This window comes from Gymnodraco acuticeps, unplaced genomic scaffold, assembly GCF_902827175.1.
Source record: "Gymnodraco acuticeps unplaced genomic scaffold, fGymAcu1.1, whole genome shotgun sequence".
NCBI classification, from domain to species: domain Eukaryota; kingdom Metazoa; phylum Chordata; class Actinopteri; order Perciformes; family Bathydraconidae; genus Gymnodraco; species Gymnodraco acuticeps.
In genome coordinates this window covers 340,629-484,807 of record NW_022990029.1, presented here as the reverse complement: position 1 = coordinate 484,807, position 144,179 = coordinate 340,629, and the positions used below count along the sequence as shown (strand labels likewise).

The 144,179-nt window shown below is 42.8% G+C and overlaps 3 protein-coding genes and 1 pseudogene across 5 annotated transcripts; 3 read left to right on the top strand and 1 right to left on the bottom strand.

Annotated features, from left to right (window-relative positions):
• Nucleotides 1-39,499: 39,499 nt before the first annotated feature.
• Nucleotides 39,500-43,261, top strand: LOC117545300 (annotated as a pseudogene).
• An 8,043-nt stretch (nt 43,262-51,304) lies between these two features.
• Nucleotides 51,305-57,840, top strand: kcnk18 (potassium channel, subfamily K, member 18). The gene is made up of 3 exons (XM_034215021.1): nt 51,305-51,533; nt 51,846-51,968; nt 57,002-57,840. The coding sequence occupies exons 1-3, from the start codon at nt 51,305-51,307 to the stop codon at nt 57,838-57,840; spliced, it is 1,191 nt and encodes a 396-aa protein (XP_034070912.1).
• Nucleotides 57,841-66,554: 8,714 nt separating this feature from the next.
• Nucleotides 66,555-142,219, top strand: slc18a2 (solute carrier family 18 member 2). Of its 3 annotated transcripts, none has more exons than XM_034215024.1 (15): nt 66,555-66,823; nt 101,368-101,692; nt 104,162-104,220; nt 104,317-104,400; nt 105,492-105,584; nt 106,264-106,353; nt 106,498-106,541; nt 107,553-107,613; nt 111,997-112,092; nt 113,379-113,457; nt 114,145-114,196; nt 132,715-132,778; nt 132,866-132,985; nt 133,229-133,362; nt 137,962-142,219. In XM_034215024.1, exons 1-15 carry the CDS (start codon nt 66,691-66,693, stop codon nt 138,067-138,069), a joined length of 1,542 nt encoding a protein of 513 aa, XP_034070915.1. In that variant the 5' UTR covers nt 66,555-66,690; the 3' UTR covers nt 138,070-142,219. The 3 variants fall into 3 exon arrangements, with proteins under 3 accessions (XP_034070915.1, XP_034070916.1, XP_034070914.1); XM_034215025.1 differs by lacking the exon at nt 137,962-142,219 and adding an exon at nt 134,144-134,499; XM_034215023.1 differs by having other exon boundaries at nt 132,715-132,985.
• LOC117545304 lies at nt 86,960-88,156 on the bottom strand. Its single transcript, XM_034215026.1, has 2 exons — nt 87,899-88,156; nt 86,960-87,730 (listed from the first exon to the last, which is right to left on the bottom strand). The coding sequence occupies exons 1-2, from the start codon at nt 88,100-88,102 to the stop codon at nt 87,047-87,049; spliced, it is 888 nt and encodes a 295-aa protein (XP_034070917.1). The 5' UTR covers nt 88,103-88,156; the 3' UTR covers nt 86,960-87,046.
• Nucleotides 142,220-144,179: the final 1,960 nt, after the last annotated feature.

Here is a 144,179-nt window from a genome sequence, read left to right as displayed (position 1 = left end):
TCCGTTGCTCGCTTCAAAAGTTGAGAAAAGTTCAACTTTTCAAGCTTCGACGGAAGCGTCAGCCAATCAAATTATATGCCAGTACAAGCTCTAGCCAATCAAACCGCGTGCTTGTGTGTCCGGGGCGGGAGATCAATGTGATTGAATTTAGCTTCAACGCACGCTGCCGTGTTGACGCTGCGTTAGTCTACTCTAATCTCAAGTGATAATATATCTAGCTAGGTACCCAAATGTTAAGTAAGGTAATTTAAAATATTAAAGTTAAATGAGAAAAAGTATGTATTGTACAAGTAAATTAAAAATACAAGACTGCACTTCATTAATATTGTTGCATGTAATGTCAATCCTCACATCTGTATGTTTATTGAGAGCTACTGGTGGCAATAATTTGCTCTGTCATTCCAGGCATGTCACTATTGTGAGACATACACTGACATTCAGTCGTCAGTGTATCATTGCACTATTACTAATATCATTGTTTATGTTCTTGTTTTTTCTAGTTCCTTTTGGGTTGCATGACATGACCGTGAAAACGCCAGCCAAGTTACAAATTCTTCTGAATCCCGATGACACCAGGAAGCTAGTTCTGCCTGATGGAATTCCAGAGACAATGGCGCAGCTTACTGATGAAGTCAGGAAAGTGTGTGAAATAGAGAGCCACAGTGACGCATCCTAAAAACCCGGAAGTAAACTCCTGCCGGTTCCTTCGACAAAAAAGCAATGCAATTTCTCCATAGAATTTTGGAAAATAGCTGGAAATAAGGTCTGTGGTTGAGACACATTTAAGAGACGGATCACGTTTTGTTCAGCCGGATCATAAATCTAATTGATGGATTTATGATCAATAGATTTATGATTCGAAAATTATAAAAGTAGGGTAGACATGTGGATTTTATCCGGCTGAACAAAACGTGATCCGTCACACAGACCTTATTTCGAGCTATTTTCCAAAATCCTATGGAGAAATTGCATTGCTTTTTTGTCGAAGGAACCGGGAGTGGTAAAATGCTGACACACTTCCGGGTTTTAGGACGTGTCACTGTGGCACTCTATAGGTGGACGTTTTAGAATGCAATATCAAGACAGAGACATTGGAGATGCACTAGTCAACCTGACATCCACTGCTGACCTTGAAGATTTGACAACTATCAAGGTCATCCCAATACCTGATGATGGTGTCCAAGAATACATCTTTACCGTCTGCTCAATCAGACGATACTGACATCTTGTCCACACCCTCCAGCTCAGTCTCTACAAGAACTCGTATCTGATTGAAATGATTTAACTGACACAAAAGGCCAACCTTGTTCAAAGATTGCAATGCTAGGGATTGAACTGCATTTTCCGTTGCTTAATTGCTTTGGCCTCTGTATGTTTCATTTGAAGTTGAAACAGAATGTGACTTCACAGATTCTGGTAATGCTACTTAAACCCTTCTTAATGGCTAATACATGTTTATCTGAAGTTGTATTTAAGAGCTGCAGAAAATATTGTTGAAGTGTTTAAAAATGTAAAGAAAAACAAGATGTCATGCATACATTCTAGTCTTTAATTAAAAGGCAGCCAGGTTTAAACGCATTACATATTTACATTTTATAGGAGATATGCAAGCTAGTTTAACATGTTCATATGCATATTTGTGATGTATTTGGTTAAGGCTACAGGAGAGTTTTTTTTAAACAAGTCAAAGTGATCTTGATTTACTTTTATTTATTTTTTACATAAGTGCTAATTGGTTGCATAATTTACTCAATTAATTGTATTAATTTATTGATGTTTTTATTTTGAATTAAACAAATATAATATTTTATACTCCCAATAAATGTTAAGGTCTTTTGAAGAGAATATTCCTTATGTGAACTGAGCTAAACAAAGTGTTATAAGTCAAATGTAATTTGTTTACAGTAAACAAAACACAGTATTGTATTGATGTACATTAAAGTGTTTGCTTTGTAATAAAATAACATATTTTAAGCTATAATAAAAAATATTGCCTGCAACAAAATGAAGTTTTTTTTTTTTCTTTTCACAAACTTAAAAACTCTACTTAGATCTAATATAAATATGAGGTTAGTCCAAAAGGAAAAATTAAGTTATAACAAAGTAATACATGTTGTGTTGTCTTCAGAATGAATCATCTTATTACTTTGTGTGAATGTAAATATATATCTTAGACAGAAGCAATATTTTTCACTTAACTCAACTTAATTTTTTTAGGTTGAAAAATCAAGTTGGAATAAACTAAAAAAATGAGCTGTAACAAAATAGCGAATTTTTTTTAAGTTAGTCCGAAGTATCAATTTTTTCAGTGCATGTACTTGGCAAATTAATAATAATAATAATAATATATGCATAATTGCATATAAACATTGTGAACACTTATTTTCAAGTGACTTTGTTTACATTCATATGTTCACGCTTCTCTGAAGAACCAGCACCTTACCGTGGTAGAGAGGTTTGTGTGCCCTGATGAACCTGGGGGCTGTGTTGTCGGGAACCTTGTGTTCCTGGTAGGGTCTCCCATGGCAAATTGGTCTCAGGCAAGGGGCCAGACTAAGATTGGTTAAAAAGACCTCATGAAAGACGACACAAGAAGTGAGGATACCCGGCCCGGAGGAAGCCCGGGGTCCCCTTCTGGAGCCAGGCCCAGAAGGAGGACTCGTCGGCGAGCGTCTGGTGGCCGGGCTTGCCACGGAGCCCGGCCGGGCCCAGCCCGAAAAGGCAACGTGGGCAACACCTCCGCTTCTCCGTCCCGCGGGCCCACCACCTACGGGAAACATCGATGGGGTCGGGTGCGCTGCCAGAAGGGTGGCAGTGAAAGCGGAGGGTCTCGACGGACCAGACCCGGGCGACAGAAGCTGGCTTTGGGGACGTGGAACGTCACCTCTCTGGGGGGGAAGGAGCCGGAGCTTGTGCGGGAGGTGGAGCGTTACCAGTTGGATCTGGTTGGGCTCACCTCTACGCACAGCGTCGGCTCTGGAACCTTACTTCTGGATAGGGGTTGGACTCTATTCTTCTCCGGAGTTGCTCAAGGTGTGAGGCGCCGGGCGGGTGTGGGGATACTCACAAGTCCCCGGTTAGGTGCTTCGTTGTTGGAGTTTACCCCAGTGGACGAGAGGGTCGCCTCCCTACGCCTGCGGGTAATGGGGGGGAAAACTCTGACTGTTGTGTGTGCTTATGCACCCAACAGCAGTTCAGAGTATACGGCCTTCTTGGAGACCCTGGAAAGAGTCCTGTATGGGGCTCCTGAAGGGGACTCTTTAATCTTGCTGGGAGACTTCAACGCACATGTGGGCAATGATGGAGACACTTGGAGGGGCGTGATTGGGAGGAACGGCCCCCCTGATCTGAACCGGAGTGGTGGTTTGTTACTGGACTTCTGTGCCAGTCATGGATTGGCCATAACAAACACCATGTTCGAACATAAGGATGCTCATAAGTGTACGTGGTACCAGAGCACCCTAGGCAGAAGGTCCATGATCGATTTCGTTATCGTATCATCGGACCTGAGGCCGTATGTTTTGGACACTCAGGTAAAGAGAGGGGCGGAGTTGTCAACTGATCACCATCTGGTGGTGAGTTGGGTCGAGTGGCGGGGGAAGCCTCTGGATAGACCTGGTAAGCCCAAACGTGTAGTTCGGGTGAACTGGGAACGTCTGGAGGAGGCCCAAGTTCAGGAGGCCTTCAACTCACACCTCCGGCGGAGCTTTTCGGGCATTCCTGTGGAGGTTGGGGACATTGAACCAGAGTGGTCGGTGTTCAAAGCCTCTATTGCCGAAGCCGCGGCGGGGAGCTGTGGTCTCAAGGTCCTAGGTGCCTCAAGGGGCGGTAACCCTCGAACCTCCTGGTGGACACCGGTGGTCAGGGAAGCCGTCCGACTGAAGAAGGAGGCCTTCAGGGATTTGTTTTCCCGGGGGACTCCCGAGGCAGTTGCAAGGTACCGACAGGCCCGAAGGGCAGCAGCCTCATCCGTGGCCGAGGCAAAGCAGCGGGTGTGGGAGAAGTTCGGAGAAGACATGGAGAAGGACTTTCGGGCGGCACCAAAGTTGTTCTGGAAAACTGTCCGACACCTCAGGAGGGGGACGCAGGGAACCATCCAAGCTGTGTACAGTAAGGATGGGACGTTGTTGACCTCAACTGATGGAGTGTTAGGGCGTTGGAAGGAACACTTTGAGGAACTCCTGAACCCGACAACTCCGCCCTCTATGTTAGAGGCAGAGCTGGAGTATGACGGGAGATCAACACCAATCTCCCGGGGGGAGGTCACTGAGGTCGTCAAACAACTCCACAGTGGCAAAGCCCCGGGGGTGGATGAGATCCGCCCGGAAATGCTGAAGGCTCTGGGTGTTGAGGGACTGTCATGGTTGACACGTCTCATCAACGTTGCGTGGAAGTCGGAAACGGTACCGAAGGAGTGGCAGACCGGGGTGGTGGTTCCCCTTTTTAAAAAGGGGGATCAGAGGGTGTGTGCCAATTACAGAGGCATCACACTACTCAGCCTTCCCGGGAAAGTTTACTCTAAGGTACTCGAAAGGAGGGTCAGGCCGATTGTCGAACCTCAGATTGAGGAGGAACAATGCGGATTCCGTCCTGGTCGTGGAACGACGGATCAGCTTTTTACTCTCGCAAGGATCCTGGAGGGGGCCTGGGAGTACGCTTATCTGGTCTACATGTGTTTTGTAGACTTGGAGAAGGCGTATGACCGAGTTCCCAGGGAGTTACTGTGGGAGGTGCTGCGGGAGTATGGGGTGAGGGGGTCTCTACTCAGGGCCATCCAATCTCTGTACTCCCAAAGCGAGAGCTGTGTCCGGGTCCTCGGCAGTAAGTCGGACCCATTTCCGGTGAGGGTTGGCCTCCGCCAGGGCTGCGCTTTGTCACCAATCCTGTTTGTAATATACATGGATCGGATTTCGAGGCGTAGTCATGGGGGAGGGGGTCTGCAGTTCGGTGGACTAAGGATTGCACCACTGCTTTTTGCAGATGATGTGGTTCTAATGGCTTCATCGGTCTGCGACCTTCAGCACTCACTGGATCGGTTCGCAACCGAGTGTGAAGCGGCTGGGATGAGGATCAGCACCTCCAAATCTGAGGCCATGGTTCTCAGCAGGAAACCGATGGACTGTCCACTTCAAGTAGGGAATGAGTCCTTACCCCAAGTGAAGGAGTTCAAGTATCTCGGGGTCTTGTTCTCGAGTGAGGGAACAATGGAGCGTGAGATGGGCCGGAGAATCGGAGCAGCGGGAGCGGTACTGCAGTCGCTTTACCGCACCGTTGTGACGAAAAGGGAGCTGAGCCAGAAGGCAAAGCTCTCTGTCTACCGGGCCATTTTCATTCCTACCCTCACCTATGGTCATGAAGGATGGGTCATGACCGAAAGAACGAGATCGCGGATACAAGCGGCCAAGATGGGTTTTCTCCGCAGGGTGGCTTATCCCTTAGGGATAAGGTGAGAAGTTCGGTCATCAGGGAGGGACTCGGAGTTGAGCCGCTCCGCCTTCGCGTCGAAAGGACCCAGTTGAGGTGGTTCGGGCATCTAGTTAGGATGCCACCTGGGCGCCTCCCTAGGGAGGTGTTCCAGGCACGTCCAGCTGGGAAGAGACCAAGGGGTAGACCTAGGACCAGGTGGAGGGATTATATCTCTTCGCTGGCCTGGGAGCGCCTTGGGATCCCCCAGTCAGAGCTGGTTGATGTCGCCAGGGAAAAGAAAGTTTGGGGCTCTCTGCTGGAACTGCTACCCCCGCGACCCGACCACGGATAAGCGGGAGAAGATGGATGGATGGATGGATGGATGTTCACGCTGTGGTTTGGAACTGCTTTTGAATGTTATTAGGCATTTTCTTAAGGAAAATGTTGTGCATAATCAGTACTGTTTTAAGCTGTACTATCTCAACACATTTTAATAGATTGAGTTTTTTTAAATATGGGAGTTGTGTGTTCATATTTACCAACACCACAGACTATGTTTCCCCATATTTCGGAGCAGTAGTAAAGGTAAGGGAGAAATAGACTGTTATAAAGAGTATCTTTTCTTCAAGAATGTTCTATGATACAAAATACCTATTGTTTTGGACAGTTTAGTCTGTACATAATTTATATGGTGCTTCCAATTGAGTTTTTCGTCAACAAGCAGTCCTAAAAATGTACATGCACCAACTTTTTCTATCTCTGTACTGCAAATCTGTATAATGCAGTCATTTCTACTCTCATGAGCCGTCTTTATTTGTAGACAGCCAAGCCCCCTCCTGTGTTCGCAGTGGCGTTTTTATATATACAAAAGTGGTGGGGCACAAAAAAAGTAGATGTCTATATATAAACTTCTGCAGTGAGGTTCATGGCTGGTGAGGCACTGGCACTGACTCTTCCAACACACTCTCACTCCATAATCGTCCAGGAGCGACGTTTGGTCAGGGTCCCGTGGCGTGCAGCTGTGACGATCCTAGGCTCCTTCAGCTTCATAAAGGTACGCAAATAGCTTTCAACTGATTTCAATGTATTCCCATCTGCGGCGGGATTGGACGCTCATGGAAGCACGGCATTCGTTTGTGTCGGCTGCCCTTAAAGGCAATGTGAGCGTCCATTCCCATTGGATAACGGCGAATTGTACACCCGGAAGTAAGTATTCCCCTTACTGTCGATTGATTTTACAGTGATATCTGCACTACTCATCGACTAAAAAACACCAGATTATCCTTGTTAATTACACAACATTGATTGGTTTAAATTGTGTGCAATGCTTTTGTATTTTTCCCCTTCGATTCGGAGAAACAAATATTTTTTCGGAGTAAAGGATGGCAGAAGACACTACACTACCCAGAATCCCCAGCTATCGTTTAGGACTACACCATGTGCTCTGTTTGACAAACCCCGTGTTTAGTTCTCAAGCTCTGTGATTGGTTGACCTCCAACTGCATTCCATATGAAAAAAAAACGTTTCGTAAAAGATAAAATCATACTTTATTCAGCAGTGCTTGCTTTACTCTTTGAAAGTCACCACATGAATGCATTGTAATAAATGGTTCGGCTGCATTAAATATATTACACATCTGTCGTAGTTCTTTATTTTTATTTATCTACAGAGATCGGGCTCAGAATAGACCGGAAACTATTCTTTTACCGTTCAGTTTGAATTTCACAATAAAGTTAGTAATATTTGTTTTGATATTATTGTTTTTTATTAACTACTAGACCGCTGGGTCATGTTAAGACCATCTTTTCCGTGTTGCTGTGGGTTTTTTCCATCGCTTTTGTGTTACAAATATCAAAACAATAACTAAATATATCCGTCGTAAACTAAACCAGAAACAGCAGTATATTTTATTTTGTTAACACTGTAAACTTGACAGCTTTTTAACCCAAACCACCTACTGGTTAAAGCACGTTATTACACGTTTAGAGTAATGCAATGCAGGTAGATTGTGTTGCTTTTTAATGACTGTTTAAAATGCCTTTTTCTTAATGTCTTTTATTATTATTAACTACTTGTTACTTGTTGCTAGGGACGCTGCTATCGATATTATTTCTGTTATGTTGTGTAACTGTTTAATGGTGTTATCTTTATTGCTACCCCCTTCCCCGTCAATGTATAGTGTTGGTCCACAGCACAAACGTATTAGTTTAACCAAATCCGCATCTAAAATTGTGGCATAGATAGCCTACGTTATTTTCCCCTGTGCAATTCTCCATTTACTCAACAATAACACATAATTATCCATGTGTTTATTTATTTGTTTGATTAATAAACACAAGTTGGAGTCCGTCAGGACCGAGGGTCGGAGCAGCTCATTTGCTTTAGAGAATATTACACCGGGAAGTAAGTATTCTCTCCGCTTCGCTTGACAAACCCCATGATAGTCCTCAAGCTCTGTGATTGGAGAGTGTGCTCCGAGGGTTACGCCGAGCGTCGAACAGCACTTGAAATGGGATGGAACCACGGCAGACTGTCCAAAACTGGATTTGAACGGGTCCACCGCGTCCCCCCCTCCCCCATCCTGTCCCCAGAACTACACATGCTGGCTATTGTGTTTCGCAACATGTTCTCTATCTATGGCACGTCTCTACTGGGAGTTGTAGTTTTAAAAGACGTTTTCGTATTCCACATAATAAGAAGTTGCCAGTATTAAACTGTGTACATCCCTGGAGGTTTAGGGGATAGGAAACACTCAAATTTAAAAAATATAATTAATAAATGGGTGAAAATTGCTTGTGCCCATAATGGGCAGCATTAATATACCCACATGCCAGCTAAGGTCAGAAGAGCTTTATTTAACAGCTGGTCTTATGTTTGTGACCCCTCCTGTTGTTAATTGATAACATTACATTACATTAATTGATAAGCCTGAAACATGCACTTGTCAAGGTTCAGAGGCAAATTTTGCAAATATGGCAGTAGCCATCGATCAGCTTAAGATATACTTTATTGATCCCAAGTTGGAACATTTGCGTTACATCAGCATGTGTAACAGTTCTAAATATGCAGTGGTGTTTATTTGTAAATCATTTAGTATAATCACACAAATTCTGTGTTTTATATTTAACAATTCTGTGTTCTTTATTTATTGATTGTTCAATACCTGACAAGGCCGGCGATGAAATATCTACATACATCTTATAAGAGTATAATACATATGTATAATATCAGTTAAAATAAGTGCTTCAACATAGTTAACATTGCTGGAGGTATGCACAAATATTGATAGATGTCTTGTAATGCACTATTGAGGAACCTGCGACCCAAGTTTTTCATTCAATGCATAACTACACCGTTTGTGAATATGATATGTCAATAAACCTTAGAAAATCTTGAAATCTTGAAAGGGATGTGCAAAATAGTCATTAATACAGTCTTTAATTAACTATTAGTAGAGAATAACGAGTAATAATAATAATAATATACTTTATAGGGATCCTATTAATATCTAATAATAAAAATAATGAAATGCAATAACATGCTTTAACCACTAGGTGTCCCTTTATATAGGCTGTGCACCTTTATGGTGTAAATACAGCCTATCTACCAATTGGATCAAATATAAAAGTCAGCCGAATTAGTGTTGATACTGCAAGGAGACGTATTGTGAGAAAAGAAATGTAAGATGTTGTTTAATTACTGATATAGTTATGATCCACGTCACGTTTTCAGTTCCTCATGTTTGTATAGAAGTCTTCTCATCAGGGCTCTATAAATTGAGAACTACGGCAGATATGTAATATTTAATGCAGCCAAACCGTGTATTACAATGCCGTTATGTGATGACTTTCAAAGAGAAAAGCAAGCACACTCGGAATAAAGTATTATTTTATTTTTTTTAAATGTTTTGGGTCTGTTTCCGATATTTGTTAATGACGATGTGCCGTGAGATGTGAGACTGGAATTGCACAGGGGAAAATAACGTAGGCTATCTTTAGATGCGGATTTTGTTAAACTAATACGTTTGCGCTGTGGACCAACACTATATATTGACGGGGAAGGGGGTAGCAATAAAGATAACACCATTAAACAGTTACACAACATAACAGAAATAATATCGATAGCAGCGTCCCTAGCAACCACCTTGGTAACAATGAAAACGTTCTATGGACGCAATTTCCTGAAGTAATCTTCGTAATAACTAGCAAACTAAAGATCATGTACATCCACTGCACACATAATCTGAAATAACAACTCATATTTCTCGCATCAAATGACATAAAAACGCACATTTTAATGGCCAAACTAACTTTAAAATAGGCATTTTCCACCGAGAATAAAACGAAGTTCGGCCATGTTTTTTTTCTTCTGCAGGGAGAAATGTGAAGATCACGTGCACATAGACGCCAGCCATTGGAATGAATGGTGAAAAAAAACCGTGTTTGTCAAACAGAGCGCATGGTGTAGTCCTAAACGATACTACGAACTGAGGATTCTGGGTAGTGTAGTGTCTTCTGCCATCCTTTACTCCGAAAAAATATTTGTTTCTCCGAATCGAAGGGGAAAATTACAAAAGCATTGCACACAATTTAAACCAATCAATGTTGTGTAATTAACAAGGATAATCTGGTGTTTTTTAGTCGATGAGTAGTGCAGGTATCACTGTAAAATCAATCGACAGTAAGGGGAATACTTACTTCCGGGTGTACAATTCTCCGTTATCCAATGGGAATGGACGCTCACATTGCCTTTAAGGGCAGCTGACACAAACTAATGCCGTGCTTCCATGAGCGTCAAATCCCGCCGCAGATGGGAATACATTGCAATCAGTTGAAAGCTATTTGCGTCCCTTTATGAAGCTGAAGGAGCCTAGGAGCGTCACAACTGCACGCCGCGGGACCCTGACCAAACGTCGCTCCTGGACGATTATGGAGTGAGAGTGTGTTGACTCTTCAGGTTTACAAATATTATATTTTGACCTAAATCAAAATATAATATTATTTTCAAAAGCTTTTTTTGTCTGATGCTTCGATTAATTTTAAACAGACAGTTCAACAAAAGGATACCCAAAAAATGTAATTTTATCATTTAAATATTGAATTGTTCTCTCCCATTTTCAATACAATTACGGTCTTACCTTGACTTAAAGATGAAGTGCATTTGCCTATCCTTCTGGACAAAAATCTCTATTACTTTTTTGTAAAAGTCCTCCTTATCTTCTTGTAGTTTCAAAAGTCTATCATAAATCTAATCGATAGATTTATGATTAACAAATTATATAAGTAGGGTAGACATGTGGATATTATCCGGCTGAACAAAACGTGCATTTATCTAACAGGTACGTTTCCCACAGATCTTATTTTGAGCTATTTTCTAAAATCCTATGGAGAAATCTCATTGCTTTTTTGTGGAGGGAAGCCATGCACAGCTTACTTCCTGGTTTTAGGACGCGTCTCTCTCCTCCTCTTCACACACCACACTTTTCGCGGCACACGTACTTACAGCCAATCAGCTCTGAATTATGTGAGATGACGTATGGTGGGGATGGCAGCTCAGTGCCCCTATGGTCATTATTTTTTTGCCACACACATTAAATAGGACAATACTCTGAGCATGCGCAGTGTAGTTTTTATAGTCACCGTTCACTTAGACAGTGAGAGGGAGGGGCATGATCAGGTTTTGTCCCACATGGCTCTAAACAGCTCAATAGGCACACACTGTAGACACAAGAGCACAGACTAAAACAGCAATGTACAGACGAATCAGATGATTAACCATGATCTTAAAATATATTTTATATATTTTGTTATTTATTTTTTGCATTTTTTTGTAATCATTATTTGTAATACTTTCTGCTGACACTAGGTGGGGCTGTGCCCTAATGACCAGTCACCACTGTGTGTTCGGTGAAGCATTATATGCTTACAAATCCAATGTAGGATATAAACACGACTAAACTGCAATGATAGCAAAGCTGTGGCTTGGGTTTTTGGGGTAATAAAGTCCAAATCATCGTTGGACATAGAGGAGCCTTATTGTTTACCTTTTTAATATCATTTTTTGTAATTTTCAATTGCTTGGTTTTCCTATTAAAGTGTAATAGATGGGGGAGGATTAGGCAAATGAAGCCGCTGATATCACTTCTTCTTCTTCCGCTTTGGGTTTACTGGCAGGCCGCAAACCACTTCACGGCGTATACTGCCGTCCAAAGTCCCCGGCCGGAAGTCCCCGGAGTTGGGGACTGGCTTCAGTCGAAGCTGCTGGGACTCCCAGCAGCTTCGACTGAAGCCTTCCGAGTAAATCGCCAGAACGCCGACACCTCTTCGTCTCCACCGCTCCCAAGTTTTATTTTGTGTTGCCATAAGTTAGTCTCTCTGCGTTTCTGCGCTGGGCTAATGCTAATGCTAATAATGCTAATGCGAGGATAATAAAATGGCGGCTTCACAAAACATTTCGGGAGTTTTACGGGCCGTGGTTTGCAATCCGCCCAGCCAATCAGACATAGGAACCTTTTTCTCCCACGAATGTCCCTGCTCTCTAGCTGGGACGGAAAAGGGGGTGAAAAGGTTCTCATGAACTAATTTTAGTTCCGGCTCTTTTTGGTGTGAACGCGATATTTCGGAACTATATTGGAACTAAAGTGGGAAAAGTACTGCGGTGTGAACGCGCCTCTTGTCACCTCTCACTCTCACTCTCGCGGGGGGTGAGCGGAGAACTGAGCGGAGAACTGCGCACAGCAGCTGAGGCCCTCTGGGCGGGGCCCCCTGCGCAAGGCGGGGCCCCATGCAGCCCGCATGATTGGCCTGTAGGGAGGGGCGGCCCTGGTATTTTTCTTTACAACTTTAATTTAAACAACATAAAGGTGAAAATAAATTAATAATCAGTTAAATAAATAATACACATCAATGAAAAGATAAGTGAGAATATGCAACCCAAGTCTTTATTATTGTGGATTGGTTTTACATAAATTATAACTTTATCACAAACAATGTTTTACACCTCAATTGTTACATTTGATCTAGCAGAGATTATTTGAGGTTATGTTGTCTTCATTGCTGTTTAAACCCCAAAAATGTCCCGGTTCAATTTGATCCAAGCAGAGTGAGAGCATATCCATCAGGGATTTGGTTAATGTTAGCACTGCAGCAGTCTTAGGCCCGCCCCAAAAGCTCATTGGTTGAGACGCGTGTTGACGCCCCTCCTAACCAATACTGATCAACACCCCGCCCGTCCTGTGACCCATGGTTGTCTGTATGTGTATTCAGAGCCAGTGAGCAACGGACTTTCAAAAATAATAATATTAATCGAAGATGTTTTTAATGTGCAATAAAACGATTGTCGGAGTTAATTAATTAATGCCTTAACATGATAATAACGCGTTTACTTGCCCAGCCCTAGTACATATATGTATATTATTTTTATTTATTTATATTCTTTGGGACGGTGAGAAAAATCATATCTCCCTGTCTGTATCACACACACACAGAGGAATTGACAATGAAGTTGACTTTGAAATTCAGTTGCCACCATTACACAGTGTTTTAACCCGATTACTCAAATGTTCGTCCAGTTATTACAATTGTGCCAGCTTTTAGCAAGAAATGTCATTGTATCAGAAGTTACAAGAGTGATTAGATCTCTTGAACCATCCAAAGCCAAGGATATTTGAATGGAAGTAGTTATACACTCAAGATCTCAATGCAATTCTAACTAATCCTAAAACCAAAATTGTTGATCTCTTTTTCCAATACTATAAAAATGTCCTTCCTACAGTCATTCGTTGCTGAAAAACTGATAGCAGAGCAAATCATTTTCCATTTGAATATTGGTTATTTTCTTTGCACCCAATGCAATTTGGCTGTTTTCGCACAGAAATACTCAAAAAAAGTTAATAAACAAACATCTCAGCCGAGCCTGTAACAAAAAATCCCATTTTCTCCTTCTGAAAATGTAATCCCTTCCTTTTGATTTAGTGTCTTGAGAATTTCCACAGCCAAAGTAAGGAAGTAGAAAGAGCCTGTTATATTTCATCTTTTAATTCTTCTTCTCCAGGGCCCTGCATAAGGCTTCACGGATTCTCTCCTTGCTGTTTGATATGTTATAAGCAGTCAGCTCCACCAGAGCCTCATAATCCTCTTTTGAGTAGGTCATGTTCTTGGTTATGTAAGGAGATCCGGTGCTCCTCACATCCACCTCTCCAGCTTTGAATTCTTCCTCCGTCTCACGCTTCACACCTGTAAGTCATATGATGATCATACAGTTAGTCTAATCATGATTCATACAGCCCGATAAAATACATCATCCTAATCATTCAATAATTAAATTTAATTAATTAATTTACTGCCTTGAGTGCTCCGATCACCGCTGAACCACTGTTGCCCTCATTTACCACATCTTCTCTAGCTCCTCTTTGAGCCCTTGGTACTTCATAAGCTCCACATGTTCCTTCTTCTTGATGGTGCTGTCGCTTGGGATCGCTGCATCTATCACCACTGCCTTCTTTTGCTGTTTGTCCACCATCACGATGTCCGATTGATTAGCCATCACCATTCTATTAGTCCGGATCTGGAAGTTCCACAGGATCATGGATTCGTCCTTCTCAGCCACCTTTGGAGGTGACAGACATTTTGACCTTGGGACTTCTTGCCCAATCCCTGCACAGATGTTTGTGTTTGTGTACGCTACAAACCATTGGTCCCCATGTTGCTCCAGGGGTTGCTCAACCACATGCTCCACCACCTCCTCCAGGGGTTGCTCCTCCACATCCCCATGTTGCTCCACCACAGCACAGAGACTGCCCTCATCAAAATAACCAATGACCTCCTTATAGCCACCGATTCAGGCCTCATTAGCATCCTCATCCTCTTGGACATCTCTGCAGCATTTGATACAGTCTCCCACACCATCCTACTCAACCGCCTACCTTGGCCTCCCTGGCGGCGGATCCGAAAATACAATTTAAATATTTTGCACACTTATTCCTAGTGTGCCACTGGTTACGGTGCCGCGTGCCAGCATTGACGCCAGGGGTTGCCGACCCCTGATCTGGACTCTAGCCTCACCTTCAACTCCCACATCAGGTCTACTGTCAAAACCGCTTTCTTTTACCTACGAAACATCTCCAGACTCCGGCCCTCTCTCCCCGACCCCATTGCAGAAACATTGATACATGCCTTCATCTCCTCTGGCCTGGACTACTGCAATGGAGTTCTGTTCGGGGTCACCAGCAAAGCCCCGGACAGGCTCCAGTACGTCCAGGACTCTGCAGCCAGGCTCCTCACCCTCACTAAGCCCTGGCAACACATCACCCCCACCCTCATCCACCTTCACTGGCTCCCGGTCAAGTCACGCATCCAGTACAAACTCCTCCTGCTAACCTACAAAAATCTCCACTCCCTAGCCCCTGCATACATCTCTGACCTCCTTCAGCCCTACACCCCCTCTCGTCAGCTGCTGTCCTCCGACACAGGGCTGCTCTCCATCAAGTGCTCCAAACTGAAATCCTTTGGCGACAGAGCCTTCAGTGCCGCAGCCCCCACCCTCTGGAATTATCTCCCCTCTGCTATTAGGAATGCTGACTCTCTGGACACTTTCAAGAACAAACTCAAACACCATCTGTTCACTCAGGCCTTCGGCCTCAGCTAAAATGCAGTACCCAGCAACCTGTTTTTCAACCTGTGTGTCTGTGTGATTATTATTACTTAGTTATCTCCCATTGTAAAGCGTCCTTGGGTTTCTTGAAAGGTGCTATACAAATCTAAATTATTATTATTATTAGGGGTTACTTGTGTGGTAGCATTCCAGTGGTTCCATGTTCTCTGCCCTGGACCAGTCTTGTTCCAGTAGCCCATTTGGCATCGGGTTGCCCTGGTTCCCTAACAAGGACCTTATTGACCCGGGCGACATCCGGGATGACCCTCATGTGCATTAAGGACTAATAAGAATAAGATGTCATAAGAAGCATTGGGGTTAAAATGCCGACCATGAACCACAACAACCAGGGATCTGGTCATTCCTCTCTCACATCATTTCCTGTCAAAAAGGTGTGTCACCTTTTAAATCCATTCTGCAATGCTTTTTGTGTTATTTCATTATGAGCATTGCAGGTACCCTGTCTGCCACTATCAGCCACACATTCGACTTGAATAGCTTAAAGATAATTTTCCTTCAGTTTTTTGCAATTGATTCAAGACATAACGCATAAGTTAAAATACATAATAAAGTAAACATCAACATTGCTGTTGTGAAATGCATCAACTTAAATGAGCATACCGTTTGAAGTCTTTAAATGTGACATTGACGAGTGGGAAATGGACCACTATCGGGGCCTTGGGATTTTCCTGGTCCTCAATGATGTAGACCTCCTCCTGAGGCTCCTTGTCCAGACTGGCATAATCAGCATTTGGAAAGGGGATGTTGTGGTTTTCACAGTAAGCAGCTGTCATCTGTAGGACCTGATAGATTAAACATGATTATAAATTGATGATTTTTATATTGATGGATTTCATTCAAGAACCATTCTGTTTCTCCTCCTGCAGTACCTTGAAGATATTATCTTCGTCCAATGAGTAATTCAGACATATGATGACATCCACGTCTCTCTCTGGCCGTAGTATAGGCACACAGCCAATTTTGATGTCCAAACCAGAATCAACCAGGCGCAGGGTGGAGTCACTGGGTGTCAGTTGGTTTGGGAAGGCATCTGGATGTGTGTCTGGACAGAACACAGAGAAGGATATAATAACAAATCAATTCCAGCCAGATGTAAGACGTGGTTGTTGACTAGGAAACCAAAAGATAAAGGTCTCCTATCATGCAAAATGCACTTGATGTCTTTTATACATGAATATGTGTCCCCGGTGTGTCAAAGAACTCACAAAGTGTTAGAAAACAAATCCCTCTCTCTTTTCCTCCGTACCCAATCTCTAAAAACGGGGTGAACAACGGAGCTGATCCAGATTTACGTCCGATATGACGTAATATCGGCCCTATCAGAAACTTTGCTATCAGAAACAATGCACAATCTATTTTGGACGTAATATGGTCTTTGTTTACATTAGCAAGCATCGCTAACCGTCAGAGCTAACCTGTACTGGAGAGAGCATGTGTAAAAAAGCAGGAAATAAAAAAAGGAACTCACCTTGTGGTAAACCGCAAGAGAAAAAGCATTTGAGCTCCATACTGTTTCAGAAATAATCCTTGAAGTGGTTTAGAATATGATAGGGCATTTAATCACGGCAGAATTTAGCTGAGAATGGGCCTGACAACATTCCTGGTCGTGTGCTAAAGGACTGCGCAGCTGAGCTCACAGATGTCCTCACAGATATCTTCAACATCTTCCTGAGCCAGGTTGTTGTTCCCTCATGCTTCAAGGTAACCACCATCACACCTGTGGCGAAGAAGTCACCTTCCTGCTTCAATGACTACCACCCTGTAGCGCTGACTTCAACCATCATGAAGTGCTTTGAGCAGCTAGTCATGAAGCAAATAAAATCACGGTGTGGTTCGGAAGCTGCACAGCATTGAACTGCAAGACCCTGCAGCGCGCCGTGAACACAGCCGAGAGGATAACCGGTGCCTCACTCCCATAGTGAACACTGCTGAGAGGATCATCGGTGCCTCACTCCCATCACTCCTGGACCTCTACAACACCCGCAGAGCACTCAGCATTGCTGGTGACCCCACACATCCCTCCACCTCCCTCTTCACCCTCCTGCCTTCAGGGAGGAGGTTCCGCAGCCTGAGGTCGAGCACCACCTGACTAAAGAACAGTTTTTTCCACCAGGCTGTCAGAAGGCTGAACTCTCTCAGGCTCACTATAGTTAAAAGTGTTCTACTTTCCAAATGTGAGTAATATTTTTCGAAAAGTGTAGCCAACATATTTCAGAACCTACCTTTCCAGGCTAGAAAGTTGCTGTGTGTATTGTAGTCCCAGTGCAGGAAGAGACCACACATGAAATTGTACATTTCAGCAATGACTGGACGGAATGAGAGGAACCCACGCAGATTCCTGATCATATCTTTGATGGGATTTAGTGTGTGCACAGTTGATGGTGTAGCTCCATTGTCTGTTAAAAGAACATAACATCTCAGTAATATATACATTTCATTTGGTATGATTTAGGGTAAAAAATGAGTGTCTTTGTTGGACATAACAACAAAGAATATTTTTTTTTTAAATAGGCCAATCAACAGTTGTTATTCACTGCTATTTATAAAGATTTAAGTGTGTGTTTAGGTTTACACGAGAATCTAAGAAATACTAGCCTATTTCTTCACTGTACAATGACTTAAAGATCTCATATTGTACTATTTTTAGGCATATATTATAGGTCTCAGATATATAAAAAACATGTCTAAGTGTTTTGCTCAAAATACCGAACAGATCACCCATTCTGGTAAAGAGGAAAATAGAGAGGGTTTTATTTTCTGACACTTTGTGAGTGTCCTTACGCACACATATTTTTTTAATGTATAAAAGACATCAAAAAGTGCATTTTTGCATAATAGGTGACCTTTAATATGTAATGGTGCACTATGAAACAAAATAGCTGTAGCTATGTCACCTTCATCTGGTTCGTCCGAGGTGTTGCTAGATGTACTAGTCCCAGTAGAACCCAACAAAAGTTTGCTAAGGCTGACAGAAAATACACTGCTCCATATCCCTGGAAAGGAAAATAAAACGGAGGATTGGAATAATTCAAAACAAGTAACAAATTGGTATTGTAGTACTGCACAGAAAAAACTGAAACGCTGACTTTAATTAAATGCATTATGGCAACAAATTTCACGTAACCGTATTAGGTAAGTTGAATAATAATAATATTTTTATTTAAACGTAATATTATTGCTTTGAACTAACCTAATATGGTCAAGTGAACTTTGTTGACATAATACATTTAATTGAAGTCAACATTTCAGTTTTTACTGTGTGTGCATTGCAACAGGAACAGTGGTTTACCTATTAGATAAGGAATGCGGACTTCTGGGATTTTTTTGATGATACGACCCAGGAAGAATTGACTCCCGAAGTCCTCACTTCGGACAAACGCCCCATACTTCGGGATGCCTACCTCGTAGGGAGTGAACTCACACCACTCTGTCAACAAGATGTGGTATATTAGTAGCAGACAAAATCAATAATCTCTTCAAAATTCTCATTTTGTGTTTATACTGTTCAATGAGGGGTGTGTATGTGCCTGTCATTTGTCATCAGCCATGGTCAGGTTTTTAGCTGTTACAGTTATTCAAATACTAATGAAAAATATCTGGGAAATGTACCAGCTGCATGTTCACAACCCCTTATTCCATCCTTGATGTTGACCGCGGTGTATATGGGTAAAGGGTTCTGGCCTTCATTCACTGCTCTCTGCTGCTCTGACAGGGTACTGTCGATTTTCTGCAATTCCAATCACATGTCATTACTAGATACCACCTCACGTTGGAATCAATCTCCCAGACCGGGCCACAAGTATAAAAGTGGTCCCATACTCCCCTTAATTCCAATGCCCTTTTTCAGGTCTCCTCTTATTTCAATTTGATCTCAACTACACACCTGTAAAGTTTAATGACTGTATTTTGCATTATTGCTATTGTGGTTTTCCACATCAAGCCAGACAGATAACACCTGGCAACAAACTCAAAACTTCCCCAGTGGTAGTTCCTGCTACGGTCAGAGTCTTTAGAAGCTAGAAGAATGATTTGCCATGAACACACACACACACACACACACACACACACACACACACACACACACACACACACACACACTCACACACACACACACACACACACACACACACACACACACACACACACACACACACACACACACACACACTTGTTCTTTTCAAGGTTCTTTCTGGGAGCCAATATAATCTCAAGCACCAATATATCTGTGTACAATGTTTGATTGTTTGGGAAGGAATAGTTTGTGTGAAATCTTTCCTGTGAAAGTAAAGGAATTAACCCAGGTATAAGATAAAAAGTGATTCTGACCTTGTAGAGTTCCGAGGCTCTCACGCTCTGTTCAGAAGAAAAATACTTTTTCCCAGAACTCTGATTCACTGTATTGGGCCCGACCCAAAGTGAATCCAACCAGTAAGAACACCTAGGGGAGTGAGCAACCGACCCAAACTCCTCCCCACGGACTCTCTGATTCGCTTAGGAGTAAAATGGGACTGTAGTGGAGAGTTAGAGATAACTCAGTGTTGGCACTAGTTCTGTGTCTATCACTAGGTTCACCCAGGTGTGTCGGCCAGAACACCACTTAAGGCCAAAGGTCCAGAATAGAGGAAATGAGGAGCTACGATGAGGTTTGACTTCTTTACTTATTTAGGCAGACATACAGATATTTTTCTGTGTGTGTGTGTGTGTGTGGTTTTCGTTCATTTACGCACACAATACGAAACTTAAGACGGCCTAACTTTCCTGCAACTACTGACGCACATTACCCTCTGATGTGTGACGTCATCCAAACCACGTGGGTTAGCCCCTCCCCACTATGAAGGCACAATTTAACAGGTATCAACTCTGTATAATAAAATAATATATATATATATCGATAACTATAACTTTGAGGCCTTTTCTACAGCCGCCCCCAAATGTATATAATACATTTGCTCATCAATAAAGGCAACAAAGTTCTAAGGCTTGGATGTGATGGCAGGAGTAGAACTGTCCTCATCTTCTCCAGATGGAAGTGCAGGGAGGACCACCAGTCGGGCAACTGGTCGGGTGTAGACTCTCTCCTTGACCTTCACGTCGGCAGACCTTATATGTCCGTCGCTGCTTGGATGCGTCTTGACAACTGTCCCTATGGGCCATAGGGCTCTTGAAAGATGCGGATCAAAGATCATCACCACGGCATCCTCTTTGATGTCGGCAGGTGTAGCTTGCCACTTCTGACGAGCTTGAAGACTTGGCAAGTAGAGCCTCATGAATCGAGCCCAGAAGTGGTCAGCCAGAACTTGGGAGTGTTTCCAACGGCGGCGACTTATGAGCTCGCTCTCCGGATAGACTACCTGGGGTAGTGAACCATCTGGCCGCCCCATCAGAAGAACATTAGGAGTCACTGGATCTGGGTCGCTGGCATCTGAAGACACATAACCCAATGGCTTACTGTTGAGGATCCCCTCCACCTCAGTGAGTACAGTGCTAAGCACTTCTTCTGGGACCGGTTGAGCACCGACCGTGGCATACAGGGCACTCTTAACCGAGCGTATCTCTCTCTCCCACACACCTCCAAAATGGGGAGCTGCTGGGGGGTTAAAGTGAAAGGCAATCTTCTGTGGCGCAAGAATCTGCTGTAGGTCGGGAGCCATGTTCTTGAAGGCCTCATTTAGTTCTCTCTCACCTCCTTTGAAGTTTGTCCCCTGGTCCGAGAACAGCTCTGCAGGTGTACCTCTGCGGGCAATAAACCGACGAAGGGCCATCAGGAAGGCATCATAACTAATGGCGGTAAGGAGGTCCAAGTACACCACTCTGGTGGTGAGGCAATTGAAGATGATTCCCCATCTCTTCTCTAAGCGTCGACCCACCTTGACCTGGAAAGGCCCAAAGCAGTCCATGACCGTAGAAAAGAAAGGAGGCTTGAATAGGCGCAGACGGGCTGCTGGAAGGTCAGCCATCTTGGGTACCGCTGGTTTGGCCCTCCATCGCTGACAGTGCACAGGAGTGCTAGTAGCGCCAAACTGCCTCACGCCCTCTCAAGATCCAGAAGGAGCGTCGTAACTCAGCGAACACCCTCTCTGCGCCGGGATGGTGTAAACGGCTGTCAAAGTCTTGGATCAGAAGCTTAGTCATCCAATGACCTGGGTCTAGGATGATAGGGTGAGGAGCTGTCAGTTCCAGGTCTTCTGCCCGACGTAATCTTCCTCCAACATGGATGAGTTCTTCACTCTCATCTAACTCCGGAGACAGAGTGAGGAGTCGACTGCTTCGAAGAACTGGCTTACCAGCTTTCAGTAGGCTGCACTCTTGTGGGAAGCTATCCCTCTGAACCCTCTGGAGGATCAACCGCTCAGCTTGACGGAAGTCTTCAGGTCGTTGGGTTTGGCCGCCCCATGCAGCTCCAGCACTGTCACCTCCAGCAACTCCTTCCAGGAGTTGGGATGACTGGGGTCTGCAATAGGCTGACTTGATGCTACTGCGGTGACTCCACAGAAAGTAGACTTGCGCAGCTCTGAGGCATCTTCTGTTTGGTGAACGGCTAGATCCTCTGGCCACGAGTCTGGACTCAGAAGGAGAAAGGGGGGTCCCTGGCTCCATTTATTGGTCTCTATGAGCTCCTTCAGCTTCTTACCACGTGTCACGTCATCTGCTGAGTTCCTCGCGGAATCAACGTACCTCCAGTCCTTCCTGTCTGTCACCTCTTGTATCTCAGCTACGCGGGCGCCAACGAAGACCTTGAACCGGCAGGACTCGGACTTCAACCACGTCAACACTGTTGTGGAATCAGACCACAAGATCGTCCGGTCGATGTTGATGGTGAGTTCCCTTGCCAGAACCTGCGACAGCTGTGCACCAGTGAGTGCAGCACAGAGTTCCAGTCGGGGCATGGAGTGGAAGCGCTTAGGAGCAACTCTGGAGCGGGCCATCAGGAACGACAGGTACACAACACCATGTCGGTCAGTAGTTCGAAGGTACGCCACCGAGCCGTAAGCTTCTTCCGAAGCGTCACAGAATATGTGCACCTCTCTCTGTAGAGCGGAGATGTCCACTTCCTTTGGTAGGTATGGCCGGGGCAGGTTGACCTGAGGCAGGACTTGTAGTTCTCCCTCCCAGACTTTCCACTGCCGTAGAAGCTCTTGAGGTAGCAGCGGGTCATCCCATCCACGATGTTTATCCCATAGGTGCTTGACGAGTATTTTTACCCTGGTTGTGTAGGGTAAGATGAACCCTAGGGGGTCGTACTGACTTGCCAGCACTTTGTAGATGTTGCGCATCGTGATTTCACCATAATCCACGGGACGATGCTTGTAGCCCAGGATATCCTTTTGGAAGAGCCAGCTCAGTCCTAGAGTGGATTCTGGGACATATGTCTTGTTCTGAGCCAGCCATAGCTCAACACTGGTAGAGCGACTCTCTTCTGGAAGGTGACTGATGACCTCTGGTTGATTGCTGGCCCATTGACGCAGCTCAAAGCCTGCAGATGCTAGGATGGCTCGTAACTTGTCTACCAGGTGCCTCGCCTCAGTAATGGTGGGCACGCTCTGTAGGCAGTTGTCTACATAAAAGCACTTCTCGACTGAGCTCCTCACCTCTTCATCTGGCTGACTATGGTCGATGACGTGGCGCTGAAGGGCAAACGTAGCACAGCAGGGGCTACACGTCGTTCCAAAAGGTAACACTTGCCACTCGTACACCGCAGGAGGATCTTGACTGCTGTCTCGCCAAACAAATCTGAGCAGGTCTCGATCTTCTGGGAGGAGTCGAACCTGATGGAACATGCCCTTGATATCTCCACTGATTGCTACTGCATGCTCTCGGAAGCGTAGCAGGACTCCCAGGAGAGATGCTCCTAAGGTCGGCCCAGGCAACAGATAGTCATTGAGATTTTGCCCTTGATACTGAAATGAGCAGTTGAACACCAGTCTGTTCTTGCCATTATGGCTTACCATGTGGTGAGGAATGTAGCACGACTCACGACCTTCCTCTGCTGGTACTTCAGGGTCACACTTGATGACAGAGCCTGCCTTGATCAACTTTTCCATCTCCACTTTGTAGGCTTCAGCCTGAATAGGGTTCTTGGCCAATCTCCTTTCTATATTCCGTAGACTGTGTATGACGGCTTCTTTAGTAGCTTGAAGGAGTGGCATGTCTTTCCGGCGTAACAGCGGGGTGGCATAACGGAGTATGTCGTTAACCTGTACTCTGATGGTTTTGGTCTCCAGGGTACCGATGGCCTCTTGGTCCTCCCTCGAACGTGTGACTAGTTTCTCGCTTCTGAAAGGAAGAGTGTCGACCTGCCACAACATCTCGACATGCTTCATCAGCTCGCTCACTTGTGGTGATACTGATGTGAAAAGGCACTGCTGTGGTTGTGCGAGATGATAGACAACACTGGCTGGGCCTTGCAGCGCCCAGCCTAGCCTCGTGTGAATGGCAGCCGGACCTCCTTTTGGGCCCAACCTGACTGGTTCAATGGGGGTGACGAGATGTGGGTGGTCACTTCCAAGGAGAAGCAGAGGCTTGACATTTGTGAGGGTCCGGATGGGAAGGCCAATGAGGTGCTTATACTTCTCCCGGAGTTGCTCCATAGGGTAGGCATGATCTGCTAGTCCAATGTGAGCAGTGGTGAAAGCACCTGTAATCTTGAACCTGGTCTTCGGTTTAGCAGGAGAGGAAATGGAGAAGGAGACTGATGCACCGCGAAGGGTCTGCACATCCTGTCTGATTGTGCGTAATGGCAAGTCCTCTGGGGTCCCTTGCACACCTAACTTCTCTACAGCCTCTGGCAGCAGCATAGTTCTCTCTGAACCGTCATCCAGTATGGCATAGGTGTTGATGAATCGATCCTTATAATGGATGCGGACTTTGACGACTTTCAGAAGGACTTGACTGCCTTCAGCAGGTCTGTCCAGGTACAGTACCTCAGTCGTGGCCCTCATGCCATGGTTCTGCGAGGTTGGTGCTGAGTCTGTCTCCTTAGGTGGCCTCAAGTTCACATCATGCAGCACCTGGAGATGTTTCCCTTGGCAGAGGCCACAAGTCTTCTTTAAGTTGCACTGCGCTGCCTGGTGCGGCCGTGCACAGCGCCAACACCTCTTATTGGTTCTTATCCATGCTGTCAGCTGTTCTTTGTTCAGCTTGGTTACTGCTGTACACTGACTGAGGTAGTGGTCCTCATTATTACAGTATGGACAGTATGGCTTACTCTTGTTCCCTTTGCAGGAGTTACCTGGAACTTGAGAGTCTGGTTTCTTCCAAGTGTCCTTGGCACCATGGAGCACAGTGGTGTGGTGCTTGCCCTGCTGTCCCTCAGGTCTGGATGATGACTCCTACGATCCCTTCACAGCTAACTGTCCTTCGGAGTCCTGGCACCAGGACTCATATTTCAGCCACTCTGCGAGATCTATAAGGTTGTGAGTTCTTGAGCCCTGACGGAACATGCAGCGGCGGAAATCTGCTCTCTGTTCAGGCGGCAGCTTACTCAGCAGACGAGCAACATGTGAACCACACTGTAGCTCCACTTCTCCCTCAGACCCTATGGTTCTCAGCATTCCCACTAATGACTGGATCTGAAGAGCAAACTTCTCGAAGGCAGCAACGTCTCCCCGCTTAATGTCCGGTGAGTCCATCACAGCAGCAATACGCTTCAGCGCTATCTGATGTGGTTGTCCAAACTTATCGTTCAGGGCAGCCATAGTGTCTGAGAAGGGCGTTGGAGAGTTGAGGTAAGCATCTGCTATTAACCTGGCTTCTTCTAGTTGCAGGTGATCCACCAACACCTGATACTTGAACAGCTCTGTTGCACTGGGCGGTAGGAGGTTCTCCAAGGAGATCTTGAGCCGTGCAAACTCACTTGGGTCTCGACTTGAGAAGTTGTGGATTGTTGGGCAGGGTCCATGGTAACCTGGCTCTGATATGAGGGCAGGTCTGGAGGGCAGTGGCTGTGTCCATGACCTATGTGGATGAGGCTGCGGTGGGGGAACTGGGTTACTGCTATGCTCACTCCTGTGACCACCATAAACTTGGTACTTGGGCTCATTTGTTGCCAAACTGGGTGGTCGCGTTGACAGCTTAGCAGGCTGGTACCAGGGAGTTGAATAATCAGCGTAGTTCTCCCATGACCGCGTAGCAGGAAGGGCACCATGTGCTGAGTGCTATACATGTTGCTGACCCACAGACGGCTGAGTCATTGGAGCTGGAACTACTTCTTCCTTCGGTGGAAGCTCATCTGGTCTCCCGTTGGGGTGATGAGGCGTTATATAGTCGCCAGGCAGTAACTCTCTACTTACTGGGTCAGGCCATGGTGGTGGTGCAGGCCAATCATCCTCATCCTCACTATTGGGTTCGCCTACAAACGGTGCCGGTGGCTGCATCACCGTTAACTCTGGCTTGTTGCCATGTAGTGATGGGGTCTGAAGGTTACGGACAGTATCCACCAACTGTCTCATGTCTGCTCGCAGTGCTTTGAGCTCATCTATATTTGATGACATTCGTTGCTGTATCTTCTGAAGTAGAAACCTTTCTTGACGAATATTCTCCAGCTCTACTCTGTCATCCTCACGCGGAGGTCTGTAGTGCAGTGATGTAGGCAGGTGAGTAGAGTACTCTCGAAACCGATCCCTCGGCTCTCTCTCTGGAAACAGCTGCTGGCTGCCAGCCCCATAGCTAAAGTCCATCTCCTGGAAATTAGCATCACGCCTGTTGAGGTGCCTTGGTGGGGGAGAGTCATTGGGGGAGGTGAGGGGGGTCATCCTGGCCTTACCCTCCAGATGAGAAGTCTCTTCTTCCTGTCGGTATCTCTGACTAATGTATCCTAGATGATCCACATCATAGTCTGCATATCGCGTTGGAAGGCGGGTTTAACTTCTAGGGCGTGCACCATAGGCCTCATACCCTGGTAATGGTTCCATCTCTGACGTAAACCTTGTGAATCCGGCTCGAAGGACCATCAATGTAGTGGAGAGTTAGAGATAACTCAGTGTTGGCACTAGTTTTGTGTCTATCACTAGGTTCACCCAGGTGTGTCGGCCAGAACACCACTTAAGGCCAAAGGTCCAGAATAGAGGAAATGAGGAGCTACGATGAGGTTTGACTTCTTTACTTATTTAGGCAGACATACAGATATTTGTCTGTGTGTGTGTGTGTGTGTGTGTGTGTGTGTGTGTGGTTTTCGTTCATTTACGCACACAATACGAAACTTAAGACAGCCTAACTTTCCTGCAACTACTGACGCACATTACCCTCTGATGTGTGACGTCATCCAGACCACGTGGGTTAGCCCCTCCCCACTATGAAGGCACAATTTAACAGGTATCAACTCTGTATAATAAAATAATATATATATATATATCGATAACTATAACTTTGGGGCCTTTTCTACAGGGACGGAACAGCCGACACACATCTCCGCCCCAAATATGTCCATATATACTGTTGTTTCTTCATGCAAAATGCTCCCTGTTTCTGACTGGCTGGTCCCGATATCTTACATTACATTACATTGCATTTAGCTGACGCTTTTATCCAAAGCGACTTACAATAAGTACATTCGACCAGGAAGACACAACCTTGAAGAAAACAGAATCCTATAAGTACATCAGGTTTCATAGAGCCAAACATTTCAAATGCTACTCCACTGGCTTTAGGTAAGCCAGTCCTATATTAGTATAAAAGTGCTTCGTTAATAGTTCTAACGCTCGAAGTGAAGTCGAAAGAGATGCGTTTTCAGTTTGCGCCGGAAGATGTGCAAGCTATCTGCCGTCCTGATGTCAATGGGGAGCTCATTCCACCATCTTGGAGCCAGGACAGCAAACCCACGTGTTTTCGCCGATGGGAACTTGGGTCCCCCTCGCAGCGAGGGCGCAACGAGTCGTTTGGCTGATGCAGAGCGTAGTGCACGCGCTGGGGTGTACGGTTTAACCATGTCCTGGATGTAGGAAGGGCCATGTCCTGGATGTAGGAAGGGCCAGATCCATTCGCAGCATGGTAAGCAAGTACCAGTGTCTTGAAGTGGATTCTAGCAGTTACCGGAAGCCAGTGAAGGGAGCGGAGGAGCGGAGTGGTGTGGGAGAATTTAGGAAGGTTGAAGACCAGACGAGCCGCTGCATTCTGGATGAGCTGCAGAGGTCGGATGGCACATGCAGGTAGACCAGCCAGGAGGGAGTTGCAGTAGTCTAGGCGTGAGATGACGAGAGCCTGGACCAGAACCTGAGTCGCTTTCTGAGTCAGCTGGGGACGTATCTTCCTGATGTTGTAAAGCGTGTATCTGCAGCAACGGGTTGTGGCAGCGATGTTTGCAGTGAAAGACAGGTTGTTATCTAGGGTCACACCCAGATTCCTTGCAGTCTGAGTCGGGGAAACAACTGAGGTGCCGATGTTGATTGTTAGGTCAAGAGTGGGACAATCTTTTCCCGGGAGGAAGAGCAGCTCAGTCTTGTCAAGGTTGAGCTTGAGGTGGTGAGCAGACATCCACTGAGAGATGTCAGCTAGACAAGCAGAGATGCGTGCAACGACCTGGGTCTCTGAGCGGGGAAAGGACAGAATTAATTGGGTGTCATCAGCGTAGCAGTGGGAAGAAAAACCATGCGGGCTAATGACTGATCCGAGCGAGTTTGTGTACACGGAGAAGAGGAGGGGACCAAGAACAGAGCCCTGAGGGACCCCCGTAGTTAATTGACAAGGGTCGGACTCAGACCCTCTCCAAGTCACCCTGTAGGTATGGTCTTTCAGGTATGAGGTGAGGAGGGAAAGTGCAGAGCCTGAAACCCCAAGTTTTTGGAGAGTGCGAAGGAGGATCTGATGATTCACCGTGTCGAATGCGGCAGACAGGTCCAATAGGATGATGACAGAGGAGAGGGATGCAGTTTTGGCAGTGTGCAGTTCCTCCGTGACAGCAATGAGAGCAGTTTCTGTGGAGTGACCTGCCTTGAAACCAGACTGGTGCGGATCCAGAAGGTTGTTCTGATTGAGATAACAGGAGAGTTGTTTAAAGACAGCGCGTTCAAGTGATTTAGACAGGAACGGGAGGAGAGAGACAGGCCTGTAGTTTATAACATCAGACGGGTTGAGAGTGGGTTTCTTTTGGAGAGGGTTTACTCTTGCCTCCTTGAGACTGTTTGGAAAGTGACCAGAAGTTAGAGAAGTGTTGATGAAATGGGTGAGAAACGGTAGAATATCAGGAGCGATAGTCTGAAGGAGGTTTGAAGGGATAGGGTCTAGAGGACAGGTGGTAGGGCGGGCAGAGGTAATGAGGGTAAGAACCTCACTTGGAGAGAGAGGGGAAAAGGAGGTAAGTGTGTTGGTGGAAGGAGGGTCTGGTGACCCAGCGGTGAGTAAAGGTGAGTCAGAAAAAGAAGAGCGAATATCATCAACCTTTTTTTCAAAGTGGGTAACAAAGTCACTTGACAGAAGTGAGGAGGGGGGAGGAGCTATATATCTGATATCTGTATCGCACGGCAGTAGAGCGGGGAGCCCGGAGTGCTCTGTTTCAGGGCACTCTGTATTTCGTATTGTGTTTTTGTACTGTATTAAAATCAGATTATTGTTATAACTTTTATGCCGGTGTTTTGAACTCCTTCTTTTATTAAATCTGACCAGGCTCATCTAAAGGACGGCGCGGAGCAGAGGTGGGCTTTAAGCCACCACTATTGTGTTTGCTCCTACAGTCTTTAAATACATTTTGTCTTTTGAATTGTTTGTCTAAAGTCAAGGATCTAGAACTGGTACTTAGTTTTAATGATACAGTCTGGTTATTATGCTGTTTGGAGGAGGCCTCACAGGTAAGAGCACTAACTAGCTACCATCACATGTACCTTAGCTTGACTTAAATGTATTAAACGTATAATTAAGTGATATCAAAATATAAATAACTAATGTCATGCAAACATATTAATTAGGGCCAGGACTCGATTCAAAAAATTAATCTAATTAATTAGAGGCTTTGTAATTAATTAATCGAAATTAATCGCATTTGTAATCACATATAAATATTTGACCTAAGAACAGTGAGAAGCAATTTTTTTCACATGGATTTTAGTATACCATTAGGCGCATTCACACCGCAGTACTTTTCCCACAAAGGTTCATGAGAATTTAGTTCATGAGAACTCTTTGAACCTGGGGGGTGGATTAGGCAAATGAAGCCGCTGACGTCACTTCTTCTTCTTCTGCTTTGGGTTTACTGGCAGGCCGCAAACCACTTCACGGCGTGTTATGGAAATAATTGTCATAGACGCCAAGATGTGACATACAGGACAAACCTTGTTGTCTGTTTACCTTCTTTAAGGACAGGCTGCTTAGCCAATAATGTTATTGTTCCCATTCTGTGACCGGTCAATACTGGGTCACAGATGGTCTGTGTTGTGGGTACACTGAGACATTTCCTTCTCTGTATTTGTGGACTCCAAGGTGAAATCTTCGAGGTCATAGGTGTCCGAGGCAAGTAGCTCAGTGTTCCCACACTGTTTAGGCTATCTTCTCAAATATGTTGTTTACTCTCTGCGAAACCAGTTAGATGGGCTGGCAAGAGAGAGGCTCTCCAGAATTGACGTGGCAACTCTACCGTGAAGTCAGAACCTCTGACTCTTGGACTTGTGATGTGAATCCTCCGGCCGTTTAACTCCAAATAAACCATCATGTGTTTGACATCAAAGCTACTGCTCTTCCCGTGTCTCCTTCCTGAGTCGGTGACTCCCACTGCATAGCTACACAGAAGTTTCCTCTACAAATTGGCGTTGTCGGCAGGATGCCAACAGATCTTCAGATTATGGTAAGTGTGATTTTCAAATCTACTTTGGACATTGCCTTATCAGAATCTGTGATTGACGGTATCCTAAAATTACCTGTGAAACTGATCGGCTGCGTTTCCTTTTGGTTAATGAACATTTGGGGATGTTAAACCCAGGGAATCAGTGTCTGGGGACGCAGTCCTGGCTTATTTCCTCTGTGTGTGCTGCTCGGGACGGAAGTGCCATACAGGCATACACAGCTCATGTTTAGAGATACCTTAAAGAAAGGGCATCAGTGAAGTGGAGCTTCTGTGTGAATTGAAAGCAATGTAAAAGATTTGTATTGGACAAATCGCCGGATTTTGAGGGTCTTAGCGGCCAAACATAGCAGTTGAAAATAAGCAGCCAGAGATATTTACTGCTATCACCTCTCTGTAAAAACACGGCTCCAGCTGCAGCCTTGCGTGTGTGTGTGTAAAACCTCCCCGTGTGTGTGTGGGGCTGGAGCAGTGCAGGCTGAGAGGGAGAAAGTCACAGCTTATTGCCTATAGGTTTTAACTCACGGCACCGCCGTCCTTCAAACGGGACGGTCTAAAAGCACTCGTTGTTTAGGACCGCTTTTCTCATGGTTAGACGGGCCAGCGCGAAGTGCGTGCATCACCCGATGCGCTACGGCTCTCTGGAGCAGGTGGCGGTCAGGAGTGCATACATACAATTATAGGCTAATTGATCAGAGGTGTGTAGTGGCAAGCAAGCATAGGCAAACTGTGTTTCACCTTGAGGTGAACTCGATGGCGAGTAGATATAGGCTGGTCGTACGGACTACAGTCAACTGAGCTGTTGTTTGGAGAGAAAGGGCAGGGAAAAAGTCTGTGGGCTCCGATCGGGGGGGCACAGCGCCACTAGAAACAAATAGCCTAGTGGTTGTCGCAAGAGGATAAGCTAGTTATCGCTCTTGGACGGCTTTCAGGCACCGATAAATCACTTGTACAAGGGTGGACGCGCGAGTAGGTGCTCCATTTCTATAATTCCCCACCCCCTCTAAGATCTCTAAAATCCGGACTAAATTGAGCTGGATGAGCTTTGCTGTCGCGCTGGTGTTTATTAAGAGTTCATGTTTTGTTTGTCTGATTGTTTGTATGGGGGTCTATATTGGTTTGTCCCGCCGTCTTGTGTATGTTTTGTAACAATAATTAATCAGTCCATAGACAGGGTAAAATGAACTAAACTTTAATTATCTCACCAAAAGTAAATGACTTGAGAAAAATAAAAAGAGTGTTTTTATGTCCTGCCTCTGAGTGCAGGGGAACATGTAAACAAGAAGCACACTGTTCAGGGTGAGCGCTAGGTATAAGAAGAAAATAAGATTATATTGCTTTAAGAATCCATTCTTAGATGGTATTGCTGGTATGTTAAGATATCTTTGTGACCTTGTATAAACCCTATGCCCCGTCCTGCGCCCCGAGACCCTCAGAGACTTGCCTGAGGAGATCAGGGTTGCAAAATCTGGTTTTAGGTCAATGTTGTATTATTTGTTTCATTTATTCTTAATCTATGTATTGTATAGTAATAATGAATAAAAACGTAATGTATTGAACACATTCCGAAACAAAGCAGATAAGCAGAACAAGACTCAGACATAATACTAATTGTTGTTGAAACCTTTTGCGCTGTTGCAGCAAAATGGAAACTGTGTTAATTATTCTGTTCCAACTGGCCACTGGAATCAGGTAATTAATATAAGTTGAAGTTCAATTACAGTTTTAAAAATAGTTTAACATTCTTTATTAAACTGCTTGAAAATATTTCTAGTATCAACCAATTGGTCTCTATAGACATTACTAAAATTAAAATAGTTGTTAAACTACTGACAAGTTTTCTGAAACCGAGCTTATGAACAATAGAGTAAAGGTCGCTGGTTAAGCCAGGATCAATATGTTTGTTGAAGTTTTTATTGTGTGCATAATAAATGTGTTAAATTAATTGAGCAATTCTTTAAAAGTATAATGTTGCAATTTCTTTAAAATAAGTCATTACAGTTACAAAATAGGTGTTGTTTTCCAAGGGCCTCTCTTTCACAGGCACTTTGAATCATGACACTCCCAAGTCCTACAGAGATCAGTATCACTTTGTGTTGCCAGCCAAATCCAGGGGTTCTACTCGAGCCCAATTTTAAATACCATAAAGAAAAGTATTGAACCCAGCTCGAGCTAAATGTGAAATGTATTTAATTAATGTGCAAGTGTTTTGATTTATTTAAAATGTTCCAGTCTAGCTTCCTTCGAGTTTAGTATAAACAACAGATTGGTTCTCATAACATTCTCACTGCTGTGCTGTCCCAAATGTTTTAAACCTTGGGCAGACAAGCACACACACACACACACACTTTGGATGAGTAATCACTTCATCCAAATTGTAAATTGTTGCCTTCTTTAAAGTTATTAGTAATTCAAGATTAATTATTAAATTAAATTAGGTACATAACAATAAACAAAATAACTTTGACTTGATCATTTTGTTCACAACATTAGTCCTTGTCCTCTAATCTCTACTAGAATAAGATAAGTGTGCATGTTTGGGTGTGGAACACTCCTGTAAAGTACCTAATCTTGTTATCCTTTTCATTACAGAGCTGGGGAAATGGTGTATTGCTTAGATTCGGATCCGTGCAAAGTCCAATTATGACTGACTTTAGTTCTAATGTTAATTTGATTTCAACCCATAAGTAATTATTTAGATTAACTCAACATTTCACATGATGGATTAGTGCTCCACATTTTTCCCACTAATTTGTTGTGCAATTAGGCCAATGGTAAAGAGAGACATTGATGACCTTGTGTCCCTTTTGTTGGTACGTGGTTCCATTCTGTCTATGGCCTTGGACGGCTTCACTAAGAATCACCCAGTTCTGACAGTTCTGAGTGCAGTCACAGAGATGCTATGGCTGCTCTACATGAAATGACATTAATGGTCTGGTCTGAGAATGGACACCATTACCTGCTTCCAGAGACAATGCCGCTCCTCAGACTGAACAATACTGTCTCACGTGGGCCACTCCCCCCACCAAGCCATGAACTGAAAGCTTGACATCTGAAAGAACACCTGGAAGCCTCCCGGTCACACCAGCACCAACCCTTGGGTCAGTCAGATGGGACTAACGGCTTAACTTAGGGCATTTGGTTCAGAAATATGACTCTCGTTACCGCAGAGTGGGTTGTTTTTTTAAGGCTATTCATACTGCTATGCAGAGGATGCCTGTAGGTTGGCAAGCTGTTAAAAGCCCCTACTATTTTTTAAAATAGGCCTAAATGTCAGGGGCCTCTTAATGTCTAGTTCTACATGTATTCACATTATATGGACAATGTTTCCACCTGGTGAAACTAAAGGCTGCACGGTACTCAGGCTACAATACGACCATTCTGTTCTGCTCTAACGATTCAATTGATAGATTCTACATCAAAACAATTAGCTTTTATTGTTTCCAATGATAACGTCATTTTAAGTGGAGGAATGCAAACCAGTTTTCAAATGTAAGGTTTTGAATGTGTTTGACATTTCTCAGTAAAAACACCCTCAGACACCCACTATCATTCATGCTATGCCTTCAGTAGTGACTCAGATGTTAAGGGGGATGAAGCTTTTCCTCACAAATCAGATATGCTTTGTTTTTTTAACAAAGGTATGCATTTCCTGCATAATATATGTTTCTCACAATTGTTTGTTTTTTTGTAAGCTGCACACAGGTGATACTGAGTCTTCTCGAGTAATAGATTACACCATGCTTAAATAGACTCCGTTTGATAACATATTAGTTTATCAGAAATATTTTCCTCTTCCATAAAACAGGTTTGAGAAATAAATGTTCCAATATAAAATCAATTACTCAATATAATTGACTCTTCCCTCCCTTTTCTTACATATGTCTCATATGAAATAATAACTTAGGTAAATGGTGAATTAATATAACATTTAGAATCATTGAGAAGGGGTGATATCCACAGGGACTAGCTCACCTTTAAATTACAATAACATTTCTCTGCTTTGGACTGATGAGTTTATGATTCTTGCATGTTAAATGACTAACACAAACCTTACATTTATGCATGTGCATGTCTCAGGAAGGCTCCCAAATAATTCTGAGGGGCCTATCCTATTTTTGTATTTAAATGATAATGTGCTAATCCATTACCTTGAGTTGTCTGCACTCAGGAAAACATCCCTATCAAGTGTTAACCCAATAACTACAGTAGGACAGCTCTGAAGGCCAAGGGTCAGAGAGAGAGCTACGTGGGTCCACGCCAGCCACTGCAAGGTCCTAGTCACCAACAAAAGTAGATGACAACAAGTGACATGTCCTAGTCACCAACAAAAGTAGATGACAACAAGTGATGTGTCCTAATCACCAACAAAAGTAGATGACAACAAGTGATGTGTCCTAATCACCAACTTGCACCACACTTGCACTACATACACCAAAACACACTACACACAAGGTATCACGAGCGAGTGCCAGCTGAGCGGTTCCATATGCTCTCTGGTTCCTCGTTTGTGTCACCGGTGTGCGGAGTCTGACTGTCCGTGTCACAAAATCGACCGAAGGAATACACACACACACCCCATGGAGCATTCCCACCTCGTGATGACGGCTCGCCTGGGAAAACGACAACGCAACCGTGAGCAATACAACTGGCCTGGCCCAGTGATGTGGGGTTTAGCTCGCCACAAGATTACGTTTGGTTGTGCGGCGACAAGCTCTATCAAGTTCTGGCTCCCCTCTGGATAGGTACATGCACTCTAGTGGATTTGAATCCAGCAATCAGGCTTAACAACACTACTCTTTAATGTATTATCCATGCATAGAAAGACCTACAATGATGTTTCAAGTACTGGATTAATTTCAGTTTTGGCCCAAAACAAATATTTATAATATTTCATATAACAATTATGTAGCATATTTGATCCTCAAATTAGAGAAGTATAATTTAAAGAAATTGATATTCTCAACATTAGATAAACACAGAAGAATCCTTTCCAAGTACCATAAGTAGCTCAGGTAAGTATGGCTAATAGGAATACTTGATAGACTTAATTTGGTACAGATCAGTGGGTAGCATTTACAAATGTAATAATTCAAGGTTTAAAAATGTTTAATCCTTCCTTTCCAGGTTTTTACAAACGTCTTTGAATATTTGCCTAACTTTTCCTTTTCAGATTTTGAACAATGTACTTGACTAAAATGAATGTATTGATTTCACTAAGTGCCTTACTCTTGACTAAAGCGTATTTGAGTAAACGGTAAAAGTAATCCTAAAATTGAGGACACTGCACTTTTGCAGATTACAGATTGATCAAATCACCATTGTGAATTCTATACTCTAACTGTGAATTTGTAGCTGGATCTCTTACGATCCTGAGTTTTAAAATGCTTTTGACTAGTGATTGCCTTGAAGTAAATATTTAAAGCGGCAAGCTGGTTTTGATTTTATAGTTTGATGAATGAAATTAACTAATGGTAAATGATCAAATATATTAGTTTAAAACAAATATTTAGCTATTGTGCACCTGTGTTTTATGTGTGTTCATTATTATGCTTTTGACAAAAGATGATCAAACACTGATGAGAGATGATTTTTCCTATTATGATTGGCTGTATCAATCATTGTGATTGAATGTTTCAATCTTATTCTACTTTGTGATGTAATTAATGTAAGGTGAGACCACACTCGAATCTGGAGACGCCTATTGAGTTAATTATTGACCAAATTATTATTAGACTAATGTTTTTAGGTTATCATAAATGATAAAAAGAGAGGACTGTTATGGAAATAATTGTCATAGACGCCAAGATGTGACATACAGGACAAACCTTGTTGTCTGTTTACCTTCTTTAAGGACACAGGCTGCTTAGCCAATAATGTTATTGTTCCCATTCTGTGACCGGTCAATACTGGGTCACAGATGGTCTGTGTTGTGGGTACACTGAGACATTTCCTTCTCTGTATTTGTGGACTCCAAGGTGAAATCTTCGAGGTCATAGGTGTCCGAGGCAAGTAGCTCAGTGTTCCCACACTGTTTAGGCTATCTTCTCAAATATGTTGTTTACTCTCTGCGAAACCAGTTAGATGGGCTGGCAAGAGAGAGGCTCTCCAGAATTGACGTGGCAACTCTACCGTGAAGTCAGAACCTCTGACTCTTGGACTTGTGATGTGAATCCTCCGGCCGTTTAACTCCAAATAAACCATCATGTGTTTGACATCAAAGCTACTGCTCTTCCCGTGTCTCCTTCCTGAGTCGGTGACTCCCACTGCATAGCTACACAGAAGTTTCCTCTACACGGCGTATACTGCCGCCCAAAGTCCCCGGAGTTGAGGACTGGCTTCAGTAGAAGCTGCTGGGAGTCCCAGCAGCCTTCCGAGTAAATCGCCAGAACGCCGACACCTCCTCATCTCCACCGCTCCCATGTTTTATTTTGTGTTGCCATAAATTAGTCTCTCTGCGTTTCTGCGCTGGGCTAATGCTAATAATGCTAATGCGAGGATAATAAAATTCACAAAACTTTTTGGGAGTTTTACGGGGCGTGGTTTGCAATCCGCCCAGCCAATCAGAAATATAGCTCTTTTCTCACAAGAGAGCCGTACGAAAGTCCCTGCTCTCTAGCAGCTCTCTGCTCTCTAGCAGGGACTTTCGTGGGGGTAAAAGGTTCTCATGAACTAATTTTAGTACCGGCTCTTTTTGGTGTGAACGCGATAAAAGAGGCTAACGTCCACGCTAGCTTCCACGCTAGCTGCTATATGTTTTGCATTGAGGTGATACTTGAGGCTTGATGTGCTGCGGTGATATGCGAATTCCTTTTTGCATAATTTGCACACAACCGTGCTCTTATCGACGCTTCCATCCGTCCGTTTTTTAAAACAACATTTCCCACTGTTGTTCACTGTGGTTTGTTGTTGTCTGAAGTCATGAACGTTAGTTGGTGCTCCAGTATAATCGGTACGCCTGAAACTCATCCAGTGAGAAAAGTTCCGCGGTGCAAAAATAAGTGCGATTAAAATGCGTTAATTTTTTTAACGCGTTAATTTTTGTGTAATTAATTAATCTTAATTAACACGTTAAAGTCCCGGCCCTAATATTAATATTTGCTTGATTCCAGTGTGTAGCCCTGCAATAAAAACGTTGAACAACCACTATAACCGTTATTGATTTTGTCACCTTCATTTAAGCCCCTGTCACACTGTCTCGAAATTGACTCCCGATGGAGACACGAATATGGAATTGTGAATTTCGCACGAAGATGGCCCCGAACTTGATCATTGGCCAAGCAACAGCCGAAGCAACAGCCGAAGCAAGTACGATGCCTACAGAAGGCCACACGATGGCACCCGAACCATACACGAAGGCGACACGTGACCTCCCGATGGTATAAAAGCTTCGGCCGCGTGGGAAATCAAAGTCTTGATCGGAGATTATTGGGAGCAGAACACAAGGTAAATTCTACTTTATTTCTATGTTAACATGCCACCCAAGGCAGGGAGAGGCAGACGGAAGAAGCTGGCTGTTAAATACACTCAGAAGAGGAAACCAGAGGACCACAGCACTGAGTATCCAACCAGAGAGAGAAAGGGGAGGAAATGCAAGAAAGTCGGGCCAACTAAAACTCCAGAGCGGCCCCCAGAGGGTTCCAGGTCTCCTCAGAAGTCCGAAGACTCTCGGCAGCATTCACCTTCTCCCCCTCCTCGTCGTGACAGACATCCCGAATCCTCGGAGGATGAAGGTAAATATTTCTAACTTATTTTTGGTATGGATGGGGGCAGGCTTCGAGTTATAAACTGCGCTCTATGGGGGGTCTTGAAAACGAACACGTTCGCACGCGTGCACCCACACACACTCAAACATACGGTGGCCCACAGCATTTCACAAAACACAACAGCATTTCAGAAAACACAACAGCATTTCAGAAAACGCAACAGCATTTCACAAAACGCCACAGCATTTCACAAAACGCCGCAGCATTTCACAAAACGCCACAGCATTTCACATTGGACGGAAAGGGTATTCCTTTAGGGAGAACACTTCTTGTTTGTGATTGGACAGAGCCAGCCAGAGAAGCACTGCTGTGATTGGTTGTTTTTTGCTGCCAGTCAAGAAATGACGCTTCGTGATTTGCCCAACACATCAGCCGTTAACTATTAGCACACACTCAGAGCTCACAGCTCCTCATATCTGTTCAGAAACTGGACAAAAGTTAAACATACAAAACACAGACTGTCTATGTCATGGCGAATACAGTCGCTGCTTTATTTATGTCTGTATGACGTTGTTGTGAGTGTGGACGGAGCAGCTACAGGTTAGTTTAGCCTGATCGATCCGATTCCGATTCCGAGATACGCCCCGCACCCTCTCCAGCGTCTTGTTTGAATGTGTTGTAAGGTCATATCATTGCATGTTAGTTCACCAGCCTCCTGTGAGTTACTACATAATGGCGACGAGGATAAAAGTACAGCAGATGCCTGGTGGAAATGCACGCAAATGAGCGAGACTGTTGAGTGGCTACGTTAGCGGCACCAAACACCAGAAAGTGGTGTGAGCTAGAAGATGGCGGCGGCAATGGTAGGAAATACCGCTCCTTTTGATAGTCACTCCCAGACTTGGGAGGAATATTGTGAGGTTCTCCAATATTTCTTTGAAGCTAATGAGATCGAAGATGCAGGTCGGCAGAAAGCTATTTTGCTCAGTTCAGTTGGCAGTCAGACTTACAGCCTTATGAGGAACCTTATCAGCCCGGCGAGGCCAGGAGATAAGACGTTGATGAGCTTGTTCAGCTGCTGAAAGACCATTTCAACCCCAAACCCAGTGAAATTGTACAGCGCTACAAATGTAACTCAAGAAGTAGAAAGCTGGGAGAAACAGTCATGGAGTACGTTGCTGTGCTAAGGAAATTAGCACAAGATTGTAACTATGGAGACAAGTTAACAGAAATGCTGTGTGACAGGCTGGTCTGTGGGATTGGGGAGGATCGCATACAACGGCGATTGTTGTCAGAGCCGGATTTGACCTTCGACAGGGCACTGAAGCTGGCTCAGGCTATTGAGACAGCCAGCAAGGATGTGAGAGACTTACAGTCATTGGAGTCAGCACCCTCGCACATGAGAGCACCTGAGGCAGTGCACAAGATGACGGCAAGGCAGAGCCCCAGTGAGCAGCAGCACCAGCATAAGGCTTGCTACAGGTGTGGCAGTGAGCAGCATATATCTGGGGACTGTAGGTTTATTAAAGAAACCTGTCACAAGTGTGGGAAGATAGGCCATATTCAGAAAGTGTGTAGGTCAAAAGGCTCAGTTAGTGCTTCACAAGCAAAAGGGGGTGGAGTATATCAGAGATATAAGCATGTGAAAACTCAAGGAGCAAACTATGTCAGCCAGGGGGAGGGGGAAAAAGATGACATAGACACAGATGAGGTCATGTTCACTTTTTACAAAGTGGAGGAAATAGACATACCGGCAGAGGAGCCATTTCTAGAAACACTGACTATTAACGAAACTGAAACACAGTTTGAAGTAGACTCAGGATGTGGGGTAACAGTGGTGAACCACTCAGTGTACAAAACCTTATGGGGGGAGAGGTACCAGCCCTACAACCCTGCAGAGTGAGACTCAGAACATACACAGGACATAGGGTAAATGTTTTGGGAGCAGCTATGGTAAAAGTGCAGCACAAACAGTCAGTAAAAAACCTACCGGTGGTAGTTGTGCCAGGGACGGACCCTCGTCTAGTTGGCAGGAACTGGATTAAGAAGCTAGGTTTGCAGTGGAGACCTGAAAGCCAGATTCACCATGTCAGGGAAGAGACATTGGAGGAGGTACTTGGGTAATATGAGGAGGTTTTCAAAGAGGAACTAGGGAAATGTAAAGGGCCCCCAGCTAAACTATATGTGGACAAGGAAGCAACCCCCAGGTTTTTTAAAGCTAGACCGGTCCCGTATGCAATGAGAGGAAGGGTTGAGGCCGAACTGTACCGTCTCCTAGCCCAGGAGATAATTGAACCGGTAAAATATGCAAAGTGGGCAGCGCCTGTGGTACCGGTGTTAAAACCAGATGACTCAGTAAGGTTGTGCGGTGATTACAAACTGACTGTAAATCGAGTATTAAAACTGGAGCAGTATCCAATTCCCAGAATTGAGGATTTGTTTGCCAACCTGTCAGGTGGACAGAAGTTCACAAAGCTAGATCTCAGTCATGCAATTCACCAAATCCCTTTGGATGAAGAAGCAAAAACATATGTGACCATAAATACACACAAGGGCTTGTTCACGTACAAAGTGTTACCTTTCGGAGTATCATCTAGCCCAGCTATTTTTCAACGGACCATGGAGGGACTGCTACAGGGCATCCCTAGAGTGACAATATTCTTGGATGACATCCTGCTGACAGGGAAAGACGACAAAGAGCATCTGCAGACTCTTGTCCTTGGGTTGAAAAGGCTACAGGAGGCCGGTCTCAGGCTCAAAAGAACCAAGTGTTTGTTCATGAGTGAGGAAGTGATGTTTCTAGGTCATAAGGTGGATGCCACAGGACTGCACCCCGTGCATGAGAAGGTGGAAGCAATCATTACATTACATTACATTACATTACATTACATTGCATTTAGCTGACGCTTTTATCCAAAGCGACTTACAATAAGTACATTCGACCAGGAAGACACAACCTTGAAGAAAACAGAATCATATAAGTACATCAGGTTTCTTAGAGCCAAACATTTCAAGTGCTACTCAACTGGCTAAGCCAGTCCTTTATTAGTATATAAGTGCTCTGTTAGCAGTTCTTTGTTAGTAATTCTATCGCTCGAGGTGGAGTCGAAAGAGATGAGTTTTCAGTCTGCGCCGGAAGATGTGCAGGCTTTCTGCTGTCCTGATGTCAATGGGGAGCTCATTCCACCATTTTGGAGCCAGGACAGCAAACCCACGTGTCTAGCAGTTACCGGAAGCCAGTGAAGGGAGCGGAGGAGCGGAGTGGTGTGGGAGAATTTAGGAAGGTTGAAGACCAGACGAGCCGCTGCATTCTGGATGAGCTGCAGAGGTCGGATGGCACATGCAGGTAGACCAGCCAGGAGGGAGTTGCAGTAGTCTAGGCGTGAGATGACGAGAGCCTGGACCAGAACCTGAGTCGCTTTCTGAGTCAGCTGGGGACGTATCTTCCTGATGTTGTAAAGCGTGTATCTGCAGCAACGGGTTGTAGCAGCGATGTTTGCAGTGAAGGACAGGTTGTTATCTAGGGTCACACCCAGATTCCTTGCAGTCTGAGTCGGGGAAACAACTGAGGTGCCGATGTTGATTGTTAGGTCAAGAGTGGGACAATCTTTTCCCGGGAGGAAGAGCAGCTCAGTCTTGTCAAGGTTGAGCTTGAGGTGGTGAGCAGACATCCACTGAGAGATGTCAGCTAGACAAGCAGAGATGCGTGCAACGACCTGGGTCTCTGAGCGGGGAAAGGACAGAATTAATTGGGTGTCTATAGCGGAGCAGTGGTATGAAAAACCATGCGGGCTAATGACTGATCCGAGTGAGTTTGTGTACAGGGAGAAGAGGAGGGGACCAAGAACAGAGCCCTGAGGGACCCCTGTATCAAGGATGCACCCACACCTTCAAATGTGACAGAGCTCAAAGCATATCTAGGACTGTTAAACTATTATAACAAGTTCCTGCCCAGTCTGTCAACCATCCTTGCTCCAGTGCACAAACTGCTAAAAAAAGACACAAAGTGGCAGTGGGAAGATGCACAACAGACAGCGTTTGAAAAGTCAAAAGACATGATGCAGTCAGCTGATGTGTTGGTGCATTATGACCCAGAGAAGGACATTGTGCTCTCATGTGACGCATCACCATATGGATTAGGTGTTGTGCTCTCACATCGCATGCCAGATGGAACTGAAAGACCCATTGGATTTACATCACGGACATTAAATGCTGCAGAGAAAAACTACTCACAACTTGACAAGGAAGGACTGGCAGTGATTTTTGGAATAAAACGCTTCCACAAGTACATCTATGGACGGAAGTTTACTATAGTGACGGATCACAAGCCCCTGTTGTCACTTTTCAGTGAGATGCGAGCAGTACCCCAAATGGCATCACCGAGGATCCAACGTTGGGCCGTGACCTTGAGAGCCTATGAATACACCATAGTGTACAAAGAAGGGAAGTACCACAACAATGCAGACGCACTGAGCCGCCTGCCCCTACCAGAGAAACCTGACCTGGGGAGGCCAGAAGAGAGGGTTCTCATGCTGGAGAGTTCTGACATCACACATGTGACTGCTGACCAAGTGAAAGTATGGACAGACAAGGATCCAGTACTCTCACGGGTACGGGAATTGGTAAACAGAGGCTGGTCATCAGAATTAAAAGAGATTGAGTTTGGCCCTTATGCAGTGAGGAAACATGAACTCAGTATCCAAAATGGGTGTGTGTTGTGCCAAAGCCAGGCCAATAAAGTGTTTTGAGACAGCTTCATCAATGCCATCCGGGAGTGTCCAGGATGAAAGCACTGGCTAGGAGCTATGTTTTTTGTGCTCATCGATGCACACTCAAAATGGATGGATGTGGTTCCAGTCAATTCTGCCACTTCAGCCCCTACAATTGAGTGCCTGCGTACCAGTTTCAGTAACCATGGACTGCCTGAATTGTTGGTGTCTGATAATGGCACCTGTTTCATCAGCACAGAGTTCGAAGATTTTCTGAAAAGAAATGGTATCCGTCATGTGACCTCGGCACCCTATCACACCTCCAGTAACGGGTTAGCAGAGAGAGGGGTACAGACATTTAAAAGGATGATGAAAACATTTCCAGAAGGCACACTGACTGGTAGCCAGAGTGTTATTTAGTTATCGTGTGACTCCTCAGACTACAACAGGTCTGTCACCAGCAGAGTTGCTTCTCGGGAGGAAGCTACGTTGCTGTTTGGATTCAATTCATCCAGATCTGTGCATGAAGGTGAAAGAAAAACAGGAAAGACAAATAAGAGATCATGACAAAAAGGCAAAGGGGCGCTGGTTCAAAACAGGAGACTCAGTGCTGACGAGAAACTTCAGTCTTGGACCCAAGTGGATTCCAGGAATCATAGAGTCAGTGACAGGGCCAGTGTCATATAAAGTGATGCTGGGTGATGGGAGAGTAGTCAGGAGACATGTGGACCAGATTCATGCTCACCACCAAAGACCAGAAAAAGACCATGAAATACAACAGACTGACTCGACTCAGCTAAGTCAGGCAGCCGAAAAAGGAGAGACATGGCAGGATGTTGAGAATGTGGTGCTCAGTGGGGACGAGTTGGAAGAGCCAGCAGCTACAGAAGCTGTAGCTGCAGAGAGGGTCCATGGAACTCTGGAAAATCCAAGTCCAGGGAAGAGACAGTCAAAACGAGAGACTAAGTTACCCAGTTACCTTAAAGACTTCCAGCTGAGCTAAGAAGGGAATAGATAATACTGTTGTGAGTCACCTGTTAAATAAAAAATGTTTACAGTGTTACAATGTTCCTGTTGGATGCATATAACCTGCTTGAGGGGAAGGGGATGTTGTAAGGTCATATCATTGCATGTTAGTTCACCAGTCCACTAGGTGGCACTGTGACATTGAAGTTGTTGCTGTTCAATAAGCATAGAAGAGGAACTGGGGGCTATGTTGTTATGCTAACGGCTCCTACACACGGCGGTGTGCGTTGCCGCTTCAACGCTTCTGCCCATTCACTTTGAATGGGTTGACGTCACGATTCGCTGAACTGCATTATGGGAGCAAAGCGTAGCTTCTCTCGCGGTGCTCGCTGCAAAAGTAGAGCAATGTTCTACATTTTCCGCCTCAACGGAGGCGTCAGCCAATCAAATTCCGCGTATGCAAATCTGACATTACAAGCGCAAGCCAATCAAACCGCGTGTATGTTGGGAGAGCCAGACCGCAGTTATTTCCCATATGTCAAAAAATGGAGGAGAAAATTATCGTGGCGGTACTATATGACCAGTCCCTCTTTACATACAGGGCAGGGTTTCCGTTAGCCGGTAATTACCGGTTTTTAGCTGGTAAAATTTATTAAAAACCGGTAAATTCAAAACCTGCCGGTCAAAATGTCTGGTAATAATTAGGAAGGCTCCGATAGATCAGCCACCGGTCATTATCGGCCGATATTCACTCTTAATAGTTTGATCGGTGCTCTATATAAAGAACGATCAGGAGAGCTGGATCTGATCGATATGGACATAAACGCGAGTGAAGTATAACCGGACACGCGAGAGAGATCAGATCAGCTGCTGAGTCAGACCGAGACACGCAGCTCTGCATAATCACCTGAAGCCCCGCCTCTGTTTAGCGAGCTGCAGGAGCTGCATGAGAAACTGACGGGCTGTCAGGAGAGAGAGGGAGGGAGAGGGGAAAAGAGAGCATCCGTTTCTCCCGTGTTATTATTCAAAGTTAATGTAAACTTTTGAATAATGTACGTTATCTAGGCTACTACAAGTAGTTTGTTTGAATGTAATAATTATGTTGTTTGTTGTTGGTGGAATCATTTATTGAAAAATGGATCTGAATTTTTCGATCTGTTACGATTATAGACTGAAGCAATATAAAAATGAGCCCCGTGAACTGAGTTTTAAACATCAGCATATCTGCTCATAGTCCGGTAATTACCTGCTAACGGAAACTCTGCTCCACAACTCTTACTATTATTATTGAAACGTGACCGGTAAGTTTCAAATGTGTCCGGTAAAATAAATTCTGCCCGGACATTTGACCGGCGAGAAAAAATCCTAGCGGAAACCCTGATACAGGGATACAACCCGGAGGAGCCAGGCATGGGGGGAGGTGGCAGAGACAGTGGGTGAAACTGGTAGGTTTTCACCTGTTTGGGGAGTTTATATCCAGTGTACTTCATTTGAATGAACAGCTAGCCAGCATAGACAGTATATTTAGCTAGCATGGATGTAGCATGAATGCTTTGCTTTGTATGTCCGGGGCGGGACATTCATGTGATTGGTTGTTGGTCGCGTTGCTCGCGTTGACTCCCCAAGCTCAAGAAACGCCCACCGCCAAGCGGCAACGCACGCCGCCGTGTGTAGGCTCCGTAAGTATGTGATGAACCGGAGTCGCAGTTCGGCACTACCAGAAACAAATAAACTCCACTATGCTCACCAGAAGCCTCCTGTGAGTTACTACATAATGACAGGAGTAAACACAGAATTAATGCTTTATTAATTCATGGTTTTTAAGGGGCGTATCTCCATGTAAATACTATGGTAGACTACCCAATATTCACATCGCTCTAATCGCTCGAGTTTCACCGCGGCTGTGAGCTGTGTTTGCTCCTGTCATTCACACAAGACGAGCTGGAGAGGGGGCGGGGCGTATCTCCATGTAAATTATATGGGAGATACCAACTACAACAAAATGAACATATTTGACCGTGATTTAATTGTAATACACGTTTCAAAGTGATGCCGAAGTAACTATATACTGATAACGGTTAGTAAAAACCATGAATTAACGCTTTAACAAGTCTGCAGACAAGACGGCAGGCGAAAAGCTTTTAAAATGCGTGTTTTCTGAATAGAATCGGATCCATCAGGCTAAACTAACCTGTAGCTGCTCCGTCCACACTCACAACAACGTCATACATACATAAATAAAGCAGTGACTGTATTCGCCATGACGCAGACAGTCTGTGGTTTGTACATGTTTAACTTTTGTCCAGTTTCTGAACATATATGAGGAGCTGTGAGCTCTGAGTGTGTGCTAACGGCTGATGTGTTGGCAATCACGAAGCGTCATTTCTTGACTGGCAGCAAAAACAACCATTCACAGCAGTGCTTCTCTGGCTGGCTCTGTCCAATCACAAACAAGAAGTGTTCTCCCTAAAGGAATACCCTTTCCGTCCAATGTGAAATGCTGTGGTGTTTTCTGAAATGCTGTGGTGTTTTCTGAAATGTTGTGGCGTTTCCTGAAATGCTACGGCGTTTTCTGAAATGCTGCGGCGTTTTCTGAAATGCTGTTGTGTTTTGTGAAATGCTTTAGCGTTTTGCACTTCAGGGCCACCGTAAGAAGGATAGGCAAATGGACTTCATCTTCAAGTCAAGGTAAGACCGCAATTTTATTGAAAATGGGATCTTACTAAGATCAAGAGAACAATTCAATATTTAAATGATCAAATTAAATTGGTTGGGTATCCTTTTGTTGAACTGTCTGTTTAAAATGAATCGAAGCATCAGACAAAAAAAGCTTTTGAAAATAATATTATATTTAGATTTAGGTCAAAATATAATATTTGTAAACCTGAAGAGTCAGTGCCAGTGCCTCACCAGCCACAAACCTCACTGCAGAAACGTATATAGACATCTAAGATTGTTGTGCCCCACCACTTTTGTACATATAAAAACGCCACTGAGTACTCTGATACTTTTACTCAAGTACAAGATCTGAACTTCTCCCACCTCTGACAATAAATCCTGAGTGGTTACCAAAAAAAAAGGTTATTTTCATTTTTACAAATCCTGCACTCAGCTTTGCTTTCTCTTTCTCTTTCAATATCATTGAACTGCAGCCAGATGCTGCTTCTGTTTTCTGTTTTCGCAAATGTCTTGACTTTTTCCGAAGCGCTTGCATTTAAATCCGTCTCCCCGTCGCTCTGTGTAGCTGGCCTGTACCACCATACCTGCTGTCTTTGGAGCGTCTGTCCCCCACCCTTCTTTCACATAATGGTATGATCCTAGTGTGTCCTCGAATATGATTGGCCGCATGGTGGCTCAGCTAAATAAAGTCCCGCCCCTGCCTGCAAGGATTCACAGCAAGAAAAACAGCATCCATTAACAGCATCCTCCAAAACATCCTCTGAATGTTGCATCTAAAACGTTAACATCAACATTATTTTGAATAATGAACATCCTTAAAACACTCTTTGAATATTAAAACGTTTTCTTTTAAACATTTAGAGAACTTATAGGCAGAGGAGGAAGAAGTACTCAACTGTTAAAGTTAAAGGTGACCTATCATGCAAAATGCACTTTTGTACGTCTTTTATACATGAATATGTGTCCCCGGTGTTCCAGGGAACTCACCAAGTGTCAGAAAACACAACCCTCTCTATTTTCCTCCATACCCAAATCTCTTAAAAAGTGGCTGCAACGGATCTGATACAGACTGATCCAGATTTGAACACTTCTCTGACGTCACATAAGTGGCGCTACAGCTGTTGGGCCAACTCCACCAATCAGGAGGAGACAGCCACGGACATTGCCGTTCGAAAGAGCTGGAGACGCTGTAGTACATATGCCAGGCCTGTAGATGGTGCTGTTCTCACAGAATTAGCCCATGCAAAGACAGTGTTAAATTGAGCGAAATGAGGAATGGCTAAAATGCATGATCTGTTAAATATGCCTTATATAGGTATGGTCCTACACTATATTATTCAAATATAGCATGATAGGTCCACTAAAAATAGAAGTACCAGAGTGTAGGAATACTCTTTTACAAGTAAAAGTCCTGCATTCAAAGTGTTAAGTAAAAGTAGAAAAGTATTATCATCAGTATAAGTACCAAAAGTAAAAGTAGTCATTGTGCATAATAATAACATATCAATAATATATATGATATGTTTTATAATGATTGATCATGAAAGTGTTCTCAAAGCTGGTAAAGGTGCAGCTAGTTTGAATGACTTTGTATACTGCAGGGTAGCTTGTGAATTTACTCCAGGTGGAACTAAAGTCTGATTTAACACTTGGTTATATTTCACATCATTCATCCAGATCTGTAAAGTAACTAAAGGTATTAAATACATGTAGTGGAGTAAAAGTACACCATTTACCTCTGAATTGTAGTGGAGTAGAAGCACAAAGTAGCAGACATTTGAAATACACAAGTAAAGTACAAGTAGCTTAAAATTGTACTTAAGTAGAGTATTTGAATAAATGTACTTAGTTACTTTACACCTCTGCTTGTAGGTAACGTTTGCCGAAGTGGTGGGATGCTCCCCTTAGCGGGGGTGGTCTTGAAAAATGGGCCTCACATAAACAGAGTCATCAGTGATTTAGCATACCTTGTATCTCAGAATAAGTCACAGTAACACAAACACAGCTGACTGAATCTTTAAAAGCTTTGTCGAGCACATGTTCTGTATACAAGCCTCTGAAGAGCTGCTGTTAGTGATGAACAGGGACCAGAGCACCGTGACTCGGCTGTTTATTTTACCACATCGCAGCAACGATGTTTATTCCAGTGATGCTGAGCAGAAACACTGTTCCAGTGAGAAGCCAACATTCCCTGGACCACTGCTTATTGAAATGTACACATATGCTTAGTAGTTTAGTAGTGTTATTACTAGAAGCTACTTCAGTCACTTTGTATTTTCACCTCATAATGCTGCTACTTTTATAAAGGGGCCTCATTATGCTTTTTGGGGTTTTTACTCTCCTGTGGTGTGTTCTATAGGTTCTTGTGCATGTAAATAGTCTGCAAAGGCTAAAATCCCTGTGTTCCCTCCAGAGGGAGTTAATCTTTGCTGATCAAAAGTAAATATGACATGATCCAGCACATCACAACCTCTATACATTAGAGAGACTTTCATTTAATGTAACCAGGTGTTATTATGGCTGGTGTTTGATCACACTTTGGGCCATTTATAAAAATATATATCACATCATGACACTCATTTCCGACCACAAAATGAAGCACAAGGATAGATTGTCTTTGGTTCAGTATTTCCCTGGAAGCTCAGTGCACTTTTAAAGGGGTAACTTTACCTTTAATGATTTAAAAGTTAAACGTAGCATTTCAAAAAGAATCCTTCGGCCTGTTTATTGAACCATGTCAAAGTATCCACAGAGTGGGGTCCCAGTTCTCTGACTCACAATGGCCCTCACATGGTTTACTAAATGTAGCAATCATACTGCACCTGTTTTCCCTGGGGGCACGACAGGGGGCAAGACCATGTGTTTCTAGAGATTAAGGAGGAATAATTGCAGTTGCAGTGAGACCTCCATAGGAACATTGGATCGGAGTACAGTTAATGTTCTGCTGGAGCCCGACAGACCTGTCCACCCCTGTGGTTTAGTTACAAACATTGCAATGGAAGATGCTATTTATAGAAAATATGCATATTAAACTGTTTTGCTATTGCTTTTATTCTCTGATATTATCTGATAACTAACTGTTATGTTGTCGAAACAATGTCTTATTACAAATATTTTTTATAATAAAGTAAAAAATTAAGAATTCTGTGCTAAAGCTGATCTCTTATGATGTCTTAAACAACTGAACTTCCTATAAAATTATCTAAGAGGCTATATTAGGCTCGTTAGCGTGGCAGGTTGAAAAATATGATGCTGAATATAGAAAATTCAATGAGCAATCACCAAAGCAGGACCTGAACACATCATGGCATAGCTAGCCCGGTATACTTCTGAACAGGTGGAATAAATACCATGAAACCACTCCTACTGGCAATTGATGATAACAAAATAAGGGTTTTCAAGGTTAAACCTTAATTCTTGCAATTCATCTGGAAAAAAAACTGAATTCTCTGACCAGTTTGTCCCGCTCCTTCTTTATTACATCACCGAACGTTTTTTCTCTCCCCAAAATACAAAAGAAAACTTTTTTTAAACTTGTCAGTAATGGTGAGTAATCACAGATCATTATTTTTTTTATCGAAAATATAAACATGTAGACTACAACGTGTGTAGTCTAAACAAATATTGATTATAATTTAAATTAAAGCTGCAAGCAGCGTTGAGCGGGTCTTCGACGCTCCGCAGGCTGTTGTCGACGTCAGGCAGATGTCTCGAGGACTCGGCCGTTGGCAAACGTGGGAAGTTTCAGGCCGATCGGACAATGTCTTTGAGTTACAGCAGTAACACAGACATTGTGTTTGATGGCGGGTGATCTGTCGCCATGGCAACGACATTTGATGACACCCCATAATATGCTTAGTTGTGTTGAGGGCTGCATCGTTATCAAACCTGTGAAGTTTTGGGCCGTTTGGAGCATGTTAACTGGAGTTATGAGAAAACCGTGTTTCACGGCGACCATTTTGTTACCATAGCAACGACATTTGACGAAATCTCAAAACTGACACATATATGTCTCGAGGGCTTCACGGTTAGCACACATGTAAAGCTTGAACAGTTTTTTACCATTCTCACAGGACTTATAGCAATATGGTGCTTAACGGCGAGGGAAGCGTTGCCATGGCAACAGCTTTTGAGGAAAACTCACTATTGTCATATTGAGGTGTTGAGGGCCGGACCATTAGCCATCATCTGAAGTCTGATGCCGTTTGGAGGATTTTCCATTGAATTAGGAGAACACCGTGTTTCATGGCGAGGGATCTGTCGCCATGGCAACGGCATATGATGACATCCCATAATTGGCGTAGAGCTGTTGAGGGCCGGACCATTAATGATAGTCTGAAGTCTGGTGGCGTTTGGACGATTTTCCATTGAATTACGACAACACCCTGTTTCATGGTGAGGGATCTGTCGCCATGGCAACGACATATGATGACATCCCATGATTGGCGTAGAGCTGTTGAGGGCCCGACCATTAATGATAGTCTGAAGTCTGGTGCAGTTTGGACCATTTTCCATTGACTTAAGACAACATTGTGTTTTATGGCTAGGGACGCGTTGCCATGGCAACGGCATATGAGGACATCCCATAATTGACATAGAGCTGTTGAGGGCCGGACCATTAATGATAGTCTGAAGTCTGGTGCCGTTTGGACGATTTTCCATTGAATTACGACAACACCAGATTTTTTGGCGAGGGAGGCGTTGCCATGGAAACGGCATATGATGACGTCCCATAATTGGTGGAGAGCTGTTGAGGGCCGGACCATTAGCCATCATATGAAGTCTGGTGCCGTTTGGACGATTTTCCATTGAATTAGGAGAACACCGTGTTTCATGGCGAGGGCGTATGATGACATCCCATAATTGACATAGAGCTGTTGAGGGCCGGACCATTAATGATAGTCTGAAGTCTGGTGGCGTTTGGACGATTTTCCATTGAATTACGACAACACCCTATCAGCCGTCATGATTTCCGAACCTTTTCTGTGCTTTTGCCGGTCGTTTTCCCTGTTTTGGGTGTTTTTCGCAGGTTTATCGGTCTTCGCCGACCTAGGTCTCAGACCCTAATAATTAATACAGGCCAAATACGCATTTTGGCTCCTATGTCACTAGTTGATTATTCTGGCTGAAGCTTGTCTACATAATAATAATCAATAATCAATGATGATGGCGTAATTGACTCTGTTGGGCAGTCAGAGATGGGAGTAATAGATGAGAGCGTCAGTTACACACTCCCAGGAGGCCTGTGTAATGTGTGTTAGGATGATAGTGTGTGTTTACTGAGTGGCAGCCAACAGACGGCACAAAGCTGCTCTCCACGTGGCTGAGCCTGCGGTGGGAGAGGCAGAGGAGGTGAGAGAGGCAGAGAAGGAGGACGAAGAAGAACAAGAAGAACAAGAAGATGTCTGTGGCAATAAAGAAAGGATTAAGTGCTAAGGCCGAGAGCAGAAAATGCGCGGCTCGGTTCTGGAAGATGTTCCCTCACCTCCTGCTGTGCCTGTCTCTTGTGGCCTACGCTGCTCTGGGGGCGCTCCTGTTCGAGCACATCGAAGGAGGGAACCTGGACCCTCCCAACCAGGAGTACCAGCAGTTTCTGCAGCAGATCGTCACCACTGTCCAGAACCTCAGCAGTAAGTTTCTGTTCTGTGAGCATCCAATTTCATTGTTCACACTAAAAATATTAAGTTGAACCTACTAACCTTGAATCGTTTAAACTTAATATTGTAGTGTGAAATTTGTTGACATAATACATTTAGTTGAAGTCAACATTTCAGTTTTTTCAGTGCAACCAAACTTTTCAATTGTGTATATATATTTAAAACAAAATTATGAATTGGGACCTAGTCATGTGTATCTTTATTAAACAGCATTTAACAACTAACTTTATTTAATGAATGATTTGTTCTACACCAAATATCTATTTATTTTCTCTACAGATTCAGATAACGTCTCTTTAGTGCTGGAGGAACAGATGCGTGGGTTGAAGGCCACATGGCTCCAGTCTCCAAAAAAATGGGATTTTTATGGCTCCTTGTTCTTCTGCTGCACTGTATTCACTACAGTTGGTAAGTCAACACGATTACATCAGTCATAGTCTATGCAAGTTGATGGCTCATATATGTAAATATATATTGGTGCATTCCCCATACAAATATTCTTAAGACTTCTTTCAATATTCTCAATACTTTAATACTCTGATGGTGCATTCACATCAGACACGAGGCGAAGATTCCTCTTGCATTTTGCGAGTTTAACCGCTGCATTGCTTGTGTTCAGCCGCGTCACTAAAACAAGAAGCTTCGGAGGGGCTTATCTCCATTTAGAAACCTATTGACAAAAAAGAAATTGCAAGTTTTATTCCCAAAAATAGCCAACAGCTGGGGCTCGCCATCGTTATCAGGAAAATGATCATATAGGAACGTACACACGGAGCCGCTTGGCTCCCCAGAGCGTTCCGTCCGCAGATCTACCCACCTTGGGACCCGTTATCGTTTGAGGGGTCCTTTTCTGCGGTTCCGTTACGGCCTCATGAGAAAAGTAGCAGATACAACCCGAACCGTATCCATGTAAACGGGGCATCAAAGCGTTCTGCTACAATTATGGAAATCAAATAAAGGTATTTTGTACTTATTGAAATCATTATTATAGTAGCTACCTGATGCAAAATCACCCTCCTTCTCTCTTTGTGGAGAGGTGTTTCTGTCGTTCACCACGTCAGAGCTTTCTCTTGCTGAGCTGTCATTACCACATTCTACGCTGTTTTCACATTGGCCTTGATAGTTGTTGATTTGGAACACCCAATTGTAATGAAAATAATGTTTTCAGCTTCACTGTTTTGGTCCACCTTGTTTCCAGTAGATCCTGTTTTTAGTGGGATAGCTCTGATAAAACCTGGCACCAATTGACAAAAATACATAGTTATTCATAGTTGAGCTGGCCATTCGTATCCTTAGAGGTCACTGCCCCCCCACCCTCCCCTGGAACATTTTAGAAAGTTGTTTATTATTCAGAGGAGCTGTTAATTTAACGACATTCTCTGTTTTATTTTATTTTTTAAATATAGTATTAATTGATTCATTAATGTGATGAGACAGTGGCCCATTTATGTCATGTTTGAATTTAAATGACACATTTCTAGTTATGTATTATTATTTATTTAGGCAGAGATTGTGTTTTGGGATTTTAACAAGATATCAGTTGACATTCCAAACAATAATCCATGCCAAAAATCCTGCTGTATTACTCACAATAACGGTGTGGGTTCTCTAAACAGGGAGTGTTTAGTGTGGCAGTGGGGGGATATAAATCTATGTCGGCCATTGTCCTCATAATCCGTGCGAGATGAAACAGACTACATTATATGTAATCTGATATTTGAATAAGGCTTAAATCATTGTATGGCATCACTGCAAGTGATGACAAATATAAACATGTATTGATTTAAAATGCTTCCTTTAGATATATATTTGTTTATGCTTGTGTCATGTGCCACAATGATGTCATGTTTTTCCCCCTAGGATTCCATAAAAATGTATAAATTAGTTTGCGTTAACCTTTTAATCTTCCAACATTTATAGACAGACTGAGGTACTGGTACATTCAAGCTCTCTCCTGTAGTTTCATTGATATCACTCCTTTGCCATGCAGTATACATACATAGCCATATGTGTTTCCTGTGAGATTACAGTCTGTGGGCATGCTTGGGTCCAGCATGGCAGAGATAAGTGAACGATTCTGGTGGTCATAAAGCGAATGGTCCAACCTGTGTAACGTCAGCAACAGAAAGTCCCCCAGGACCAAAGCCACACAGCTGGGGTAGCACTGGTAAAATGTTAGCTAAATGCTAGCTGAAGCATAGTCCATCTTCCAGCCTCTTGGAGTTGTTTTCTACATTGGATTGAATCCAAACACATTTATTTTTTTCAATTAGTGAACCAATATCTTAGCAAATACTAATTTTGTCACTTTAACATTTGCATATTCATTTGCATTCAAAGATATTCAGATAGTCAGGCTAGCAGCTAGCTCTTGGGATTGCAGGTTGTTTGGTCAGTTGGTCAACCCCTTTATTTAAGACTGAAATAAGGTATTCTTATCGATTGCATGCATTGTGATTATGTAGATAAATGTATGTTCCCCCTCGAGATGAATTATAATGCTAACATCAGCATGATTGCATTTAGTTCTAAGTAACACTAAGTGCAGGCTGACAGACCCCCACAGGCAAACTGTTGACTCTGTCTTAGCTTCAAACCTCAAACCAACTAGCTGAAGATATCTAGAGGAAGAAGTCAGTTATTTCAGAACATTTTCTTTGTTAATGTTTTACTTTTCATACTATTGTTATGTTATTTAATATTATTCCTTATTCCATCTTGTATTTATCTCGAGCTTGCTCTTTTTCTTGACATTATTTGATGCGTAGAACTATGTGAAGATACATAAGTAGCCTATGTCTGTTACTTTCAGATACATTATAAGTGGTTAAGGAGCACCAGCTAATGGCTAATGGCTTCGCAGCAACAGGAAGCCCACAACTCACTGAAGAGAGAGCACTCTCAGAAGAGAATGCTTTTTACAACACCACAAAAAGCTTATTAAAGGATGTTAGATGTTAGAGGCACATTGTCTTCTGTTTTGCCCTTTTAGTTGGGAACTTCCTTCATCTTTTCACCACGAGTATGAGGGTTCAAGGCAATGCTTCCAGGCATATAGATCAATTTTTATCTGCCATTGTATTATTGCATGAATGTCCATTGTTTGAAAAAGTAGCATTTGTTGATTGATTGGAAGGCATGTATTTTATGACACATGGCATGCATGCCATTTGCTTGTTTGTATAAAGGATAATACAGTTACTCACTGTCGAAAAGTAACCAAGTACACTTACTCAAGTATTGTACCTAAGTACATTTTTGAGGTACTTGTACTTTACTTGAGTATTTCCACTTTTACTCAAATAAAATGTTGAATGCCAGACTTTTACTTGACACAGAGTCAACACTGTGGTATTATTATTTTCACTTAAAGGGGACCTATCATGCAAAATGCACTTTTGTACCTCTTTTATACATGAATATGTGTCCCGGTGTGTCAGGGAACTCACCAAGTGTCAGAAAACACAACCCTCTCTCTTTTCCTCCATATACAAATCTCTAAAAACGGGACTGCAACGGATCTGATACAGACTGATCCAGATTTGAACACTTTACTGACGTCAGTAAAGTGGCGCTACGGCTATTGGTCAATTCTCCACCTATCAGGAGAATGAGAGGTTGGGCCACGGCCGGCCATTGCTGGAGCACTAGAGACGCTGTAGTACATATGCCAGGCCTGTAAGTGGTGCTGTAGTCTGCCACAAAAGCAGCGAAGAAGACTTCCCTTGCATGGTTGCCATGGTTGCCCTTCTGTTTATTCTCTGCTGTGGCTCTTTTTCTCCCACCCCGAGGCAAGCGTTTGCGCATCCTGCTTTAAAACAAATGAATAATGACTATATAATCCTATGTAATGGATAATGTGCAGCGACGCGGTCATTATGGGGAAAAGAACACCGACAGGCTGATCAGGAGCCCGACGCGAAGCGGAGGGATCTAGATCGGTATGAAGGCACATTATGCAATGTGCACATTATCCCGCTTATTACATGGCCACATTCTCGACAAAGTAACGACATGACTCCCAATATTAATTGAAATGCTTTTATGGATTTAGAAAATGATTTTATTGATTTAAAAAATAGTTGCATGTATTGATTTAAATTGACATGCATCCGCTAAGAAAAATAGTCCGTTGTTACAGTTTGAACTAACGTAGCAACAGCAGGAACTGCTTCGATAGTGTTTTTGAGGAGCTTTTTGATTACAGATTTGAAAACATCGTTGCTTGCTTTAAAAGTAGCACAATTCATTATGTCAAACCTTGGAAAGTATCTAGATATCCCTGCCCTAATGCCAAAGTAACTGCCAAGTCCCCTCTCCTGCAGGGGGGTGTGGTCCGCTGCAGCTCACAGAATCAGCCCCCTGCAAAAACAGGGCTGGAAAGAGCAAATAGAGCGAAATGAGGCATTGCTAAAATGCAGGATCTGTTTGGTATTTTGAAAATGGCCCTACAATATATGTTTCAAATATAGCATGATAGGTCCACTTTAAATAAAGATCTGAGTACTTCTTTCCCCACTGCATTTACTGTATCGTTAAAGGTTTTATTTTTAGTATTATTATTTATTCATGTTTTTTTTCAGTTTGAGCACAAGAAAATAATATGCAACAGTAATCGGAGATAGCAAAATGACACAGGGTGCAGTAACATTATGTGCTTTTGATATTTTAAATTCCAAAGTCTGCCCATTATTATGGTTGTGTCCGGAAACATGTTGATTTATATATTATATATATATATATATATATATATTAATCCTCTGGAGCAGAGAGAGAAGCTGTTGATTATTGTTATTGGTCGAATGCACTTATTGTAAATCGCTTTGGATAAAAGCGACAGCTAAATGCAATGTAATGTAATTGATTAATGCATCAGTGTTTCTTAACTCACAACTTAAAATGAAAGTTTGTTTAATAAAAGAGCACATGTTCAATGTGAAAAGTGACCGTAGATAGATTACTTCAGTTGCAATTTGGTGCTATATATATAATAAGAAAATTAAAAAAATTAAAACAACTTGAATATCAGGGGGGGCGCGGGGCTCCGTTAGCAGAAACACTGAAGGTGATAAGATGGGGGGGTTACCTTGGTTGGTGATTGGCTAATGGTTACACAAGCCAAAAAATCGTTATGACATCATAAAGTGGCCAAAATTTGATCAGCTCATTTTCAGACAGGTTTTTATAGAAATGGATCAGGACAAAAAGTGAGCAAATAATTTGTCCTGAAACTTTCAGAATCTCTTTACACAGAGGGGAAATATGTTTATGTATAAAAGACATGAAAAAGTGGATTTTGCACAATAGGTGACCTTTAAAGCAATTTTTTTTCCATTCCATTAAGTCAATTAATCTGAATCCATAATGTTATAGCTGTGGTAAGAAGTAATGTTTGCCTGTTTCACAACTCCTAACTGTCCATTTGTCCATTGTTGTTGCAGGGTATGGGGAGATCTATCCAGTCACCTTGATAGGTAAAGTTGTGTGTGTGCTGTATGCCATGGCGGGCGTTCCCCTCATGCTTCTGGTCACCCTTGATGTGGGCGACTTCCTCGCCATTCTGATGTCCAGAGCCTATGTGCGCATTCACGCCCTCTTCAAAATCCTCCGCTCCCACTCATGGTCACCTTGGAAGGCTCGGAAAAAGAGAGAAGAGGTCTCAAGCAACCTGGCCCTGGAGGAAGGTACTTTTTTTTTTAGCCAGGACATTGTTGTCCGTGAACCCCTTGACATTCGCCAGGTGCTGCACAGCCAGGCGGACGTACGGCACAAGTCCATACACCTAGAAAACAACAAAGAGATCTTTGAGAAAATTCTCGCTAGGGAGAAATTACTAAGAAAGGGCCCACTGCTCCGAACCCTCTCCTGCCCAGAGCTAGACCGGCTGCCCCCCCCACCCAGAGGATATGCCATATGGGACTTTACAGGGTTGGGGAATGGAATGGAAAAGCTGGATGTACCCTTTGTCCTGATTCTTTTCATCGTGTTTGCCTACATTTGCTTAGGTGGTTTGATTCTGCCCTTGTGGGAAGCAGATATGAAGGGCTTTGATCCCTACTACTTCTGCTTCATCACACTCACTACTATTGGTTTTGGCGATATTATACCTAAGCACCCTAAATTCTTCATGCTTACCTCACTCTTCCTCATTGGCGGCATGGCCATCATGTCCATGGCTTTCAAGCTAGGTCAAACACGAATTGTAAGCTGCTACCGCCAATGCATCAAGTTCATCAGCAGGGGAAATGTAGAGTTATTCAAAAATGAACAGGGTCACTAAGTAAGCAAGTGAATCTCAGCCTCATCCAAGAACTGTACAAGCTCAAAGGCCTGGTTTTGACACAGGTCCAGACAGGAGACTGTGGGAACTTGTTCAGAGCATTCTTTGTGCTGGCTGTTTGGTTATAAGCATGAGCAAAATAATAAAAGTGAGCATATGCCAAATGCTTTTGCCAAGTGAAGAAGGGTGATATTTAAAAATGATTCATATGAAGAATCTATAGAGCTATACTGTTGATCAGAGGTGTGGACTAGAGTCACATGACTTGACAGTAGGTCAAGTATACTATTAACAGTTTTTTCAGGAAACGTTATCTTAAAAGCTCTGCTCCGGCTTTTACCGCGGAGCCACCCAAAATGAAAGAAACCAGGAAATACCAATACCAAAATACAGAGTCTTTAACAGAAAAGGCAAATTGCGGCATTTGAATGGCCCCTAATTGTGCGTTCACATATTCGCATTGCTCTAATCGCTCTAATTGCATTGCTCTAATCGCATTGCTCTCATCGCTCTAATCGCTCGTTTCACCGCGGCTGTCAGCTGTGTTTACTGCGTTTTTCAAACAAGATGCGCTGTCGAGGGGGCGTGGCTTATCTCAATGTAGATACTATGTAGATACCAACTACAACAAAATGAATATATTTTACAGTGATTTAATTGTAATACACATTTCCATATCATGCCGAACTAACAACATACTGATACCGGTTTGTAAGAACCATGAATTAGTGCAGACAAGACGGCAGGAAAAACACTTTTAAAATGCGTGCTTTCTGAATGCTGAACGGATCGATCAGGCTAAGCTAACGTTGTAGCTGCTCCGTCCACACCCACAACAACGTCATACAGACAGAAGTATCTCACGGCTGATTGGCGTACACGATTAGCGTGGCTCCCTTCAATCCCGTCAATCCCGTCAATCCCGTCATTCAAGTCATTTGCGCCGCCTGAGTGAATTACGTCTATCCACATTTACATTGACATAACATGTAATCCAAGCCCCAGGAAGTGCGCCGGACTCTGAGGAAAATATTCGTTGTGTCCAAACGGCGGTACTACGATTTCCGTATCAGTCCGTGACGTCACCCGGCCCAGAAATACTTTTTCCCATTGACTAACATGGGGAAAGAGATGTCTGTAAATCAGCGGGTAATTACTAAATAAACTACCCAGTATTAACTATGTCATAGCCTAGACCCTCCAGAAAAACGCGGGCAAAAGTCCTTGATTATGCGGGCTAAAATCCTTGATTATGCGATTAAACATGCAGGGTTTTTATGTGATTTTATGCGGTGAAATTGCGGATAGTTGCGAAATATGCGGAAAGTTGCGAAATATGCGAAATATAATTTTTTTAATATTGGGCTGTCTTATTTATTCTCTCTCACACACAACCTGCCATTAACGTTAAACCCTTTTACTATTCAATTAAACACATTCAATGTTTATTTATTGTAAAAGCAATAGGGCTATTTTAATCACACTCTCACACACACACACACACACACTTATCCGCCTCATTCTGTTTTCATTTACTCGTTCGTTATCTGACCAGCTTCAATCTTGTAGGCTTCTCACCTCGTTTCTTGTAGCCCTCGAAAGGGTTTTGGAGGTTGATGCCTCGGTGAACGTGAGTTGTTTGGCTTTCTTGTCCGCAGCAGCAGAAAGCATTTTCGAATCTTTGAATGAATCAAAGTGGGTCGTCACCGTCGATGTTCTCTTATGCTCCAACACACAGTTGCACGGGGTGCAGAATAGTTTCCCCCCACTTTCATGCAAGACATCGGGGTACTGCTTTGCCCGGTCTTTAGCAGAAATGTTCGTCGGTAAATGAGATGGATTAGATTTTTTCATCTTGGTGTTTTCTCTCTCGTGTGAGTTCCACACGTTCACTCTACGGTGTTGTTTACCTTCTGTGATGCGCGAGCTGATGACGTCGCGTCATCATCATCACCACTTCACGTCAAGACGAGTTAACTTTTTTTCCCCTCAACTTTGTGTGGAAAAATGCGGGATTATGCGGCCTTTTGATAAATATGCGGCATTTGCTGATTATGCGGTCAATTCTGCGATCGCAGAATCATGTTTTTCTGGAGGGTCAAATTGCCCTTATTAGAATCATTCCTTAAAGTTGTAAAATGCACTAAAAGCCGAATCTAGATTTTCTCTCTCCATTCATTCTAGTGAGCCGAGAGCGGGAGCCCGAGGGGCGGGGCTTCAACTGCGCATGCTCTATGAGCGTACATACGGGTACTTCTGCTCTGACAGCCAGGCATGACGGGGACATCTGTGACGTATTGCTCTAGAAAATCTCAGGCCATTTTGTCCTCATGCGTCAATGAACAGCTCTCATATGAAAGAACGAGACCCCACCTCCGACGTAAAAACTTTTCTCGTTCTTAATATAGACTATATTTAGGGTCGATATGGTATTGACTTTATTTTAAAATAGCAGATCTCTGTGACCGGCTATAGTTTTTCGTCCTTGGTGAGTGTGTGTCTCTGCCTTGGAGCTGCAGAACCCCGACCCGTCCTGTAACACGGAGCCCGTTTCTTAAACCATGCTAAATGTATGTGTGCATAAAGCTGAGCAGTCATAATAACACCGAATGTGGTTAAGATCCAATTGTTTACCGTGAGATTTACAGCATACTTTTGGCCATAATCGCGCAGCCCTAAAAATGAACTGAGATTTCCACACATTTTACTCTACTCTAGTATGCAGACCAATACAAAGCACGTACACATTTTTCACGTATTAACAAATGAATATGTAAAGTAATTCAAGTTTAATGTTACTATTAGAACCATTATTTGTTTACTACTTTTATTTGTATTGTCTCATTTGGTAGCATCAATGAATGCATTTGATACAGATACAGGAGCAGATTATGTGATGTGCCACCACTACTTCTTCTTCTCTTTTCTACTCATAGGCGCAACCTTGTGGCAAAAACTTGCAACAACAACAACATTAATACTGCTTCGAGCACAGTGTGAATGTATATGTGAATGACATTAGAAATGATTAGGAACAACAGTTCAAATTAAAATTGATTGTGGGGTCCCTTATAACATGTTGTACAGAGTGGAAATACATATTCTGTTCAAATTAATCAGAGATCTTATTAATTAAACTCCTTCTGAATTAAACCGTCACAGTAGCCTATCTTTACTGTTCCCTAAAAAAACATGTTACTTTATCAGATGAGAGAAAATGTATTAAATAATTAATATGACTAATAAAAAGCAGTTTGATCTGCAGTTCAAGAAGGAACAACTATGCATTTACTGATTTTGTATTTAATTTTTGTATTATTATTTAGCTATGTTACTCTTTAGTAAGGAGCAACTTGTTAAACAAATAAATACAATTTTGTCAAAGCATTCATGATTTTTTGTTAATTGAATATAGTATTATTCTGTTGTTGCATGTCATTACATTTGGTGAACAGCACATAATTACTTGTTAAAGACTCGGTTTTCAAAGTTTAGACTTGGGCTTGCCCATCCTGACTTGGGACTTGACTCGGGACTTGAGCGCAAATACTTGAGACTTACTTGTTACATGCAAAACAGGACTTGGGCCCAATCCCAAACCACACCCTACACCCTACCCCTCCGTGACGGAGTGAACTCCGTGGAGTGACACATGAGGCTCCTCCTGTCAGATGGAGCGAGTAAATACAGCAGCAAGCTTTGGGACGGCCTCCCCTCTCTCCGGCAGAAACAGGAAATGCCGTAACTGTATGTAACAACGGTTTCAAATCAGCATCTTTTTGACAAAAAATGTAAATTAATAACTCAAATAAAACTCCAAACATCTTTCATTTTTTGTAAAGCTCTTTTAGTTTTAGACCTGATGTTTATAAGCTTCTTAGTTTTTGCAACGGTCTGTAAATATACACAACTTTATAATAAAATGCACACATTTACCTTTTTCTAGACTAAACACAGGTACGATCCTAAGTTAAAAACATATGAGGTCATCATGAGGTTGTTAACATCGTAGTTTATCAGTGGATGTTTGCTGGAACTACTTTTTAACAGCTTGTTTCCTGACGGACACACACAGCGTGACTCCGGTCAGGTAGAGACCGGTCTCAAGTCAGCATCGCTGCAGACTCGCTGTTTGAGGGCTTGATAGCCCACTCCCCCTCCACACCGCTCCACACTGTTTGGTTTGGAACAGCACTTAATGTGGCGGACCCTCCGCGCGAACGGAGGGGTAGGGTGTAGGGGTAGTGTGTAGGGGTAGGGTGTTGGGGGCGGTTTGGGATTGGGCCTCAGTCCCACCTCTGCTGTTCATACAACTGCATATCTGGCTGCAGTATCTTGCCAAGCACTAATTATGAGTACTCTAATAGTTGCACTGTGCCTAAAGTATTACAGAGGATTGATAAAAGGCAGAATTCAGGATTTGTTTTTTAATTTAGGAAAATGTAATAAAATTCCTTTAAATTCAGTCTTGTTTTTAATTCAAATGTAAGCGCTCACATAGACACATATTACGGCAGAGTTTATTACAATGGTGTGTTGTGTAGCTTATACTTACACATTATCCAAAATGCTAAAAGCCTGTAGATAAAAATGCAATCCACCACAATAGTTCTGAAATAAAAACCAATAGTCAATACCAGCAATGTGAGTTTGACAAATTGTTGGAAAAATAGTCTAATACCCTTGACCAGTCTCTGTCCAAGCACAATTTCAAAGTATGGAGTGGTGCAATGATGATTTATTTGTGTAGACTCCGAAGTAAGCGTCCGAAGGAATCCCTCGACTAACAGCAATTGGAATTTAAAATTGGATTCCGGAATAGTGCAGAAAATAAGCTCTGTGGCAAACTCATCTAAGATACTTACATGTCATGTTCAGTAGTATACTCTCCACATATTAACACCATGGTCTCATGGCTGCACATCACCACCACTAAGCTAAAGGTGGCTAATGTTCAGCGTGATTGTGTTTAGTCTTATTTAGTGGTTGTTAGCAGCTTGGGTCGTATCCACTGACATACTCAGAATACTCTCAGTGCTCCTTGCTTGGCCTCTAAAAATGTATCAAGGAGTCAGAACTTATAGGAGTGATTTAGGAAACTTCTACGAGCAAAGGACATTAAATTGAAAATTTTAATTAAATTGATAGGGAAAACAGCCTTATCATTAAATCAGTGTCTTTAGACCAACCCGGTATCACAGCAAGACGTGAACATGTGACGATGTACCATGCTGGAAGTCGTGAAGATGTCACGATTTCGTCCCTTCAAACGTGACAGTTACACGGTATTGTTAACCCATGTTAACCAGTGGAGAAATACCCGGAAATGCCAAGCAAATGCTACCCCGACGGTCGGTTGTTATTGTCAATATTAATATAATAATGATTTTTTTTTTAATAGTCACACTCGATTACGCCGATTTTCTTGTTGCCCCAGCTGGTCGACACCTCTTTTAGCAGAAACAAAGGCTACATTAACGTATTAAATCGATGTTAATCCATGCGTGTGGATGTGGAATTAAAACTGAAAACGTGACGTAACCCTGTCCCTTTCTATCAGCTGTACACCGTTATGGTGTAAATACAGCCTATCTACCAATTGAATCAAATATAAAAGTCAGCCGAATTAGTGTTGATACTGCAAGGAGACGCATTGTGTGAAGAGAAATGTAAGATGTTGTTTAATTGCTTATATATTTATGATCCACGTCACGTTTTCAGTTTTGGCGGCAGTTCTTCATGTTTGTCTGTCTTCTCATCAGGGCTCTATACATAGAGAACTACGGCAGATATGTAATATTTAATGCAGCCGAACCCTGTATTACAATGCCGTTATGTGATGACTTTCAAAGAGAAAAGAAAACACACTCGGAATAATGTATTATTTAAAAAAAAAAAATCGGATTTCACATCGCATAAACACCAAATCCCAGCGTGCATTGCGGCTAAACCAACCAATCATCGAGCTGAGGATCTTGCCTACGTCTGTTTCCGGTTTAGTTTATGACGGATGTATTTTGTTATACACACATTCCTTCACATTTACATTTTAATTTACATTAAAGTATTTCGTGAGGCTTTCTTTTTAAATGTAACTACGGTTGTAGTTGAAGAGTTTGTAAATTAACATGAACCGAAGCTGTTGCCTGGCAACGCAATCTCACAACGTCACGTCCGTTAATTCCACATCCACACGCACGGATTAACATCCATTTAATACATTAATGTAGCCTTTGTTTCTGCTAAAAGAGGTGTCGACCAGCTGGGGCAACAAGAAAATCGGCGTAATCGAGTGTGACTATTAAAAAATAAATCATTACGTCGGGGTAGCATTTGCTTGGTATTTCTGGTTATTTCTCCACTGGTTAACATGGGTTAACAATACCGTGTAGCTGTCACGTTTGAAGGGACGAAATCGTGACATCTTCACGTCTCCCAGCATGGAAAATCGTCACATGTTCACGTCTTGCCGTGATACCGGGTTGCTTTAGACATGGTGTTGGACGAAGTAGCCTTTTAACATGCTGATAGATTTATTTTTAAAATGTTGTTAATTTTAGAAATTAACGTATTTGGTAATACCGGGGGGAAATGACTCAGCTATCATCTATGAGTGCTTCTCTGTTGAGATGGACCACACACATTACATCATCCTCTCCAGCAGCATCTAATCATGCTCCTAATTCTTGGTCTTTTGAAATGTACTCCTCCACTATTAATTTTAAGATTTTTCTTATAATTTTGTCCTTAGGAGCATCTCTTTGAAATTGAAGCTTCATGGATACGGCCCCTGATGTAAAATGACTCGTAGTCCATGAGAATGATAAAATGAAGGTCATAGTCACAAGACAGGGAAGTTAGGAAACTGTCACATCCCCGTAGAAAAATTCTCCCAGCATGAACCAGGTTAACAGACTTATGATAATAGTATGTGGTTTTTTTATATTTCACTTAATAACAATTGAATGCAGTTAGACAGAAAGTGATGTTGTGTACTGCACAATTGTCAAGATATTCTGATCATGCAAAAAAAAAAGAAGCTTGATGAAATCATGTTGTGTCTTTTTGTTTCCTATAAATATACTGTACAACAACAGACTTTCTCTCCATTAAGAACGTTTGGTGACAAGTCTGCAAATATTTGGTCCAAATATGAGTAAAGATGTAGTATGGAAACGGGGATTGAGAGATGATCTGCTTTATATAATGGTCAAAGAGCTGCATAATATGAAACATTCACATGCTGCCTGCCACTCCAATTTGTATTTATGTTTGTTTGTATCCATTTATTTGACAGAGACCGTGCACATTAATAGTCATTGCTGAAAATGTGCCAGGGTTAGCCCAATAGACTATAAGAGTTTTTATTAAATACATTTGCACATTTGTATGTGAACATATATAATTTGTAAGGTCTCAATACTTTAATATGTTATTTATGTCACTTAGTTTTTCTTAAAATGATGCCATGGTTGTACTCTTTATCTTTATTTATTACTAATTTGTGCTTTTCTCTTTTATTATTGCAAGCGTTTTACCTATGCCTAGTCTGCTGTAGCACTGTAAATGTCTTTGCTGTAGGACTAATAAAGGAGTTATGATTCTGATTTGGATTGTCCTTTTTATTGTCGCCTTGTCCTTAATGTGACCATATATAATAGGATTGAGTGTGGTAGTGTTGTAAGCAGAGCAGCAGATGGAGCTGCTGTGTAAAGACGATCTGAGGACAGGCAGCTTTCACCTTTTGGAATGAAACTCATTCCCAACATCTCTCTTTCTCTCTCTCAACCTCAAACTCACATCTACATTGTTCATATATTTAACTAAATAGTGGTAATAATTCAATTATATTTGTTTTTAAGTAATCCATGTACTGATGCAAGACCCTGTGCTAGTGTGGCTGGTGTGTGAGCTTTGTCTTTGTACCGTATTGTTGTATTATTTATCTGCCTTGAAAAACATGTAATACAATTACTTTAAAAAAAAGTAGAATCCATCAAGCATTTAAAAAAGCATATCATAAGATTACAATTGCTGTGTTCTTTGGTTGTTCTGCATTGACTCTTTTTCCATGTAAGCATATTATAATCCTTTATGTATTTAGAGCCAACATGATGCCTTTAAGGACACTTTCAGCCCGTAAACTCAGTTTCCTGTTCGGACGTAGCTACCTATCCATGACGCAAATGCCAATTGCCAAGTGTTGGGGAAAACTCTTCAAACATATTTTAATATGCATACCCTCACCCCTTGGTGTTTTTTTTAAATATTTTAATCGTAAATCATAATTTTACTTTCATTATTTTAAACTTTGGGGGAAGATCCCTGAGTTTTGACCAGAGTCTTTAATTCATTATTACATTGTTGTCTAATACAATGTGGGACTGTTACCACGCTATTACATATTTGTACATGTAAATAGTCATTGTAACGGATCGCAGTTTCATAGCCACCCTCCTGACCCTGGTGGTCATGAAGCCCAGTGTTTCCGGTCTGCTGATCAGCCTGTGTCCTGGTGCTGCTGGTTTGAGTGTTCGAAGGCAGGTTTGACGGGGACCCGCATACAAAGGAAGAGTGACGTCAGCAGCGGGGGGGGCACTTAGCAGCCTCTCTCTCTCTCTCTCTCTCTCTCTCTCTCTCTCTCTCTCTCTCTCTCTCTCTCTCTCTCTCTCTCTCTCTCCTCCTGCAGCTGGCTATTCATCTCAGGTGAGACTCCACTCTGCAGCTCTCTCACATCCACAGCTCTCACTTTGACATCGGGAAGGATTTTTGAAGTTACCCACCCATCACTGTCTCTCCAGGAAGACTTGACATCCGTTCTGTTGCCTTGCTCTTTTCGGGACTAACACCATGTGGAGATTAGATGCGGTTCGGCAGTTTAATTTGCTCAGCTGGCTCAGAGAGGAGAGAAGATCGAGGAAACTGAGCCTCTTCATCGTGTTCATCGCTCTGCTGCTGGACAACATGCTGCTGACTGTAGTCGGTAGGTGCGCTCCTGTTTTCTCACCTGTGAAATCCCTGCGCAGTTTGATTCTTTTGCAACAGGTAGCCCAGTTTACAAAGTCTGTTCAAAGATGCTTAATTTATTTTTGGAGTGTTTGGCCCCAGTCTGGAGAGGAGCGCGTAAACTGTGGCTAGTGCGCACCGGATTCTAAGCGTGCCACATGTAGAAACCATGTAATGGTCAGTTTGAAATAAAGTGCAAGTTGCAGGTCAGCAAAATATAATATGGATGATGATTTATTTTGAATATGTTTTACATCTTTCAATTATAATCAACGCGCTTGCTCGCCCTCCATTTAAAGACTGTAAAATGATCAGATTTGAGCTCAGTCTAACCTCTCCATCTGAGGCTCAGATTCAGAACCCGATAGCCTTCTGTAACTAAAGTAAACTGTGCAAGAGCAGCTGAAAAATACTTTTGATAAGGTCAACCTTAGGTAGGCCTAGTTATCATGATCATTTGCAGCAAAATGTGATGCTCATTCTTTATCTTTTTACAAAACTCACCGCCGTGAGCTGAGGTCACGGCGTCTCCAAAATGAGAAATGGAGTGTTAGAGAGAATAAATAAATAAGACAGCCCAATATTATTTTTTCCGCATATTTCGCAACTTTCCGCAATTTCACCGCATAAAATCACATAAAACCCTGCATGTTTGATCGCATAATCAAGGATTTTTGCCCGCGTTTTTCTGGATGGTCTACATAATACACACATGCACACAGAAGTATTCACACTTGTATTTCCGGATCCACACTTGTGTTTTTCAATGCACACACAAATGTGTTCCGTTTCATATACATGTAAATAAAATCCAATTACAGAAAAAAGTTTACATATGTATTTTTGATTCTCACATATTTGTTTTCCATTTAAAACCTCTGCACCTGCAAACACAAACAGCTTTCTGTGCAGGGATCGCTGTGCATTCGTGTGTGGGTTTTTTTAGACTCCCCTGACGCTCACCCGATTCTACTTATAAGCGCGCCCCCACGAGGGTATGACGTGGCGCTTCATATACGCATTTTGCGCTGTCCGGTCAGCTCGCTAAACAGAGGGCGGAGCATCAGGTGATCATGCAGAGCTGCGTGTCTCCATCAGACTCAGCAGCTGATCTGATCTCTCTCTCTCGCGTCCGGTTACACTTCACTCGCGTTTATGTCCATATCGATCAGATCCAGCTCTCCTGATCGGCCTTTATAGAGAGCACCGATCAAACTATTAAGAGCCGATAATGACCGGCGGGGCTCCCCCCGTTGACAGTTCACTCTAGCACTGGCTTCGTAGTGCACTGATCGATCAGGCTAAGCTAACCTGTAGCTGCTCCCTCCACACTCACAACAACTTCATACAGACATAAATAAAGCAGCTGTATTCGCCATACAGGAAACACACATTTAAAACGGTTTTGCCTGCCGTTTTTGTGTACACAAAGATTTATTAATGGTTCGGAAAGTGGCGCGGTGCCTTAATAATATAAAGGCTTGTATTTGCGTGTGTGACCTGCCCCACCGGGGAGGGGGGGGGGGGGGGGGGGGGCGGCGATAATAAAAGGGGGTTAGGATACTTAACGCTAACCTGGGTTCCCCAATACGAGCCCTTAGGACAAGTCACGCAGATAAGAATAAAAGGATGGGCAGGGACGCGGCCTCAAGTTCAAATGTTTACAAACGTTTATTATATAAATAATCAAGTAAAAGTCAATTAAAACGTATTCAGCTTTCCCAGTCGACACACCTAAGTCCCACGATTGAAGGCTGGCTCTGACAAGGAGAGAATAACTATAATAATTACAATATCACACATAATGATAGTTAAAAAGTGATTCTTCTGCACAGTCTCTGCTGGGGCTGTCAAGAAGCCTCGTATAGGGGGAATACACGCCTATCAGCCAGACAACGATAACTGGAACAAGAACACTCGTAATAGTCACAGCTGATTTGGGTGAGGAGTGAGTGGGCATTTAAAGTGTAGCGGGAGATGCTGAACTACGTACAGCTGCGCGTTTTCCTTATATGGAAGGGCCAGCTGACTAAAGAAGGGGGGTGTGTCTTAAAGGGCCAGTGGCGGCCCAGCCACGTGAAGAAATGATCTGACAGCTAATCCTCAGAAAACAGTAGCGCCGGCTACACGTGCATTTCCTGTTCGGAAAGTGGCGCTGTAGGCTACTGAGAGTGGAGGTGTCCTGACATTAGCGCCTGTCAGCTCCGGACTGCGCAAAATGCGTACATGAAGCGCTACGTCATGAACGCAAGAAATGTACCCTCGTGGGGGCGCACTCATGTGATTGGCCAACACACTCTCACTCCATAATCGTCCAGGAGCGACGTTTGGTCGGTGTCCGTTGCGTGCAGTTGTGACGCTGCTAGGCTCCTTCAGCTTCATAAAGGGACGCAAATAGCTTTCAACTGATTGCAATGTATTCCCATCTGCGGTGGGATTTGATGCTCATGGAAGCACAGCATTCGTTTGTGTCGGCTGCCCTTAAAGGCAATGTGAGCGTCCATTCTCATTGGATAACGGAGAATTGTACACCCGGAAGTAAGTATTCCCCTTACTGTCGATTGATTTTACAGTGATATCTGCACTACTCATCGACTAAAAAACACCAGATTATCTTTGTTAATTACACAACATTGATTGGTTTAAATTGTGTGCAATGCTTTTGTATTTTTCCCCTTCGATTCGGAGAAACAAATATTTTTTCGGAGTAAAGGATGGCAGAAGACACTACACTACCCAGAATCCCCAGCTATCGTTTGGACTACACCATGTGCTCTGTTTGACAAACCCCGTGATAGTCCTCAAGCTCTGTGATTGGAGAGTGTGCTCCGAGGGTTACGCCGAGCCTCGAACAGCACTTGAAATGGGATGGAACCACGGCAGACTGTCCAAAACTGGATTTGGATTTCGCTGGTAAGGGGGCTACAACTACAACAAGATGAACATATTTGACCGTGATTTAATTGTAATACACGTTTCAAAATGATGCCGAAGTAACAACATACTGATACCGGTTAGTAAAAACCATGAATTAATGCTTTGACAAGTCTGCAGACAGACGGCAGGCGAAAAACCCTTTTAAAATGCGTGTTTTCTAAATGGAGCTTGGCTAAGCTAACGTTATATATGCTCCGACCGTCCACACTCACAACAACGGCCTAATACAGACATAAATAAACCTGCGACTGTATTCACCATGACACAGACAGTCTGTGGTTTGTACTTGTTTAACTTTTGTCTAGTTTCTGAAGAGATATGAAGAGATGTGAGCTCTGAGTGCTAAGAGCTAACGGCTGTGTTATTTTTCTGGGGCTCTCATTGAAGATGACGTCACGGCTCCGCCTACACTGCGTTACTATAGTAACTACCCCAGTTCCTAAACTGTAATCGAAGCGCATCATTAAAGTGAGCCAGGCCTAATAAGGCCTAACCAAACCGAGCGAGGCCTGCAGTGGAAACGCGCCATTAGACAATGGGCTGAACTGGAGGATCAACACTGACGCTGTGTACGAGAAGGGGATGAACAGACTCTATTTTCTGAGGAAGCTGAGATCCTTCCACGTGTGCAGCAAGATGCTGGAGATCTTCTACACTCTTAGAAGTAATGTGTCATTTTTTTAACACACTGCTGTGTCAAAAGCAATTCAACACATTCAGTGTCATTTCTGAAGCATTTTACAAACACATGTGTCAAATAAAATGCACATAGCCAACACATTAGTGTGTCCACTGTCCTGCCCAATCACGGTTGAGTTATTTCAAATGTATCATTTTTCAACTGTCCATCAAATATCCAAACTGCCCTTTTCACCTCTGGCTGCTGTGGAGGATGGATGTGTCAGCGGAGGAGAGTCTAACACTAGGTAAGTTGTTACAGAAACAAAACGTTTTTAACAAAGTGAGCAGATATTGTCATAATGTGAACAAGGGGTCTAAATAAATATTTTTTAACTTAAATAAATATGTTTTGCCAATGCTGAACAGCTAAATATTGTTTGAGTTTAGCTGCCTGGATGACAATTATTTTCCTTTAGGCCCATCTTCTTTTTTTATTATATTTATTTTAACTTAATTTGGCTTACACTCTTTTCTGTGACCATCATTCTTCATTTGGCATTATATTGATAGCATTAGCAGCTATATGTTTAATGCTATCTAGCTACTTTGGCTAGGTTTCATTGTTCGGCCAGATGTGGCGGGAAAGTGAGAGTGAGAAGACCGACAGAGGCTGTGTTAATATACAGTCTCTTACAGTGCAAATAAATAACCCGGCACTAAAGTTATTTATTAGTAGTAAGTGTACACTACAGTTTACCTGTTTCTGACTAAAAACACCAGCCACTACTCTATACTTGCAAATATTATATTGTGTAGAAGGGAGATATCATATCTGCCTCTTGTCACTATGGCAGTTGAGACGCAGCGTCACGTACGTCAGGCCTTTCCTTCCGACCAATCAAATCGTTGGAAGGGAAGGCCGGCGGGCTTTCCTTGACATGTCCCTGACACAGCGCACTGTGGGTGTAGTATAGTGAGTGTAGCGTGCAATACTGTGTTTCACCACAGATTAATTATGAGGGGCGCTGTTTCAGTCTTTGTAAAATACTCACTGACAACAGCGGAGAGATGTTTTTTAAGTGTATTGATCACAAAATGTAAACGGCATGAAATAAAATCACCTAAACATAAGAAAGTAAGGCTGAAACATAACATGTTTTCTCTCTTGTCGTCCAGCTGGAGCGGGTTTTGTTTGGGGGGGGGCTGAGTGAGGCAGTGTCTCGCTGGGTCAGTGCACCGCTGAGGTCGCACACTTCTCTCTGCAGTGGTGGGCCGACCCTTCGTCTCTCAAACACCGGATCAACACAGAGGGTGAGTCCGTGTTCTTCTTTATTCTTGTAACCTCAGTCTTATGTTCTGTGAGACTAAACCATCTCCGTTTCTCGTCCCTGTCCTCAGGATACTCCGAGCTGTGCTCCCAGCTCTCCTCGCCTTCTTTTAAAGGCGTCGACTCCTTCTACGTGCGGGTCAATCTCAACATGGAGCCTCACGGGGACCCTCCGTCTCTGGGTGTATCCTGTGATGATATTGTACACGTTAGAGATGCAAGACACAACCCTGTCCTCAGGAAAATATTGCAAAAACTCTAGCTCAGAAACATCAGGTTCAACAGATGTATCATTTCCAGTTTGGTGACCCGTTCAGTAATAAGTGCAACGTCGACAATGCCTGCCCTGTGAATATTGGTTCTCTGAAAAAAGCTGATATTATACTGGAAGGACTGAAATCAGCCCTAGATGAAAATGTCACGATGAATAGCATCATTTATGTCACACATTCACTGACCATACAGGACTGGATCTGTGCTTCCCCTTAAAACACAGCATCAAGGGGAGCACTTATTTGGGGAAATTATTCAACTTATACCCCACTGTGAGACATTTCACTATCTCTTTAGAATACTGCAAGTTCAATACTTTGATCATTTCTTTGCATACGTTATGCAAGAAACTGAAGACTTTGAAATGATAACATTAGGCGATGTTGCTGATGTTACACCTCTTGATCTACTTTCGGATTTTAGCACTGACAAGCTTTATCTGAATCCGAGGTATAAGATTTGTTAGGTGGGCTTTTATAAACTGATCTGTTTATTCTCGAGAGAACATTAGAGGAATTACAACATTCTCATGTTTAAATGACTTTCTTAATGAAATATTGTGCAAATTAAATATGTGTATGATAACAGCTGGATGGAAACACATCGCAATGTCAAAGACTTCAAATGTTTTGGCATTTTCATAATAAAAACTCTTAAGTACTGTATATTTAATATTAATATTTAATAACATCTGCTTGTAGTGACTCTGTGATATTAAATATTTGACGATTATGTTCATGCAACAATAGTTTGCTGACTATTAACGGTACGTCCACACAGCAGCTTTTCAAAAATCTTGAAAATCTTGGAGCTGGCCGTGTCTGAAAGCTTGGGGATTTTTTGCGGGCAACGCGACCAACAACCAATCACATGAATCTCCCGCCCCCGACATACAAAGCAAAAAACCCCGGTGATTTTATGCGAGCAATATATATATATATATAAACTCACCAAACAGGCGAAAACCTACCAGTTTCACCCACTGTCTCTGCCACCTCCCTCCATGCCTGGTTCCTCCGGTTTGTATCCCGTTAATAGTTCTGGTCGTAAAGAACCGGGTGATTTGCTACCGTAATTTCTCGTTTGGAATATGAGGAAATGAACTGCGGTCTGGTTCTCCCTGCTTACACGCGGTTTGATTGGCTAGCGCTTCTACTGTCAGATTTGCATAAACGGGATTTGATTGGCTGACGCTTCCAGCTCAGCTTCAAAAGTTGAACATTGCTCAACTTTTGAATCCTGATAATCCTGGAAATCCTGGAAATCTTCGCTTCGCTCCCCCACAATGCAGTTTGGCGAAAAGCGAGGCAAAGTGACGTCATCCCCATTCAAAGTCAATGGGCAGAGAAGCGTTGGAAGATTTGTTTAAAGCTGCTGTGTGGACGTACCGTAACGGCCCTACACACGGCGGCGTGCGTTACCGCTTGGCGGTGGGCGTGTCTGAAGCTTGGGGATTTTTTACGAACAACGCGACCAACAACCAATCACATGAATGTCCCGCCCCGGACATACAAAGCAAAGCATTCATGCTACATCCATGCTGGCTAAATATACTGTCTATGCTTGCTAGCTGTCCATTCAAACGAAGTACACTGGATATAAACTCCCCAAACAGGCGAACACCTACCAGTTTCACCCACTGTCTCTGCCACCTCCCCCCATGCCTGGCTCCTCCGGTTTGTATCCCTGTATGTAAAGAGGGACTGGTCATATAGTACCGCCACGATAATTTTCTCCTCCATTTTTTGACATGGGAAATAACTGCGGTCTGGCTCTCCCAACATACACGCGGTTTGATTGGCTAGCGCTTGTAATGTCAGATTTGCATACGCGGGATTTGATTGGCTGACGCCTTCGTCGAGGCGGCAAAAGTAGAACATTGCTCTACTTTTGCAGCGAGCACCGCGAGAGAAGCTACGCTTTGCTCCCACAATGCAGTTCGGCGAATCGTGACGTCACCCCATTCAAAGTGAATGGGCAGAAGCGTTGAAGCGGCAACGCACGCCGCCGTGTGTAGGCTCCGTAAGTTAGTTTTAACCAAGGTTTTTATAGGTGTGATTTTATGAATGATCTGTTCTGTCAACATTTGATGAATTCGAAAAATATTAATGTTTTTAAATGTTAAAAATCATTTTCTTAATGAGATATTGTGCTAATGAAATCCTTGTAAATAAATGTCCAATGAATGTATTCTTGCATTTGATTTTTGAATAAAAACCATATGCACCACCTGGTACTTCCAGTAATCGTCATTGACACACAATGTGCAGATATAACACAATCAAATGTTAATTCTGGTTAAAGAAATAGAACACAAAATGTGCAGAAATAAGAAATGAGTGCGTTCATCTTGGTTACACATTTATGACACACAATGTGTAAAATGTGCACATTGTGTGTTAGGGGCATGTAACACATTTTGTGTGTAAAATGATTTACACAAAAATCAACACAACACGTGTTGTCCCTGAGCACACTCTGTAGGTGTGTTGAAATTCAACACATGTGTCATTTTTGACACATCCCTATACCAGTCTGTTGTGGCTAGTGCACTCTTCTTTGCTGCGGTCTGCTGGGGGGGGCAGCATAAGAGCCGGTGACACCAGCAGGATCAATAAACTGATCAGGAAAGCTGGGTCTGTCATCTGCATCAAGCTGGACCCCTTTGAAGCTGTGGTGGAGAGGAGGACACTGAACAGGCTGTTGTCCATCATGGATAACCCCACCCATCCTCTCCACCTGCAGCTGGACAGTCAACGGGTTTCATTCCATTTCAAAATGCTGTTTGACCTCGGCGTAAACTTCGCGCACTGCCACTCCAACATCCAATCACAGAGCTTGAGGACAAATCACGTGGTGTAGTCCCAAATGATATCTGAGGATTATGGGTAGTGTAGTGTCTTCGGCCATTCTAAGCTGAACAAATATTTGTTTCTCCGAATCGAAGGGGAAAATACAAAAGCATTGTACACAATCTAAACCAGGCATCCTCAAACTACGGACTCCGGTCCGGATCCGGACCGAACCACCACTGTCTCCGGACTCTGAGCAAATTATACTTTGTATATGTATTATCTCTGTATTATATGTGAGACATCGCCACAACGCATTCGCAACGAGTCAAAATTCTCCTCTATGTCCACTGCAAACAGCGCTCTGCATGTCTGACTGTTCCACTGTGTTCCACCTGTGTGTGTCAACGCTTTGGTCCAATCACATTCAGCATCCAGTCAGCGTTTTTTCCCCCCAAACAATCTGCGAATCAGAGGCACAGTAGGCCAGGTCTTCGCGGAATGCGGGTGGGAAACATGTGTGTGTCTCTTTCAACCTGTCTAAGTCAGAGCGAGAATTAAAAAAAAAAAATTCAGAGCGAGAGTTAACAGCTCATCTAGTTCCATCTGTACTGTAGCTAGTAGCCTTGTTTCACCTACTGGGGTGGCAACTGACACCCTAAAAATAGGCCTTGCCACTCCAGCTGCCACCCCAGTTGGCAGCTTTGTTTTGAAAGAAAAGTTGTGGCTCATCGGACATTTATGAGAGAAAGTCTCTAATGTCCGAGTGCAAGTGAATGCAGCACAAGATGCACATCATGTAACCCCTCCCCCGGTCCTGGCGCGAGCGTGGACATACGATTGGCGGCGATTTCATTTTGAACTGGACGGCGCAAAACGAGAAGCATTCGGACCCAAGCACTGAAGGAATGAGGTATTTGCGGTCTGACAGAGAAGAGACTGTCAGTTTGGCTGTACTCAGCATTGAATCAAAACGCACTAAAGCTGTTGATCTTAATACGTTTGTGAGGCGTTTTGCTGAACAAAATGGTAATCGCCGCATTCAGCTGTAATAGACATGTCAACTTGATGCTCTGCTCACGGATGAGCATACACAACTATTAAGATGATGAACTTACGTGTGTACATATATTTTTTTCTTTGAGGGGGTCTGCCCCCAAAAAACTGTTTTAAGTCCTGAGAAAGTCAAATAAGACGGTGTGTAAAACTACACTGCCCAGCCAAAAAAAAGTAACCACTTTAATTGAACTAGGCCAGTAGGTAAGGACATTCCACTGGATAATAACTGCAGTATAAAAGAATGCATGACTGAAGTGATGGAGACCATGTTGAAGGCAAACAAAAAGAGGAAATAACAGGTCAAATCAAGCAAATCCCCCTCTCAGATTCCACAGCAACCAGAAGAACATAAATACTGGCTGGTGATTTGATTCATCAGCTTTGTGATGGAATAAAAAATGCACAGTGCATTTCCTTAGCTGTGGGTGAGTCCACTGACACCACTGACAATGCTCAGTTGCTGGTGTTTGTGAGTTTTTATGATGAGGCAAAGGGGGAGTTTGTTGAAGATGTGTTGGGCCTGACGAACCTCAGTGGACACACAAGGGGGCAAGACATTTATAAAGCAATAATGTGAATGCTGAACGAAAGAGGGTGCAGCTGCCTTTATTCATAACTGTGCAGCTCTGACACTGCGACTCTGAGGGGTCAAGCACAGACACAATAACAATGAAAACTGCTGCATACAGATTATTTTTGTTTTTGCAACCTCGTGTTAAGAATCTTGTTGCAATTGTTTAAAAGTTTGAATGACCGTAATAAACGGACCTTTGTCTTATTGAAACATTTATTTTGGACCTTTAAGATTTGTATTTGAGTACCCCTGATCTAAACCAATCAATTTTGTGTAATCAACAAGGATAATCTGGTGTGTTTGAGTCGATGAGTAGTGCAGATATCACTGTAAAATCAATCGACAGTAAAGAGAATACTTACTTCCGGGTGTAAAATCCTGCGTTATCCAATGGGAATGGACGCTCACATTGCTCTCCGTAATACAATAAAGGGGACATGATCAAATCGGAATATAATGTTCTTTTAAAAAAACGTTAACTAAAGGGAACAATCTATTTGACACAGCTGAAGCTCTGGCCTTCCTTAAAAACTAACTAATTTAATAAAAATCACAGTTGTATTACACACAATGCACTGTTTTTTGAGAACAACAATTCGTAACTAATGCACCATAATACATTCTGACGAAAAATAAAAATTATTATGAATACAAATAAAATAAAAGAAGCCTCCCGTGAGTTACTACAAGCTATAAAGTAGATTTTAAAAACGTGACACTTGTGACCATGACACTTGTCAATCAACAAACACCTTTTCATGTCCACTTAAAATGTCCACTTAATTCCAAAAGTAAATATCCAGAGGTGGTTGGTCCATTGTGTAATGTGTAAACTGTGGTGACCACTGTATAATGTCATAATTCAATCTAGGAACTACAGGCTGGTATGGTTCCGCACGGACACATTAGTTGGTACCTCCTGTGTTTGTGTCCTCCTCCTTTTCTCTCTCTCTTGGCTACTCAGACTGCAAGCCAGCAACATGTCCTTTTCTGCTCCGCAATAAAGTTCACTTTTGCACCTCCATTGCACCGCCTCCGACTCCTTATCTCTCTGCACTACAACACCATTGTTCCACAAAGTCTCATAGCTCATGGCTGCTGCTATGATACATCATGTTCAGCACCTCCAAAAATCTGCTTTAAAATGATTTTAAAATAAAGAATTCAGTTAATACAAATTAAGAACATAGCACTATCAGGCCACTAACTACTGTACGTTTGAAATGCTGTTAGAATGAGTAGAGGGAGACAGAACTGCATCAGAAATGTGTCTTTGGCTCAAGAGCTGCACCTATAATGTCTGACAAGATCAACAAACATTTCTAAAGTTCATCCAGGTGTGAGAAAATGTGTCCACAGCACGTGACAGCTAGCAGGATGTGTGAGCAAACTGTATAAACATGGACTTATATCATATGTAAACTTGCTAATGAAAGGTTAGGCCCTAGGGCAGGGGTCTTCAGCTAAAATTCAACGAGGTCCAGTTAGAGAAAATCTCCCCATGCAAAGGTCCGGAACATCAAAATGTCTAACTTGCTTCATGAATTAGTGTGATATATATTGAAGTGACCTGTAGCTTTATCAACGTCTGCATGTAATCAACAACTGACTGCCAATCAAATAAAGAAAGTACAATTCAAAAACAACTATTTATTGTCAATTAACATTACTTAAATACTGTGGATATGTGTAATGTTCCTCTCGGGCTGCATTTACAAATAAAATAGAGAAAATAAATAAAATATCTTTTGAAAATATGTGCATCTTAAAAGTGCTTAATTTTAGATAAATAAAATAAAGTGTAGCAGCAGCTTGAGTGTCCCTTTTTCTTTGGTAACCGTTTCACATCATGACTTAACAGTTTCAGACGATTATAGAACAATGTCAGTCTTTACACATCATAACAACTGAACAGTTTTAAAGTTTCTCTTTCTTTCCCTCTTATATTGCAGTCCCTCACTCACTTTGTTTAAATTCAGTGTGAGAATTGAGCTCGAGCTTGTCCTGCCAGGAGTTTGTAAATCTGAGCTGACATGGTGTCAGAGCCATTCTCACACACATGCAGGTGCTCATTGGTTTCAGTGATGCAAACACAGGTAAAAAAGAGAGAACTATTCGAAGCAGAAACAAAACAGCATAATATACCATCTGACAAAGGCCTGTGTTATAATGCTTCAATTAACTGCTATTCATTATAATATACTCAGATCAATAGGAGACAGAGATGTTAAGTTATAAATCAAGGGTTTTTATTATTATTTACAGCAGGGGTGGGGAACCTTTTTCCTTTCAATTTTTACAACATCCTCCGAGGGTCGTACAAATTATTGAACTCAACCTTTGCTTAAAAAAACTAAAATCACAGCCCATTCATTTGGCCTTTCTTTCATGCTGTGCAAAGAAAAAGCAACCTCTTAATCCAGATATCTCACCATGACTCACGTATGCATGTGCACGGTGTGGCGTGACCACCAAAACAGAAAGATATGGACACAAGATGTGTGCAAATGACTTTAGTATCCTATCCATGTGAACATGATTTAAGTGGGGGGGGGGACCTAACCTCTAGGGGGGTCCGGGGGCATGCTCCCCCGGGAAGATTTTTTTTTAAATATTGAAGTTAAAAGCATCAATCTGGTACACTTTGAGAGCAACATTAAGAGATCTATGGATACATCTCTCAACACCCATATGAAACAGAACTGTAAGCATATTTTTCTTTTTGGATATTTTACAAATCACTCCCCTTTTAAACTCTATTCTTGTTATTTTTAACAACTTTTTTGTTACTGTCATATAGTATTTTATACCTGTTTTTCATTTAGTCTCATTAATAACTATAATGATCATATCAAGGTGTGCCTTAACCTCAATGAGCTGAGGTTATTTGAGCCTATCACATTTATATTAAAAGATTCGGATTCCCAGCCACACCAATACAGTGAGAAGGACAGCACAATAGGTGTAAAATGGTTTATTTATACAAAGTTACTTTAAAAACACTCCTTTGATAAATACTTAAAATAACGTAAGGTTAAAATAATGTTCAATAAATATAAACCAGTTACTTAAGAATTACAGTTCTAGCAGGGGTTGATAAAATCCTGAAAGTCCTGTCCGCTTGGAAGCGAACTCAACTCCGGGTTTTTGCCAGGCAGAAGTGCAAGGTTCAAGTCCCTTCCAGGAAATCCAGTGACAGGATTTCCACGCCCTCTGTCCGTCAGCCTCTGGTCGCGGAGCCCTCGGTAAACAACAAAAGGAGACTCAGGGGAGGAGACAACAATGTAACTTTCGTGACGTAAAACTAGACGACCAAAAGCAGGAGAAATAGCCACTTCCCTTTATCTGGAGTTTGTTTCAGCGTTGAATCCGATGGTTAGAGGAGGGTCCGGTCCGATCTGCGGCAAGGTAAGGAGGAGCAGGAGGGATCCGATCCGGTCCGATTTGCTGCGAGGTGAGGAGGAGCAGGAGGAGGGATCCGATCCGGTCCGATCTACGGTGAAGTGAGGCAGCAACTAGTGATGGCAGTTTGACACTGAAGCTTCGAACGGAGCTTCAACCCTGGACTTCCTATTCCATAGAAGCAGTGATTCGAAGCTTGCTTCAAATCAAGTGACATATGACGTCCGAAGCAGCAACTGCTTCAAATCACGTGACATGTGACGTCCGAAGCAGCAACTGCTTCATTTCCTGAATGAATCACTTGACTGGTTCACGGTCCATTCACGCGATTCAATGCACTGCCTCGTCTCGATTCTGACAGGTTGAAACAGTTTCAAACTTGAGTGCTTCAACTAGGGCTGTGCAATTAATCGTATTTTAATCGCGATTACGATTATGGCTTGCGACGATTATGAAAACAGCATAATTGACAAAATACGATTATTTTGCTGGGTGCGCTTTCGCCCCTCCCTAAAAGCCCACTCGGCCACGTGGGAGTGACAGGTGTTGTGAGTGTTCAGCGCGAGCGAAGATTACATTACATTACATTGCATTTAGCTGACGCTTTTATCCAAAGCGACTTACAATAAGTACATTCGACCAGGAAGACACAACCTTGAAGAAAACAGAATCATATAAGTACATCAGGTTTCATAGAGCAGAACATTTCAAGTGCTACTCAACTGGCTTTAGGTAAGCCAGTCCTTTATTAGTATAAAAGTGCTTCGTTAATAGTTATAACGCTCGAAGTGGAGTCGAAAGAGATGAGTTTTCAGTTTGCGCCGGAAGATGTGCAAGCTATCTGCCGTCCTGATGTCAATGGGGAGCTCATTCCACCATCTTGGAGCCAGGACAGCAAACCTACGTGTTTTCGCCGATGGGAACTTGGGTCCCCCTCGCAGTGAGGGCGCAACGAGTCGTTTGGCTGATGCAGAGCGTAGTGCACGCGCTGGGGTGTACGGTTTAACCATGTCCTGGATGTAGGAAGGGCCAGATCCATTCGCAGCATGGTAAGCAAGTACCAGTGTCTTGAAGTGGATTCTAGCAGTTACCGGAAGCCAGTGAAGGGAGCGGAGGAGCGGAGTGGTGTGGGAGAATTTAGGAAGGTTGAAGACCAGACGAGCCGCTGCATTCTGGATGAGCTGCAGAGGTCGGATGGCACATGCAGGTAGACCAGCCAGGAGGGAGTTGCAGTAGTCTAGGCGTGAGATGACGAGAGCCTGGACCAGAACCTGAGTCGCTTTCTGTGTCAGCTGGAGACGTATCTTCCTGATGTTGTAAAGCGTGTATCTGCAGCAACGGGTTGTAGCAGCGATGTTTGCAGTGAAGGACAGGTTGTTATCTAGGGTCACACCCAGATTCCTTGCAGTCTGAGTCGGGGAAACAACTGAGGTGCCGATGTTGATTGTTAGGTCAAGAGTGGGACAATCTTTTCCCGGGAGGAAGAGCAGCTCAGTCTTGTCAAGGTTGAGCTTGAGGTGGTGAGCAGACATCCACTGAGAGATGTCAGCTAGACAAGCAGAGATGCGTGCAACGACCTGGGTCTCTGAGCGGGAAAGGACAGAATTAATTGGGTGTCATCAGCGTAGCAGTGGTAAGAAAAACCATGCGGGCTAATGACTGATCCGAGCGAGTTTGTGTACAGGGAGAAGAGGAGGGGACCAAGAACAGAGCCCTGAGGGACCCCCGTAGTTAATTGACAAGGGTCGGACTCAGACCCTCTCCAAGTCACCCTGTAGGTACGGCCTTTCAGGTATGAGGTGAGGAGGGAAAGTGCAGAGCCTGAAACTCCAAGTTTTTGGAGAGTGCGAAGGAGGATCTGATGATTCACCGTGTCGAATGCAGCAGACAGGTCCAATAGGATGATGACAGAGGAGAGGGATGCAGTTTTGGCAGTGTGCAGTTCCTCCGTGACAGCAAGGAGAGCAGTTTCTGTGGAGTGACCTGCCTTGAAACCAGACTGGTGCGGATCCAGAAGGTTGTTCTGATTGAGATAACAGGAGAGTTATTTAAAGACAGCGCGTTCAAGTGATTTAGACAGGAACGGGAGGAGAGAGACAGGCCTGTAGTTTATAACATCAGACGGGTTGAGAGTGGGTTTCTTTAGGAGAGGGTTTACTCTTGCCTCCTTGAGACTGTTTGGAAAGTGACCAGAAGTTAGAGAAGTGTTGATGAAATGGGTGAGAAACGGTAGAATATCAGGAGCGATAGTCTGAAGGAGGTTTGAAGGGATAGGGTCCAGAGGACAGGTGGTAGGGCGGGCAGAGGTAATGAGGGTAAGAACCTCACTTGGAGAGAGAGGGGAAAAGGAGGTCAGTGTGTGGGTGAAAGGAGGGTCTGGTGACCCAGCGGTGAGTAAAGGTGAGTCAGAAAAAGAAGAGCGAATATCATCAACCTTTTTTTCAAAGTGGGTAACAAAGTCGCTTGACTTGAGGAGGGGGGAGGAGCTTTTGGAGGGTCCAAGAGGGTGGAGAAGATGGAAAATAGTTTTTTAGGATTGGAATAGGAAGATTGGATCTTATCTTGAAAGAAAGTGCTTTTTGCCTGAGAGATCGAAGCAGAGAAAGAGGAGAGGAGAGCCTGATAGGTTAGGAGGTCGTCACGGTGTTTGGATTTCCACCATTTCCGCTCTGCTGCCCTAAGGACAGTTCTATTAGCACGCAGTGCATCATTTAGCCAGGGAGCAGGAGGGGACTGACGAGCCTGCCGAGATGTGAGAGGACAGAGCGAGATGTCAGAACAATTTATTTTTATTTTGGTCTAATTTATTTTTATTTATCATATTAATAATATATGTTTAGTATGGTTTTGGAAGTGCGCTCCAACATATTTGTTGATCTTGTTTATTGGTAAAATATTATTTGTTTTAAAGTTCAATAAATGGTCAATGAATAATCGTCAAAATAATCGTGATATCAATTATTGACCCAAATAATCGTGATTATGATTTTTGCCATAATCGCACAGCCCTAGCTTCAACACTTTATGACCGCTCTAAACAATGCACAATGTGTGGGTTGTTGTCGTAGTTTGCGTTGTTGCTGTTGAGTTGTTGTTGGTATTGCATTTGATATCATTATAGAGCAAGCCAGGAAGAAAGATAGGTCGTTCTGGCTCGGGAAACACTTCGAAATGTGGAAAAGTTGTGAACAAAAAGACAATTATCAGTAATATAAAAACAGTTCAATATTTCAAGGAATAGATAGCCCAGTGGGTACAGCCGGCGGCCCGAATGCGGCGATGTCCTCCGCGCAGCTGGTTCAAATCCCGGAATGGACGTATTTTAATCATTGCTTTTCAACTTTAATAACTGATAAAAGGCCCTCTCCGCCCAAAAACATGTCTAGCACTCTCTAGTCTCTTCTCAATAACCCAATACACACAATTATCAATCTTTAATTGCAAATAGAACATGATATTCAGTCTTTGTGTGTGTGTGCATCGAATATTTTTCAAGGCAAAGATACGTTAAACCCACTGCAGCCTTGCACTTCGCCAGGAGAGGTCGCTGTAACGGAAGCTTCGAGAAATGAACCTATTTCCGACACAATTGTCCAAGTGGTTCGACGCTTCATTCAAAGCTTCATTTTGCCATCACTAGCAGCAACTGTCAAGAGAAGAATAGCTGCCGTCTAGCAGGTAGTCGGCGTATTTATGGGGGAGTGGATTTGGCAACTGGCGAATGAGATCGCTGATTTTCACTGGGTGCCGGTGTGTCAATCAGCAGTGTCTGTGTCTTTGTTGTGACAGTTCGTTGAGGAGGTTAAACAAGCATGTAAATAAAAAGAGTTCATCGCTAAATAGCGCACAACATTAAAATCACAACACTATATGTAACATGCAACAATTATATAAAAGGTTTAACCATTCGTCCCACTGTCTAACATACTGACTTTATTCACTTTGTGACACTGTAGTGCAGGGGTCCCCAAACTTTTTCCTGTGAGGGCCACATAACTTTTCCCTTCTCTGATGGGGGCCAGGTCAGTTTGTAACAGAAAAAGTGTGACGATCGCATGGGTGTCTAAACGTAACCATTTATTGTTTTCTAGAAAGCCACACATAACCAAATATTAATAACCTTTTCCGGGATCTTCACAGAAAAAAAGTCAGGAAATAAATAATAACACTATTAATGAAATAAATAATAACCAAATAACCCTCTCTGAGTTCTTCACAGAAAAAAAGTCCATTGAAAATTACTGTAACTTTCTGTTGTGCCGTGCACAATCTTAACATCAGGTAAAAGTTTAGCTTAGTTGTCTATTTTTTCGGGGTTCGGGTGTTTTGTTTGATTTTAAACAAACAAAGTCTTGGCTTTCAGAATATGAAACTTTAATTTCCTATTTATTTATTTCTCACTCGCAATCTGCTCTTCCGCAGCGCTGCCCCCCCCCCCCCCCCCCCCCCCCCCCCCTCACTCCGCTGAAATTATGAATGTAAGAGTATAGTAATCATAGATAACACTGCAGGGTCCGTTACAGTTTGTTTTCATCTGATTTCAATTAAACAAAGTCTTGGCTTTCAGAATATTAAACTTGTTTCGGCAAATTCAGATGATAAATACAACTTTGAAGCTTCGGCATAATTATAAGCGGAGAACGGCAGGCATAACAACAGCCGGTGTTTCTCGTGAGTGTTTTCCCCGGGAAACAAACACAATACACACAAACGCAAAATTACACAAGCACACACACTCACACACACACGTATACTGATGTAAACAAGACGAAAGTCTTTCTCTGGTCTGCATCCCCTTAACAATTGTATGTTTTGAGCTGTACTGTACTGTACCCAATATACAAGCTGTTAATAAACTTTTCAATCAATCAATCAATCAATACACACACACTCGCGAGCTTCCCCTCCAAACGAAAATATCTTCCCTCGGTAGTATTTTGATCATTTGCTCCGCTAATAATCAATCAGATCGATGGATTCCAGAGAAGAGACAACTTTGAAGGCCTTTTTCTCAAAATGATGACTCGGTGACAGTCATTATATAATGTGACATATTTCGCTTAATATTTGAAGTACAAAAACAATCCTGATATCATTAGAAAGCTAGGAATATCCTCTTTCCAACAGTGTATACAACTCAAAAGGTGTCTTCGGGTCAATGCGACTGATTTCGATAGAGCAGGTCACAACATTTTGACAGGGGCTAGTCTAGGATTCGCGTGGCCAGACTGAAAAAAAAAAAAAAAAAAATCATAATGCGTCTCTGGTATTGTTCAGGGGGCCGGGCCAAATGTGGAGGCGGGCCGTACCCGGCCCGCGGGCCTTAGTTTGGGGACCACTGCTGTAGTGACTGTACAGTCAGAGTGTACTGTACTGTCTGTACACCATGTATTTTCTACATCTCTACATGTGTACATTATACAGTACATACTACATACATAGTGATGTACATACATACTGTTAGAAATTAAAATCAATGTTGATATGGCGTAATTTGAATTAAATACACTATTTAATTTAAATCAGTTTTATTCTGAAAAAAACGGAAGTTCACACTAACTTAATACTTTTATTCTGAAAATTCTTCACTTCCGGCTAGCATTAGCATGTGGCGAAATGCTACGTTTTCAAACCGTGAATCGAAGGTGAAATGACATGTGATGTTGTACACTGAGCACACTGGGATTAGCACTCATTTATTGACGCTGAATAACGTTTATCAGGGAATGTTTAAATAACCACAGACACCAACCTGGGCTGGCGGATGAGGAGAGCGCCTCCTTTTGCAATTTCATTTGTACACCACCGCATCTTTTGTGTAATTAAATGCTGTTAACTTTTATAAGCTTCCCTAGACTCTTTTCAGTCTCTCCTGCCTTCAGGGAGGTTTTAGATGGTTTAGAACAAAAAGGAGATTATACGTAAGTGCTAGTTTTTTTGCGAGTCCAAGTACCGGTTCCCGACGTTCCGGTTTTAACCCGACTTGAACCGAAACTTTGTACAAGTCCAGTACCGGTGTAGGCATAGATATATATATATATATATATATATATATATATATATATATATATATATATAAACACTAGATGACTCACCCGCGCTGCTGGCCAATGGAGACCGACGTTGCCACATGGCCGCCATCTTGCTACAGGCAGTTCTCTCATTCATAACATTATGGTTTACTATTTAAATAACCATAGCTTGCTCAATTTTCAAACATCAAAGATGTAGTTATGATACTGTATAATTATAGTCATGGACTTTCTTATGAAATTAACATTAAGCAGATAAAGCAATAGCTATACACACACACAAGGTATTTATATTAAATATTTGCCGGTGTATATATTTCCATTTATTTTTATTATATTGTTAATATTTAAAATAAATTATAAAATTAAAAATATATATTTATATTTGATATATAAAAATCGGTCTCATGTTACCACTCTGTAAGCCAAGAGTTGTTAATTTAGCAATGCCTTAGCTTGAAGAATAGGGACACAACTAATGACAATAGCATATGGTGGTATATTATTTAGATATTCACACCTTTATCAGAAGAACCAAACCAACATAAAATGAGCTCACAGACAGGCCAGTTCTGTCTCATTTATCACAATTAGACGAATATATAAATAATAGTAATATGGAAATTAATAAGTTAGTTTTTTAACAATTCAATGTTCACTTATCAATACTGTGAGCCTGATTTTTTTTTTACATTCTCCAACAGAAAACACAACTCAGCGTACTTTTAAGAAATTGATCTTAATAGGCTTTTCCCCTTATAAGGCAAAAATATGTTTTGAGGCTCTGGACAAAAATGGCTATTTTGATTGTAAAGGTTGCCAATCCCTGGGTGTAGTTTCAATGTTTGCACATGTTTATTCAAGTGTATGAGTGACATAGAGCAAGTGAGATGGCCAGTGGTTCTCAAACATTTTACACAGAGTACCACCTCAAATTATATAATTTGTTAGTGACATTCCACATGCAAATAAAACAAGATAAGATGGTACTTTATTGATCCCAATTTGGGAAAACATTTTTAGTTACAGCAGCATAAGGGACAAAGCATTTTACAATGAATTAGAAATAAGCAAGGAAAATAAAGAAAGAGGAAAATATACATGTTGAGTTTGGCAGGATATTATATATATAATATACATAAATATAAGGCATATGGAATATTAATGTTAAATATTAAATAGATTATATATGTGTAAAATGTACAACGTGGTTATATTCAAGAGAAACTATGGAGCAGAGAGTTATCTTCCAGTCAGAGGTGATTTGTTGAGTTATGGCACTGCGGAGCTGCAGCAGTCTGTTGGAGAAGGAGCTCCGTTGACTGTCCAGCTGCAGGTGGAGAGGATGGGTGGGGTTATCCATGATGGACAACAGCCTGTTCAGTGTCCTCCTCTCCACCACAGCTTCAAAGGGGTCCAGCTTGATGCCGATGACAGACCCAGCTTTCCTAATCAGTTTATTGATCCTGCTGGTGTCACCGGCTCTGATGCTGCCCCCCCAGCAGACCGGAGCAAAGAAGAGTGCACTGGCCACAACAGACCGGTAGAAGATCTCCAGCATCTTGCTGCACACGTGGAAGTATCTCAGCTTCCCCAGAAAATAGAGTCTGCTCATCCCCTTCTTGTGCACAGCATCAGTGTTGATCCTCCAGTTCAGTCCGTTGTCTAAGTGCACTCCCAGGTATTTGTAGTCCTCCACAACAGCCACATCCTCTCCCAGAATGCACAGGGGTAGAAGAGACGTCCTCACCCTCCTGAAATCAATGACCATCTCTCTGGTCTTGGCCACATTCAGAATACTCACAACATTAGGCTGAGGTTCATCTTCCGCTCTTCTTGAAGTGGTTGTGCTTCTTGTTGCTTCTGGCTAAAATAAACATTAAAGACATTTTGAGTGTTTAAAATGTGCTGTAATACACAACACATTATTTATTCCTAAACTTGCAGAAAGAAAAATTAAAGTGTGACATTTAATCACATATTTATCAATCAATCTTATACACCTTGAATTCTTGTTGGCCAATGATACACATACCCTTTGAAGATGAGCTGGGAAATTGAATACTGTTGGCACAACACCATCTTTAAGCCGGACAGTCTGCCCCGTCCTGTCAAAGTCCTCACTCCTGAAGTACTCACTGCAGAGCAGCGTCCTGCCAGAGGAAACAAAACCGTCCCTTCTTAGGGCAACTTCCCACTGCCTCCTCCTCTCTCCGGTTTTGGGAAACCTTAAAAACATGAGAAAGGTAGCCAGATATATAAATTATTGTCAACATTGTCCGCCCTTCTTTCCTTTAACATTAAGGGTAAGGACAAAAATACACACCGAAATTATCATATTTTTGGGGTAATTGTATGTATGTATGTATGTAATGTATGTATGTATACTGTAAGAATAAGACAACCACACTAAGAGTAATAAAAAAGGTGTCCAAAAGAAACATTACATAATTGTGTAAAGAAATGGTAGCAACATATTCTAAAGAGGCTGGGTCAACATCAATCTTGCAATACTATTATCTCACATAGCCCCACTGATCCTGTGTAGCAGGACTTGTAATGTACATACATCCACTAAGTAATTAACGATTATCCTAATTATAGTCATAATATTGGTTAGTCATATCCGTCATATACTCACCTCCCTCTGCTCCCAGCGCTCTGCTGCCACACATCGGCCGTCTGCGGAACTGCAGCCGGACAAACTCGGGACAGCTTGTTATGTGTGGGGTGCAGTGGCGGCTGGTGGAAAATATTTTTGGTGGGGCTGTTGATATAGTGAGTAAAACAATTTTTTTTGGGAGATGACCTTCTGGTGATGTAATGGCGTGTTTCCAGTGCAGCGCGGAGCTCGCTTTAATGCTGCATTCAGACCGGACGCGATGCGAATATTCGCTTCGCTCTAAACGCTCCTATCGCATCGCTCTAGTCGCTCGAGTTTCACCGCGGCTGCCAGCTGTGTTTACTCGCATCATTCAAACAAGACGCGCTGGCTCGGGAGCTACAACTACAACAAAATGAATATATTTTACCGGTCCAAGGTAAAATACCGGTCCAAGGTCTTTAAGTATCAATTTATCTCCCAAACTTCTCCTTTCGAAAGGATTGGAGAGTAGCTCTTGCACGGAATCGGGCGGGGACCGAGGTCCGGCGACTCCACCTGCACACCATTCTCATCCAAATACTGCGTCACCTTGGTCACTCACGAGTCTAAAAAACAACTCACGTCAACGCACGTAAGCAACGTGGGCGCCAACGTGAGCGCCCTCGTGACCAAAATATTTGACGCCGCTGATTGGCTGAAATTATGTTTCGGCGGCACAGTTTACTATTGAGACTTTTGCAACGTGCTGGTTGCTGCTGTTTGGCTCGGGGGCTCCGCCCGGTAATGATAAACTAATGCCATGGGCAAGGCCAGGCAGGAAACATGTGACTTATCAGTAACTTTAGACATCGTAACACAATTTGAATTTACCCAGGGCCTAGTGCTTGGCTTTGGGCATGAACATTCAGGAAACTCCCCTGAGTATTTTATTAAATATCTGAACTTTGGAGAGGAGTTGGGGGACACACGACACATCAAATCACATCTACAGATCAAGACGAAGCGAATGGAAGTACTCCTAGCATGTGAAAATGTTGGTGAAAAACGTGTGCAAAGTCTCCTAAAACGGAGCAGTGGATGTGATGCTAGCTTTGCGGCTAGCGGTTAGTTGTTATTGTTTGAAGTTGTTCCCATGGAAACAACATGACGGAGAAAAATTAATATCTTCTACATATAATAACGGACAAAGTAAAGAATGAAGTGTAGGCTATGCCTGTTTGAAGTTGTTGCTATGGAAACAACATGACGGAGAAAAAAGTATAATCTTCTACATATAATAACGGACAAAGTAAAGAATGAAGTGTCGGCTATGTTTAAATGTTCGGAATTTGACCGTGATGGCCCTCTTGAGTTTCCGTAAAATATGACGAATATGACGGATGACGGATGCGACGGAAATACACCTGAACACATCTGGTACTCCGAACACATCTGGTACCTACACCGGTTCGGCGTACCGGTACGCAGCACTACATGTATGGGTGTAGGTATTCCTTTTATTATGATAATAGGCTAAGCCAGGTAGTATTGTGTGACTCAAGTGTACGATGTAAATAGGATTCAGATGCTTGTTGCATCTGGACACCTGGAAGGGGTGGTGCATGCATTACTTTTAGTATGATGTCTAAGCCAGACAGAATGAACACTTGTTCCACCATCCTATCTATTCCTTCAGGTAATCTCTTACAATAATAAGCATATGTATTATTGATACATATATTTTAATTACTTTTTCCATTTCAGAATGCCACCAGCAAAGAGAGGTCCTCGATTCAGTGATTTTGAGATGGAATCAGAGGACAGTGACACTGCTATGAGTGAAGAAGAGGCAAATGAAGATGCCTGTGGACAAGTGGACAAAGAAAACCAACAACCCAATGACCGCCCAGTCAGTGATTATGTGGACATCGAGCCCCAACCAAATAACCACACCAAGCCCCGTGACAGGTATCGCTGGCTGAAAAAATATTTCATCCAACTGTAACCTTGAAGACGAGAAGAGCTTGAAGAAAAAAGGGAGAAGCTTTGACATCAGAGTGGAGGCGAAGCACAACATCTGTGCTGTCAAATGGTATGACAGCAGAGCGGTCACACTTGTGTCATCCTTTGCTGGACCACACCCTGTGCAGAACATTCAACGCTGGGACAAAGCCAACAAAAACCTACGTAGAAGTTGAGAGGCCTTCCATTGTGGGTACTTACAACAAGTACATGGGAGGTGTGGATTTGTTGGACTTGTTTACGGCCAAATACAAGTTTCCCATGAAATCCCGACGCTGGTACGTGTACATCTTCTGGCACACCATCATCCTTGCTGTGATCAACGCCTGGCTCCTCTACAAGCAGGACTGCAAAGCTCTAAAGATGGCAGAGCAGGAGATCCTGAACAGGAGACAGCTTCAGGCAGATCTAGCATCCTCTCTCATCCTGGTAAGAATGCATTTCTGCTATTTGCCGTTTGTAATATTTAAAAATATTTCACTGTAATGTTTTTGACTTGTTTCCTAATGTATTTTTGACATGTATCTAAATTGATTCTGTTCTAATCAGGTGAACACAACTCCTCTGAAAACACCCAAGAGAGGACGACCATCTTCAGGCAACGGGAGTCCACCAAGCGGGGCCCCATCCAAGAGATACAACCTCCACTAGATGTACGCAAGGACCTAATGGCACATTTTCCAGGGAAGACAAAGAGAAGATGCTGCAGACACTGCAGTAAAGGCAGGGGCGGCGGGTACTGTAGGCTAGGGAAGGCTAAGCCTTCCCAAATATTTTTTTTGTCACTGCATCCTGGTAAACATTTAAATATAATTTGTGTGTCTTTGACGTTAGTGTTGCTATTGTGATAACCCATGTGGTTGTCCACCAGGTGGTGCTGCTGTAACCTGTGTGTTTGTTGTAATCAGCAGTGATGGGACCCACCTGTGGGACTTGATTCCAGGATATAAGAGGGCTGCAGAACAGGCTCTCGCTCTCTCTCAGCTGCCCTGCTCGGTGCAGCAGGACACCGCTCCTTTGTTCTGTTTTATTGTTGTTTGTAACCACTGTGTTGCATAAAATAAATGATTGTTTTGGGCAACTCCGGTGTGGAACTGTTGTCCTTATGTTACCAGCAGAGCCAGCTTGTAAGATATGGGGGCTCGTCCGATCCAAGAACCAGGTGATAGTTGTTTACTTGATTTGTTTGCCTTGATTGTGTAGACAGGTTGTTCCTGGTGTGGGGCATTAAGGAGTAGCTTTGGAATTACCTTTCCTGATAGGCATAAGCAACATCTCCGTCAGGGGAGCTTGTTGGTTTGTTATTTTTGTTTGTTATTTTTGTGCATAAACATGATTCGACATTTTTTTGTCATGGGTACACGTCTGTGGAAGTCTTGGTGAGTAACAGCTTCTCTGGGGCTTTACCGGGTCATTGGGTAAGTGTTTAAAACACCTGTCGTGGCATGCATGAAGACTAGGGTGAGACAAGATAGCTAGTATTGGGTAGGCAGTTAGCTAGGGGAGAGGTATTCCAGAGTGAAACAAAAATATATATATATTTTTAGGTGTCTGTGCACCGGGTTCAAGGGAGTTTGCATAATCATGGCTACATTGACAGATTTTGTGAAGTGTCCCAGTGTGGAACTACTAGAAAAATGTACTAAAGACCAACTGTTAAAAATTGCAGAGCATTTTGAGGTAGACGTTCCAAAGCAGGGTCGTAAAGACACCATAGTGACTATGTTACAGGCCCAGTTGATACTGCAAGAAGTTCTGCCAGCAGGGGCTGTCGATGATGGCTCCGAGGAGGAGTTGGCGAAGGCAGATATAAATCCAGAGCGGCAGAGAAGTGCAGGTTTTTCTTTGTTTGACTTTGGTGAAATGACATTTGAACAGAGAAAGGAAATAATGCTGCTGCAGTACCAACAAGACAGTGAACGTCTCGCTCGTGAGGACCGGGCTAGAGCTCGTGACCAGGAAACTGAGATGGAGCGTTTAAGGTTAACTACAGTGGTGCGGGAAGCTGAATTGCAACAAGAGCGTTACAAGTTGGACCTCATCCAAGAGGGTAAGCTTTCTTCTGGGGTGTCCCCAGCTACTTTTGAAATAGCTTATGACTTGAGGTTGTTACCGAAATTCGAGGAGAAGACTGTAGATTATTTTTTTGGACTTTTTGAGCGACTTAGCCAAAGACGACAGTGGTCTGATTCAGAGAAAACATTGCTGTTACAGTGTGTGTTAACTGGTAGGGCTCAAGAAGCATTTTCTGCATTAAGTATGGCTGACAGTGAAGATTACTTAAGGGTAAAGACTGCAGTGCTAAAAGCTTATGAGTTGGTGCCTGAGGCCTACCGTCAGCAGTTCAGGAAGCTAAGGAAGTCAGAAGGACAGACCTATGTGGAACTTGTTCGGGAGCTGACGATGAAATTTAATCGGTTGGTCACGGCTTCCGAAGTAGTAAATCTTAATGATTTGAGGGAACTGTTCCTTCTTGAACAATTAAAAGATATTCTTCCAGAACGTGTTGCTACGTACCTGAATGAGCATAAGGTTAAAAATGCAACAGACGCCGGGGTGTTAGCTGATGAATACACGTTAACACACAAGATTCATTCAGGGGAGAGATTTGACTGTGGGAGCAGAAATAACTGGTCTGGCGACCCCAGATGTAATGTCGATCTAAGTACTTGCTACTTTTGTTTGGGTAAAGGACACCAGAAAAAGGAATGCCCAGTACTTGCAAAAACCAAGGGACTCCAAAATGTTCAGTTTCCCAGGCCTGTTGCCCTTGCAGCTTCTCCCCACCAGGTTGCTAGGTATGAGTCTATAGCTGCGGTTAAACTCTATACTACCCCGCAACCAGTTGCTGCTGCGGTTTCTAACTACGGACCAGCCCTGCAAGAGGTGAAGCCTCGCCCCTCCCAGTTGGCAGATGAAATTGATCCAGGGTATGCCCCTTCCATACGAGAGGGTTATGTGTCTTTGCAGGGAAGTGAAACAAAATTCCTTGTTAAGATACTGAGAGACACAGGTGCTATCGATTCATACATAAGTGACATGTTCTTCCATTTTCCTCGGTAACGGACACTGGAAGTGGTGTATGGTTCAAGGGAATGGGGATGCAGTTGCTGTCTGCTCCAAAGCATCGGTTGGTGTTGTCCTGTGATTTATGGCAGGGTGAGGTTGCCATGGGAGTCCGGCCATCTTTGCCTGTTCCGGGAGTGGCAGTCATCCTCGGAAATTATTTGGCTGGCGGCAGAGTGTGGCCTGATGTGCCTCTTTAACCAGTGGTGTCCTCTAAGCCAGTGAGGGGCGAGCTTGCTGACCCTGCGAAGAAGCTGACAAAGGTAGTTCCAGCTTGTGCAGTCACACGAGCCCAGACCTATAAAGCACAAGATAAAAAAGTCATTTCTGAGAATATTGTTTTGGCGCTACCTGTTGTTCCATTGTCTGTCTCTCGTAGTGAATTGGCGAAACAGCAGCAGGAGGATCCAACTTTGCAGGAGCTCTTGTCCCAGGTTCGCCCCATTGAGGAAATCATCAGTGCAGCCCATGGGTATTTCTTACAAGAGGGGGTATTGGTAAGGAAATGGTCGCCTCACGGTGAGGGTTTTGTTGGGGAAGCAATATTTCAATTTGTCATACCAGACAAGCTGAGAGAAGGGGTATTGAAAACAGCTCATGATGATGTTGCGGGTCACTTGGGAGTGCAGAAGACATACAACAGAGTGCTGCGGTATTTCTACTGGCCCAGATTGAAGAAGACTGTTTCTGTCTTTATTAAGACTTGTCATACTTGTCAATTAACGGGTAAACCTAACCAAACTATTAAACCGGTGCCTCTGTCTCCTATTCCGGCAGTGTCCTCCCCTTTTGATCGTCTGCTGATTGACTGTGTTGGCCCATTGCCCAAGTCTAAGACTGGAAGTTCATATCTGCTGACGGTGATGTGTCAGTCCACACGTTATCCTGCGGTTTATCCATTGAGGAACATTACAGCTAAGTCTGTGATGAAAAAACGCAGTCAGTTTATTTCCATCTTTGGTATCTATTCAGAGTGACCAAGGTACTAACTTCACTTCACATGTATTTAAGCAGATTATGAGACAACTTCATGTGAAACATGTAACCTTGAGCGCTTACCATCCACAGAGCCAGGGGGCACTTGAGAGGTTCCACCAAACACTGAAGTCCTTGTTAGGTTCATACTGCAATGAGTTGAATCGTGACTGGGAAGAAGGTTTGCCTTGGTTGTTGTTGGCGGCAAGGGAGGTCGTACAGTCTAGCACTGGTTTCAGCCCCAACGACCTGGTTTTTGGTCACCATGTTAGGGGCCCGCTAGCAGTACTAAAAGAGGATTGGGAGATTCCTGATCCACCAGCCAACCTGCGGGAGTATGTAAATGGTTTCAAACGGCGTCTCTTTGAATCGGTTAGGCAGGCCCAGGTGAAGTTGGAGAAAAGTCAACAGACAATGAAGTCCTTGTATGACAGGAAAACCGAGAACCGCACTTTTAGCCCTGGGGATCCAGTGCTGGCCTTGTTGCCTTTAGTTGCTTCCCCTTTTCAGGCAAAATTTGCGGGGCCCTACTCTGTAGTGCGTCAGGTGTCAGATCAGAATTATGTCATCTCCACGCCAGATAGGAAGAGGTCCACCCAGTTGTGCCATATAAACCTGTTAAAGCCCTATTTCTCTCGTGTTGTTTCAGGAAGCGAAGCAGAAGTTAAACCGGCAGCTGTGGCAGTTCCTTTAAACGTGGCAGGGTCTCTTTCCTTGGTGGAAACCGAGGTTGATGAACTTGACTGTAGAACACAAGGTCGGTTGAATAATTCAGAGTCCCTGTGTAAACTGGACACGTTCTTGGAACATTTGCCACGGTCTAGACACAATGATATGTGCTCTCTTATCAGGTCATATCCTACCCTATTTTCAGATGTTCCTTCACGGACGCATCTGGTGGAACATGACATTGACGTGGGAGAGGTTACGCCCATAAAACAAGCGGTTTTACAGAAACTCCCCTGGAAAACGTGAACAGTTAGAGTCAGAGGTTGCATACATGCTAGATAATGGCATTGCAGAACCCTCACATTCTAGCTGGGCCTCACCATGTTTGTTAGTGGCTAAACCTGACAGAACTTTTAGACCCTGTACTGATTTTTGCAAGGTAAATGCTGTAACCAAGCCAGATAGTTTTCCCCTACCTCGGATGGAGGATTGTGTGGATCAAGTTGGTGCAGCTAAGTTTGTAAGCAAGTTTGATCTTCTTAAAGGTTACTGGCAAGTACCACTGACCCCACGGGCCAGGGAAATTGCATCCTTTATAACGCCTACAGGGTTATACTCTTACACGGTCATGCCATTTGGTCTTAGAAACGCACCGGCTACATTCCAGCGCTTGATGAACCGTGTGGTTTCTGGGTTACAAGGGTGTGCCGTGTATTTAGATGATTTGGTGGTGTATAGTGACACATGGTCAGGGCACCTACAGCGCATCCAGGCCCTGTTTGATCGCTTGGTCTGGGCAAATCTCACTGTGAACTTGGCCAAGTGTGAGTTTGCTAAGGCCACAGTGACATATCTGGGTAAGGTCGTTGGTCAGGGTACTGTGCGTCCAGTAAGGGCAAAAGTGGAAGCAGTTGAGAGGTTTCCTCCGCCTACCACCAGGAAGGAGTTGGCTCGTTTTCTTGGCATGGTAGGTTATTACCGTTGTTTTTGTGAAAACTTCTCCTCGGTTGTTGCTCCCTTGACTGACCTGATAAGTCCAAGGATGAAGTTGAACTGGTCAGTTCAGTGTCAGAAGGCTTTCAAGGACGTTAAGGATCTTCTAATTGGCGCTCCAGTGCTGAGAGCCCCGCGTCTTGAGGAACCTTTTCATCTGAAAGTGGATGCATGTAATACGGGTGCCGGTGCCGTGTTATTACAGCAAGATGCCTCTGGTATGGAGCTCCCGGTCAGTTACTTCTCACGCAAGTTTAACTCCTACCAGTTGAACTACTCGATTGTAGAGAAGGAGGCACTGGCATTGATCTGGGCATTGCAGCACTTCGAAGTGTATATAGGGAGTGGTTATAGGCCAATAGTGATATACACAGATCACAATCCCCTGACCTTTCTACAGTCTTTGCAGAACCCAAACCAGCAGTTAATGAGATGGTCTCTATTTCTACAGCCTTTCCATTTGGACATCCAACATCTCAAAGGTTACGAAAATGTGATGGCTGATGCTTTGTCGAGAGCATTACCTTAAGGTGGTTTTGTTCCTGTTTTCACATATTTTTTCCAGCGTTTTCCTGCTCTTTAATTGCTTCCAGGGTGCCGGGTTGCTGAGTTGGTGAATGTGGAAAGTAGGCAGTGGTAGGAGCTCCATCAAGCCGTTTAGGAATACACATACTATACAGAGATGTTGTATGAGAAACCAATGTGAGTTTGGAACATTGAACAATATAAATGTATTCTAGTAGACCTCAACAATGGAATCATGATCAGTAGAAATGGCCATAACATGGGACCTTTAATACAACCGGTAGTCAGATAAGGTAATATCTAGTAAGCCGGGCAGTGTGGGAGGCAAGCCGGGAGTTTTTTGTTTGTTAAGCATGGTTACTAGTGATGTGTCGGTCGCGAAGAGCAAAGAGCCGGCTCTTTTAAGTGAACGACGGGAGCCGGCTCGCGCCCGCAAACGAGCCATTTTTTTTGTTTGACAGAATGATATGATGATCTCCGCGCTACAGCTGCTCTGTGCATGCATGCAGTGACATGGATTAGAGACTGTTGGATGCTGCTGTTTTGAGCATTGCAATACTTTTATTTTTATTATGTTTTTTTATGATTAGAGGCGGTTGGATGCTGCCGTTTTGAGCATTGCAATATATTTATTTTCACTATGTTATTTATTTATGATTATCCTTAGGCTCAGCAAAGATTTGATGTCAGCTGCTGCTGTCTTTTTTTCTATAGTTAATACTGAACTAGAGCCCTGCTGTTTTGTCAGGGCCTTTTCTTTAAATATAATTTTGCTATCTGCTTTGTGTAGTGTGGTTCTACAAGCAAGTCAGTGCATTCATTGGGTGGTATCAGAGAGCTAAAAGGGTCTGTAAATGCAATGAAAACATTTGGCCACAGCAAATCATTTATATTAAACATGTAATTTTTACTTTTGAATACTTCAGTACAAAGGATGTATTGAATAATTTAAGTGATATATGTGTACACATAAATCATTCATTAGTCAAAACAGGGCTACATTTGATTTAATTATAAAAGGTATAATATGTGGTAAACTGAACCGTTTGGGAGCCAAATGATCCGGCTCACCAAGAAGAGCCGGAAATCCCATCACTAATGGTTACTACACAGGCTGCCGAAGATGACGTCGCGTATAGAGCTACGTCGATGCTTGTGTAATAAGGAAGTAGGCGTGGTTAAATCTAAACTGGGTTGGAAAAACGATAGACGCAGGAGGCGGGCAGCGTCAGGTTGAAAAAGTTGTTTAGCCTTCCCAAACCTGAGCCTCACGCGCCCGCCTCCGGCGTCTATCGTTTTTACCGTAAAGGGTAAACAAACACGCAATGCAGCAAGTGTGACGTCCGTCTGTGCTTTTCCGACGACAGGAACTGTTTTTGGGACTACCATTGTATTACTATTTAATAAATGACTATTCATAAAAAATATGACTGATGTGTGATTATTATTCATGCTACTGATATAGGGCTAAGTAAGCAATAAATCCTGCAAATTAACCCTTAGTTGTTCAATATATTTATTCAGACAATGTGAGTAGAAATACAGAAATTCTGCTCCCACCTAATCCCAACGTTGCAATATTACAACATTTCCCTAAAAACTTAACAAAATGTAGAAAATGTGAAAACTCTTTCATATCTGCACCAGAGGCTCCCTACAACAACATCTGAAAGGTAAAAAAACCGTGCTAATGTTTATCTATATTTGGGCTTTACAGAGTTAAGGTTATCCAATCCAATCCATTTTATTTATATAGCACATTTAAAAACAACAGAGTTGAACAAAGTGCTGTACATCAACAACTGTATAAAAACATAGCATAAATACATAAAAACAGACAGGACATGAAACAAATGTAATACACGAGACAATGAAACCAGATCATTATTATTATTATGATTTTTAATATTGCAATGATTGTGCAATTTGGGTTAGGTTTTAAACGCTGCCTTAACAAACACATGTCATTATCTGCCTACAGGTTATGTTTTATCAACACATTCTATCATTTTAGAATTATAGGTTTATTTATTTATTTTGCAGGTCACCCTTGAAAAAGAGATCTTTTGATCTCAAGGGGCTTCACCTGGTTAAATAAAGGCTACAAACAAAGGTATGAATGGGCTGGGCTCTAAAGTCTGTGAACAGCATCAACAGTTGTTTCACTAAAGACAAAATGTTGTCCGTTGTGTTACATATTCTCGGCATTCTACTAAGTCTTTGCTTAGTCACAGTCTTTATAATACATCATATCTCTGTCGTACACACCTCAAACCATTTGCAACTAGAACACAGCTTTGTGAAAGAACCATCCCTGTCTACAGGAACAACTCTTAAGAAACAATCCTGAAGAAAGCAGATCACTCTGCTAGTAACACAAAGACCATGGGACTTAAATCCGAATTGTACTTTAAGATAATATGGTGCCGACCATTAAGTGCTTTGTAGGCTAGGAGAAGAATTTTAAATTATATTCTATATTTTATAGAGATTGTTTTTCCATACCAGGGGCCTCATTTATAAAGCCTTGCGTAGGATTCACGTGGGAAGGTTGCTTGCATAGGACAAAGCAAATAAATACGCACAGACATTTTCCGATTCATAAAACACTGCGTACCGGCACAGGACTTGCGTACGGCACATCCTACGCCGGTTTCCCTTTATAAATCACAGTCAACTCGAAATGCGGCGCAGCTTTTGTGGGCTTCACGTAACGCATATTTGCCTATAAATAGTCAAAGAAACGCCCCGCATTAATATTCATTTTTGACTGACTGCATGAAGAAGATCGCAGGAAATGACGACAGAACAGCTAAAAAAGACATTTCACACCGTGTCAGATTTTGGTTCTTTTGGGGAGGTGGAGACAAATGACATTGTTTGGTGGATGCAGTTTGAACCAGAGTAGCAGCATGGAGGTCGGATCGTCACCAAAATAAATAAATAAGTGGTCCGAAAAAAGTGAATTACAAAATACACACAGGGCTGTCCCTCCCTACAGGCCGATCATGCAGACTGCGTGGGGCCTCACCTTGCGGTGGGTGCTTCAACTGAGCCGAAAATGCGGCGCACCATGCGCTTATGCGGCGCAATTAGTGTGGCGCGGCACGGTTTCGCCGCTGCGAGGCTCCACTAGCAGGGCGATCCCTGCGGAGTGGAGTCAATTAATTACATTACATTTAGCAGACGCTTTTATCCAAAGCGACTTACAATAAGTGAGTTCGACCAACAAAATACAACCTTGAAGAAAACAGAATCATATAAGTACATCAGGTTTCATAGAGCCAAACATTTCAAGTGCTACTCAACTGGCTTTAGATAAGCCAGTCCTTTATTAGTATATAAGTGCTTTGTTAATAGTTCTATTGCTCGAAGTGGAGTCGAAAGAGATGAGTTTTCAGTCTGCGCCGGAAGGTGTGTAAGCTATCTGCTGTCCTGATGTCAATGGGGAGCTCATTCCACCATTTTGGAGCCAGGATAGCAAACCCACATGTTTTTGCTGATGGGAACATAATGTTTATGTTTTTATTTGGTGGTTTGTGTTCCATCTGTCGATCAGCTGTGCGCAGCGTCTCCACTGCAGCAACTCTATATCCCCCAGTTAAAGGAAATAAAACTAATGTGTTGAGTTATATCAGCTGCCAAATCTACCAAATATATGGTGTTCTTAGTTTCCATACCTCCTGTGTTTTATGAGCGACTTATCAAGTCTTAGCAAACGGCATAAAACACGATTAAACATGATAGTATAAAACCATGCTCGTATCTACAACCTATAGAAATGCAAAACGGTGTCAGTTTAGACGTAATTCTGTCCTCCTGCTTACCGCATCATTTATGAGAAAACATTTCATAACATTAACACAACATATTCGAGGTGGTTTTAAATAACATATCCGTATTTATTTATTTCTCCAAGTTATGTTTTTGTGTGCACTGAGGAGTCTCAAACAGGCGTTTGTTTAATCATTTTAAGATTGGCTTTAATCAATGTTTGAAAATGAATTCTTCATATATGATAAATGAGAGGTAACATTTTATTGATGGTATTATTTCCACACATTTCTCTCCATTCTTCCTTCTGCCAACGGTGTCGCAGTTTCTCGTCTCTCCCGTTGTTGTGCTTAGTGTGTACGCATGGGTCAGAGTTTGCGTGGAGGACCGCACGTTTTCCCGTCAAGTTAGTATTTTATAAATCGCAAACATTGCTTAGAAACTGGCGTACGCCATCTTTTGAGCATACGCACCGTTTATAAATGAGGCCCCAGGTCTTCTTCCTCTCAGCGAATCACTCTACAAATATCATGTCATGTGTCCTCATCCTATTGTCTGTTACCAGTGGCTTCAACATTTTCCTAGCACTTTTAAGAAAGATGTATGTAATGCAATGTAATGTATGTTATATTCTATACATTTCCACACAATCAAGTTTTCTGCAACAGGCACATATTTTTCGATTCGTTGAAATGTAGAAATGTGGACTTTGTAATGTTAGGTGAACAAACCCCTCAGTGGTTAAAGAAACTGTGGATTCAAGGTGTGGAGCACCCTTCCTGCTCTGCTGAAATGTTGAAATGGCCCCTGGTTTTCTATTGTGCTACGGAGCATCAGTCAGTGGTTCTGTCGTGTTTCCTCACATCCCTCTCTTCTCAACTCTTTATGCCCACCAGTTCCCATAATCCCCAGCTACCTGTACAGCCTGGATGAGTCGGCAGAGATGGCATTGAAGAACCACACCCTGACACAGCAGGCTCCAGCGGGGGCCTTCCACAGCATCGTGTCCTTATATGACAACACGGTGAGGACCGCGGGCCCCAACACCACAGTCAGCTCTACGGACCCCCCCCCTGCTCCAGAGCTGCCACAGAACTCCTCCGAATGCCCCCAGTCCAGCAGCACGCTGCTCAATGAGAATGTGAAAGTGGGACTGCTGTTTGCCTCCAAGGCCACCGTGCAGCTACTGGTCAACCCCTTCATCGGGCCCCTCACCAACAGGTAGGCCCCTCTGTGTCTGTATGGGGGAGGGAACACTCAACTGGGGGGATTCATACAGGTGGGAGAAGTACTCAGTTCTTGTACTTCAGTCAAATGTATACTCTGTTACAACTAAAGGTACTGCATCAAAATGTTACTCAAGTAAATTCACAAAAGTATTAGCATATTATTATACTTAAAGTACCAAAAGTAAAAGTAGAAGTACAGAGTAGCAAAACATTGAAATACTCAAGTACCTCACATTTGTACTTCAGTACAGTACTTGAGTAAATCTACTTAGTTACTTTACACCACTGGGAATTAACTGGTTAACACATTTCACAGTAAACCAGGAACATTACTGGTGACTTAGCAGCTTAGAAATGGAGTAGAAGCCGTCTGAACTCTTGTGGTTGTCACATAAAGAACATAAGTAATGCATTGTTGTTATTCTTACTCTAAAATGAAAGCTACTTTAATCCCTTGCATTTAATTCAGTTTACAATTTGAGTCATTACATTTTAAAAACACTTCAGGACAGATCACTGGGTGGTTTTTAGGTTAAATAGTGTTTGACACAGCACTGAATTGGAATGTATAGCACACATTATAAGTGCTTTCAGCCTTTGTCTGTATTATCGGTGAATCCACAAGTTTTTTTTTCCTTTTTCGATAGATTGTTCTGTTAATGTCAGGTATATTGCCAGAGTTTCCTACTGCATGCAGAATTATGACCTAAAGATTCAGTTGCATTTCTTACTCTCCCTATAACAGCACCATCCATGTGTAGCTGTCACTCTGACCCATCAGGCTTGTTTCTGCTGGTCACTGAAATTGTCAATTGCACTATGCAGTTACAGCTAATTTGAATCCATGTGAGGAACAGAACAATCATGGTCGTATGTGGCATTTTACACAACTCAGCGTGTGCAAGAAATGTTAAAGAGAAAAGGCAGAAAACATTGGAAAGACAATGATTTCATTTAAAGCAGAATGACGAAGGACAGAGGATGGCAGTATGACAGACACTGAGGCTTCCTGCTAGCCGGGGGGCAGAATTGTTTTTAAATGTCCTCTTTTGTTTGTAAAGCCTGCAAGAGGTCAACACAGAATAACACTTGTGGACTTATTTAATTCAACATCCGACTCAAATCGGAGAGAGAGAAAGCAGCAAACAGACTCCCTGTTCCAGTTATAGAGGGGAAACAGGTCAGTTAAATGTCACATGGGTTTTGAGGGTGTAACGTCATATCAGCTAATCCAACTGAATGAAATACAGAGCAGTTCCCAAAGATGTGTGTGTGACTTTCCAGTTTCATGGATGGTTGAGTTCCTCTATTTTAAACCAACATAAGAGTGTGATAGGCCGTGACACTGGTCAATCAACACCTTTCTAAACACGGTGGCACTGTGTGTGTGTGTGTGTGTGTGTGTGTGTGTGTGTGTGTGTGTGTGTGTGTGTGTGTGTGTGTGTGTGTGTGTGTGTGTGTGTGTGTGTGTGTGTGTGTGTGTGTGTGTGTGTGTGTGTGTGTGTGTGTGTGTGTGTGTGTGTGTGTGTGTGTGTGTGTGTGTGTGTGTGTGTGTGTGTGTGTGTGTGTGTGTGTGTGTGTGTGTGTGTGTGTGTGTGTGTGTGTGTGTGTGTGTGTGTGTGTGTGTGTGTGTGTGTGTGTGTGTGTGTGTGGGCCTTAGATTTTCCTGTTTAAATGTGTTTTACTGCAAGTTGAGCAACAACAACATTCTTTGAGGAGAATTTAACATTTCCACGTTGGGCTTAATTTAAACCAGAGTCGGTGTGACGATTTGAGCAGAATGTGAGATAAATGTTTACAGGAAATGGAGAAGCATGGATGCTCCAACAATAGTGACACTAATCTCCAAAGCAATATTCAGTGTCTCAGATGGGCGCTCAGATATGCTGTAATTGAGGAACATTAGTGGTTCTTAGTCACCTTCCATCCTGACAGAGGACAATAGAAGGCAAGTCAAGCATGTCAGGTATCTGCGGGGATTACAACAGCTCTGATGTGCATGGCAGCTTTAAACATTTTAATGAAAGAAGACGTTGTCATCCTGCTCCGCTACAATCGTAACTGAGTCATGCAACTACAGAATTGATGCAGTGTTCCTGGGGTTACAGGACACAATGTGCTATGCAGTTTATTTTTGATTATTTTGACTTTCATTTTATGATTTGGTTTCACTTCATGTTGCACAAACTGTAACTTTAACCCCTTATTAACATTTGGATCAAATGTTCATCCGTAATACCTGTGCTGGTTGCCATTGCGAAAATGTCTTCGGACTGACAATAGATTTGACTCGTTAAGCACACAAAAAGATCTCTTCCTCGCAAAGTAACTCTACTTTAGAAAGTGATAGTATGCTGAGAAGAATACCATCTTTGAATAAAGCCATTTAGTTAATGTGTGTTTGTGTGTGACATGCTTTCTCTTGAATTATAATCTGTCCTTTTTCTCTTGGTCCTTTCAGAGTAGGATACCAACTTCCCTTATTCGCTGGCTTCTGTATCATGTTCATGTCTACAATCAGTAAGTCCTATTCCACCTGTCGTCTTCATCAGAAAATCCTAATGTTTCCTCTTGCCTGATGTTTCTTTGTCTATATTTTTGCTCTTTGATGTGTAGTGTTTGCCTTCTCGTCGAGCTACGCTCTGCTGTTTGTGGCCCGATCACTGCAGGGTGTCGGCTCCTCCTGCTCCTCTGTGGCCGGTAAGATCTTTTTTCTTTTACACCATTCAATTCATCTGAATGTAGATTCTCAAAGGACATTGAGTAACAGCCTGAGCGTGTGCATTTAAAGGAGTGCTGCATTAGAAGTTGTTTGTAGCCTAAATGTTGCCAGATTAGACAGGATGTGCTGACCTCCTCCTGTAGAGAGAGCAGGTTGCCTTCTATGATGCTACACAAGTATTTAAAGAAAGTGGTGTTTTGGACTATCTTACTTTAGTTTGTAATCTAAACATGAAGCACACATCCAAAAGCCTATATGGACTGTTTGTTGTGTAACGGAAGAATTGAAAATGTTGCTTATGTTGGACAAAGTAAGCAAAGCTGCATAAAGATAACTGTATGTTTTCCTACATGTACCCGTATTGAGATAAAGTATAAAGACAATATGTTTTTTTTTAAAGATGGTAACTCCCTTTTAAAACGTTACTGTGAAAGTGGTAAGCTAAAGGATCCATTTAGGCCACAACCATCGAAAATCAGAAACAACATAACAACTTCTGCAACAGACATTGTGCAACAGAAGTATTAATTATGATACACCTAATTCAACACTGCCCTCCATTATTAAACTCCTGTAGGTCCTTTATTTCACGTGTGTGTGGTATTAAAGGCAGTGGCATACCTCTGGCTTTGTAAGGCTCCGTCAGCCTAATTGGACATGCTAGCTAATAGCCAATTACTTCAGCCTGTATTCAGCCTGAAAGCTATCGAAACCACCTGACATCTGAATCCAGAGATAATGAAAAAGTCCCAATAATAAACTGTACTGCCATTTGTTTAGAATCCTCAAACGAAAGGATGGAAAAATAGAACTCAAACATAATCGTGAGTAAAAGAAGCAGAGGCTAAAATTCCCAAACGAACACATGTCAACATGAGTTCCAGTTTATCCCAAAATGAGCCATGTGTTTTTTAATTAGCTAATGTAATTAGCGTTATGACATTTACCACTATTACATATATAAGTATATATGTACCACATTATTTGTGTCTGCTACGTTTTTACATAGCCAACATGTTTTTCAACGAGTGGTTGTTATTGCAGGATCTGTACCTCTGTTTGTTCTCAGGTATGGGAATGCTTGCGAGTGTGTACACAGATGATGAGGAGAGAAGTCGCGCCATCGGAATCGCCCTGGGGGGTCTTGCAATGGGGGTGCTAAGTATGTACACAGATGATTGGGCCAGTCTGGTTGGGCCAGTGAACAGTCAAATGTGTCAATTGCTTTTCTATCCTTTCGACCCTGAGAGAGCGTGAGAACACAGAACAACATTCTGTCATGCTAGGTGCCAAACATGAGCGTATGAAGAGAACTGGATCTTCTTTTCCACATCCACTGGGCCCATAGACCATGCTTGCCTTTTCTTTAAACCAAGCGGCGCCCATTAGCTAGCCATTCAAAAGTACTCAAATGCTACGAACATGCAATGGCGTCCGAACCAATTGTGTAAAGATATCACAGAAAGAGAGACTGCTCGAGATCCCCCTTTATAGCATATCTTTTTATAGTTTTGCTATTTCAATTTGTTCTGAACACAAAAAAAATAAAACCGTTTTATAAAATCATGAACTCAATCAAATCAAATTCACCATTTCATTCAATTCACCATCTGTCAACAACTGAGTGTAAGAGAGTCAAATAAGTTTGGGCTTAATATTATAACATTTTATGAATGCAATTAAACAAAACATATTTAATGGATTAAGAAAAAATGGCATGCATATCTAATCTATCAAATCAAATGTTGAAACATGTATTCAACACTTTTTCAAAACTAACCTGACACACTTAACAAAGCTGCAGTAACTAACGTGATAATAAAGCTGATGTTTCCCCACAGTTGGCCCCCCCTTCGGCAGTGTGATGTACGAGTTTGTGGGGAAGACCGCTCCTTTCCTCATTCTGGCCAGCCTGGCTTTGTTTGATGGAGGTACACTTACATTGTTACTTACATTTAAATCAACAAGAGTCATGCCAAAATGGATGGAAATAATAATGTGTGAGCTTTACATTGTTGAACATATCTTCACATGTTTAATGTTACATTAAGTTGATACACTGTGTGTCTTCACAGCTCTGCAGCTCTTTGTTCTACAGCCCTGCAAGGTGGCCCCAGAGGTGAGTCTGTGTTCCCTGTTCATTCATTTCCTGAACGTTAACATCCTTCATTAAGATGACCTTTACAGCTGCACATCATTTTAAAGATGTTTGATGACATTGTATGGTCAATACAGGAAGTGGGTTAAGAAATGTTAAGAAGGTGGATGATGTGCATCAACACATATGGCTTTTGGTAAATGTAAATGGAGTCAGACACAGTGTCTGACATCTCTGAAGAAAACAGGGACAATTTAACAGTCAGGATCCAACCTTCAGCTCTCCAACCAATTGAAATGTGACCAGCTCTTTCCTCTGATCTGTGGATTGGGGTATCATTGACGTTAGCTTCCAAAAGGCAGGCATCAGCCAATTAGAAGGTTATATGGAAAAAATAAAGGAAATCAGTATTAATAAGTAGAACATTTCAGAAAACAGAGATCCTGATTTGCAACCATTTGTAACGCTTTAAGCTGCATGTCAGTTTGTCTTCTTCTCCATTCCTGTTCCTCAGCGTGAGTTGAGACTTTGGTCAGCCAGACGGACAGCAGGTCTATGTCCGGGGCTATTAGGCTCAAGGAGAATGAAAGAATCTTTCATTCGAGTCTTCAGTGAACAAATTATTGATATTTTTTAAACACTAATTAATAATTCCTTCAGAAAAGAGATAAAGATTGCTTATTCCCTTCTGTTCAAAATGACACATGATCTTATATTATCTGAGATCTGTTGATGGAGGCAAAGCCAGCAGAAGGATCGGTTTTATTTGCAGATTATTTCACCATTCCAATATTCTACATCTCGTGCAATTTTTAGCAAACTATTCCTGCCTAGACATTTTAACAAGATTCCCCAGAGACATGCATCAAGACATGTTAGTTCTGTTTGGATGTCAACAAGCTGCATTAGGCTCACACATTTTATAAAGGTTCTTTAAATGTATATAATTATAAACAGTGAGAATGCTTGCGACTGAATTATATCATAAATTCTGTGTTTGATATAGCATGTTGTTATCTGCCTTTGTCACAGAGTCAGAAGGGGACCTCGCTGTTAACACTGATGAAAGATCCATACATCCTAATCGCAGCTGGTAAGAAAATAATAGCAGATGTGAAGAACACTAATTCACCCCACTGAATCATCAATAAGATATTGCCTTTTATTATGGTGCTGGGGATAAAGCAGGAAGAGAAATGTAACCGGAACCTTTTTGTGTTTGTTGGTCAGCCAAGCACAAAGCCAACAATTAATTTGCTGGATCCAGAGCAGGAATTGAGTTTTGCATATAAAAGATCAGAAATCAGACCAGCTTCTGCCTCACACTTACACTGCTACCAGTTGCTGTTACAGCAAACTAAGCCCAGACACCATTTTCCCTCACCTTCATCAAACACATGTTCCTGGTGGACCACTAAGTTCTCTGACTGGACAGGATATGTATTCCCTCCAGCGTGCTCTGTACCTGCCATGGGGTCCGGTCCCATTTTGACATGTCTAGAATACTTCCACCTGACCAAAACATTGTTCCTGTTCCTAAGGGTCCACATTGGTTCGACTTCAGTCAGACTTAGGTGGGAATAGGCGCATTCACACCGCAGTACGTTTCCCACAAAGGTTCATGAGAACTTAATTCATGAGAACTCTTTAGTTCTCATGAACTAAGTACAGATCGCGTTCACACCGGAATAAGTTCCTGGGGAAGGATTAGGCAAATGAAGCCGCTGACGTCCCCAGGAACTTATTCCGGTGTGAACGCGATCTGTACTTAGTTAATTAGAACTGGGAATCCCAGCAGCTTCTACTGAAGCCTTCCGAGTAAATCGCCAGAACGCCGACACCTCCTCATCACTCCGCCGCTCCCATGTTTTCTTTTGTGTTGCCATAAGTTAGTCTCTCTGCGTTTCTGCGCTGAACTAATGCTAATGCTAATAACGGAGCCTACACACGGCGGCGTGCGTTGCCGCTTGGCGGTGGGCGTGTCTTGAGCTTGGGGAGTCAACGCGAGCAACGCGACCAACAACCAATCACATGAATGTCCCGCCCCGGACATACAAAGCAAAGCATTCATGCTACATCCATGCTAGCTAAATATACTGTCTATGCTGGCTAGCTGTTCATTCAAACGAAGTACACTGGATATAAACTCCCCAAACAGGTGAAAACCTACCAGTTTCACCCACTGTCTCTGCCACCTCCCCCCATGCCTGGATCCTCCGGTTTGTATCCCTGTATGTAAAGAGGGACTGGTCATATAGTACCGGGTGATTCCCTATCGCCACGATCATTTTCTCCTCCATTTTTTGACATATGGGAAATAACTGCGGTCTGGCTCTCCCAACATACACACAGTTTGATTGGCTAGCGCTTGTACTGTCAGATTTGCATATGCGGGATTTGATTGGCTGACGCCTCCGTCGAGGCGGCAAAAGTAGAACATTGCTCTACTTTTGCAGCGAGCACCGCGAGAGAAGCTACGCTTTGCTCCCACAATGCAGTTCGGCGAATCGTGACATCACCCCATTCAAAGTGAATGGGCAGAAGCGTTGAAGCGGCAACGCACGCCGCCGTGTGTAGGGGCCGTAATGCAATGCGAGGATAATAAAATGGCGGCTTCACAAAACTTTTTGGGAGTTTTACGGGGCGTGGTTTGCATTCCGCCCAGCCAATCAGACATAGAAACCTTTTTCTCCCACAAAAGTCCCTGCTCTCTAGCAGGGACGGAAAAGGGGGTAAAAAAGCTTCTGATTAACTAATTTTAGTTCCGGCTCTTTTTGGTGTGAACGCGACATTTCGGAACTATATCGGAATTAAAGTGGGAAAAGTAATGCGGTGTGAACGCAGCTAATGACTAAATCTATAGGGACCTTGCGAGCCGCTGGTTTAAGTCCCGGAACATCGAAGTAATGCCAAGTGTCCTCGAGCAAGGCACTGGACCTACAATGCTTCCAGAGAGCTGTATATAAACCTGCCCAAGGCTTCTTGTACTAAAGTCGGTTAAATTGTTTACCACATCAAGTCCTGATTGGACCAAAATATAGAACTTGCTCAAAAAACATCCTAGGGTCACCAAACCCATCGCTTCCCTAGAAATGTTGTTTAACATTCTGTCCATCACACCACAGGTTGTGGTTGTTACAACATGGAGAGCATCTCAGTGTGACATGTCACAATCAGTATCCAATGTTGAAAAAACTGAAACGTTGGCTTTATTCAAAAGTATTATGTCAACAAATGTCAACTGTATTAGGTTAGTTGAAAGCAATGATATAAAGTTGAAGTAAAACAAAAAATCTCTCGTCATAATACAATTAAAGTCAAAGGTTGAGTTTTTTCAGTGCGTGTACCCAGCCTTCTCTGGGGATAGTGACGGCCACCTTGTGTTCCCTGCCTTTCCCAAAGAATATCAGGGGACACCTTACATCAGGGGCCTTTTCCAGCTTATCCCGATTCACCTTGGCTCGATGTGAGTTGAACATCTGTCCAGCAGCCTGGAGTCAGAATGCTGTGCAAGACATATGATCGCAGATCTGATGAAATAACTAAAGTTGATAATCAATATTTGTTCTAAGTGTTCTGATATCCAGGTAATGGAGAAAACTTTGTCCGCTTTTTGTCAAAGGGAGTCCATGACTATGACATATCACACAAAAAACAAACAGCAGATCAAAATTACAAACCCTTCCTGCAAAGTCTCACATCCAAGACGTTCAACAATGCTATCTGAAATCTCAGATCAGCAGTACTTTCCCTTCAGGTTAAGGAGTGTGTGAAGCTGACAATTGAGCGGCCCGACCAAGCAAGGAGACAGAGGCAGAACGTCCAAAAATACAACCCGGTGTGGGCATTTATTCAAATCATAAGCACATGATTCACAGCCTCAATTGCTGTTCCCCTGAACACAGTCAGCAGCCACAAGGATCTCACCCACACTACCAGCCTCAAAACAGACAGGGCAACAGACCCTAAATACACACACTAATCAGCAATTCGACACAGGTGGGGGGGGAGGAGACAACACAAGGCACCAGGTGCACACAATCAACAGCCACAGACATGGGGGAAGGGGAACACTTTTAACATGAAACCAGGAAACAGAGACAGACAAACTTACATAAATTACATTGTAAGTTTGTAAGTTTATATTCCTGTGCAATGTTTTTAGTGCTATATTACCCGTAACGGAGGCCGAGATCTATGGGCCCAGAGATCACCTCCGTTACATTTCCTTACCCCTCTCCCCAGGAAATACAATGTCTTAGGAATCTTGGCTTCCTCAGGGGGGGCCATGAAGTCGAAAAGAAGCTTCCCTTTCTTCCTCTCCATGCGCTCCTGCTGGTTCTGCGGTCTGACGCGCTCTCTCTCCTGACGGACCTTCTCGGCTATCTTTGCCATCCGCATTTTGCGCTTCAGTTTTTCCCGCTTCTTCCTGCGTCGGAGGTGCCGGTAAACGTGGAACTCCCCGCTGCCTGCACCGGCGCTGGAACCCATCACCTCCCGGACGAACTCCGGAGTTTTGGCAATTATCAAAAGCTGCGACTCCTTTCCTCCAGGTTTCCTTGGCTTGTTATTCTTCTGAGTGTGCGCCGCCATCTTTCCAACCGTTCTCAATGCTTCTGCCTTCCTCTCTTCTTCCCTCTGTAACCAGAGCTGCTCCTCTTTCTGCTCTTGCACCAATCTCTGGTTCTCCGCCAGGATCTCTGATGCCTCAGTGGCAGAGCCAGCACCCGTCGAGCCTCCAGGCAATCTGCCGTCCTGCCTCCGGAGACTCCGTTCCTCTTCCCGTGCGAACTGCTGCTCACCGGCTGCCTGAAGCTGCAGGAGTGACCTCATCATCTCCCGCAGTTCCTCCATCACTCTCACCTCCTCACTTGGTCAATCCCACTTCTGACACCAATTGTGAAGCTGACAATTGAGCGGCCCGACCAAGCAAGGAGACAGAGGCAGAACGTACAAAAATACAACCCGGTGTGGGCATTTATTCAAATCATAAGCACATGATTCACAGCCTCAATTGCTGTTCCCTGAACACAGTCAGCAGCCACAAGGATCTCACCCACACTACCAGCCTCAAAACAGACAGGGCTACAGACCCTAAATACACACACTAATCAGCAATTCGACACAGGGGGGGGGAGGAGACAACACAGGGCACCAGGTGCACACAATCAACAGACATGGGGGAAGGGGAACACTTTTAACATGAAACCAGGAAACAGAGACAGACAAACTTACATAAATTACATATATTCCCCTGCTTCCTGTGCAATGTTTTTAGTGCTATATTACCCGTAACGGAGGCCGAGATCTATGGGCCCAGAGATCACCTCCGTTACAGAGTGACAGCACAGGAACAAAGAGGCTGTGTTTGTATGTGTGTATACCGTCATCCAGGCGGCTAAAGAGGTAACAAATAAGGACCAAAGACAGACCATAATTGACACTGCTTCCACTTATCCGTAATCTTCCTCCCCAGGTGCCATTTGCTTTGGAAATATGGCCATTGCCATGATGGAGCCGACCCTGCCGATCTGGATGATGGAGACCATGTGTTCCAAGAAATGGCAGCTAGGTATTTAAAAGCTCAGTTCAGTAGTAAAATACACTCTACGCACAAAAACGAGTAGGAGGACCCACACACACTTTCTTCAGTTATTGTTGTAGTCTTCGTTACAGGCGATGTTTTACAAGACTACTGTACACTGTGTTTCACATGTTTCTTTCCATCTACATAGAAGAGGGGGTCAGATTCTTAGAAACACCTCTGATTATAAAGCAGGGCAGCGCCAGCCACCAGTATGACCTTAATGTTAAATCCTGATAATTATCTGAAGCTCTTTGACAGTGCCCAGGGAAACTGAATTTTAAATAACCAACAATAAAGTGTTTTACATTGTTTCGCCTCTATTACAACATTATATTTACTTAACAATACTGACAACCATATTTGTCATAGTTTTCATTTTATTTTTTGTAGACAACCCCTGAATTCCATTTATTTTACAACTCGAACAGAAAGCATTTAAGTAAAGCATCATCGTGAACATTATGTAAGAAAACCCCATCACATGCTTTGTACTGTAAAATAAAATGTATTTGTAGTAACTAACTGTAACCTTTTCCTTGCAAAGTCAACACTCGATTCAAGAAGAAAGGTCAAAATGAGCCATGACATGTTAACAATAACCAATGGGAAAACAACAATGTGGCTTTTCTCCAGAACTGCACCAGAAAACATCCAGTATTCGACCTCTACAAGTATCAAATTGTAAAAAGTGTTTACGTTAACATCCAACTACAATATTTATTTGCTGAGCGCTCCAATATATCTGATCTGTGGCTTAATACTAGAGAGGTGCATGGAAAATAAAACAAACCTGTCTGTTGTTTAATGTACTAAAGGTTGTTGTGGTTAGCGGAGCCATATAACCACAAAGCAGTAATTCGACCTTACTTAGTGACTTGACGTAGCACTCCTCTACCACGCTAGATATTTTCTATAGCGAGGCTTCCTGCAGTCTTTGGTGTTATTAGTTTGTTCCAGTGCGCTGTATATGAAGTCTAGGTCAGATAAAGAGTATGGGTGGGGAACAGGATATTAGGGTGTCATGTGCTGGCAGGTGGAAGGCACAAGTCTTCATTACAGACAATGGAAGCTGTGCTGATAGAGATCTGCTTATCACACCTTCAGTCTGTGTGTGTGTGTGTGTGTGTGTGTGTGTGTGTGTGTGTGTGTGTGTGTGTGTGTGTGTGTGTGTGTGTGTGTGTGTGTGTGTGTGTGTGTGTGTGTGTGTGTGTGTGTGTGTGTGTGTGTGTGTGTGTGTGTGTGTGTGTGTGTGTGTGTGTGTGTTGACCCAGGCGTCGCTTTCTTACCAGCATCCGTCTCCTACCTTATTGGAACCTACATCTTCGGCATCTTGGCGCTCAAGATGGGGAGGTAGGGAGATACATGATCCTTATCTGTTCTCTCTGTATATATTTACTTTTCAGTTTTTTGGTGTTTGAGAGGTTGGCTTTATTGAGGCTTTTATGATACAGGAACATACAGCATTGAGGGACTTATATATATATAACATAGTCTTGTGAGAATATATTAATAGCTACATTAAGAACATTTAAAGACTATGAAATAAATAAATAAAAACTTCCGCCCTTATGGGCAAAGCTAACCGGTGGTTCGTACACAATATGTTCCATATGTGTGTCCATATAAGATATTATAACAGTTGAATTTGCTTGAATTGTGGCCTATTGCCTGAAACAAAAGGGAGACTGTTTTATCAAGGTTTCCAGATAAGTCATGATAAGGATTTCCTGTTTCATTATCACCTTATTGGTATTTCCTTCTTTTCAGGAAAATATTACACCACCTCACATTACACCCATTAGAAACATGTTTCCTCTTCAGGGACTGCCAAAAATAACAACCTTCCAAAATAACAGAAACACATTGCTTTTGGATGAACCTTGTTCATTCCCAGATATTAAGCATTGCAATGTATGTGACATATATATTTGAAGTATTGTTGTTATTGGTTAGGGAAAGCTGGCATAATTCTGAAAGTATTGGAACATATTATTGAAGTGTTTTAGAGAATACTGACTGTCTCTTCTCTCCTTACAGATGGCTTTGTGCTCTCATTGGAATAACAGTGGTTGGAATCAGCGTAATATGTGTAAGTATGGGCAAGACAACTACACCATTACTGTGGATTCAGAAATCAACTATGGGACAATTGAGCACTGATCCATGAGGAGTTTAAAACATGAACTGAATTTTAAGATGTGGGGGTGTGCAGTGAAATCAGCCAGTAACCACAGTAAGTCATACAGGAAAGACTTTTCACTGACTATGAATCATCACGACAGCGCTCTAAACAACTGATCTGTTTTCTTACTTTCATTGCGTCCATTGTTTTCTTTTAGTGTGTTCTCGTCTCATTTTGTATGTATGTTTTCTTGTATGCTTCTTAAAGTATTTATTTATAATTTATTCATTATTATTAAGGGTCCAAGAGTACTTACGAAAGCACTATATCAATTAAATGTAGTATTATTTCCCGGTCAGGACAGTCGATTGGCATACCAAATGCTAAGTTTCCAGCTAACACTAGCTCTAGCTTGCTAGCTTGGTTAGCATGTTGCGTTCGTATTTTCAGTTTACTTTAATATTAGTTGTGTGTAACTCTGTTAAATTCTGGCTTCTTAAGTCATTCAATCAAGCTCAATAGAAAAATGTATCATTAAAAAAATAAAGATGAGTATTCACACCAAATATGAATATACAAAAAGATACAACAAAAACGTACTACTGTAGTGCCGAGAGACGGGAGGCGGAGGCGGGGTATCAAAGGTACAAGTATGGAAGCAAACAAGAGACAGAAGTATTTTAATTTGATTAGACACCGAATTTATAGCATTGAAAATAATTACTTTGAAAATGATGTACAGTATCTGAATGTTTTTGCTCCGAATGTACCTATGTGAAATAAAAATGTAAAAATGAAAGTGAAAAAAATTCGAATGTTCAAATTCAGATCCCAAAAATTCAAGTGAAAAAAATTCGACGTCAAAAAATTCGGTGTATAAAATTCGATGTCCAAAATTGCGATGCAGCATCATCCGGGCTACTCAGATAGGATAAGCAATCGAGCCCTAATGCAATCCGACTTCTGGCCTATCAGAGCACGGCTTTGTCAGTCATGTGATCACAACAACCCGGGAGAAAAATGACGGAGAACAGCGGGGCTCGGTAAGTAGTCAGTTTGTGCTCTTTATTTTACAAGCAGTGAGGGCTCGACAGCATTTGTATCTTACATTAGCTAGCTAAATGAGTGAAGTAGCCTTGTGCCTTGCTGTTAGCAAGCTCCGTAGTTATCATTAATTGAAGTGAATCACAATGTTACCGTGTCCTTTTGTGTGTGTGTGTGTGTGGGCGGGGGGGGGGGGGTGGGGGTTTGACGGTTTGCAAAGTAACGTAACGATCACTTCGGTTAGATAAGTCAAGTAGACCATGCTACACTATGCGAAATACTCTCTTACAAAAGCCCTGCATTTAAACATGTTAATGTTACTTTAGTAAAAGTATGTTAGTATAATTAGGAAAGTGTTGTTAAAGTATTTAAAGTAGACACAAGTTATATTATATCATTTGTTGTATTGTTATTAACGATGCAAGAGTTGACTTAACTGTTGTAGTTGGAGCTCATTTTGAACAATGAGCTAACTAATGATTGCTTTCATAATGGTTTAATGTGCTGACTATTTTCTACATTAATAGATGAAGGTCTGGTTTGTTCAAACTCTCAAAATAGTAGGACACTGTCATAATTACCCAGAGTCCGAAGTGACACCTTTACAATGTTAAAGCTGTTAGATAAATGTAGTGATGTAAAAACTAAAATATTCAAGATAGTGTAGTGGAAAAGAGATAATGTTTTAAAAAAATGTTTACTAAAACAAAATCTCTTGTTTTGGACTGACAGTAATGATTCAAGAAATAGTAGATAGATAAATACGCACACATCAATCTGTGTGCATTTGTTGTGGATGGAACACAACAAATGGTGCTCTTACCTGTGATGCCTCCTCCAAACATTATAACCAGACTGTATCATTCAAACTATAAGTAACAGTTCTAGCTACTTGACTTTAGACAAACAATTAAAAAGACAAAATCAACACAATTTATTGAAAGCCCAATCTTTATTTTACGGTGCCTCTCCTTTTGTTTGTATTATTAAACCCTGTCAATCTAAAAAACTGAGCAACTCAACAGTTAACTTTATATTTCTTATTGTCCAAAGCATCTATTACACTATTTTTCCCCTCTCATATTCACAGGAAGGATGATTAGAGACTTTGGGGGAGACCTCAGCTTTATGAACGTCCTGTCTGTTGCTTTGGCCAGAGAGGACCGAGGGTCTTTTCCTGCGAGGAGGACCAGGCCTGAGGGAGGAGGACCAGGCCTGAGGGAGGAGGACCTGGCCTGAGGGAGGAGGACCTGGCCTGAGGGAGGAGGACCAGGACTGAGGGAGGAGGACCAGGACTGAGGGAGGAGGACCAGGCCTGAGGGAGGAGGACCAGGCCTGAGGGAGGAGGATCTGCACCAGCTGTACCTACAGAACTTAGCCCATGCTGGGCATAGCTGTTACCACCTGCACAGGCCTAGCCTGTCAATTAACAGATTAACATTTAGTTTAACTTATGTATATTATTTCGTTTTTATTTAAAAAAAATTGTGATGGTTCATGCTTGATAACTTTTAGTTCACATTTCAATAAATTGTATTTGTATTTGCACTCCTTTTGTCCGTTATTCTTACTGAAAATGTGAAATTGCACATTCATATCTGACTGAAGATTGGCACCATTTATTTGGGTATAACCAGTCTCTGATAGTGTTACGTTATTATGAGAGTGCTCTGTTTGATTCTGAAATTGTATATATTTATATAATATACATAGGCTATATATATGTGTGTGTGTGTGTCCACATCTGTAGCCTGTTATTGTCTCATTATACCACACTGTGAATGAATCAAAGTAAATATATAAGTGGTCATGAACACATCTGTCCATCAGACAGAGGGCTGCTGTGCCTCCTGTCATCATTAATGGACGTAGAGGAGTTCTCATTTCTCTAACTGCCTGCTGCTTCCCCTCCTCTCTCCTCGGTTCCCCTCCTTGGCTCCTCCGCTCGCATCTCCTGTGGGCGGGACTAAGTCTTGAGGAGGGGAATTAGTGAAATGAGAAGGGGCCTAAGTGTCTCTTAATGAATGTCCTGTACTGCTCTTAAATCTCATCACATCAGCTTTTCCTTTCCCTCTTGGATGTTCTTCTGGACCCTCAGAGAAAGAGAAAATGGTGAAGCAGTCCTGTCTCTCAGGCCTGTCCTTTCCTAACAGAAATATCATAACATATTATTGCAGAGCAAGTGTGTTATTTAAGAAAGAGGTGTGTTTGTTCAGGGGCTATAAATATAATGATTTTTTTTTATTTGAATATGTTTTTTAAATCCAACAGTGTACTACAAAGATAATCAGATTATGAATAAACCGTTCTAAATTCATCAACATTGAAATAAATGTATTATTAAAATAATATTTAACTGTTATCAAAACTTAGTGCAACTGTAGAAGCTTGCTCTGTCTGGTTGTCTCACTGAAAGAATCACATGTTTTTACAGTCAGTATGCAGAGACAAAGGGTCGCAGCTCTCACTATGTTCAATAATATTTTCCTTAAATACATTGAAATGTGAAAGTTGAACAAAAAAGTTATGTTGCTTGGTAAAATGTAACCTTTTGCTAAGAAAGTACACTCAACATCACTGATGTGTAGGTGATCTAGTATTCAGTCATGTTTAATGGCATGTATATCAGTGTATTGGAGTCATTACTTTATGCATTCTTTGTAAAGTATGAAAAAGGTGTACCTTGGAATCCGTGCTGAAGTTCTCTGCTGCTAGGAGTCCAGATCTGTCTCTCCTCCTCTAGTCCAGCCTGTCTGGATCACCTTGAGGAGACTTTGAACAAACAGATGTAAAGTTACATGCATGGCTTACAGACTTCTTTACATGCAAACTACTTTTTATCTTCTTTTAAAAAACAGGTCATAATCTTATTGTTATACTTAAGAAATTGCTGGATATCACAGTCCTTATACTGTATCAGTTTGAGTAGGTCCTTTTTATTTTGGATGAGTTTTTCATGAGTTTTTCATATGCCATATTCATATGTATCACACGCGTAAGGGTAAGACACAAACCTATTGAACAAATGCAATGGATAAGCTTAATTTTCACTGAAGTGACAGATAACGTCATATCTAATATTTAAACAAATCATTTCCTCCTTGTCACTAAAGCATTGACTACGCTATTCATCGTCCTTAAATGCAGGAATTAAGTTACATGTTCCGTTCTACAGCCACGATAAGGCTGTTTCTCAAGTGTGATGATAATACAATTAAAAGAGGAATTGGTAATAATATTAAAAATGACAATATTTGGGTCGTTCGTCGGATAGGCGGTTAGCTGCAATAAATAACTCCAGTTCAACAAACCATATTACAATATCTAAGGGAGCATTATTTCTGGACCATCTTGAAATGTGACGTTCATATTTTAAAGATACACACATTTCATTGTGAGGTTGATTTAATATACACTAAGCCTCTCTTCAACAATACGTTGAAGTTAGCTAGTCTATTTGATGCTATAGTAGAGCATAGCGAATTTAAATGAACCTTAACAATGCATAACCTAACTAACCTAATAACCTAACTAGCAAACTAACTATCTAACATACAAGGATGACCTTATTTTAGCAACCTCGCACAGAAGCCTTTTGGTATACAGTAGCATCCCACTTAATGTTTTACACTCTTGGATGCAACGCATAGCATCGTTAGCACAGATGGAGCTACGATTGCTCAAATGCTAACCTAACTCTAAACATTCATTAACGTTGATTGATTGAATTGAAAAGTTTATTAACAGCTTGTATATTGGGTACAGTACAGTACAGCTCAAAACATACAATTGTTAAGGGGATGCAGACCAGAGAAAGACTTTCGTCTTGTTTACATCAGGGTCCCCCATTTCCAATTCATCATGTCATTAAGACATATAAGACATATTTGACATACAGATGGCTTATTTACAATGTACATACAGGTGGTTTTTACATACAGATTGCTTGTTTACAATTTTCATTTTAGATTTCGTTCTAATACATCCTAACCAGACATTTAAGACATACCAAGTCTACAGATATACAGTTAGTAACAGAGTCTAAAATGCGAGTATATACATAGATGGGGGGGGGGGGGAAGCTGTCCATTGAACGACAGGTTGAGATTTGTACCATTACCGGGGCCAGTTTTGCAATGCTCTCCCCCGAAGGTGCTCTTTAAGAGAGGTTTTGAAGGTAAGTATAGTTTTACTTTCCTTTACAGTTGTGGGAAGAGCGTTCCACCTTGATGTGGCATAATTGCGAAACGTGTATTCCCCCTTTTTTGTGCCAAATCTGGGTGTCACATGATTTGTGGAGCTCCCTCTGGTGTTATGATCATGGTATTCCTTGACCTTTGGGAAGAATTTTGACATGTACATGGGTACCATAGAGGTGTAGTGGATCTTGTAGACCAGGCCCATTGCAAGTAGCTATACTCTGTCGTCTACTCTAAGCCATCCTAGGTTGTCAAAGTGGGCAGAGGTGAGGTGGGTTCTAGATGAAAGGTCAAGCAGTAGTCTGACCAGTTTATTTTGCGATGTTTGAAGTTTTATTTTTAGCGCCTTGGAGGTGCTATGGTACCATGACGTGCAAGCATAGTCATAGTACCCTTGAATGAGTGCTCCTGCCAGAGTTTTCAGGGTGTTTTTGTTTACCAAAGAGGAGATCCGGTATAGGAATCTAGTTCTTTGATTGACTTTTTTTATTACATTGGATGCTATTTTGTCACAGGAGAGGTTTGCCTCAAGAATAGATCCTAGGTATGTAATTTCCTTCTTACTTGTGACAATAATGTCGCCCACTGCAACTGAGAAGTCGTCGGATTTGCTGAGATTATGTTTCGAACCGAAGAGAATGGACTCTGTTTTACCCAGGTGTAATGATAATTTATTATCGGCGAGCCAGGTGCAGATTCTGCCGAGCTCGGAGCTGAGGGTTTTTTCAACCTGCAACCTGTTCCTGTCAGAGACCAGCAGGGCTGAGTCGTCCGCGAACAGGAACAAGTTGCAGTCACATGCTGATGACATGTCATTTACATAAATTAGGAACAGTAACGGACCTAATATGCTTCCTTGTGGAACACCACAGCTCACTGGGAGGGGGGGGGACAGAGTACCGTTTACCTCCACCATCTGTTCTCTCCCCTCCAGGTAGGATTGCATCCAGCTCACCGATAGTTTATCAAAACCAATTGCTTTTAGCTTGTCAATCAGAATGGGGTGATTGACAGTGTCGAAAGCCTTTTGTAGGTCCAGCATCACCATGCCGCAGTACTTGCCCTCGTCCACCTCTTGTTTGATGTGGTCGCTCAAATAAAGAAGGCATGTGTCAGTGGAGTGGGATGTTCTAAAGCCAGATTGAAATTCATAGATTAGTTTCTTTTCCGCGAGGTACTTTTCGACCTGTTCATATACTATTTTTTCCATGACTTTCGAGATGGAGGTAAGTATAGAAACAGGGCGGTAGTTGCCTGGGTCCAATTTGCTGCCCTTTTTGTGCAGGGGGGTTACTCTTGCAATTTTGAAGTCTTTGGGTACTTTTCCCTGTTTTATGGAGAGGTTAATTATGTGAGCTATGACTGGTGAGATGGCGGTTGCTGTGTCTCTGAGGAATTTGGAGGGGATATTGTCGTGGCCAGTGGCCTTGTTAGGTTGGAGGGCGCTCAGTTTAATGAGTACCTCTGCTGTTACCCTTGCTAGACTGAAATCATCTTTGCGTACCCCTAGGTTTTTGTAGTAGGTCATGATGTGATCTACTCCAAAAAGCCCTGAGTGGGAGGGTAATTTATTTACAAGAGTTGTGGCTATGTTTGTCAAAAAAATGTTTAAGTACTTGGCCACATCCAGTTTGTCTGTGATGAGCCTGTTATCTGTCTTTATGTTTAAGTTAGAAAATCTCGTTTTGAGTTTTTTACTGCAGCCAAGCTGGTTATTAAGTAATTTCCAAAGTTCACGGGGTTTATTTTTGTTTTCCTCAGTTTTGATATTGATGAAATTCTTTTTGGCAGTTTTGATCATGGAGCTTACGTCATTTCTTAGTCTGTTTCTTTCCATTTTGAGTTCAGTCACGTGGGCCTGGAGTTCACTGCTCGTGCTTTTGGAAAGCATTGACTGACTTTTATGAAACTCAGAGCATTTTTTGTCTCTGGTTTTCATGGCGGTCAGTATGCTGGAGTGCATCCACGGTTCAGCGCGATTTTTTACCCTGGTTGTTCTTAGGGGGGCCAAATCATTGAGTATTACAGAGAATTTATTTTTGAAACCAAGCCATGTTTCTTCAACTTGTGTACCACTGAGCTCATCTGACCAGTCCAGGCTCTCCAGTTCTAGGTTAAAGGCCACGCTAGAGTAGTTTTTGAGGTCTCTAGATATGACTGTTTTGTGACAGCCGGCCCTTTGTTTTAGCTTTTTGCGGGTACAGAATATCATATAATGATCACTTAACCCGCATGCTATAACCCCTTTACTGGAGATCCTGGACTTGTCAGAGGTCAGAATGAGATCAATGGTAGTTTGTGTTGTTTCACATACCCGGGTGGGTTGGGTGATTAGCTGGCTGAAGCCGTACAGATCACAAATCCTACTGAAGGACTTGAAGACGGACGTGTCTTCACGTTGCATATCCGTGTTCCAGTATCCAATAATAATTGTCTCTACATCCCCCACATCAGCCAAACACCCATCTAATGTATCATAAAAGTCACTCTGTTCCGGTGGTCTATAGATTGTCCCGACTATTACAGATTTAGCATTGTCAAAAAGAATTTCAACCCACACAGATTCAATATTTTCATGATGCAGGTCAGTTCGGTTTTTGAAATTGGTGTCTTTATGTATGTACATGCAGACACCACCTCCATTCACGTTCCTGTCCCTTCTCACTACAAGATAATCTTCAATTTCAATCTCTGAATCTGTAATGGAATTGTCCAATTTGGTCTCAGAAAAGCATAATATGCTTGCCTTACCGTTCATGAATAGCTGCCTGAGTTCAGCCAGTTTGTGTCTCAGGCTGTTAGTGTTCAGATGAAAAATATGTAGTCCATTTTTGTTGCTTAAATGCACAATGTCGTCAGCTTGCAGATATTTGTCTTTGTCCGTTACAGCAACCGGCTTGTCGTGGTGGTGTGGTGGTGTGGTGTGGGGTGGGGTGGTTTGGGGTGGTGGTGAGGTGGTGGTGGTGGTGGGGGAGGGAGGCTCCTTTGTAGCTTTAGCCGTTGATATGCTAGCAGGGTGGCTAACAACATGGCTAACAACATGGCGGATATTTGTTCCCTCGGATCTCGGTTCTCTTCCTCTCGTCACTGCCTCATGCGTGTCTGTCTGCCGAGGCGTCCCCGGGGGAATCTCGAAGTCTCCGTTTATTCCTTGGTCTCCGCTGTCTCCACGGTCTCTGTTGTCGTCGCGTAGTTGTTGTTGCAGCGGAAGAGATGCTAGTTGTGATGCTAATTGTGATGCTAGCTGCTCGAGCCTGCAGGACTGGCTTCTTGTCTGCACCGGGCCCGGATTCAGATGGATGTCTCCCGCTAACAATAAGACCAAGACGATCATACTTCTTCGGTCTAGTTTGCCTGACGGGGGTAAGTACTTTCGCGTCGGGTTTGAAGTTAATAATGCATGAATGCTAGCACTTCCAAAAGCGAGGTGTTTCCTTTCCCAGCCGCTGAGAAGGTAAAAGTCATTGTGGTTCATTTTATCCCCGCTTTCATTACTCTCCTTCTCTACGTGATGTTGCCTCATTGATGAGTTGAGGTAGGAGTCCATAATCCATATTGTCAGGAGGATGAAATATGTAAAAAATCGTGAGGAATAACCGCCAAAGCGGGAGCTCTCGAAAATGCGACCACTCATAGTGAAACCGGATGTTGACTTAATAAAAACACCAGTAACATAACATAAAGTACGCAGGGTTGACTTACCGAAGAAACTGCATTCATGGACGGTCTGTTTTAACAGCAGATAAATCCTATATTTGCATGACGAATAGTCCACCAGGAACCAACACAACAAACACGGCCGAGTTCAAGTAGTGTTCTCCTCATGAGCTGACCCCCTGTAGCATCACGGAGCCAATGGAGCTAACGGAGCTAGCAGAGAGGAGCTAGGAGCAGCAGTCCCGTTGTCATGAAGGGGGAATCTAACTATATACAGAATATGTTTTTGTGGATCCAGGCTAGAAACATGTTCATTTTCTGATGTTAAGTTGGACATTTTAAAGAGCCTGTGACACGAGTTTCCCCCATCATCCAAACCCATCAATTTGAGTAAATATTGTCTCCTTGAAAACCGTCACTGCACTGATTTTGGATATTTGTACTTTGATAACCATTAATCTGCCCTTCAATGTTGACCATTTTCTGGATCTTCTCGGGGATTCTTCAAGTGCCGCCAAATTATGTGTGACGTCATTACGGGCACAGCGCTCAAGCTGCACCGTTCAGGATCCCAGCATCTGCATGTAAACGCACGATGGCATGGCGCACACAGCAGCAAGCTCAGACAGCGATGACAGTTTAATTTTGAACGTGTCTGAGAGCTCATATGAGGCTGAAGGATCGGTTTATGTTGTATCTGTTAGAAGTTTAGGAATTAGGTGCGTCAATATGGGCGATCATACGGTCATGTAGCCAGTGGTGGAATGGGACTAAAAATCATCCTGGGACTCTCAACCGGCCCACTTCGGTACCGCTAGTAAATTGTCAACGGGGGGAGTGGGGGATGTCAGGGGCAGCGGGTGCTGTAGTCTAGGGAAGGCTAAGCCTTCCCAAATATTTGTGTCACTGCATCCTGGTAAAATACAAATATAATGTATAATGTCTGTGTCTTTGACATTAGCGCTGCTAGCCACCTGTGCCCTGTACTACGAAGCCAGTTCAACATACCCTGGATATGTTTGAGTAACAAACAAACTAACAACAACAAACTAGCAAACGCGATCTCACTAAGCGGTCCTACGACGCTGGTTATCAACTCGGTAAATCAAGCCAGGGTTTCTCTCACCAGCTGAGAGCGCGTTCACGTGAAAGGGGCGGGGTTAGCTACATTTGACCAATCACAAACAGGGACAAGTGTACTGACAGCGCAGCGTCATACTTCATTAATGAAAAGTAAACTAATATTAGACAAATATGAGCTTTCAACATCCATGACTTAAACATATAATCCTGGATACAAGCCACATAGTTGCACCTGCAAGGAGAATACAGAACAACTGGTTAAAAAATAACTAGGCCTACCGAGTGTTTGAAAGTGTATAGTTGTATGATATCACTGCCCCATCTAAGACACGAGTGGATCTGACTTTAATTACATTTGACTCGAGTGTTTCGTCAACATAATATGTTGCTTAAAATAATACTGCATACAGTATGTGACACTGTAAGTGTTGCACGGCCAGATACGGCTGGAGAAGCTGACTCAGATAAGGAAATATATGATATATTATGATATTATATGCAGGGGCGGATCTAGACAAATATTCATGGGGTGGCAGGAGATTTTGAGGGGTGGCATCCCCTGACAGAAGTATATGCTGATTTAAATCGCAATCATATCAATCAATTAGGGGTGTAACGGTACACGTACCCGTACTGAAATTATTCGGTACGGGCCCTTCGGTTCGGTACACGTGTGTACCGAACGAATATAGCGTTAAACGTACAAAATTGAGAACATGAACAACTTTCTGGAAGTAATCTATATCATAGAGCGACCAAGTCATTTCATTGGACGAGAGGCATACTATGAGAGCTGGTCACAGGGATGCTTTCAAATGTAGTCAGTAATTTGAGGAACTGTCGAAATGGCGAACGCAGATAAAGTTGAGCTGGAAAATCCTCCAGCATCATTTAAATCTCCGGTTTGGGAACATTTTGATTTCGCAGTTACGTACAAGGATGACGGACAAAGACAGGTGGACCGAACCAAAGCTGTTTGTCGGCATTGTTCAACTAACATTGGTTACGCGGCTGGCAATACATCAAACTTGCACACTCATTTGAAAAGGCATCACCGAATGTGAATATCACCGGTACCAAAAGAAAAAAGACTGAAGTGCAAACCCAACTCCCACTAGCATGTAAGCCTCCACCACTCGCAGAAAGTTCAGACCGAGCCAAAGCTATTACAAACGCCAAATATCCTTATGTTGCCATGTTAGCAAAGCGCTACCTGGCTGTATCTGCTACCTCTGTCCCTAGAGAGAGGGTGTTCTCCACAGCAGGAGACATTGTTAGTGCCATCAGATCTGCCCTTTCAGCAAGCAATGTGGGCAAGTTCATCTTTCTTTAAACAACATGAAAATACAATGACAAGCAAGTCCTAATGTCAAGCTGGCTGCTTAGGTACTAGTACAGTTCAAATACAGATTATTTCAGTTAATCGAAATGCTGCACCTTAATGTTTATTTTACTATATTTTGTATTTATTTGAATACATTAGTCACAGTTTAATAATAATTTTTAAAATGTTTTTAATGTTTTGTGATAATTTTTTCTGCTGTACCGAAAACGTACCGAACCGAACCGTGACCTAAAACCGAGGTACGTACCGAACCGAAATGTTTGTGAACCGTTACACCCCTACAATCAATGTTAACTTGGAAAGCCACAATATTAATATTTTAACTCAGTCACATAGGTGATATTATTGTGGCACATCAGTAAAGCCTTACATACAAGGTGGCAGACGTAATTTAATGAATTTTAACTGAACAATAACTGAATGAGTTTGTCTCACTCTTAGACCAGCAGGGGTACCAAATCTATGCAGACTGCTGCAATAAGTAAATTAATTAACTGTCTCATCGATGTTTGTCTGAATGAATATGATACTATTAACAATCATATTATTCCTATCAGCTGTCAATCACTGTTAATAAATAATAATAATAATAGATTTAATTTGTTAGCGTTTTTACAGGTGCTCAAAGACGCTTTACAGATATAGTGAAGAACTGTTATGATTCACATATTCATTTATTATTGAATAAACAATATTTTTTGGAGGAGTTAATGATGAATGTTCATCAAGATGCTTGCTCACCCTCCTTCAAATTTGAAAAACAAGTAATTATATCATTATTGATATACAGTTACAACCTTGACTTTACATCAGAAAGAACAAACATTAAAGAAGTGACTAACTGCATCAGTTAGGGTTAAAAAACGTGTATTCAGCTAAAACATCGCTGCAGTTATTATCCAGTGGAAGGTCCTTACCTACTGGCCTAGTTCAATCAAAGTGGTTACTGTTAGGATCTGTCTGTGTTGTTGTTTTGTCTTGTCTTTTTCTATCTTTGGGTTTCCTGTTTTATTTTGTAAAGTGTTCACCCCCGTTTCCTGCCTGTTGCTTTCTGTCTGTTTTCCCTCCCTGATTACCCGATTGTGTTCACCTGGTGCCTCTGTGTTTTCTCCTACCTCCTCACCTGTCTCGTGTTTGTTTGATTAGTCCTGGGTGTATTTAAGTTCTGGTTTTTCCGTCTGTCTTTGTCGGTTCGTCTTGTGTTTTGAGTAATTCTGCGGTGAGTGTTCTGTTCTGTGTCTAGATATTGTAGCCTTGAAATAAAGGAATTATTTTTGTCACTTAAGTCTGCATTTGGGTCCTGTTTCCTACACAAACCGTGACAGAACGAACCGACCAGAAATTGACCCAGCAGATGATCCATTTGAGGTGGAGCTACAGCATTTTTCCTTTTGTTTGGCTTGCTGCTGTGATTGGTGGAGTGGAGTGGAGTGTCCAGTGTTCGGCAGAGGGAGGCCGCTCTGGTAGAGGCGCACCGGTTGGCTATGGAGAAACCAGACTTGGTGAAGTTCTTGCCTGGCTGGATTTTGAACTTCCTCTGGGTGTGTGATTTCCAGCCTGCTGACTACAAACGTCTCGGTGTGGTCCGTCTGGAGTCAGCCAGTGCTTCTGCCCCAGTTCCTGCTCCTGTCCAGGAGTCGTATGCTGGAACTCGTCTGGCTTATGGAGGTCCACGGAGCTTTCCGGCGGCTGCTAAGAGAAGGAGGCGCAAAGCCAAGCTAGCAGCCATGCCTCCATGCTCCAGTACCGGCCCACGCAGCTTTGCGTCCATACTGGATTACCTGGCTTACACAGCCAGGGTCCAGGCTTCCGCGCCGGACCCAGCAGCCATGATTCTGGCTTCAATTCCGGCTCCAGAGCCGGCCCATTCAGCCGAGTCCCCTCTCTAGTCCCCTCTCCAGTCTCCTCTCAAATCCCTTATCGAGTCCCTTCTCGAGTCCCTTCTCGAGTCCCCTCTCGAGTCCCCTCTCCAGTTCCCTCTCGAGTCCCCTCTCCAGTTCCCTCTCGAGTTCCCTCCTCTAGTCCCTCCTTTAGTCCCTCCTCTAGTCCCTCCTTTAGTCCCTGCTCTAGTCCCCTCTCTAGTCCCTCCTCGAGTCCCCTCTCTAGTTTCCCTCGTGAGTCCCCTCTCTAGTTCCCCTCTCGAGTCTCCTCTTGAGTCCCCTCTCGAGTTCCCCCTTGGTTCCCCTCTCGAGTCTCCTCTCGAGTCACATCTCGAGTTCCCCCTTGGTTCCCCTCTCGAGTCTCCTCTCGAGTCCCCTCTCGAGTCACGTCTCAAGTCCCTACCCAATGTCCTGGTCCATTGGAGGTTCCGCTGGGGGTCCTGCCAACTCCATGTCCTGTCCCGTTGGAGGCCCCGTCGACTACTCCTCTGCCGGGGGTCCTACCAATCGTATGTTTGTCCCGTTGGAGGTCCCGCCGTCTACTCTCCTGCCGGGGGTCCTGCCAGCTCCTTGTCCTGTCTCGTTGGAGGTCCCGCCGACTACTCTTCTGCCGGGGGTCCTGCCAACCCTTTGTCCTTTGCCGTTGGAGGCCCCGCCGACTACTCTCCTGCCGGGGGTCCTGCCAACCCTTTGTCCTGTCCCGTTGGAGGGCCCGCCGTCTACTCTCCTGCCGGGGGTCCTGCCAACCCTTTGTCCTGTCTCGTTGGAGGTCCCGCCGTCTACTCTCCTGCCGGGGGTCCTGCCAACCCTTTGTCCTGTGCCGTTGGAGGCCCCGCCGACTACTCTCCTGCTGGGGATCCTGCCAACCTTTTGTCCTGTCCCCTTGGAGGTCCCGCCGTCTACTCTCCTGCCGGGGGTCCTGCCAGCTCCTTGTCCTGTCTCGTTGGAGGTCCCAACGACTACTCTCCTGCCGGGGGTCCTGCCAACCCTTTGTCCTGTGCTGTTGGAGGCCCCGCCGACTACTCTCCTGCCGGGGGTCCTGCCAATCCTATGTCCTGTGCCGTTGGAGGCCCCGCCGACTGCTCTCCTGCCGAGGCCTATCCCACCAGCTCCGACACCGGGTCCTGCCCGGTCTCCGGCACTGTCCCGTCAGCGCCTTCCTGCCCGGCCTCCGGAGCTGTCTGGTCTTCACCCTCGAGCCCGGCCCTCTGAGAGCTGCGGTCTTCGCCCTCGAGGCCCGGCCCCCTGACTCTTCCTGCCGCTGCCTTCGCCCCTCCATGATCCCCATTTTGGACTCTGCCTTGCCCCCGGGCCGTCCACCCGAGACCCCTTCCTGGTCCTCTGCCTTGCCCCCGGGCCTTCCGCCCGAAACCCCTTCCTGGTCCTCTGCCGTGCCCCTGGGCTGTCAGCCCAAGCCCGTCTTCCAGACCCCCTCCACCCACCCTGGTGGCTTAGTGATGCGTCCCTCCTCCGGACCCCCTCCACCCACCCTGCTTAAGGTTTTGGACTTTTGTAGTTTTGTTTTGGGACGTCTGGGATCCGTCCCTTGAGGGGGGGTACTGTTAGGATCTGTCTGTGTTGTTGTTTTGTCTTGTCTTTTTCTATCTTTGGGTTTCCTGTTTTATTTTGTAAAGTGTTCACCCCCGTTTCCTGCCTGTTGCTTTCTGTCTGTTTTCCCTCCCTGATTACCCGATTGTGTTCACCTGGTGCCTCTGTGTTTTCTCCTACCTCCTCACCTGTCTCGTGTTTGTTTGATTAGTCCTGGGTGTATTTAAGTTCTGGTTTTTCCGTCTGTCTTTGTCGGTTCGTCTTGTGTTTTGAGTAATTCTGCGGTGAGTGTTCTGTTCTGTGTCTAGTAGGGGTGTAACGGTACACGTACCCTTCGGTTCGGTACAGGTGTGTACCGAAGTGTACCGAACGAATATAACGTTAAACGTAAACAATTGAGAACGTGAACAACTTTTTGGAAGTAATCTCAGGTGCTGCGTCGCAGCATTCAGAGTAATTTGCTCACATTGGGTTCAACGCGTCATAGAGCGACCAAGTCATTTCATTGGATGAGAGGCATACTTTGAGAGCTGGTCAGAGGGATGCGTTCAAATGTAGTCAGTAATTTGAGGAACTGTCTAAAATTAATGGCGAACGCAGATAAAGTTGAGCTCGAAAATCCTCCAGCATCATTGAAGTCTCCGGTTTGGGAACATTTTGGTTTCGCAGTTATGTACAAGGATGAAGGACAAAGACAGGTGGACCGAACCAAAGCTGTTTGTCGGCATTGTTCAACTAACATTGGTTACGCGGCTGGCAATACATCAAACTTGCACACTCTAGAAAAGGCATCACCCGAACGTGAATATCACCGGTACCAAAAGAAAAAAGACTGAAGTGCAAACCCAACTCCCACTAGCATTTAAGCCTCCACCACTCGCAGAAAGATCAGACCGAGCCAAAGCTATTACAAACGCCAAGTATCATATATTATGTTGCCATGTTAGCAAAGCGCTACCTGGCTGTATCTGCTACCTCTGTCCCTAGAGAGAGGGTTTTCTCCACAGCAGGAGACATTGTTAGTGCCAGCAGATCTGCCCTTTCGGCAGCAATGTGGACAAGTTCATTTTTCTTTAAAAAAAACATGAAAATACAATGACAAGCAAGTCCTAATGTCAAGCTGGCTGCTTAGGAACTAGTACAGTACAGTTCAAATACAGATTATTTCAGTTCATCGAAATGCTGCACCTTAATGTTTATTTTATTATATTTTGTATTTATTTGAGTGAATACATTATTCACAGTTTAATAATAATAAAAAAAATATATGTTTTGTTTTGTGAAAAAAAAATTCTGCTGTACCGAAAACGTACCGAACCGAACCGTGACCAAAAAACCGAGGTACGTACCGAACCGAAATGTTTGTGAACCATTACACCCCTAGTGTCTAGATATTGTAGCCTTGAAATAAAGGAATTATTTTTGTCACTTAAGTCTGCATTTGGGTCCTGTTTCCTACACAAACCGTGACAGATACTTTCTGTTGGCTGGGCAGTGTAGTTTTACACCGTCTTATTTTACTTTCTCAGGACTTAAAATTGTTTTTTGGGGGCAGACCCCCTCAAAGAAAAAAATATATACACGCATACAAGGTCATCATCGTAACAGTTTGTTATTCTCATCGAGTCATCCGTGAGCAGAGCATCAAGTTGGCATGTCTATTACAGCTGAATGCGGCGATTACTATTTTGTTCAGCAAAACGCCTCACAAACGTATTAAGATCAACAGCTGTAGTGCGTTTTGATTCAATGCTGAGTGCAGCCAAACTTGACATTCTCTTCTCTGTCAGTGTAGACCGCAATTACCTCATTCCTTCAGTGCTTGGGTCCGAAAGGCTTCTCATTTTGCGCCGTCCCCCCGTTCAAGTGAATTCGCCACCAATTATATTTCCACTCTCGCGCCAGGACCGGGGGAGGGGTTACATGACGTGCATCTTGTGCTGCATTCACTTGCACTCGGACATTAGAGACTTTCTCTCATAAATGTCCGATGAGCCACAACTTTTCTTTCAAAACAAAGATGCCAACTGGGGTGGCAGCTGGGGTGGCAAGGTTATTGTTTAGGGTGGCAGTTGCCACCCCATGGCACCCCGGTAGATCCGCCCCTGATTATATGATTGATGATCTGATTGATGATGTAGGCTAATATGAATGATAAGTGCGACACGTCGGCGTCTTCTCTGCATACGGCAGTTTAAACTGTATTTCCTTTATCCTGTAATATGACTTGTGAGATTTAAACTCCGCACACTGAGTTGATCTCTTTTCTATAGACGCCGGAGTCGGGCAGCGTCAGGTAAAAAAAGTTATTTAGCCTTCCCAAACCTGAGCCTCACGCGCCGCCTATGGGGGATGTGCTAGTGACTTATTCGACCGGCCCACTTCGGTACCGGCCCATCGGGATTCGTCCCGATGGCCAGTTCGCCACTGCACCCAGCCCACGTAAACTGTCAACGGGGGGAGCCTCGCTGCGGGGAAACGGTGGACCTAGTGTCCCGATCGGAGTGGGAATAATAATAATAATAATAATAATCCGTGCATTTTATCCATTAATTTCCCCAACATTGTGGTAAAAAAAACACACGTTTAATCCATGTTGGTGTACTACAACTACAAAAAGCATCGGTTTGTTTTCTCATCAGGAAATGCAGACCGGCTCAAACAAACGATTTTTAATCATCATCCTCACGATCATTTAATGTATCATATGTTCGCCGAATTGACATGAAAGCACGAATAAATGTAGTTTCATCCACTTGAGTTTACAACTACAAAAATAATCGATTTTGTTTTTATATCACATCCTACGGGAGGAAATTCAGCAGCTCTCACTACCGATTTTTAATCCTAATTTAATCATCATCTTCACCACGATCATTTATGTTTATGTTCGCCGAATTGACATGAAAGCACTGATACATATAAATATACTGTAGTCAACTTCATTAAAACGTTATTAACGTGCCTAAACTCAGTAATTCACCATACGCATGACAACACACTTTGTCCGTGTTTGGCTCTCTCGCCGCACAGTGAAGCGTTCCCGCATTGACGTCACTTCCGGCTTCCGCCAAAACTTCAAAATGAGCGAAGGAATTTCCCCGCGATGTTCGAAATTATTGATATTTATCGGAACGGTATCGCACCTTCTTTTTTAAACTGACGGTTCGAGATGACTAGTAGCCCAATATTTCATTGCACAACAGTTGTTGGGATGCTGTCACAGGGTCTGTTAACATAGGGTCTACGGGAATTGCTCCCATCTGCATCCATCACAAGCTAGACTTTTATTTAGCATCTGAAAACACATGTAAACAACTTCATGCCGAAGACGAAGACCGGCGGAAACAGGAAGTCCGGTTCACTAAAATTTCCGTGCGGAACAATAGATCCGTGGGTGAATAATGTCAATCACCACACTACAATGAATATATGCCAATATATGAGCAAACTGCAGTATATTATTTTAAAGTGGAGGGCTTAGCATTTAGCATTTCCCAGGACAGGAGGTTGCTGCTCGGTTGGACCCAGTATTTTGCTCTTGATGTTTGAAGATAAAAACAAAGGTCCAGGTTCTCCAGATTATGCAGATGTATCTATCTTAGTTGTATGTCATTATAGAACTCATGCTGCCAATAGGAGACTTCACAATGATAACAACGCTCAAACAAAAAGTATCTCCAAATATCAGTGTCGTTGTTTACTCTGAAATGGGTCTGTCTGTTCTAGGTTTCATTTGCCAAAAACATCTATGGTCTGATTCTTCCTAACTTTGGAATTGGGTTTGCTATCGGTAAGTCTGCTAAATTTAGAATTACAAAGTTACAAAGTAGTATTCTCCCCGCTTTGTGTGTTAGACCTTTATTGTGGTGTGTTACAGGCATGGTGGACTCGTCTATGATGCCTATTATGGGTTACCTGGTGGACCTGCGGCATGTGTCTGTCTACGGAAGTGTGTATGCTATTGCTGATGTGGCTTTCTGCATGGGATTTGCTTTAGGTAAGGAATGACAAAACCGTAGCCATAATATCAGCTATTAACTACAGGTTATGATGCCTTTAAATGCATTTCTAAAGCAATTAAATCGTCTGGTTTATCTTGTCAAGATTAAATAAAATACTATTTTATTGTTGAGCCATCTTTCATGGTTATTACAAATTACAAATATGTCAAAACAGATTTGAAAAGCAAAGTGCTCCTGACAAACAACTAAACTATGTGATCTGTCCTGGACGGTTGTAGGTCCGTCTATCGGCGGAGTCTTGTCTGAGAGCATCGGCTTCCCCTGGATGATGATCATCATTGGCATAGTGGATATTCTCTATGCTCCTCTTTGCATCTTCCTCAGGAATCCACCGGCACAAGAAGAGAAAATTGTAAGTTTCAAATCACACTTAAATAGAGTCAAACAAATCCTACAGGAACACAGAGAAATATTGAAGGCAAGGTGAACAAACCACCAGAATGTTGTTGTTGGATGGATAACAAGTCGCACAACTCCCAACACTAATGTTTCTTGCATTGCCTTTCAGTCTGAATGATGCTGCAGTATCCCATATATATATATATATTCAACCACTAAGCTACCAGCATTGTATTCAATGTCTGCTCTTTTATATAAGCTGTATTAGTATAAATCAAAATTAGCAAGAAAAATTATCCTGCTTGAATCATAGCATCGTAATTCACGTGAAATTTTATTTTAATCATTTTCCTCAAGTTTATTATAATACATTTACTAGACAAGAATGTTGATTAAACCAGTCTAGTATAGACGGTCCAATGAAAACATTTTGGAAGCAATTCTCTTCTACAACTGCAACTATAGTTTGAGTAATGTTGGCAAAATCATCCCCTATCTTGTTGCCACCATTCTACAGAAGTCATATCTGCAAGGTTCACTATTTCACTTAGCTGATGTGTTTTAGCATGTCTCTAAGTGAGAACAAGGGAAAGTCATTACAAAATTCTACTTATTATTTAATAACTTCAGTCTGACAGGAACTCCTGAGCAATGATTATTAAAATCCTAAAGGAAATGCAAGAAAAAACTCCCTCAGGGAGGTTTGTGTGTTGCCGGTTTGTCCGATGTAGATACATGCATTTGATCATTTCTGTTTGGCACTTAACAGTAACACACTCATTCATGTTTTACAGACTTTAGTAAGTGGAGAAATGCTATAATTACCGTGCCGTCATTGGACATCAATCAGCTGCATGATAATCTCCATCCTGCATGCTTGTGATGAACCTCCTCCACCTGGAGCTCCACCCCTCTGTCTCAATCTGTCTCTCCATGCAGCATGTGTCATTCATGAGCTCTCCTCTCCCACACATTCTGTTTGTATCCCAACAACGCTGATATGTAGGTCATCATTATTGTTGTTCTGTTGTTTTTATATTACATGTGTAACTAATGTCCTGCAGGTCACCCTGGAAAAAGAGATCTTTTGATCTCAATGGGCTTTCACCTGGTTAAATAAAGGCTACAATATTGGATCGGTTTCAGCCCTCTTCTGACCGTGTTAAAGGTCCCATGTCATGGCCATTTCTACTGATCATAATTCCATTGTTGAGGTATACTAGAATAGATTTACATTGTTCAATGTTCCAAACTCACATTGGTTTCTCATACAGCATCTCTGTATAGCAGGGGTGGGGAACCTTTTTCCTCTCAAGGGCCATTTCAATTTTTTCAACATCCTCCGAGGGCCGTTCAAATGATTGACCTCTGCTTAAAAATGCTAAAATTCATTCATTTGGCCTTTCTTTCATGGTGTGCAAAGAAAAAGCAACCTCTTAATCCAGATATCTTACCATGACTCGCGCATAGACACACAAGATGTGTGCAAATGTATTTAGTTTCCTATCCATGTGCACATTATTTAAGTGGGGGGGGACCTAACCTCCTCTAGGGGGGTCCGGGGGCATGCTTCACCGGGAAGATTTTTTTTTAAAATGTTGACGTTAAAAGCATCAATCTGGTGCACTTTGAGAGCAACATTAGGAGCTCTATGGATACATCTCTCAACACCCATATGAAACAGACCTGTAAGCATATTTACTTTTCTTTATGGATATTTTACAAATCACTTCCCTTTCAAAATGTATTGTTGTTTATTAATAACAACTTTTTGTTACTGTCATATAGTATTTTATACCTGTTTACTTTATTCTCTTATTTTTTGTATAACTATAATGATCATATAAAGATGTGCCTTTACCTCACTGGTTGTAGAAAAAGCTTCTTATATTCGTTAGCATAGCTAGCTAACCAGATGCTAATAACAACAAAGTTATTGACTGTATGATCAGTATGACAGATGAACAGATCGCCACTGGGCTTTCAACTAAATACACAGCCACGCAAAAACTGTGGCATGTGTACGGCTCCTTATGGTTACTGACATTTGTGAAGTCCCGGCCCGGAGCGGTGTTCTGGTGCTCTCCGTCAGATTTGCACCCCTGTCAGACGAGACATATACCACGTGAAGGATGCGGATGGATGACACGTTAGGCTCGTGTTGTGTTCAAGGACCCTGACCTTGGCCAGGAAAAACAGGCACTCGCTTGTTTAATTTGTTTGCGGTCTAGATTTCTTACACATTTTTCTTTTTTGCGTGTGTTATAAATTACCTCGAGGGCCGTACAAAATGGTCTCGCGGGCCGTATATGGCCCGGGGGCCGGAGGTTCCCCACCCCTGCTGTATAGTATGTGTATTCACTCTCTGCCCTACACGGCTTGTTGGAGCTCCTGCCCCCCCCCCCCCCCCCCTCCCTGTGAGCCCACTGTGCTCTGATTGGTCAGCTCGCCCACTCTGTTCTGATGAGTCCATCACCGTTACAGCGGAACATCAGTGATTATGTGTTACAATGGCGTTTGTTAGCAACCAGTAATGACAAGCAGATGAGAATGCTGCGTGGGGTCTGGGTGCCGTGTTGCGGGACGTTGCGGGGCTCGCTGCTCTGCCCTTTGAGGCTCGAGGAGCGGACAGTGTGAGCTGGATTTCTGGTGTAGTTTCCTGGTTGCTGCGTGGGGTCTGCGATACACCGCGGAGCTCAGCCTGAGCACACACACACACACTCACGGCCTGAGCTCTGTGTGTGTGTGTGTGTGTGTGTGTGTGTGTGTGTGTGTGTGTGTGTGTGTGTGTGTGTGTGTGTGTGTGTGTGTGTGTGTGTGTGTGTGTGTGTGTGTGTGTGTGTGTGTGTGTGTGTGGACAGAGATGGGGTCGTTACTAAAAAAAAAGTAATATATTACATATTAGTTTTTTTTAAAGTAATATATTACACTACTTCGTTACTCTCTACATAAAGTAACTCGTTACTTTACTCGTTACTTTACTCGCAGGGCCGGCCCGCCCCTCCCTACAGGCAGATCACGCAGACTGCTAAAGTTTCAAATGTTCTCTTTAGTTCAGTTTCCATTGTCGCATAAGACTGATCCAGATCCTGAATGTTTTCCTATCTGAGCATGGCTGTCCTCTGTCTCCTGATATCTGTATTTTGCGCAGTCTATCTCTGCTCAAGCTGTTGCGTCGGCGTGTTCTCCTGCGTGTTGGCCATGTGTTGCACTGGAACACACCGCCAAGACTTCAGCCGAGCGCGTACGAACTGCGCATGCGTGAGTGGCAATAACTCTCCTTACCAGCAGGCGGCGGTAGTGTGTATTCGTCATTCAAAACAGGCAACAACCGGAAAACAGAAGAAGAACAGACTACGTGATATAAGGATATAAACAAACAACAAATAGCTGTGCGTTAGCTTCACCTTAGCATGTGTTCTTTGCAGGTGTTTGTTGAGGTTTGATTATGACTGATTTTAGTAAGTAACGAAGTAACGCGTGTCAGGGCAATGTTAGTAACTGTAGTGTGATTACTGAATTATAAAAGTAGCACGTTACACTACTCCGTTACCGACAAAAGTAATATTATTACACCCAACTCTGTGTACGGAGCACCGCGGCTGAGAACATATAAGGCTGAGTGAGAGAGTGTGTGTGCGGAGCTCCGCGGATTGGTCCATTTGGACTTCATTACGTCAATAGGACCCAGAAGGAAAAAATGGGAAAAGAGAAATCTCCAACGAGGCGTTCTGGGGCAGCACAGACAGGTCTTCTATGTGTTAGAGTTTTACTCGCTACAGGGTGTACTTTGAGGGTTTGTGACTCTGCAGACCGTTTACATGCAGAAAAAGCTACATAACACAAGGGGACGGGTGATAACCAGAAAAGCATGACATGGGACCTTTAAGCCAATTGGTAATCAATTCACTTTTTTTTTTTTTTATTTACTCATGAAAATGTTCTGTTCTGCTTTATTGCATGTGTTCTGATAACTCCTGCTCCTCAATAATGAATTTAGATGATGAGGTAGTGGTAGGCCTTCCTCTGAAACTGGGTTGTGTTTTTAGAAAGTTTCCATGTGAGGTGTTAAAGTTAAATGGATTTTTAAGATGTGTGTCATTATTTTAGTGTCAAAGAAAACATGCTTTGCATAAAGCAACTATGCATCAATGAAATGTGTTCATATAAATTGGAATTCAGTATCAAGTCATAAAAAAAGCTTTTAATTGATATATAAAAAAACAATAAATCACATAATAATCTAACAATAAGCCATATAGTAGGCTGTAACCCTTGCATTGCAAAAAAGACAATAGGGGACTTTGACAGATGTTGAGGCAGAAATAACACATTCCTAGTCAGTAGGGGCTTGGCCTGTGAGCAGTAGGGTCGCCGGTTCAAGTCCCCGATCAGACCTAAATATGGAGTGTGGACTGCTACTTGGAGAGATCCCAGTTCACATCCTGGGCCCTGCCTGTACTAGGAGCTGCCCAGTGCCCTCTGCTCCTAGTACTAGCATGGGTTAAATGCAGTGGTCACATTTCACTGTGTGTGCTGTGTGCATGTATGTGTGACCAAATAAAGTGGGTTTCATCCCTCCGATTCTATATCTTCTATATTGTCTTTCCAGGCTATTTTGATGGACACCAACTGCTCAATGAAGACACGGTCCTACTCCACACAGGGGACGTACTATCAGGGCGACAACATGGATCCAGAATATGAGGATTATGATTAACAGGACACCAGCCATGCAGGTTAACCCTTCAGAGGATTTATTTTGTTGTACAAAAAAAGTAACAGAAGAAACAAAAACAGCAATGAAACAAACAGCCAAGATATTTCTGTGTGAATGTCCCGCGTTCAGTCTGGTTTGTGTCCTCTTAGCAGTTGTACAGGAGCAAACCAAAGTTATTCTTGATCTGTGGTTGCAAGCGCATTGTGTGAGAGATATTTTTTTAGCCAAAAGCCTTATTCAGTAGAGAGATGTGTCAAAAAGCACTTTTTAGGTAGTAGAAGGGTGCTGAGCAACAAGTACGCTTTGCTGGTTTATTTTGGATACAAATATGTGTTCATTTATGTGTAAGCCATTAAAAGTTGTGTTTGTATCTGCTGTACGTCCATGATGCTGTCTAGAGTATTATAACCAGACCTTTTGCAAGTTGGTATTATATTGGGTAATTGTGTGGTATGTCAAGAAACTGTTGTTTGTCTAAAGTCAGGAACAATTGTTGGTCTATGGTCCATGTTTGCATTGATGCAGTTACTACCAACTGTGTAGGGAATATAGATTCATGATATCCTCCTTAGAACCGAACCTACAGAACCGTGCGTTATAGCAACATCAGAGAAAGTAAGCTGCTGTTCACCCTGCTTTTTTATTTAATGAATCATTAATACTGTAAATACCCCAAAAGTTGACTTTATTTACCTCAGTGGCAGGGAGAATAAGTCCCACAGGAAATTAGGAAAAAGTTCTGTCATTAATAAGATGGTGCAGGTATAAGTCCTTAAACTTGTAAATAAGTTTGCAATTGACCACTTCCAGTACCCTGGTCTCTGTAGTCAATGTTTTTTCGTAACGTTTTATTGGTTAGATTGAAATAAGGTCAAGGTAAAGAGATTCTTCATTTGGTTCTTTAAAATAAAACACATCAGTAAATACTCCACTGATGAATGTCTGAAGCTTCCATGTGTCATAAAAACAGCAGTTGCTAAAATGTGACGAAACTTCACCACACTAAAGATGGCCGCCTTTAGCTTAGCGGTGGTGAACGGGGCCCTGCGACAGTGATGGATTTTGTTTATAGCCTAACTTTAGCAATTTAGAGTCATGCACTGATCTATTATTTTTTAACAGAAAAACAGTTTTTGCTGGAGTGAGAATGAAACTCAGCACTTGAAACTCGACCTGCAGAGTTTTCACATTTCCCGCCTTCCTTATATAGTTCAGCTCAAGAGAAATTGACAATAGCTTAACATTAATGGGAAAAACTGGAACGGTGGAATTCATTTTTTGAATGAAAACAGTACATCTGTTAGAAAAGACCAATCTAGGCAAGGCAAGGCAAGTTTATTTATATAGCACCTTTCAACACAAGGCAATTCAAGGTGCTTTACAAAAATGAAAGACATTCAGACAAAGGCATTTAAAAACAGTAAAAGATAATAAAAGAAACATTAAAAGAAAAAATACATAAATAAAAAGTTACAGTGCAGTGCAGTGCAATCTAGAGGATCAAAGTTGACATTATACTAGATTCATCATGTGGGTTTTAATTAAGGCCCTTGTTCATCAACCTACAGAGAGACTCAACATGTGTGTCCATCTGAGAGGAGGATCTAATGAGAAATAAATAAAGAGAAAAAGTATGAAAATAGGAAACAATGTGCACATCAAATGTATGCTTTTCATCTGGTATTACACCTACAATTTGGCTAATTTAAATAAACTGAAAGACACAATATTTCACAATAACTCAATTGTTGCTTTAGGCCTTCAATTGCTATACATGTATTTCCGTGTGAAAGGCAAGGCCCCATCCCACACCCTATCAAACTGAAAGCCCCAGCAAGTAGGTATCCTAATACTACTCTCAGGATTAGCCCCCATAGCATAACTATCTCGTGACCGGACGTGACGAAGTGGATTGGAGGCGGGGCTTAAGGAAAATGCGAGTGCACTTGCTCTATGAGCCCAGATCCCCGGCTGATCTGATGTTGTTGTTCTCCAGAGGAAGGCCATTTTGGCTTCATGCGCAATTGAGCAACTTTCATAGTTATGTAGGGGGCCCCGCCTCCAACGCTGTATATCTTTGTACATCCAGAGTGGCTACATAACAACAAACTGTGAGCGGAGACAGGCAGTTCCTCTGGGCTGCCTCGTTCAGAACACATGATCCAACAAACTATTCAGATAGGACTCTCCTTCCTATGGCTCATTCAAAAATATGATATATATTTCTCGTCTCTGTGATGCTAATTCCCAGGAACTTTACCCTGTTACTGGCTCCCCCTCAGCGTGACTGAGGTAAACAGCAGTGTGTCTCCACCTTATTTTAATAAAAGGGGCTGAGCACACAGCCCTGGGGAGCTCTGTTGTTTAACACTACAGTAGATAGGAGGAGACCACCATTCTGAAGTGTCTGTTTGTGAGGAAGTCCAATATCCAGTCATGCTCAGGTTCCTCAGTTCTCCAATCAGTCTCATGATGGAGATTTGTGTGGTTAATGCGAGGAAGAAATGACCAGCATGGTGCCGCAGGGGGTGGTATCTTCAGATGTGTGAGGCTTGGGTTGATCCAGTGGTAGCAACCTCCTCTGAGGATCTGCTGGGGGCAGGCTGGATGGTGAGGATTTTGATGTTCTGGAACCAGTTTTTCACAGTAGTTTCTCATCAGGGTTGTATTCTAAAACACTAAACCCTCGAATTATCTACCTTAATTTCAAAAATATCGCACTGGAATCATTCATATTAGGCTTTTATAGACAATCATGACCATTTGTATAATAATGATTTTATCATGTTTCATATGCTTTGTCTGTCATATCAGATGACACTGACCTGAGACCTGTTGTTTACTAAAACACCAATATCCGCCTTATAGGGTCTGATAAAGCCACTGGTTGCCTCTCGGACTCAAAGATTAAACTTTTCAAGGCCAAAGGTGTTGATCGTGTCCTTCAGTCAGATCATTATTTTATACAATATTTTTTTTTTTTTTTTCTACATGGATTTGGGAAAACCACAATAACAACACTGATTCTTTGGATCATTTTCTCTGTTAAGACAACTGTTTATGAGACACGGAAAAGGATATAACAAGACACTATGTAAAACATCACTGAAGTATTTTAAATAATATGTGTTCATCATGCCTTAAAATGTTGTTGAAGTTATTGTATGAAACTCTCCCGAATGACAATGAAAGGCTTCCTCTGCTTTCAGCTGGTCAATGAATGGGAACTTTTTGGTTCTCCTGATTTGAAGTCTCTATTACAGTGACACTTGCTACGATGTATTTTAATGTTTATTATGAAAACTGTGTCTTGTCTTTGAATAATCTCAATGGTTTATCCTCAATGGACAGTTAAACAACCCTACCATATTAGACTGAACAGCATACCATATTAGACTGAACAGCATAAGCCGTAAGGCAAGTTGTTAAATAATTCAATCTAGTTGATATAATATAGCTACTAAACCTTAGTAAACTTTCTTGAAACTGGACCTTCAGGGCAAATAACAGAAAATCCAGCTTTGGGATATAACCTTGTTAACACTGTTTTACTCCCTATAGATATGGAAGGTACATTTACAAAATAAATAGGTTTACTTAATACTTTAGTTAGCGCTTTCCCACTAGTCCAAACTAGTACATCAGAATTAAACCATCAGAAATATTTGTGGTTAAAATCCTGGATAACTACTGACCAGTGGTTTCAATGACGTAGGCGCGCTGCTGTATCTGTAAAACGTTATGAAAACGATAGATCTTGTTCTGTGCTCATTTAAGCTGATTTTATATATTTCCCTATCAGCTAAGAGGGTGTCCAAATAGCACAGATGTATTATATGTTAACTGCAACAGTGCTTAATATAGTTAATATATTTTGGCCACATTTGTATACGATGTGTTCATTTGGCTCCGCCCCCTGACATTGGACCCAACCAATGAGATTATTTGCTCTAATGACCTCTGATGGATGGAATGCTATTTCTGCCTCTGGTGCAGATCTGCTACTCAGAATATTTGAAAAATATATTTAAAAAACTGAATGATTCTCATATGTTGAAGAACACTCCTGTAATGTGTTTCTAATGTACTGTAATGTTCACAATGCTGTGTCATATGTCGTGTTTTGGGATTTCTTCAGAAACTTGCTGATGGGCTGTGAAAACTGTATTGGATTATAGTAAAGCGTTAAAACTGGAGCAGTTTGTCATAAATGTGAAAGTGAGCAGACTGCAGGTCTTCAGTGGACATGGAGGGACGGAGGGACATGTAATATTTCTGCTTTCATTTCCTGCTGCAAAACCCTGCGCGTTACATGAGCAAAGAGAACACTTCCTGTCACTTGAAGGTTGCGAGGCGATTTGGTTTATACAGTATGGTTACTTCCCCTACTTGCCTGTTCCGCTTCTGGCAACATCACATACAGCTGTTATCTTGGCGGTTGCACTAAAGGTTAACGGCAACAGAGGTCAAAGTTCTAATAAAATTAACTTTGAGTCAGTGCTCCGTGCAAATTTCGAGCTGAAATTGGAGCCCTGCCCATCCTGAATCACTGAACATGTGAATACATCTACACACCAAATGCTCTTCTTAAAATAGTCTTTAGTTATTTTGTACAACATTTTACGAGACATTCATATGTGTTGTAGTTTTGTGCTACAACACACTTTTACAAACATTAACAGACATACATGTCAGCATGTGATGCTACGTGTATGTCTGTATGTATGCCCTGTATTCATATTAACTGTGGTCTACTCTGAAGAAGCTCTTTTACTCCTGAAAACAAATCACATATTGCTGCATTTAAAACACAGAGGCAACAAAGTACTGCCTCTGACAGTTTTGCAGAAGAGTAGAATTTACCTGATCGCAAAGTATAAATAGTGTCTTAGCTCCAATGACACAGTAGGCAAATCAAAAATATAGAAAAAAGACAAGAAAAATGGAACTGTAACTGTATTCCATGCTCTGTGGTGCTTTGAGGACTACACGGTTTCGCTTTGGTTACTTTTTTGGTTAATGTCTCCTGCTGGTGTTAATCTAATTGAATACCCATTATTGACATGTCAGTAGAACAGAGGAATAATATGTATAGAAAAGGAAAAAATATCAAAGAGCTAAGAACGTGCAAGCTTTTCAGTTTAACAGAAATAGAGATGTTGATCGCTGGTGGGAGACAGCAGGATGAGTTGATGTGAGATGTGGGAGCAGACACGCTGTAATCAGCCTGTCCATCTCCAGCCTGGGCTTCAATTACTTTGCAGATGCTCACACAATACCTCCTTTCCCTCTTCAGTAAGAAGCAAAACAACTGTGGCTCCGACAGGGTGCTCACCAAATAATCACATGGTTTTCTCTGGAGAAGGACACCTGAAGAGAAATACTATGTTCTTCTGATGCATTACATTACATGTCACTTGTTAGACGCTTTTATCCAAAGCGACTTACATACATTCAGTACTGTGGACAATCCCCACAGGAGCAATTTGGGGTGAAGTGTCTCAGGGACACAACGACATGCTGACTGCAGTGGGACTCGAACTTGCTATCCCCTGATTCGAAGTCTAGCACACTAACCACTGAGCCACAGCCTCCCTCGTTTAAAAAAAGGTTGGATATTTTAGATAAAGTTACATCCAGTTCAGAACCAACAGTGGATCACTGTCACTGTAAAATGAAATGTCATTGAAATCTGTATTTCACATACAGTATATTTCTCTGTCCGAATGTACGGTGGCTAGAGGTGCAAAACACTTACACGCTGCACTATCAAATACGATGCAAATACAAAAACACAAATGTAGCAAAACATATGAACAAACATCTTCATAAACTTGATGAAACATGCGCAGTGTTTATTAAAAGCACTGCATAAACAAAACACTGAAAACACAAAGCAGGCAGTGCAAGAAGCTCAAAACACAACGGAGACCAGGGAACACTAAAAAGTGACGACTCAGCTGGACCGGAGCGCTCGGGGTTATACAGTTGGCCAACTGTCACTGTTGGCATGGATAATTATGGAGCTATATCGGGGTCATACGTTTTGCCAGAGGGAGGCCTGTCACTCAGGATGCCAAACTACTCTTTGGTAAGCCCCGCCCCCCAAG

Excerpts from the sequence above, each read along its gene's own strand:
- slc18a2 (XM_034215023.1), top strand. The coding sequence starts at position 66,691 with ATGTGGAGATTAGATGCGGTTCGGCAGTTTAATTTGCTCAGCTGGCTC. Across the intron at positions 104,221-104,316 it reads CATGTTCATGTCTACAATCA|TGTTTGCCTTCTCGTCGAGC; the intron begins GTAAGTCCTATT and ends TTTGATGTGTAG. Across the intron at positions 106,542-107,552 it reads CCTGCAAGGTGGCCCCAGAG|AGTCAGAAGGGGACCTCGCT; the intron begins GTGAGTCTGTGT and ends CCTTTGTCACAG.
- kcnk18 (XM_034215021.1), top strand. The coding sequence starts at position 51,305 with ATGTCTGTGGCAATAAAGAAAGGATTAAGTGCTAAGGCCGAGAGCAGA. Across the intron at positions 51,534-51,845 it reads CACTGTCCAGAACCTCAGCA|ATAACGTCTCTTTAGTGCTG; the intron begins GTAAGTTTCTGT and ends CTACAGATTCAG. Across the intron at positions 51,969-57,001 it reads CACTGTATTCACTACAGTTG|GGTATGGGGAGATCTATCCA; the intron begins GTAAGTCAACAC and ends TTGTTGTTGCAG.
- LOC117545304 (XM_034215026.1), bottom strand. The coding sequence starts at position 88,102 with ATGTTTTTAAGGTTTCCCAAAACCGGAGAGAGGAGGAGGCAGTGGGAA. Across the intron at positions 87,731-87,898 it reads TCCCAGCTCATCTTCAAAGG|CCAGAAGCAACAAGAAGCAC; the intron begins GTATGTGTATCA and ends TGTTTATTTTAG.